Source organism: Macaca nemestrina, chromosome 14, assembly GCF_043159975.1.
Source record: "Macaca nemestrina isolate mMacNem1 chromosome 14, mMacNem.hap1, whole genome shotgun sequence".
Taxonomy (NCBI): Eukaryota; Metazoa; Chordata; class Mammalia; order Primates; family Cercopithecidae; genus Macaca; species Macaca nemestrina.
The window spans coordinates 42004249-42148427 of record NC_092138.1 but is presented as its reverse complement, the minus strand read 5'-3'; the positions used below and the strand labels follow the sequence as shown (position 1 = coordinate 42148427).

Here is a 144179-nt window from a genome sequence, read left to right as displayed (position 1 = left end):
AAGGCAACAAAGTGTGCTAACAGGAGTGTTGGCCTTGTAGTCAGTTAGGAATCATTATCTGTACAGAGCAAAATGTCCCCTGGGAGAGCACAACCCACCTCCTCAGGTCCAGGAAAGATATGGCTTAAAACTCCACATAATGAAATAAAGAAGGTTTTCTGTGTATAAATAAAATATGCTGTTTCTGTGTTCATGCTGTATTTTATTTTAGGACGTAAGCTGGGAAACATTGCCAACCTCTCTGAAAAAGCAAAGCTGGAAAAATAGAGCTTCTTTAGAAGAGGAATAACACAAAAGCCCCAGTTGGTTTTCTATCTCTTCCTAAGGGATTTGTTTAGATATATTGCAATCAATACCATAAGATAATTCACAGCTTGCTAAAGAGGATTGATTAAACTGTACATGATTTTTAATGAAAATCTACTATCTAAATGGATAGCACAATCTGGTGGCATTAAACTTGTAAAGGCACTTCAAAGGTAAAGAATAAAAGTTCAATTCCATGTAGTAAATTAAAACATAACAATGAATGTTGTCTGCTAGAGGGGACCCAGGTTTTTCAATTAGGGATCTCTGGAAGTTATTAACCCTCAGCTCTTTTTGGCTTAGTAGACACAAAGCTCTGCACTCACAGAATGCATTTAATCTGAGAAGCCCAGTGTTCTTTGCACTAAGCAATTCAACAATGCAACCTATCAAACAATATGTGGAGCTACATTTTTATTTTTCCTCACAATGGAAGAACTCAAAGGTCAAGTGACTTGTTAAAAGTCACTTGGAGGATCTTTGTTTTAATTTGGATTAGGGGAAAGGCACCTTCACAGAAAAGTCATAAGTGGGAACCTAGAGACTGTGATAAAATACAGGAAAATTACTTAAGGCCACATTATTAAGGATCTAAATGCCAGGCTAAGTTGGTTAGATTTTGAAAGACAATAAGAAGCCTTTGAAGAGATGCAAGTAGTGCAAGTGACTTGTTTAAAATGGTGTGTCAGGAGGAGCATAGCAGCAGAAATGCATGGTAGGAGAAAGTGGCAAGAAAACTCATCAAGAGAGCAGTGTAGTATTCCGGATGAGAGGTATGGAACCCAGAACAGTGAGAAGAACATTTAAATGGAATAAAGTTAACATATTTTTAATATACATAACTATCTCTAATGCTATCCATCCACTATTTATTCAGAATCATTAAAATGTATGAATCAGTTGGATCTGCATGCTTGTTAAAGAGAAGACAACAAAACCTGTGACTATGATAATTTTGTTGAAAGAGTAACAGAATGGAGAGAAAAGGTTTATTTTAGCTTATGACACTTTGAATCAGGCAGTTTTAGGACCTGATTTTCCATAGTCTTAGGCATCACAATTGTTTTAGAACTATACATGTGAGTGAAAGTGGCTGACAAGACTCTTGTGGAAACTTGGTGAAGTGACAGGGAAAGAGAAACATTTTGTTCTGGAATTTCCAGGAGGATAAGGCATAAATGTGGAGCTGCTGCTCGATCATTTACCACCAGAAAGGAAGAGCCCACTGGAACAAGGCCCACCTAAAGATTGAGAAGATCATTCCTTATTACCACTTGAGCCCTATGTTCACTGGCACCTGGAGCTGTATAATCTATATGTTTAAATTATGTGAGCAGATACATTTCACTGGGTAGTCAAATCATCTTGAGTTTTTCCGTTTTCAGTCACTCACACACAATGGAAGAAAAAAATTTTAAAGTCATAAAATCCAAGGGAACAGAAATTCAATAGAGGGGTGGTGAGGTTTTAGTTATCAGTTACATGTACTGCAGAGTAGAAAATGTCACCAATATGGTGTTTTTGATGTTTCATAGCACAATTTCAATATAATATAAGTAGATATCGTAAGGTCTTGGTTTATAAAAAAAGTATGTGAAGTAGATTAGTGATGATAAAGAACAAGTAGAGCATACAGGACACTTTTTGAGATAGTAGGTGAAAAGCAGGGAAGAGGGAGAGTAGCCAGAAGACTGGTATGGTTGAGAGAAACTTGACTTTGGAAAAAGGGCAGTAGAATGTATTTGGAAGTGGACGCGTTGCCAGATAAAGGATAGGAAGGCCTTTGAGCAAAAAGGGTAAGTGTATGCATATATCGTAAGAGCACTATTACAGCATTGTTCATGATGTAAAATACTCAAAACAAGCTAATATTAATTATTGCAAATAAATTAAAAAATAATATATAAAATACTGATAATAAAAGCCTAAGTCAAAAGGCATGATACACCATACTCTGTATAGAATAGATATAAAAATAAGGGTATAGTTACCTAATTTTCTTTTTCTTTTTTTTTTTTTTTTTTTTTTTTGAGACGGAGTCTCACTCTGTCGCCCGGGCTGGAGTGCAGTGGCCGGATCTCAGCTCACTGCAAGCTCCGCCTCCCGCGTTTACGCCATTCTCCTGCCTCAGCCTCCCGAATAGTTGGGACTACAGGCGCCCGCCACCTCGCCCGGTTAGTTTTTTGTATTTTTTTTAGTAGAGACGGGGTTTCACCGTGTTAGCCAGGATGGTCTCGATCTCCTGACCTCGTGATCCGCCCGCCTCGGCCTCCCAGAGTGCTGGGATTACAGGCTTGAGCCACCGCGCCCGGCCATAGTTACCTAATTTTCTAGAATGATGATGATTTCTTTTTCTTTCTTTCTTTTTCTTATTTATTTATTTATTTATTTATTTTTTGAGACAGTCTCATTCTGCCTCACAGTAGTGTGATCTCAGCTCACTGCAACCTCCCCCTCCAGGGTTCAAGCAATTCTCTTAACTCAGCCTCCTAAGTAGCTAGGATTACAGGCGCCCGCCACTACGCCTGGTTAATTTTTTTGTATTTTTAGTAAAGACGGGGTTTCACCATGTTAGTCAGGCTGGTCTTGAACTCCTGACCTCAAGTGATCTGCCTGCCTCGACCTCCCAAAGTGCTGGGATTACAGGCGTGAGCCACCGGGCTGGGTCAAATGATAATGACTTCTATAGTAAAATGATTTTTAGAAGCAGAGAGATACATGGGGGAAAAAAAAAAAAAAAAAAGAGAAGACAGTGTATAAAAAATGTAGTGAAGAGGGAAAGAATTTGGAACGTTAAATAGGATTTCAAGTCGTCCACTTGTCATTTATCAAACCAATATATGTGCTTGCTATAAGTGAGACAATGTATTCATCATTTTACAAATATTAATTCATTTGATTCTTAATAAAGTAGACAACATAATTATCAACTTGTTGAGGAAACTAATTCAAGAGAAAGGGTAATTGACGTCGCTAACATCACTCAGTTGTAAGTGGAGGAGGTGAGATTTGAATTTGAAGCAATCTGGGTCCAGGGTCCATACACTTAAAAACTATTCTAGGTGGCTTAAAAGGCTTTTTTTCTTGAATGATGCCAACAATCAACATAAAAATATATACTGTTATCATAATATTTGTGTGCTGCTTAAGGTCTTTTAGAGGAAAAAAATTATGAAATTCTTTACCTTATTATCACTTTTTATATAAAAATCCACTGTTCTCCCATCTAGACTCTTTTTTTTCTTTTCAAATTAGAAAGATGGAGTAAAACATACAGATTAAATCTGGTTCATAATGAAATATAATTTCTTGTGACATAATACCAATATTAGATAATAGACTTGGAACCAACCCAAATGCCAATCAATGATAGACTCGATAAGGAAAATGTGGTACATATACACCATGGAATACTATGCAACCATAAAAGAAGATGAGTTAGTGTCCTTTGCAGGGACATAGATGAAGCTGGAAACCATCATTTTCAGCAAACTAACACAGAAACACAAAACCAAACACCGCATGTTCTCACTCATAAGTGGGAGTTGAACAATGAGAATACATGGACATAGGGAGGGGAACATCACACAACACGGCCTGTTGTGGGGTGGGGAGTCTAGGGAGTGATTGATTGCATTAGGAGAAAAACCTAATGTAGATGACGGGTTGATGGGTGCAGCAAACCAGCATGCAACCTGTATACCTATGTAACAAACCTGCATGTTCTGCACATGTATCCCAGAACTTAAAATACAATTTTAAAGTCAAAAAAAGATAATAGATTATATGGTGTGATGGAAGTTGCCTGGATTAGCAGACATGGTTATAACTATCCTTAATCTACCACTGACCATTTAAGAAACATTAATAGATGAGTCTCTCAGTATCTCCAACCTCTAAAAGAAGAGGTTGGATCTGACTATAGTTTTCCTCAGATTTGGAGAAATGTCAGCCATTACTCCTTCACATTTTTTTCTTACTTCCTTCAGTCTTTCTCAGCTTCCTTTCACACTTCAATTATACTTACATGAGGCTACTTGATTTCTCCCACAGTGCGCTGATGTCCTCTTCACTGTTTTTCAGTCTTCTTTTTCCCCTTCATGTTTTACTTTGACTATTTTCTAACGTTGTTTTTTCCAATTCACTAATCTCTGACATAGTTGTTTCTAGATCTAAAAATTCAAAATGGGTCTGTATGACATTCCATGTCCCTATTTAATATATTCAACCTTTCTTCTAGCTTGTGGGCTGTATGGCTACATATAGAATTCAGGGATGACAATTGTTTTAATGTACTTTTCTGCTAATGCTGACACATGTCATTTCTGGGTCACTTTTGTTTGCTGAATTTTCTTCTCCATATGGGTTGTCTTTTTGTGCCATTTTGAACACCTGGTAATTTTTATAGCAGGTGCCTGACATCGTGATTTGTGTGGTAGGTATTTGACATTCTATAAATATTTTTGATCTTTGTTGTAGGTTGCGATTATTTGGAAATAGTTTCATACTTTCTGTTTTTGCTTCTAAGCTTGATGAGGTGGCATCAGAACACCATTTAATCTAGGACTAATTTTGCCTAAATAGTGAAGCAAAATCCTTCTTAATATTCTACCAAGTGCCCTGAGAATTCTGAGACTTTTCTTTATCACTGGTAGGAGCAGGCATTGTTACTGAGCCTGTATGAGTGCTGAGGATAATGATAATGTTTTTTCTGACCCTAGGTAGTTTCCTCTGATACACGGTTTGATCAACACTCATCTGAAAACATAAGGGCTCCCCTCTCCAGATCTTTGGAACTTTGCCGGCATAGACTATTCCTGTCTGGATCTCTATTCTGTAAATTCTGTCATCATTGACCTCCCTAGAAAGCTATTCCCAGCTTCTCAATTCAGGGAACTACTGGGCTCAGCCTATTTTCTTCTCCCCACCACCGTCCTGTGCTTGTAAATTCTCTTTAGGCAGTAAGCTACATCAATGGAAGGAGTCATTTTGTTTATTTCCCATATCTTATAAATCACTATCCATTGTTGACTGATGACATCTTAAAAATCATTATTTCATATATTTTTATGTGTTATTTTTTTCCAGATTGTGTGGTAAATCTGGCTTTTGTCTATTCATCTTGGTCTGAAACAGAGGTCTAAAATGAGGATTTAGAATAAAAAACTTCCAAAGACTCTTTTAATTTAATGTCCTGTTGTTTCATAAACAGAAAGAATACCCACAAAACTTGGGAAATATTTAAATACTTAAAAACTTCTAATATTTCAAGAAAGATGTTAAGTAAAAGAATCAATATTACTGTCTGAAAAAAAAAAGTTAGCATTTTAACATACTTTGGGTAAGGCTACCAAATAAAATTTTTGGTTTGCAAAGTTGCTGTTTTTAAAATAATAACAATTTGATTACAAGAAAGAAAACAAGAAACAGAAAAATAAAAGCAGAAACAGAATATTTTGGATCTCACTTAAAATAATGACTCCAATAATAATTATTGTCAATTTAAATAATATCTGTTTTGCTTGCCCTGGCCTTTGTTAGATCATAGAATGTTAGAGATAAAGAACCTTAAAGATATACCATACCACTTCTCCCTCATCAATCTCTATTGTGAGAAAATAATTGAGATTTTGGAACAAAGGCTTCCAAACTTCTTCAATCTTGCTAATTCAAATAAATATTTTTAGTCCTTTTTCCCAAAACTTCAGTTTTATTGTATCTTATTTTTCTCACTAATCTCACCATATATATTACTTAAGATTTCTATTATAAATAGAATTCTTGTATATGCCATTAGTAGAGACCTTGGGGGATGTATTCATAACAAGTGCCCAAATGATTTTGATGCCTGTGGTCTGTTGACCCTACCTTGAGAAACATTGAATTCATGGTTTTTTTCCCTTTTGATTTCCTAGAATTGTATAAATCAATGGTGAGTGAAGATTAGCTCATACGGATGTGCTTAATAAAGAAAAAATCATTATGAGTGGCATGATTTCTAGCCTTCAGTCCGCTTCTGCTTGCTGCTCTCTTACTACATTTTGCTGATTTTTTGCTATTAAAGTGGGGAAAATAAAACATTAGGAAAATTATGTTTTTCAAAAATATAAACATTTAAATTCATTTTACAAGCAGAATACCATGGGTGAATAGATTAAGATACTATTGAAATTCAATTTTTAAAAAAATCTCCTCTTGGATTCATCAATCACGCTCTTCTTTTTTTCATAGGCAATTTTATTAGTTTGTTCTTACACTGCTATAAAGAAATACCTGAGACTGGGTAATTTATAAAGAAAGGAGCTTTAATTGGCTCCCAGTTCTGCAGGCTGTACAGGAAGCATAGCAGTTTCTGCTTTTGGGGAGACCTCAGGGAACTTCCAATCATGGCAGAAGGCAAAGGGGGAGCAAACATCTTACATAGTCAGAGCAGGAGGAAGAGAGAGAGGCGGGTGGTGCCACACACTTTGAAACAACCAGATCTCATGAGAACTCATTCACTATACAGTACCAAGTGGGGGAAGGTGCTAAACCAGTAATGGGAACTCCGCCCCTATGATCCAGTCACCTCCCACCAGGCCCTTTCTCCAACACTGGGATTACAATTCAGTATGAGATTTGGGCAGGGACACAAATCCAAACCATATCACCAGTGTTCTTAAAATAATATTTGTTTTTTATCCCTTGCTCTTATGTCCTCGTCTTCCCATTATGCCTCATCAATTTATTTTTGTTTTACTTTTTCAAAGAAATTGCTTTTACTGGAGTCACGTGAAACAGGATCTGTTGGCAAAGATTTTGTCATTTATGGCATACAAGCTACACTTACTTTTTAAGTATTTAACATTATAGAAAAGGTCTTAAAATTATCTCTCTTCTCCCTTGACGTCTCAAAACATGTTTTCCTATTTCTACGTATTTATATTTTATTGTTTTTTATAGGTATAAATTATATATATTTATGGTGTACAATATGATGTTTGGATATATGTATATAGGTTAGTGCAAAAGTAATTGCAGTCTTTGCAATTAGTTTTAATGGCAAAAACCACAATTACTTTTGCACCAACCTAATGCATTGTGGAATGGATAAATCAAGCTAATTAACATATGCATTACCTCACTTTTTGTGATGAGAACCCTTAAAGTTTACTCTCATCAATTTTCAAATGTTCAACATATTACCTATAGTGATCATGATGTACAATGCATCTCTTGAACTTATTCCTCCAAAATACAAGTTTGTGTCCTTTGACCATCATCTTCCTAATTCCCGCACCTCCAACCTCTGATAACCACCATTTTCTTCTCTACTCCTATGAGTTTGACTTTTTTATCTTTTCCATATAAGTGAGATTATGCAATATTTGTCTTCCTGTGGCTTCTTTCACTTAACATGATGTCTTCTCAGTTTATCCATGTTGTTGCAAATGACAGACTTTTCATCTTTTTAAGGTTGAGTTCTATTTGGCTGTGTATATACACCGCATTTCCTTTAACCATTCATCTCTTAATAGACGGAATGATTCCGTATCTAGGCTATTGTAAATAATGCTAAAATAAACATTTTGAAATGCAGATATCTCTTACACATACTGATTTGATAGCCTTTGGAAATATAGCCAGTAGTGGGATTGTTGGCTCATATAGTAATTCTACTTTTAGTTTTTCGAGGACCCTCCAAATTGTTTTCCATAATTGCTATATTACTTTATATTCCCACTAGCTGTTTACAAAGATTCTGTTTTCTCCACATTCTCATGAACACTTGTTATTGCTCATCTTTTTGGTGCTACTCATTCTGAGAGCTGTGAGGGGATAGCTCATTGTGGTTTGAATTTGTGTTTCTCTGATTAGTGAGGCTGAGTATTTTTTCATATACCTGTTTGTCATTTGTGTGGCCTCTTTTAAGAATGTCTATTCAGGGGTCCTATGTCCATTTTTAAATTTGTTTATATGTTTTCTCACTATGGAGCTTTTTGAATTCCTTATATATTTTTGATATCAACTTATCAGATGTATGTTTTGCAGATATATTCTCATTTTGTAGGTTGTCTCTTAATTCTGTTGATTGTTTCCTTTGCTGTACAGAAGCCTTTTAGTTTGATGTAATCCTATTTATCTATTTTTGCTTTTTAGTACATATCTAAAAGATCATCGTTCAGATCAATGTCATGGAACTTTTCCCCTATGTTTTCTTCTAGTACTTTTACAGTTTCAAGTCTCATGTTTAATGCCTTAGTCCATTTTTAGTTGATTTTTGCATATTGTGTGAGATAAGGGTTTAATTTCATTTTTTCTGCATGGGAATATTAAGTTTTCTAATCACCATTTATTAAAGATATTGTCCTTTGTTCATTGTGTTTTTGAGCAGCTTTGTCAAAAACCAATTGACTGTCAATGCATTGATTTATTTCTGTGCTGTCTTATGGGTTCCATTGGTCTATATATTTTGGTTCTTTATATAGTATAATTTCCTATATAATACTCTAATATTGAATTTCCAGTGTCCTATTTCTGAGCTTCTACTCTTGATTTAGCCCACTCATTCTTATCCATGAATATAATAGGCTCCTATCTAGTACAGACTACTTTCTTTGTTGCCTACTCAATATCTTCATCCAATTTTTTCAAAATCACCCAAATCTTACTTGTCAATTGCAAATTAATTATCTCTTCACTTCTGCCAGATGCTAGTCCCCTGTCACTTCCATTACATATTTTAGTGAATATATAAAATAATCAAAAGTCTAATTTTCTAATGTAGAATTTTTGAGTATTTTTCTATGAGCCTATTTCTCATTCAAATCACAGTATTCACTTGTTCAGTCAGAGTTGGACACTAGCACAGTTATACACTTGCTCTAATCAGCTACCTGGATACTTTTATTTTTCTATCCATTGTGTGAATTACATCAGATTCTAAAAATCTTAATTTAATTTGGCTATAACAATATTTATTCCAAGTTAACATTTAAAAACTGAAAAAATATGGGATTTTTTAATCTATTTATTTTATAAACAAATTTAATTATTTTGCAATAGTGCAATCATCACACATTTTTTCAACAGTGAATACCTAGCTTTTCACTTACAAACATTGAATTCATTTTGGTTTCCTCACTGAATTATGTTTTCTACACCTTATTCACACAGTTTCACAGCAGAGTTCTCTGTTTCAGAAATTTATCTAGTTGTTAAGTTTGACTAAAATTCTAGCTTCCCTTTGTATCAAAGTAAACTTTTAAAACAGAAACTTGACACATAAAGTTTTGTCAGGTTTTCTGGGATTGAATTTAGAGTTAACTTTGATGTCTTGCACTGTGCTTTTCTTTCTTTACCATCTTCTGGGCAGTTTCTGTACTTTCTATCTTGTTATATAACCAATTTTTATGTATACTTGTCAGATGTTTATTTCTGAACACATATCAATAAAATGGATATAGCAAAGTGAAATAAAGAATTTCCGTAAATACTTTAAGATGTATTATCAAAAAAGTAATTGCAAATTTCATGACACTTAAATAATAACTATTCAAACTTGGTATTTCTTGAATATGTCCTCAACTCCACTGCCTACTACATTTATTTTTACCTTATATTTTTAAAAGTACATTTCTATAAAGAGTAAACTAAAGCCTATTTATAGGAAAAGAAAACACAAAGAACTGTGTACTTTTTCGTACTACTTTCAATTCCAGTAATTTAGTAGCATGAATCTGAGAAGTGCTTTAACCAAATGTTGAATTTTGTTCAGAAATGGAAACAGTTAATGAATACTTTAAAGAGAAGAAGGACATTCTAAACCACTTCTGATAAGAAAATTTAAACAACAAATTTAGATGTTTATGGTGCTAAACAGTCTATTGAGAGAAAATTACAGATTGCCTAAGGTCGGTGTTCCTCCCCTGAGAAAGACTGGGAGAAGAACCAAATGTCTGCCCCATGTTTATTCATGGAATAAAGTTATCCAGTGTTTTCTTAATGTGCTTTTCTCCATCACAAACCTCTGCTTGAAAAATATTCAGTTTTCATTGTTCAGCTACAAAATACATAAGATAATTCAATAAATTAATTCCAAGTATTCTATTTTTTAACTTTAAGTTCTGGGATACATGTGCTGAACATGCAGGTTTGTTACATAGGTATACGTGTGCCATGGTGGTTTGCTGCACCTACCAACCAGTCATCTAGGTTGTAAGCCGCACATGAATTAGGTATTTGTCCTAATGCTCTCCCTCCCCTTGGTCCCACCCCATGACAGGCCCTGGTGTGTGATGTTTCCCTCCCTGTGTCCTTGTGTTCTCACTATTCAACTCCCACACATGCGGTGTTTGGTTTTCTGTTCCTATGTTACTTTGCTGAGAATGATGGCTTCCAGCTTCATCCATGTCTCAGCAAAGGATATGAACTCATTCTTTTTTATGGCTGCATGGTATTCCATGGTGTATATGTGCCACATTTTCTTTATTCAGTCTATCATTGATGGGCATTTGGGTTGGTTCGAAGTCTTTGCTATTGTAAATAGTGCTGCAATAAACGTACATGTGCATGTGTCTTTATAGTAGAATGATTTAGAATCCTTTGGGTATATACCCAGTAATGGGATTGCTGGGTCAAATGGTATTTCTGGTTCTAGATCCTTGACGAATTGCCACACTGTCTTCTGCAAGGGTTGAACTAATTTACACTCCCACCAACAGTGTAAAAGTGTTCCTATTTCTCCACAGCCTTGCCAGCATCTGTTGTTTCCTGACTTGTTAATAATTGCCTTTCTGACTGGCATGAGATGGTGTCTCATTGTAGTTTTGATTAACCATGGTATTTTTAAGGCAACACAAACACAAGGTAGAAAGATTCAACCTGATAGCATTTCTTATGAGCTAGTAATGTTTTGAAGCTGCATCAAAACAAAACATAGCAAAACAAAATACTGTTGTAAAGACTGAAGATCATAACCGCACACTTGTGTCTGGCATTTCTTAAGGGAAATTGCAGCTCACTGTGTAGAGAACAACAGAGAGTATCTGGAGACAGCAACCAGAATAATAATCTCAAACCTGTGCTTTTCAAAAATAGGTTAATGTGGTGATTGTCAAAAATTGCTAACATATATGTATTTAACCATATTCAAAGGAAAAAAGAATCTTACATACCCAGGAATTAAACTTTGATTATTTTAATATGATGTTACCTGGATAAAATAAAAAAAAAAACTATGGTTTATAAGTTTTATACAGCTGCATTCTCAAAGTTGGCAGAAAAGCAATACACATTTATTTTCTGGAAACAACTAACTTTTTAAAAAACTCAAGCAATTATTTCTGAGCAATAGCTGCAAATTTAATCTAGCCAATATAAAATTAACTCAGTCAAATTAACTATTAAACTACTGTTTCATGGATAAACTAAACAGAACAGAATTTCTCTATTCCTTGTCTCTCTGTCTCAAATAAATCTCAAAGAAAGTTTCATATTAGAATTTTCATACTTCTTATTGGGTAGGGTCTCTCTCTCAAGATTCTTCCAGTTAAACAATTTCTGCCTTATTGCATGTTATTCCAAGACAATAACGTCCATCAATATGGGATGTAGAGATAGACTGGGAAAAGAGGTAAGTTAAAAATATTAGTCATATTTCCTTGTAGGAGTAGTATTCAATCTACTACACAGAAACTTCAGAAAATGTGATAGCTATCAATCTATCTATCTGTCTATCTATCTATCTACCTATCTATACTTGCTTAGTATGTTGGGGAAATCCAGTATTTCAAAATAATATCTTTGATATTTTAAACTTTACTAATAAATTCTTTAAATTTTAAAAACATACTCAAACTCTATGTTTTTATTCAGTATCTTTTCAGAAAATTCAATAATTTCTTATTGTTAACAAATGGCTTATTAATATTATTAATGACTACTACTAAATTTTTATTATATAGTATATATTTTACCAGAATGATTCAATTTTTATATTGGATTCAAATTTTAACTATAATACCTATTTAGGTTTAATGCATGTGTTTAACTGTAACATTGCCAATTATAATTTCTTCTTTGCCTATATTCTAGCTCCTTGAGACTTGTTTAATTGCTTTTAATTACTTATTTAGTTTTCATGGGGAGTTATATGGGTAATATATTTTTGCACTTTTGCATATCTCATATTACATTTTTTGCTTCCCTTACACATAATAGAAATGTTAAGCCATAAGTTAAGTTTGGGATCAGACATCTCTGCCCTATCCTTCAGCCCTCTATAAGCATTGTTTTGCTTTATTTGGCTTTTTGTATTGAATAAAAGGATAAAGACAGTTTTTTTTCTTGAATTTATTTTCTACCTAGACACATTGAAAATGTTTTCTTTGTTTAGCAATTTCAAGGGCAACCATTGAACTGTTCTCTGTCACTATAGTTTTGTCTTTTTGAGAATACAATATAAGCAATATCAAGCAGTATGTAATCCTTTCAGATGGGCTTATTTCACCCTATGGTATTTTCCTTTTCATTTCTTCTGATCATCTTGCAAGTGTGCAGAGATATCATTGTATCAATTTGGATTTTCCTAATGACAAAAGATCTTCAGCATTTGTTCATACTCTTATTTGTCATTTGTATTTTCTAAGTTAACACATAATTATTCTATAATATTTGGAGGGCACATATGATATTGTGATACATGCATACAATGTGCAGTAATCAAATCAGAATACTTGAGATATCCATCATTTCAAACATTTTTTATTTCTTTGTGTTAGGAACATTACAAATCTCTTCTTGCTTTTGTTTGCAGTTTTTCACTTTTCTATGGCCCCAGGGTTTCTCATAGCCTTAATTTTGAGTTCTAGGATATTGGTGATGATAATCTTAGCAACAAAGGTTCATTGTAGTTTTCTGTGGGAGAGGGTGAAACAAAATTGCCTCTACTCCACCATTTTGATGAGTCCTCAAATATTTTCTTTGATGAGGTGTTAATTCAGATATTTTCCCCATGTATAAATTGAGTTGTTTCTTTTCTTATTAAGTTTTATGTTTCTTTATATATATTTTGGATACCTGTCTTTTATAAAATAGGAGTTTTGCAAATATTTTCTTTCAGTCTTAGCTCATCACTTCATTCTCTTAACGGTATGTTTCACAGAGCAACATTTTTAATTTTACTAAAGTCCAAATCACCAATTTTGTTTTCCTTGATTTTGTTTTTGGTGTTCTAAAATCTTATCGCCATAGTAAAGGTTACATAGATATTGTCCTGTTTCCTTCTAGAAATTTTATACTCTTAATTTTATATTTACTCTATGATCCATCTTGAATTCACGTTTTAGAAAAGTTTAAGGTGTGCGTGTAGGTTCAGTTTTTCGATGTGAATGTTCATTTGTTTCAGTACCATTTGTTGAAAAGACTACCTATTGAATTGCTTTGGCACCGTTGTTGAAGATCAGTTGACTATATTTAAGTCGGTCAATTTCTGAAATGTCTAGTCTTTTCCTTGTGTGTGTGTGTGTATATATATATATATATACACATATACATACATATATCTCAATACCACATTCTGTTGGTTCCTATAGCTTTATAGAAGTTTAAAAATCATAGTGCGAGTTCTTCACCTTTCTTCTTTTCAAGTCTTTTGCCTTTCCACCTAAGATTTTTTTTTTTTCTTTTCGATAGTGCAAAATAGCTTAGTGAAGATTTTATTTTCACTTTGGTATTTTTTATAAACTCAAATGAGTGTTAGGGCTTGACAAATTATTTTTAATTATTGTTTTAGGGTTCTCTAGAAGGACAGAACTAATAGGACACATTTTTAGGGATGTTTGTTAATTATTTACTCACACAATCACAAGATCCCACAATAGGCCATCTCCAAGCTGAGGAACAAGGAAAGTCAGTCTGAGTCCCAAAACTGAAGAACTTGAGTCTGATGTTCGAAGGCAGGAAGCATCTAGCACAGGAGAAAGACGAAGGCCAGGAGGCTAGGCCAGTCTAGTCTTTTCACTTTTTTCGCCTGCTTTGTATTCTAGCGGTGCTGGCAGCTGATTAGATGGTGCCCACCCAGATTAACGGTGGGTCTGCCTTTCCCATCCCACTGAATCAACTGTTAATCTTCTTTGGTGACACCCTCACAGACACACCCAAGATCAATACTTTGCATCCTTCAATCCAACCAAGTTGACACTCAGTATTAACCATCACAATTATCAATTGATATGATCATATGATGTTTATTATTTACCCTGTTGATGTGATCATATTGATTAATTTTGTTATGTAAACCTTTTTGTGAACTGGAATAAACACTTTAATTGGGATGGAATCGAATCTATGGATAAAGTTGGGAATAATTGACATTTTAACTGCAGTGAGTCTACCAATCTGTTAATATGGATTAAATGGACAGTCTCTCCATTTAAGTCATTTTTGATTTAATGTTTTATATTTCTCTGCATGCATACCCTGTACATATTTATGTCAAATTGATACCATAGCACTTCACTAGTTTTATGCTGCTATAAATAAAATTTTCAAATCTCAATTTTTCATTGTTACTATGCTGAAAAATAATTGACTTTTGTATACTGACTTTGTGTCCTGCAACCTTCTAAATTCAATTATTAGTTTCAGGAGGTTTTTTTTTGTTAATATAGTGTCTTTGAGATTTTCTACATACACAAAGCATGCCATTTGCAAATAAACATAGTAAAATTTATCCATTTCCAAACTATATACTTTATTTCCTTTCCTTGTTTATTGTACTAGCTAGAATTTCTAGGACATTGTTGAATTAGCAATGATTACAAAATAGATTCTTTTTCTGATTTTAGGGAAAAAACATTCAGTTTATCACCATTAAGAATTAAGAATAATGTAGGTTTTTTGGGAGATGTCCTTTATTAAATTGAGGAAGTTCTCTTATATTTGCTCAAGAATTGTCTTTTATCACAAGTAGGTGTTAGCTTTTATAAAATGGTTGTCAGAATTGATATGATGATATGATTTTTCTTCTTTATTCTGTTTACATGAAGTGATTTTTAAATGTAACACCAGCTTTGCATGTCTATAATAAATCACACCTGCTTGTGGTATATAACTTTTCTATACATTGTTATATTTGATTTGTTAATTTTTTTGAGGAGTTTTAAATGTATTATGCACAAGATTTATAGATCTGTAGTTTCTTTTCTTGCAAGGTATTTTGATTTCAGTATTTGGATGCTATTGCCCTAGAATTTCTTCTTGGATAATGTATGTATTTATCATGTTTAATGCCCTTTGTTCCTGATTACTTTCCTTGTTCTGAAGTCAGCTTTGTATGAACTTAAGGTAGCTACTTCATATTTCTTTTAAAGAGTCAGTAAGTGGTTGTTTGTTTGTTTGTTTGTTTGTTTGTTTTGAAATGGAGTCTCGCCCTGTTGTCCAGGCTGGAGTGCAATGGCATGATCTCGGGTCACTGCAACCTCTGCCTCCCCAGTTCAAGTGATTCTTGTACTTCAGCCTCCTGAGCAGCTGGGATTACAGGCACAGGCACCACCACATCTGGTTAATTTTTGTATTTTCAGTAGGGACAGGTTTTCACTACTTTGGCCAGGAAGATCTCAAATGCCTGGCCTCAAGTGATACATCCTCTTCAGCCTCCCAATGTGCTGGGATTACAGGTGTGAGTCACCATGCCTGACCTGTTTCTTCTAATTTCTGAAAAAAAGATTGTGAAGAATTTAACACATATTTATTTTTAATATAATTAAGAAAAATTAGATATTTTATTTTGCTTTATTAATTCCTTCCTGGTGCACTTCTTTCTTATTTCATGTGGGTTCAACCTTCTGACCAACATCTTTTTTTTCTCTGCCTGAAGAAATTCATTTAACATTTCGTAAAGAAGAACTCATACTAAGTTTACTAAAGTGATTTCAACAAATTGAAGAGGAGGGTATTTTTCAAAACTCATTTCTGAGGCCAGCATTATCTTGATACCAAAACAAACAAGGACACTACAAAAAGTGAAAACTACAGGTCAATATTCCTGATGAACATTACGCAAAAAATTCTCAGCAAAATACTAGCAAACAGAATTCAACAACACACTAAAAAGATCATTTACCATGATCAGGTAAGATTCATCCCAAGGATGTAAGGATGGTTCAAAATACACAAATCAATAAACATGATAGATCGTATCAACAGAATTAAGAACAAAAACCATATGATAATCTCAATAGATGCTGATCAAGTGTATGGTAAAATTCAGCATCGCTTCACGATAAAATCTATTAACAAACTGGGCATAGAAGATGTAGGCAGCAAGCCACCCAAGTGCCAAGGCAAGAGACCAAGGGCACAAGCTATTCCAGCATAATAAAGAAAATACATAGAGTAAGAATTATTATACTAGAAATAGATCATAGTTATGATTATATATGAATATCATTAATCATTAGTTTGTAGCATTACTCTTTATTCCAACATTATAGTAATTTTTGTTCTATAATTATAACCTAGGAAAAACCAGGCCATACACAGATAGGAGCTAAAGGGACACTGTGAGAAGTGACCGGAAGACAAGTGTGAGCCCTCTGTTATGCCCAGACTGGGCCACTAGAGGGCTCCCTGGTCTAACGCCAGCGCCTGGGAAGTCACCCATTACCTAGCAGACCTTGGTCTAGTGGTAGCATCAGTGCCTGGGGAAGGCACTCCTCACTTAGCAGACCAGGAAAGGGAGTCTCCCTTTCCCGGGGGGAGTTAGAGAAGACTCTGCTCCACCACCTCTTGTGGAAGGCCTGACATCAGTCAGGCCCACCACAGCCATCCGGGGACCTGTCTCCCTGTGATGCTGTGCTTCAGCAGTCATGCTCCTGGTCTGCTCTGTATACCTGGCTCATGTTCCACTCAGTACACCTGACTCCGCCTTCTAGATAGCATTAGCAGAATTAGTGAAAGAATTAAAGTCTTTGATCTTTCTGAGAAGAGCATAGAAGAAATAATGACGTAAGCTGTTCTCTCTCTCTCCACCTTGACTACCTAAAAGGGAAAGGTCCCCTGTCCAGTGGACGCGTGACTCACGTGACATTATCAATCATTGACTCACACTCTTTACCCTGCCCCTTTTGCCTTGTATCCAATAAATAACAGCACAACCAGGCATTCAGTGCCACTACCGGTTTCCACATCTAGGTGGTAGTGGTTCCCCCCGGCCCAGCTGTCTTTTCTTCTATCTCTGTGTCTTATGTCTTTATTTCTATCATCTCTCATCTCCTCACACAAGGAGAAAAACCAACAGATCCAGTAGGGCTGGACCCTACAGAAGAAACATGTCTCAACACATTTAAGGTCATATATGACAAAAAGCTTAATATCATACTGAATGGGGAAAAATTAAACTCTTTTCGTTAATATCTGGAACAAGATAAAGATGTCCACTTTCTCCACCTCTATCCAACATAGTACTAGGAGTTCTAGCCAGTGCAATTAGATAAGAGATAGAAATAAAGGGCATCCAAATTAGAAAGGAAGAAGTCCAATTATCTTTGTTTGAAGATGATGTGATAGTATCTTTAGAAAAACCTAAAAATTCCTCCAAAAATCTTAGAACTGATAAACAAAAAGTGAATTTGCAGAATAAAACATCAACATATAAAAACCAGTAGCATGTCTATATGCCGACAGCATTTAATCTGAAAAAGAAATCAAGATAACAATCTCATTTACAACACTACAATAAAAATACCTAGAAGTAAATTTAACCAATGAAGTGAAATATCTGTACAAGGAAAACTATCAAACACTGATGAAAGTAATTGAAGAGGACACACACACACACACACACACACACACACACACACACACGATATCTCATGCCCATACATTAAAAGAATTCATACTGTCAAATGTCTATATGCCCCAAAGTGATCTGCAGATTCAAGGCAATCCCAGTCAAATACCAACGACATTTTTTACAGAAATAGGAAAACAATACTAAAATTTGTGTAGAACTAAAAAAGACCCTGAACAGCTAAAGCAATCCTAAGTAAAAAACAAAGCTGGAGACATCACACCACTTGATTTCAAATTACACTACACAGTTATAGTAACCAAAACAGCATGGCATTGACATAAAAACAGACACATAGACCAATGAGAATAGAGAACCCAGAATCCATGCACTTAAAGTCAACTCATTTTCCACAAAGACACCAAGAAACATTCATTGAGAAAACGACAGTCTGTTTAATAAATGGTGTTGAGAAAACCTAGTATCTATATGCAGAAAATAAAACTAGATTCCTATCTTTCAACATATCTATAAATCAACTCATAATAAAGACTTAAATGCAAGACTTAAACTATAAAACTAATAAAATAAAACACTGGGAAAATGCTACAGGATATTGGCCTGGGCAAGGATTGTTTGGGTAAGACCTCAAAAGCATGGTCAAGAAAAGCAAATGTAGACAAATTGAATTATATTAAGCTAAAATTTTTCTGAAATGGAAAAGAAACAACAACGATGAAGTGAAGAAACAACTAACAGAGTGGGAGAAAATATTTGCAAACAATCCATCTGAAAAGGGATTAATAATTAGAATATACAAGAAACTTTAAAAAAAGGGAAAAGAAGAAAATCAAATTTGAAAATGAGAAAAAGATGTGAATAGACTTTTCTCAAAGAAGATATACAAATGGTCAAGAGGTATATTTAAAAAATGCTCAGTATCTCCATTATCAAGGATATGTAAATCAAACCTACAATGAAATATCATCTAATCCCCTTTGGCATGGATATTATCAAAAAGACAAAAAGTAATAAATGTTGGTGAGGGTGCAGAGAAAAGGGAACCTTTGTACCCTGCTGGTAGGAATCTAAATTAGTACAGCCATATGGAAAACAGTATGGTGGTTCCTCAAAAACTAAAAACAGAATTACCACTGCTTGGTACATATGCAAAAGAAAGGAGATAATGTGTAAAAGAAATATCTGAACTCACATTTTTATTGCAGCAGTATTCACGATAGCCAAGAAATGGAGTCCACTTAAGCATTCATCAATGGATAAAGAAAACGTGATATTTATACATAACAGAATATTATTCAGCCACAAAAAATAAAATTCTGCCATTTGCAGCAACATGGATGGAACTAGAGGTTATTATATCATGTAAAACAAGCCATGTACAAAAAGACAAATAATTGCATTTCCAACTCATATGTGGGAGTTAAACAGTGGATCTTATGGAAGTGAAGAGTAAAATGGTGGTTCTCAGAAGCTAAGAAGGACAGAGGGCATGGGGAGAAGTCAGTGAAGAGATAAGTTAGATGAAATAAGTTCAAGCATGTGATAATACAATAGGCAAATTATAGTTAACAATAATGTATATTTCAAAATAACTAGAAGAGAAGAATTGTAACAAAGAAAAAGCAAATGTTTGGGTGATAGATATCTCAATTACACTGATTTGACCATTACACATTGTATACAGGTATCAAATTATTACATATTCCACCAAAATAAGTACAATATTATATATTAATAAAAATAATAAAATTAAATTTAATAAAAACATTCCTTTAAGGGTGCATCTAAAGTCAATAAATTTCTTTGGTTTTGTTTGTCTGAGAAAGTCTTCATTTCTTCTTTACTTTTGAGGGATAATTTCACTGGATATAGATTTAAGATTAGTGTTTTCTTCTTTCAGCACTTTAAATGTTTTATTCTATTCTCTTCTTGCTTAAATGGTTTTTGATTAGAAGTATGCTGTGATTATTATCCTTTCCCTCTGTTGATAATGGGTTTTGCTCTTTTTTCAAGAATTTTTCCTTTATCTTCAGTATCTTACAGTTTGAATATGATACGCCTAGGCATGGGATGTTTTAAAAAATGTTCTTTATCATGAGTGGTGTTTTCCAAGCTCCTACATTTGTGGTTTCATGTACGTTTTTAATTTGAAAGTTCACAGTCTTTAATACTTCAAACATTTTTGCCATGCCGTTCTCTCCTTCTTCTACTTCAGTCATTCAAATTGTGCATATATAACCTTTTTTCAGAATTATTCCATAGTTCTTACATGTTTTGCTTTGTTTCTCTTATTTTCTTTTGGTATTTCAACTTGGAAAGTTTGTATGTACTTATCTTCAGTATCACTGAATCTTTCTTTTACAAAGTTGAGTCTACCATTGAGTCCATCCAAGGCATGCACTGTTTCTGTTACAGTGATTTTGCTTTCCGGCATTTGCTTTTGATTCCTTCTTAGAATTTTCATCTCCCTGCTTAAATTACCCATCTATTCTTACATGTTGACTATGTTTTACTTAGAGCCTGGATCAAATTATTCATTTATTTTAAGTTCTCTCTGATAACTCCAGTATCTGTGTCATGTATGCATCTGATTCAGATAAATGCTTTACTCTTCAGCCTGTGGTTTTTTTCTGGTCTTTTTTCCTGCCTCATAATTATTCTTGAAAACTAGACATGTTTTATAGGATACTAATGAAATAGGCCATTTGTGGGATGATTTACATTAATCTTTCTAGAATTTCAGCTCATTTTCATGTTTAATGCAGTTATTGGTGACAGAGTATTTAAATTCCTTTATCACACTTTATTTTTGTCTTATTACTTGACCCTGGTTACTCTAAGCACTCCTCCTCAGAGAGAACCTGTGTCTTGCAACTTTTTCAGTTGTAATCTATTCTTTTATCCTGGAGCCTACTTGTCTTATGGTAAGGTACAGATAAAGGAGACTGTTCTCTAATTTTCGAATTAAATCTTATTGTTTCAATAGACCTGAGTCTTGGTCCTGGGCACAATGTTTCTCCAGCAGTATGGCATCCTCCCACCTCCCCATGCTTTGTTTCTTGAAATTCTGACACTTGCTCCCAGTAAGGTGAAAGTGCAATGGTAGCACAGGCTGGGTGAAAGAAATATTCTTCCCCCAGATGGGATTAGACTCCAGCAAAGTCTTTTACCCTGAAGGGTAGGCCTTTATTGTAGAAAAGGCTCTGAAATAATCATTTCACAGTGATTATTCTTCCTCTTCTCCTGCCAGAGCTATGAGGATATCTTTTAAGATCTTCAGAGTAAGAACTTGGTGGGCCTTCTGGAGATGAAGCCCATGAATTGGTGGTGGGCTTCCTAATACTGTGATCCCTAGGAATTTCTCACTTTTGTGCTTGTCCACATTCAGCCTCCAGTGATTTATCAAAATTACCATATGAATGTTCCTATTGTGTTTATTGCTCCAGCAATTTTTACTGCAGGTTAGCATTTTTTGGCTGTGACTCTCTGAATGCACCTGTGTCTCCAGATTTAGAAAATAGTAGTTTGCCCTGAAACTAAATTTTAATTTGTCCAGCATTTTTATAGTAAGGATGTAAGTGATGGCTTCCAAGATCATTAGATGTTGGCACTAAACTAGAATTACTTTACTTGTAATTTTTCATGTTTATTTTGCAAAAATACTGGTAGGCAATTTTAACAATTGTTAACAGGATTTACAACCCAATAAACTTTTAAAAAAATAAATAATTTATATATGTATTTTCATCTTGATGGGGAACAACTATATATTTAATGCATCTATGCTTAAAATGAAATCTATTTAAAATTTTGTCTATAGCAGATATTGTACAAAGATAATAATTTGAAATAATTTTTTGTGACTTGCTTATTTATGTTAGTGTAACAAAAATGATAATTGAGGGACATTAAAAAGATTAATATAAGTTTTTTAGGCTACTGAAGCAAATGCATATTGGTTATGATCAGATTTTTTTAAATTATCGTCTAAAATGTATTAGATAATTATCATCTAAAATCGATTTCTAGTTTTAAAATATTTGGAGACAAATCTTGTTTCTTTTCTTGCCACACTAATTTTCCATAGTTCGTAACACCTATGGAATCAATCGAATTTCTGTTAAGAAAATTATAAATAGCAACCAGACGTCAGGTAATTTAACCACCTGTTTAAAGAGAAATCATCTTGAACTGACAGACTCTTTCAAGTTATAAATATTATCAGGAAGTAGTAGGGGAACACATATGAAATGCTTCTTTCAGGTATTTTCCTTTGCTTTTTGAACAGTTTCTTAGTTAAAAATCTCTGTTTTCTCTTAAATTTCTAAGAGCAAGAAAAACAGCAAAGTTCAAGTATATTACAGCCCAAGGGAATAATGATATGAAGTAAATTAAGTAGTAAACTTGTCTTCTTCTCAGCTCTAAGGAGAAGCTTTGTGGATTTTCATTGGAAGCTCCACACCACTGCACAGCAGGGAATCAGTTTTCATCTGAATTCAAAGGAGAAAATGACTCTTTGATCCCAAAGAGATTAAAATGCCCTTCCCTTGACCACCACAGAGAAAAAAAACATATTACTATTGAGTGAAAAGTGATTGTGAGATGCAAAATTGTAAAACCATATAGAAATGCAAGACAAAGCATTCAGGAAATAGAGAGACCGAGAAAGAGAGAAAGCATGCACACATGCAAGTGAGAGTGAGAGAGAATAGAAACAATAAGCGAATGAAAATCTAGTTTATCATTCCTATTAATAAGTAACACAAGCAATTCACATTTTACATAAAAATTTGGAAGAAAAGTCTTCCGTCTATTTTAGTGTATAACAATACAATCAAAACACTGTGCTCTAGGCCAAGTTTTTAACGCAAAAATAAAACCTTTTTAAATAATAGTAAACATCTCTAGAACACAAAGAGTGAGGGGAAAACTGAATATAGAACATCCTGTTAGGTTTTGACAACCTCCTAAGAGAAAACTTTATCCCATAAAAGTAGAAATATTTTCTTGACCACACTGTTTATGAGTCTTTTTTTTTTATGCATAGTGGGGAGAAATAAGTTTGGCATTGGAAGTCACTCCATAAGTATTGAAGTTTATCGCCTCTAAGTATGTTTATTTAAAATACGCGGTTCTCATTAGGGAGTAGAGTTTCAACGATTTAAAAAAAAAATCTAACTTTTATAATTTATTTATTATAATTCCTATCAAAATGTCTTGACTTAATATTGATACTTTGACAGTGTAAAAGGCCCATTATATTTGAGTGACAATTTTGGTATTTGGAGGTAATCAGGACATGTATTTCAGTGAGATTTTTTCACGGTCTGTATGTTAAGAATTTTGCTATGAATACAGAAAGCAATGAAAATATAACTACAATGTATCATCAAATTTTAAATACTTTAGCAGAAAACAAACCAGAAACCAGATATAATATAGTTCTGCTGAGTTTAAGAATAGGCAAATCTTTTCATATTATATATTTAATATTTTCAATAATATTTCTGCATCCCTGAACAGTACCATAGTTTCCTTCATAATTTTGTGCCTTGGGTTAAAAGAGAACAGAATCTAGGGATATCTTCAGGAATGAATTTTCACCCTGCTGTGGAAATTTTTATCTAAAAGGGAATGTTTTTAAAAGCAGTGATATTTACAGTTGACCCTTGAACAACGTGGCTTTGAACTGCATGGATACCCCTATAAGTGGATTTTCTTCTACCTCTGCCACTCCAGAAACAGCAAGACGAGACCCTCCTCTTCTCCTTCTCATTAGCCTATTCACCATGAAGATGATAGGATGAAGAACTTGATGATGATCCACTGACACTTAATAAGTAGTAAATATATTTTTCTTATGATTTTCTTAATAACATTTTATTGTCTGCAGCTTACTTCATTGTTAAGAATACAACACGTAATACATATACAAAATACGTATTAATTGACTGCTATTGGTAAGACTTCTGGTCAACAGTAGGCTATTAGTAGTTTTAGTAGTTAAGTTTTGGGGGAGTCAAAAGTTATGTATAAATTTTTGACTGCAACTGGGAGTCAACATCCCAAACCTCTGCCTTGTTCAAGGGTCAATTGCATTTTAAAACAACCATCTCGTAAGTATATACTTAAATACACAGCTACATTAAGACTGGCATTCATATTCATTCTAATTCTGATTAATTTCTAACATGTAAGAACTTGTTCGTTTGTTATGTAAACAAATTATTTATTATCTAATCACCTTTGTTAAAGAAGTGGCTATCATTGACTTGACTTCATTATGACTACTTCTGTTAAACAAACAAGTCAAAGTTACAAACTTGCAAGTAAAAATCTCTGAAATTTATTACCTGTTCACGAGGAAAATGTGTGCATTTGAACCTTGAAACACATTTCTTCAAAAACTCCATCTCCTTAAAGAATCAGAAACTCAATTTCCCACATATGCAGCTGCAATCAACAAGCCTCAAATTATCTTGTCTAAGCATAACATACAAATGAATTGTAAAACATATAATAGATGTGGAAATAGTAAAAATAGGTCAATTGAAGTACAGAAAGTGCTCTCTAGAATAAATGCAAACATTTTACCTTTGCAGAAATCTGAGGAGAATAAAACAGTATGTCTCCTCATGAGTTGTCTGTGTTTCCTCTGCAATACACACTCTGAGAAGTGCTTAGAGGAAATGACATAATCCATTACCCGTATTCCTTATACATTTAAAATAATTTTACCTAGAAATTCTTAAATATTCCAATGACATTTAAGGCATACCTATAAGTCTTCATAAAATAAATCGACAGCCTTAAGTTGTGTTCAGATGTCTAATTTGAGTGTGTGCTAAATTTTGTCAGTGAAAATCCTTATACTTTAAGCCATTTTTAAATTTTTTTAAAAAGCATCGTATACACAAATGTAAACATTTAATATTGGGCACTTGAAAATAGTTGTTTGCTATACATACAATTACCTTATTTGATGAACATTTTTCAGATTCAAATACGGTTTCCATGATATTGGAGTTGATTGTTTTATTGTTACCCTACCACAGAGACAATATCAGTAGTATAGTTAATACTGATATTGCAAACCTAAACATACTCAGACTATGCTAGCAACTAATTAGATTATGGCCCTATGCTATTCAAGTTGATGTTTAGTTTACATATGGACTTTTTGGTTAAATCTAAAAATAGGCACTAAATATCTATGTAAAAGACATTTTATCTAAATTATCTAGAAACTTTGAATCCAAGTAGGAAACATTGCTCTCTATGACTCTTCCTTCTCAAGGAAATCCCTGCCCCTTTGTTCACATAGGAAGGTCTAGATAATACGAAATCAGCATCAAGAAAAGATCAAAACTATCCTTTGTAAATCCTTACAAATAACCTAACATTCGAACTACATTTGTTAGCATTATTACACTTTCCCAGGTTAATATAGTATAAACTTTTATTAGACAGGAGCAGTGAATGAAGGTTAAGATGGGAAGAGAGAAGAAACTGCAGAGAATGGCCCATGATATCAAGGGGTTAAGACCATCAGCTTTTTTTGCAAAATTAAAATCCAGTGCACTTGCTTCTTAAGAACACCTTAATTTGGGCTCCACTATGCCAAGATTTTGTTCCCAAAGTTTCTGCTCTTAGTTCTGTTTCCAGGGAGAAACATTCAGGAGAAAAAAAACTCGATTTAAATTTCTGTCTGCCAATCACTAATCATGATTTTTAAACCAAACAATACCCCTCCAAAGAATTTTATGCTGTATTTCATTTCAGGAAAGATGCCATTGATGATAAGATTTACCCTTATATGTGGTCTACGAAGAAGAAAAACCCTGCCAATGAAACTATGACAAAACATGTTCTTCTCAATTTGAATTTCATATTATTCATATGTTATTTTTGTCAGTCAAGTTTTCACATGTGCAGTTAGAGACAACCATGTTATGACTGCCAAATGACCATCAGTTAAGAAATGGCACTTTGGGAGGCCGAGACGGGCAGATCACAAGGTCAGGAGATTGAGACCATCCTGGCTAACATGGTGAAACCCCGTCTCTACTAAAAAAAATACAAAAAACTAGCCGGGTGAGGTGGCGGGCGCCTGTAGTCCCAGCTACTCGGGAGGCTGAGGCAGGAGAATGTCGTGAACCCGGGAGGCGGAGCTTGCAGTGAGCTGAGATCCGGCCACTGCACTCCAGCCTGGGCGACAGAGCGAGACTCCGTCAAAAAAAAAAAAAAAAAAAATGTTAAATTGGATGTAAAAAGATGGTTTTAGAGTAATGAAGTAAGAAGTCCTAAACATTATTCTTCATTCAAATATATTTAAAAGATTTTTTGTTCTTGTTGTTGTTAAGGAATTGAAAATAAACAATGCTTAATAATTATTACTGCAAAATTATGACAAAACAAGGATTTACAAAAAGTGATACCAAGCAAACTACCTTTTACCCCACCCCATCTGTGATGGTTAATAACGAGTGGCAACTTGATTAGATTGAAAGATGCAAAGTATTGTTCCTGGGTATGTCTGTGAAGGTGTTGCCAAAGGATATTAACATTTGAGTCAGTGGGCTGGGAAAGGCAGACCCACCCTTAATCTGGGTGGGCACAATCTAATCACCTGCCAGTGCAGCCAGAATAAAAAGCAGACAGAAGAATGTAAAAAGACTAGACTGCCTTAGCCTCCCAGCCTTCATCTTCCTCCTGTGCTGCCCTCAAACATTGGACTCCAAGTTCTTCAGCTTTGGGACTCGGACTGGCTTTCTTCCTCCTCAGATTGCAGATGGCCTATTGTGGGACCTTGTGATCGTGTGAGTTAATACTCCTTAATAAACTCCCCTTTATGTATACATCTATCCTATTAGTTCTATCCCTCTAGACAACCTGACTAATACACCATCCTACTTAAGACATAAATGCTTTAACTTTTGCATCCAAAGTTCATTTCATTTTAACTACATTAAAATTTAGTATTTTAAATATTAATATGCATATTTCAGTGAGTCATGAAATGTTATCTTCTCTACTTATTTGTACTCCTAATGGTACATTTCAAGAAAGAAAGGCAGGTTGTCAAGGCTCTAATCAGTCAAGGAAGATCCAATTTTAGTGTGCCTGGATGTTTTAAAATTTGAATGGCATTTTTTAGGAAAAATAATAAGAAATTGCAAGTGAAAAATTAGGTACAATGTTAATATTTATCTAGAGTTAAGAGAAACCATGCACAATGATTACAAATTTAGACTGTTGATGGCGACAAGCATCAAAAATGCCTGGAAAGTTGGGAGGGACCCACAAGAATGAGGGGTCTCAAAGCTGGAGCTTCTCTGGATTCACAGAAAATCTACCCACTCCTGAACCTAGGGTTGCTCATCATTTTCTTCCATGTACTTGTATAGGATGAAATAGACTGAACCCAGAAGGATGCAACTGCTTTGCCCATGTCTCTGGCCTCCAAGAGGTCACATGTGTTTCCTAATGAAATTCTCTAGGTTATGGAAAATACCTGTGAGAATGTCATGAAATGTTATGGCTGAAAAGTTAAATGGCATTCTAACCTAATATTATCACTTTAGAATTGAAAAAGAGTGATAGAGAAGTGAACTAACATATTCAAGAGGATAATTCTAGCCAAAAGAAGACTAGAATACAGTTTTACTTAATTTCAGTATAATACTTTTTCTACTTTTGAAAAAAATAACACTAGTATAATCAACAATCTTAGGAATGCTGAATCAGGCACTTTGATTCAGTTAGGGGAACATAATTTAGGCAAAAGGATGATGGAAGGAAAGGAATAAAACTGGCAGTTAATGACATTTACTGTGTGTTAGTAACCAACTATATCCCATTCTTTATAATGTGGTCTCATATTTAATAATCACAAACTCAGAGATGACACCTGACTTAAATTAGTTTTCTTTCTACTGCCAGTTGCCTCATGAAAGGGCCTGTATACACCACTGCATATGCATATCTTTGCAATTCTGTCTCTGCATCCTTTCTTGAGCTCCCACATATCTTCTTCCTTTCTCAAATGATTAATCACCTTTCAAGGACAAGATGAACTGTCATGGGTTATTTCCAAACATGTCATGAGAACACGTCAATATATTCACACACAAAAAGCGAAGTAAAAGAAACTAGGTGACAAGTATTATATCTGTGCTGCACAAAGCAGCCTAAGAGATCGTCAAAGGCATACTTGTTTCTAGGATCGTGTGACCTGAGAAAGCATCAGGGAAGACATTGCACAGAACTGAGTCTTGAGTGACTGATGATAAAAAGACATACCATTCTAAGTGAATGATGTGAAACTTGAAAAGCATTTCCAGGCTGGGCTAAAGTAAAAAGTTTCTGTTGGAAAGCGGAGGGAAAGGATGCTGATGAATTTGTTAGGACCCATTTCATGAAGGATCTTGCTCTTTAACAAAAACGATTTAAGTTTCAATTAATAGCTAAATGAAAACATGCTGGAGATTTTCATTATAGTGACAAGATTAACAAATAGATAGTTTTCAGAATGTGTCTTTGATGGTAAGATGACAGAAAAAAATGTGGCAGGAAGAACAGTGAAGAAGTTATTAAAATCAAGACATAAGTGGAAATGGAGGACATGTACATCCTATCTATAATATCAAACTTACTATTACCTTTTTTGAGACAGGATTATGCTTTCTTTCTTCATGTTACCTACCCCATTTTTTCCCTCAGTTCTACAAATTAGCTGCTTCATGAGATTTCTTCAGTAACAGTTTATTTTCTGTATCACTTGCATCTTGCCAGTACATCGCTCTTTCCTTCTGATCTGACCTGTAATCCTCCAGTCAATAGAGCATGAGACAGTGACATGTCTCTTTGACTCTTCAATCAATATGTAGGTGGCTTAGCAAAGATTAAAAATGATGATCGCCATTCTTTGTAAGTCCAACATTGTCATTCAGACAGATGAAAGGATGGATAATTAGATCTCAGATACATTCAAAGTAGTAAAAACAGGAGTCTCATTAAAATAATTAAACAGAAAATTTTGATTGGGCTCAAATATTGTATTTCGCACTATATAAAATACAACTTTTGAGTTATAAATCCAGTTCTCTTTTTGTTTTTCCTATTATCTACTTATCAGCAAAACAAAAATAACACAAATGTAATATTTTCCAAATACTATGTTAGTGTAGAAATAGTTAATTGGTGATTTACATTACAGCATATGAAGATGTCGGGATTTAAGCCAGTGCATTTACAATGATTAAAATAATACAATCAATCTATATTTCTATAGTATTTGGATTGATATATGTTAAGCTTCTCTAATTACTAACCATTTAGGGAGAAATATACTAGAGAGATTACAAAGAAAACATTTCCTCATCTGTGTCCTCCACTTTTAGAAGCAAGTGATGTAGAGTAAGGGGAGTTAGCTCATGTGGGAGAAAAAATCCTATTTTTGGCATCCCAATAGATCTTAGGTCCTGGGGATGGTTCTCAGGATATAAAGGGCTAAGGAAAGTATATATCTAGGTTGGGACAACTGCTAAGTTGTGGAGTTTTCCAGGGTTGGAACAAAGATCCTATTTGCAGCAGGAGGTGGTTTGAGAGGGCAATGCAGATGCTTAGAGAAGTATCATTTCTTGATTTTGTATTCAAAGAAACTAGTTCCGAGTCTACTTGGAAGTTTCTTATGAGGGTAGAATCCTGAACTCCAAGCTCAGAGCCATAAAATTACAATATCTGTTTGCAGAATTCTTAATCTGCAGTTCTACAATGATTGTTACGCGATCAAGTTAACAAACTTCTGCTCACCTTACTCTTAAATTTGAAAAACCTGTATTCCTATACATTTTAATATTTTCTTCACAAAACTTTAACATGTTTAAGTAAATTCAAATAATTTTATTTCTGGTGAATTGTTCATATTGACATATTAAACTATATCATTCTTATAAATATATCCTGGGCATCTAATTAACTTGTCATTTGATATTCACTATCATCATTTAAAAGCTTTATCTTATAGTCAGAAATTGTTCCTTTTAGATGGAGACCATCCTGGCTAACACGGTGAAACCCCATCTCTACTAAAAATACAAAAAAATTAGCCGGGCACGGTGGCGGGCACCTGTAGTCCTAGCTACTCGGGAGGCTGAGGCAGGAGAATGTCGTGAACCTGGGAGGCGGAGCTTGCAGTGAGCCGAGATCACACCACTAGACTCCAGCCTGGGTGACAGAGTGGGACTCCGTCTCAAAAAAAAAAAAAGAAAAAAGAAATTGTTCCTTTTACTTCGTGGACTTGCATTTATAATCCACTCGCCCAGCATAATTTTATCCTAATGTAATAGTATTTTAAAAATGTTATTATGCATGATCTCAAATATCAAAGAAAATATTGCAATGAATTTCACAATATTCAACTACATTTCACAATATTCAGCTTTAATAGTGATCAGCACATGAACAAAAATGTCTCATCTATACCCCCACCTGGTCTTTCCAATTGTGTTAGTTCTGAAGGAATCCCAAAACATCATATTATTTTATCTGCAAATATTTGTATATTTAGCTTTAAAAGACAAAAACTGTTTCAAAATATACCACTGTCCATCATAAAACATTAAAAATAACAAGAATTCTTTAATGAAATATCAGGTGTGAAAATTTTCTTGCTTGTCTCATAAATGTGTTTTAAGTTTATTAAATTAACCTGCAAATAAAAACTATATATTATATTTTATTGAGACAGCTCTGAATTTTTTTTCAGTTTATATAAACTGCTGCCCAATAGCATTTTCTGTGATGACAGAAAAGTTCTGTATCTATATTCTCCATATGTGGCTATTGTTCCCTTGAATGTGCTAGTGTGAATCACAGAACTAAATTTTTATTTTTATTTAATTTTTGTTAATTTACATTTAAATAGCAATATATGGATAATGGCTATACTATTGGAAGTGAATATCAAATAACTGACCCTCCGACTCTCTTTCATGTTTTACTTGCAGTTTATCTGTTGAAAGTATCAATTTTTTAAAAACAGTACCCCATAGCCTGGACTCTATTGACTATATCCTTAAGATGACATTTAACATCTCCTTGTGTCCCACATATTTTCTGTAAACTGGCAGTTGGATCCAGATGTTTGATCAATTCAAGAACGATTTTGACAAGAATATACTGTAGTTGCTATTGTATTTTTCCTATCAGGAGACCTCTAGGTCTAGTTGCTTCCTTTCAGTGATCATTACCTAAATCCATAATTTCATTAGTGGTTGTAAATTGCAATATTATAATTCTATACTTTCTTCTTCATTAAGACTGAGATACTCTTATAAAGAAAAATTCCCAGCCAGGGTCAGGGCCACATGCTTTTACTGCCACCAACTTGAGAGGCTGAGGTGGAAGGATCCCTTTGTCAGGAGTTTGAGGCCAGACTGGGCAACATAGTGAGACCCTGTCTCTTAGATGAGAGAGATTGAGAGAGAGAGAGAGAGATTTCCTTTCTTAATTACTTACTTGCCCATATACACTTTTTATATATAGGAAAGGCAAAACATTTTTAAGTCTTACCCTTCTTTCCAGCTTTCAAAATAATGACTGGTCCTTCATGTCCTATAATGATGGTCAATGATTACTATCATTTTCTTTAATACCATTATTATTTTATGGATTTAAAACATGTGACATATTTCAACCCATTGCAATTTTTCTTTTCAGTGATGATCAAATTTCCTATTATTAAGTAAGTAAGAAAGTACTTAAGTTGACACCTGAGATCATTGACATAATCCCAAGGGTCAGAGAAGACTATTTTGCTTTCTTGTGTGATAAGGTGTTCTAGGCTTATGTAGTGTATTTCTTGTCTTAGATGTGGAACCAGCCATTTGTCTGAGAAACTATGGTTTCCTTTATTTGAAAAGAGTTTGGGAGACCACAATTTGGGCATTAGATTGGCCTTTTCTTTTTTTGTGTATGCCATTTTCAAGGGCCAAAGCAAATGAAATAGATATTTAAAAAATCATTATTAGTTCATATTAATTTTTCCAAACCAAATTTAGTTTTCCATGGCTATTTCTTAATCTCATTGAACTTACATCTCTTTATCCTTTGTCCAATGTGGAAAATCCCACATAAGAATTTTTAATGATATCAACATAAGTTATTTTTGTTTTTTATTCCACAATACATGCATAATATCTCTCTATAAAAATGAAATAACATATAAATCTTTAGTTTACTAAATATTGTAAATAACCTTAGGAAGCATCTACAGAACAATAGTGACTATGGAAGCATTATTTTCTAGTATCATTTTTTACAATGAACTTCATTTTTGGTAATCAAGATATATATCTATATATTATTAGAACAATCAAAATTCCATCAGTTAAGTGTAGGATATAAATTTATTGTGATAAAATATGTGTCTTTAAAGTTAGAATTTATATTTATGAAAATAAAAACTGTAGAGCATAATTTATCTAACAAATACTAAATTCTTGAGATTCAGTTTAAGAAAGTCAGAAGAAAGATAATATATTTGCTTATATTTACTATAGATTGATGACTTTTGAACTGAGATACTTAAAATAAACCTTTCAGGGGAATTGTTTGAATATTTATAAAATAGGGTATGAGATTTAAAGTTGATTTATTTAGAAATCAGATATGAACTCAGTAAGTCACAATTTCAAATGTTTAGATACATTTCTTTAACTGATTTAACATGAGAGGAGCATTACTACATAAAAAGCAATCCTCAATCTCATTTCCAGTAGAGTTAGGATGGAAAAGAGAAGAAGTAAGGTGAGTGTGTTTTATCTCATTTATCTTTTGGTCTACAGCTCATTTTATTTCCAATGAAAGTTTAAAAATAATATTAGGTTTTGACATTATGTTTTTAGATTTCAGTCACTCTCAATCTTCCTAAGTGTGTGTCAGCCTCACTTATGGAGGTCTCACATGTGAACATTCCGATGACTCTAACTAAGTAGATTGGGAGTCTACACCTGTGCAGGTGATCCAATGCATGGCCTGAATAAAGAATTCTGCAAGAATTTTTATTGCTTTATAATGCAAGGAGTTTTGTTATTGCATTTTTAATGGAAAAATTAATTTGCCATGCAGTATCTAAGAAGGAAAATGAAACAAAATCTTACCTAATGAACTACGTGCTGTTTTTATGCCAAAAATACAATAATAATAATAATAATAATAATAATAATAATAATAATAATAAAGTGTCTGCTGAGTCTGTCCCGCAGACTCTGGCCAAGCAATGCAAGAAAGAAGTACACTGACACAGGTGTTTTGCCTGACAGCACTGCTAGGGCAATGCACCGCTCAGCACCGCCAATGAGAAGTGCCGCACTGCTGACTAGAGTGCAGCCCCCGTAAGCCGGCCATGCTTATAATTATTTAGTACAGATTTAATGACAAAAGCTTGGAGCAAACACAATTTGTGGGTAATAAACATTGTCGATCCCGCGAGGAGAGAGCAGTCCTGCGCACAAATGATCAAAGGTTGGTTTCTGGAGACAGGAGTAAACACATTTATCTAGATAAGTTCCTTTACATTCCCTTGTTATCTGCCCTTTGCTCTCAGCCTCTGGATAAGAGGATTTGGCTGCCTTCAGCCACAATTATTTCCCAAAGCTTTTTCAAAACATCCCAGTCTTCCAAGAAGGTTTGCTTCTTTGCTATAATTTTTCCCACCACTATGACTGATCTCCTAAAAGTGTCCACTCCAAATCTTCTGAAGTAAAGACACTAAGTGTGCATAGATTGCAAAAACAAAGACAAAACAAAACAAAAAACTAAAGCTCTTAGGAAATTTGACTTTGTATTACCTGTGGGATAAATGTACACAAATGGTTGTGAAAATGAGTAACAGATCGCTTTTACCGGCATTATAAAATGATTCAGGAACAAATGGAGTTCAGGTACTAATATGGTTTGTTTCTGTGTCCCCACCCAAATTTCATGTCAAATTGTAATCTCCAGGTGTCAGGAGGGAAGAGACCTGGTGGGAGGAGATTGAATCATGGGGACGGATTTCCCCCTTACTGTTCTCATGATAGTGAGTGAGCTCTCATGACATCTGGTTTTTTAAAAGCATGTAGAGCTTCCCCTCTCATTCTTGCTCTCCCCTGCCACCATGTGAAGAAGGTCCTTACTTCCCATTTGCCTTCTGCTTTGATTGTGAGTTTTCTGAGGTCTCCCAGTCATGTTTCCTATTAAGCATGTGGAACTGTGAATCAACTAAATGTCTTTTCTTCATAAATTAACCAGTCTCAGGTAGTTCTTTATAGCACTGTGAAAACAGTCTAATAAAGATATTTGCTTTGCTTTTCATGACAAGACAGAGAAACAGAGAGATGACAAAGAAACAAAGAGGTCTGCTAGTTTTTTTTTTTTAATGCATTTTGGAATTCTATTATTAGATGCATACACTTTTAGCCTTCTTTGGTGTTCATAATAAATTTACCTGTTTATTATTTATTTTATTTTGCTAGTTTTCCTTTATTTTCATATTATTGTTTTTACTTATTTGGTTTTTGTTAAAAATTGTGGGTATATATTTGATACACATGTTCCTAGGGTATATGAGATATTTTGATACGGAAACACAACACATAGTAATCACATCAGGGTAAATGGGATATCCATCACCTCAAGCATTAATTATTTCTTTGTGTTACAAACAATCCAACTATACTTTTTAAGTTACTTTTAAATGTACGATAAGTTATTGTTAACTGCAATCAACCTGTTGTGCCATCAAATACTAGATATTATTCATTTCATCTAACTGTATTTTTGTGCCCATTAACCACCTCCTCATATCCCACTATCCACTACCATCCCAGCCTCTGGTAACCATTATTCTGCTCTCTGTCTCTGTAAGTTCAATTGTTATAATTTTCAGCTCCCACAAATAAGTGAGAACATGTGACGTTTGTTTTTCTGTGCCTTGCTTATTTCACTTAACATGATGACTTACGGTTCCAGTCATGTTGTTTCAAATTACAAGATCTCATTCTTTTTTACGACAGAATAATACTCCATTGTGTTCAAGTACCACATTTTCTTTATCCAGTTGTCTCTTGATGGATATTTAGGTTGCTTCCAATATTTTGCTATTGCAAATAGTGTTGAAATAAACACGGGAGTGTAAATACCTCTTTGATAAACTGATTCACTTTGTTTGGGGTATTTACGTAGCAGTGGAATTGCTGGATTATATGGTAAGTCTATTTTTAGTTTTTGAGAAAACTCCAAATTGTTCTCTGTAGTGGTAGTACTAATTTACATTCCTACCAACAGTGTATTAGGGTTCCCTTTTCTTCAGATCCTCACTAGCATTTATTATTGCCTGCCTTTAATAAAAGCCGTTTTAACTGACTTGAGAGGATATCTCATTGTAGTCTTGATTGCATTTATCTGATTATCAATAATGTTGAGCACTTTTTCATATGACTACTTGCCATTAATATGTTATTCTTTTGAGAAATGTCTATTCAGATCTGTTGCCCATTTTTAATTGGATTATTATACCTTTTCCAATATAGTTGTTTGATCTCCTTATATATACTGGTTATTATTTACCAGATGAACAGTTTGCAAATTTTTTTCCATTTTGTGGATTGTCTCTTTAGTTTTCTTTTAGTAGTTTCATAGTTTGAGGTCTTAGATTTAAGTCTTTAATCCATTTTGATTTTGCATATGGTGAGAGATAGGGGTCTAATTTCACTCATCTGCATATGAATATTCAGTTTTATCAGCACAATTTATTGAAGAGACTATACTTTTCCCAATGTATGTTCTTGGCACCTTTGTCAAAAATGAGTTCACAGTAGGTGTATCAATTTGTTTCTGGGTTCTCTGTTCTGCTCCATTGGTCTATGTTTCTGTTTTATGTCTGTAACACGCTGTTTTAATTACATTACTTCTGTAGTATAATTTGAAGTCAGGTAATGTGATTCCTCATTTTTGGGTGATTTTGTTTTGTTTTGTTTAAGGTGGTATTGACTAATCTGGGTCTTTTGTTGCATGTAAATCTTAGGTTCTTTTTTTAGTTCTGTGAAGAATATCATTGGTATTTTGATAGTGGTTGCACTGAATCTGTAGATTGCTTTAGGTAGTATAGACACTTAACACTATCTATTCTTCTAATCCATGAACATGGAATATCTTCCTTCCCTTTTTTGTGTGTGTCCTCTTCAATTTCTTTTAGCAGTGTTTTATATTTTCATTGTAGGGATGCTTCACTTCTTTGGTTAATTCCTAGGTATTTTATCTTATTTGTAGCTATTATAAATGTGATTACTTTTTTGATACTTTTTCAGACTGTTTCCTTTTGGCATATAAAAATGCTACTGGTTTTTGTATGTTGATTTTGTATTTCACAACTTTACTAGATTTATCAGTTCTAACAGTTTTCTTGTGGAGTCTTTAAGTGTTTCCATATATAAGATTGTTTCAGCTGCCAACAAGGATAATTTGACTTCTTATTTTCCAATTTGGGTGCTGTTTATATTTTTCTCTTGTCTGATTTATCTAGCTAGGACTTTCAGTATTATGTTGAATAACAGTGGTGAAAGTGGGCATCCTTATCATGTTCCAGATCTTAGAAGAAAGGCATTCAGTTTCTCCCCATTCAGTATGAAACTAGCTGTGGTTCTGTCTTATATGGCTTTTATTATGATGATGTGTGTTCCTTCTATCTGCAGGATTTTTTAGGGTTTTTGTCATGAAGGGATGTTGATTTTACCAAGTTTGTTTTGGGCATCAGTTGAAATAATCATATGGTTTTTGTCCTTCATTTGTTGATATGATGTATCACATAGATTGATTTGTATTTGTTGAATAATCCTTGTATTCCTGGGATAAATATCACTTGGTCATGAATAGTCTTTCTGATGTGTTGTTGAATTTGGTTTGCTAATATTTTGCTGAGGTTTTGCATTAATATTTATCAGGGATGTTGGCCTGTAGTTTTCTTTTTGTTTAATGTGTCTTTTTCTTGTTTGGGTGTCAGAGTAATACCGGCTCATAGAACAATTTGGAACTATTACCTCCTCATTTATTTTTCAGAATATTTTGAGTTGTATTGGTATTAATTCTTCTTTAAATGTTAGGCAAAATGCAGCAGTGAAGCGAATAGGTCCTGGGCTCTTCTTTGCTGCGAGATTTTTTTGTTATGGCTTCAATCTCATTACTTGTCATTTGTCTGTTCAGGTTTTGGATTTCTTCAGAGTTCAATTTTGGTAGGTTGTATGTATCTTGGAATTTATCTACTTCTTGGTTTCCAATTTATTGATATACAGTTGCCTATAATAAATTCTAATGATCCTTTGAATTTCTGTAGTATCGGTTTTAATGTCTTCTTTTTTATCTTTGTTTTTATTTATTTGAGTCTTTTTTTTTTTCTTAGTCTGGCTAAGGGTGTGTTGATTTTATTTATCTTTAAAAAAAACTTTTTATTTGATTAAACTTTTGTATTGTTTACTTCTTTCAATTTTATTTCTGCTCTAATCTTTATTATTTCTTCTACTAGTTTTGGGTTTGCATTGCTCTTGCTTTTCTTCTTTGAGATACATTGTTAGGTTGTTTATTTGAAGGTTTTCTACTTTTTTGATGTAGGCATTTATAGCTATAAGCCCTTCTCTTAGTATTGCTTTCTCTGTATACCATAGGTTTTGTTATGTTGTATTTCCATTGTCATTTGTTATAAGAATCTTTTAAATTTTCTGCTTTATTTACTCATTGACCCTCTGGTAATTCAGGAGCATATTGCTTAATTCCCATGTGTTTGTATAGTTTATAAAATTCCTAACTATTATTTTTTAGCATTATCCCATTGTGGCCAAAGAAGATACGTTATATCATTTCAGTTTTTTGAATGTTTTAAGACTTGTTTTGTGGCCTAACATATTGTCTGTCCTTGAGAATGATTGATGTGCTGAGGAAAACAATGTATATTCTGCAGATGTTGGATGAAATGTTCTGTAAGTATCTATTAGATCCACTTGGCCTACAGTGGAAATTAAGTCCAGTATTTCTTTGTTGATTACCTATCTTGATGATCTATCTAATGCTGAAATTAGGGAGTGAAGTCTCCAGATACAGTTGTACTGGGATCTATCTCTTTAGCTTTAAAACTTTGTTTTATATATCTGGGTTCTCCAATGTTGGGTGCATATATGTTTATAATTTTTAGATCCTCTTGCTGGATTTACCCTTTATCATTATATAATGACCTTTTTGGTCTCTTTTGTATAGTTTTTGTATTGAAATCTACAAGAATCTTATTCGGATATAAGTATAGTTACTCCGGCTCTTTTTTGGTTCCCATTTACATGGAATATCTTTTTCCATCTTTTTATTTTCATTCTACATGTGTTTTTCTGACTAGCATTTAGCCTTCTAAAATAATATAAACTTACCAGAATTATTGATATGGATGGGTTTAAGTCAGCCTCCTTGCTACTTATGTTATATTGTCTTACATGTTCTTTGTTCACTTTATTTTTATTCTCCTATGTTTTTTGGACTGCATATCTTTTGGTATTCTATTTTCTTTTAAATATTCTGTCCTAATATTCTGGTATTCTATTTTATTATGTGTTTCTTGTAGGAAAAAGATCACTGGATCTTGTTTTCTTTATCCATTCAGCCACTCTATATATTTTGATTGGAGCGTGCAGTCTATTTATATTTAATATAATTATTGGCAAATAAGGACTTACTTCTGCCATTTTGTTATTTGTTTTCTGGTCTTCTTTCTTTCCTTCTTCCCTTCTTGTCTTTCAGTTAGTGAAGGTGATTTTCTCAAGTGGTATGTTTTAATTTCTTCCTTTTTTTTTTTTTTTTTTGTATCTGTTGTATGTTTTGTTGATTTGAGTTTACGATGATGCTGGCAAATAACATCTTATAAGCCATTATTTTAAATTGATGACAACTTAACACTGATTGTATAAACAATCTAACAAAGAAACAAAGAGAAACTTGTAAACATTCTACACTTTAACTTTGTCCCTGTGCTTTTTAACTTTTTTATTTATATGTTATTGTACTGTCCATGTTTTGAAAAGTTGTTGTAGTTATTTGTTTTGATCAGTTTATTTTTTGCCTCTCTATTCAGTGTATGAATAGTTTACGTACTACAATTACAGTGATATAATCTGTTTTTCTGTATATTTACTATTACTAGTGAGTTTTGCATCTTCAGATGATTTCTTATTGCTCATTATCATAATTTTCTTTCAGATTTAATAACTCCCTTTAGTATTTATTTTAGCAGAGATCTAGTGTTGATTTTTTGACTGGGAAAGTCTATTTCTCCTTTATGTTTGAAGAATATTTTCACTGGATATACTGTTCTAACAACAAAAAAAAACTTTTTTCCTTTAGCACTTTCAGTATGCCATTCTACTCTCTTCTGGTCTGTAAGATTTCCACTGAAAAGTCTGCTGTCAGGTATATCGGAGCTCCATTGTATATTATTTGTTTATTTTTCTCTTGCTGCTTTTAGTATCCTTTCCTTGTCCTTGATTTTTGGGAGTTTCATTATTAAATGTTTTGAGGTAGTCTTCTTTGGGTTAAATCTACTTGATGTTCTGTAAACTTCTGGTACTTTAATAATGATATTTTTCTCTAGGTTTGGGAAATTTTCTGTGATTATCCCTTTGAATAAACTTTCTACCCAGATCTCTCTCTCCACCTCCCCTTTAAGGCCAATATTTCTTAAATTTTCCTCTTTGAAGCTATTTTCTAGGTTTTGCATGTGTGTTTATACTCTTTTGTTATTTTTATGTTTGTCTCCTCTGACCATGTATTTTCAAATATCCTGTCTTCAAGCTCATTGCTTTTTTCTTCTGCTTCATCAGTTCTCCTGGTAAGAGACTCTGATGCATTCCTCAGTATGACAATTGGATTTTTAAACTCCAAGATTTTCGCTTGATACTTTTTTATTATTTCAATATATTTGTTAAATTTTTCTGATAGGAATTAATATTTCTATCATTTTGAAATGTTCTTCTTTATTCATGGTAATAAGTACTCTGTCCAAAAGTCTATTGTTTTATATTTATCAAACTGTCATCCCAGCTTGCCCGTAATTGGTGTTTCCATGACATATTTTTTTTCATCTTTTTGCTTTTAACCTATATTTGATCTTATTTTTTATATATAGACACATAAGGTTGACTCATACTTTCATTCATTTTGATTATCTCTGTCTAGCATTTAGCCTTCTAAAATAATGTAAACTTACTGGAATTATCAATATGGATGGTTTAAGTCAGCCTCCTTGCTACTTATGTTATATTGTCTCACATGTTCTTTGTTCACTTTATTTTAATTCTCCTATATTTTTTGGATGGCATATATTTTAGTATTCTATTTTCTCTTAAATATTCTGTCCTAATATTCTAGTCTTCTATTTTATTATCACCTTCTTGAGTTTTGTTTTCCACTAATGTTTATATCATGAAAAGTGATATAGGTTTTCCATAGATAACTTGATTTTAAGAATGCAAAGATAAAGGAGGGTTCCAATTATTACAAATCAAATGATCAGTAAATAGAAACAAGTAAGTAAATTACAAGTAAGTAAATAACTTAAGCTTCGAATGGTATATTTTAATTTTTTATACTCAAAATGATTAACATTTAAATTGACTTGCTTGCTGTCTTGTTATAATATCCCTTTTTACTTACTTTAAAGTACCAAGATCATTTTATAGTTAAGAAACTTACTTATTTTACACAGATTTTAAATAGACTAAAATATGATTTTACTATATCCAAGTACCAATGGATTGTTAATTTACAATGACGTCGTCACATTTTATCTGACAGAATTCTCATGATCTATTGACAAAAGTTTATGTCCCTCAAACCAAGAGTAAGAAAAGTGGTACATTATAAAAAGATTCATAGATGTAGAAAATCCTTGACAATCAGAGAAATTCTGTACCTAGAGAAAGGGATCAAAGATGATCATAATTTATTTGGAATATATGTTCCAAAAAGTTTTATAATAATATATAAAATGTGTGAGCCTGACTAAGATATGATGATAAATTGCTACAAACTAAAGGTAAAACTAAAACAAAATAGCAAACTTACGAAACAAATATAAATTTCACTGCAACAGTTGAAAGGGAAGAAATATCACATCTTTAATGCTCAAAATATTGTCAAATCTGGTTCCAAATACAAATCAGTAAATAAGCCATAATTTTTAATGCCAGGCATTACTGTGACTTTTCTGTCATCCAAAAGATGTTAGAGGATTACCAGGCCTTTATGATCCTAGAAAAAATGATAAAGGAAACTAGGGTTGCTGCCCTCAGACTTTTGCTTCTTTAACAACATAACTGTGTGGCTAACCTCATTTTGTTTCACTCTTTATTGGATGCAAATTTATGGCATAGTTTGACCATGCTTATGCTCTCTGTTACCACCACATTGGGCCATGGAGATTTTCACTGATGAGTTAAGGCTGCACACGTAGATGTGAATTCTACTGGGTTCCTACGAGCCTACTTTGATTCAATGTCTCTGGAGAATTCACTACATCTAAAAGAAGTTCAGATCTCTCCCTCCAGTTGAAACTCATAGCTGCATTCTCATTTCCAACCTCAGAGAAATGATCCAACACATAAGATTTTCTTCTTCTTCTTCTTCTTTTTTTTTTCAATTTCTCAAAGCTTGCATCTTTCTTGCTTCTCCTTTCAGAGTCTACTTAATTGCAATAAGGGACGAAGTTTTAGGAAATAAAACCCTCATAACTCTTGTAAGGTTAATAAGCATCTACCTTCAAAACATATAACCCTATCTCCCCTCTTCAGGAGGCGCCTATCATTCTTCCATGACTAAACTACCACTAAGAAAACAATTAATTTCATATTGGACAAATCTGCTACCTTAACTTTTCAAAATTGCTCTTCTTTACGTATTTATTTCTGTAGCAGAAGATGTTTTTTCTTGCTATGTGGGTAAAATTATAAGTGACAATGCAGTACTTCATAACTATAGCCATCATAAAATCTCACAAATTACTGCATTGCTTCAGTTGAAGAATTTTCAGGTTCAATGATAGTAAAGTGATCTTCAAATTTCACTAAGAAGTATTAAAACATGATAGTTGTGCAGTTAATTTTGATGGGAAATAAACGTAAAATCAGTTCCCCATCCTAATGCCTCTCAATCATTGCAGTTCAGCCATTTAACCAACCAGGAGACAAAATGAAATAGTCGCATAAAAAGATGAAGCAAAGAAAAATTGAGATAAATTTATTAACTTTTAAAATCAGAATGGTTCTGATTTCGTTGGTTAAAGCATAAACCTTTGCCAGATACATCAAGTAATATACCTAGTAATCTAAACCTTTAATCAGCAAATAAACATTGGTTGCAGGGTGGGATGGGAGTTTAGTTTTCATATTTCCAAACATAAATTTTTAGAAACAATGGAAAGCCAGTGCGTTGATTACAGAAATCTAGGAAAGAGAGAAGGTTGTCCGAGCTATGGATGAAATTCAGTCATGAATAGATCTGGGAAGGTGTTGGTGAAGCTTAAGACAGTGTCAGGCTGAGGCCATATGATCTCAATATAGTTGTTTATTCTTTGTAGAAATACAGGATTTCATATCCTTACTTACCCCAGGTGGAGAAATCAAAGCCCATACAAACAATGCGGTAGGGTCAGTACCTCACCTCACTTATAATTCCCATGTGTAAGCTCCTAATAATGTGACATCTGTCGAGTGCCTGTGTTGGGAAAGGCCAGGTGAAGTTGAGAAAGCTATTTTGTACTTTTGGTGTTAGGAAAGAAATGCCAGGGTGTATTATTCAAACTTAGGAAAGAGATGTCAGGTTATATAATTAAGTGGATATTTTTCAATATTCCAATATTATAAATTTATCTACATAAATTATATTACTAAATGCAAACCTGATGATTCAAAGTAATAATTTGAGGCCTAAGGAAGAAAATGTGAGATAAAATTAGCCTTAATGTCAAATGGTAGTTAACTCTCACATAAGTGTGGAGGAGTCTGAACCACAATATCAACAGTGTGAACTTACTAATAACCAATTAAGTTGAGTTATCTATGCTGGTCTTTAGTTGAGTCCCTTTGTTTGTTATTAGTAAATCTACGATCTCGTTAGAACCTAAATTTTTATCATCATCAGAAAGATCACTTAGTCTCTGTTTTAGTGCAAATTTATATAAACCATATCCATGTAATTGATGAAAGTTCAGTAACTCAAGAAAGCCTAGCTAAATCTGTTATGAAAATTAAAAATTAAATAGAAGCAAACAAAATATTAAATATCTCCTCATTCTATTCTACTTCATGTAAACTTCCAAGAATGTTGGAAATTTTCAAAAGTTGAGAAAAACTTTTCAGAATTCTACACCTTTTATGAGTAGTTGATGAAATATGTGTGTATATATACATATACATATATATATACATATACACTACTTAGTTGTATTATGTTATTTTTTCCACATGATATTTTTAGTAAATTTTTAATATTAGAACATTTTTAGATTTTCAAAAACATTATGTAGATCGTATAGAGTTCCCATATACCCTATGCACAATTTCTCTTATTGTTAACATTTTATTTTTTGTAGGCACTATTTGTTTTTAATCAACTTTGAATTTTAGAGTTTTTTAAAGATTTACAAGAACAATTCAAAAATAGTATAGAGTTCTTATTTACCCTACACTCAATTTCCCCTACTGTTAACATTTTACATTAGTTTAGTACATTTGTCACAGTTGATGAGCCAATATTGATACATTATTATTAACTGAAGTTTATCCTATATTCATATTTCCTCAAATTTTTACCTGTCCTATTTTTCTGTTGCAAGAGTCCACCCAGGATATCATATTACATTTTGTTTGCCTTAGGCTCCTCTTAGGAAGTTTCAAGAAATTCTTAAAATATCTACATATCTATTGATATATCTTATATACATATATGTATATATGATGTGTGCATTGTTATGTGTATATAGCTCATTCGTATGTGTATATGTATTGATTATATAGCTCATTCGTATGTGTATATGTATTGATTATGTGTGTATATATAGATTATGCATATACATACATATCTAATGTATGTGTGTATATATAATGTATATATGTATACATGCATATATGTGGATGCATGTATATAATATAAATACAATGTATATATACATCATAATAAATATAAAATATGTATATATGTAATATTATATAATGTTATATATTACATATATACATAATACATATATAATATTTATATATGTATAATGCTTATATGTATAATACATATATACATTAAGTAATGTATATAATACATACAATATAGTGTATATATAATAAATAAAATGTAATATAATAAATCTAATAATATATAACATACATATGTACACATACATACATGTGGAATGTGTGTGTGTGTGTGTATATATATTCATGTGTATGGCTCTGGCTTATGGCTTAAGTTTCACAACAACCATATAGAATTGAGGCCCATTTTACACTTGAGGAAACTGTAAAATAGTAAATATCAGAATACATCATAAATAAAAGTTATTTTCAACATCATCTTACCGTGGGTAAGTGTTTGTATTTCATTTGCCCACTAAGAGGAACAAAGCATTCTCATATCCAGTATTCCTACACTTTTGTTTTTCCTAGAATCTATAAATATATAATTGGAGAAGAAGCTGTCATGATTTACAAACTAAAGGCTCTCTAGTATCTACAGGAATCTTCTACAATTGCAGATGTGTGTACACAGTATTATCATGTAAAGTATTTTCAAATTATTTGTAGCTGTTAATCAGTCCTGGCACTTGGAGGAGATTTACATGTTTTGAAAAGTACTGCAAGTGCACTAACTTGTGGAAATAATATCTGTCAACATTTTCATTTGCTGTCCTGGCCAGATATTGGATCCTACAGAATTTGCCACTAAGAGGGCCTTTAATGAACATACTGTATATATTTGACAGCTGAGTAAAAAGAGAAGCTGGAGCAAATGGAGAATTACCATACAAAACTGGACTGTCAGTTCCAATTTAGATCCTTCTACTCCTGGTTACTCAGGGTTAAGCAGGTCCACCTCAGAGCTGCTGCTACAGACGAGCAATTCCAGGAGTGGTAAGTAGCTTGGTCATGCCATTTCCAAGATATCTTTCTTTTGCTGCTGATGCGGCATGGCTCACTTCCCACAGCGAAGTTTATCTCTGTAGAAAGGCATCAATACAATTTAGTGTCATAGGCAATTTGTATTGGATCAGTTGCATTCTGGCTTAATAGAGCAGAATTTTGACATTATTATGAAACACATCGTAAAAGTTATAAAAAAAAAATCCTGTCTGAAGACGTAAAATAATTTGACATTTCACTCTGTTTGCTAGAAGAGGCCAAATTATAGATTTTCTTTTTAATGTTGAAGAGTTGATTCACTTCTCATTAATTAAATGTCCGGCGTCTTTGGAATTAAGCTGTCAGGTTTTATAAATGGAGCAAAAGGCATTCTAATTTCTCATTCTGAGTATCTTGGAATTTAAATTACACCTCTGGGAGAAGAAGAGAGCATTGCAATTGTGGTTTGACTATTTGGACATCACTGCAGAAATGAGAGAAGAATGTATTCCTATTACTTTGAGATAAATAATAATGAATTGGGTATTGGCAGCATGGCATCTCTCAGAGCAGTGCAGTGAACTCGTATGCTGTACCTGGTCAGTGAAGTGAGTAGAGAGAATTTGCACATACCCTTTAGATGATTTTATGTTATAAATTTATTAAGTGACCCAGAACACAATGTATCTTCATAGAAAATTACAGTTAAAACTGAGACCTTCTTAGTCTCCAAAACCTCATGGCAAACTACTGCAGCTGTACTAGAATTGCATCCCCAAATTGAATCAAGCTAGCAAGCATTTAGCAAATACGCAATATATACATAATCATATACTGAGCACAAAGAAGGAAGAAATAGAAATGTGTTGATTACCAAGGGAACTTTAAAATATACCAAGCGCCCAGGAATGTGATGTACAGAGATGTCAATTAAAGGCAGCATGAAAACAAAAGAATTAGAAAGCATGTCGGAATCTGTGTTATGTAAAATGTAGAATTTTAAATAGGCCTTGAAGAAAACGTAGGAGCCAAATTATTAGAAAGAAGAGAAAAAGGGAAATTTCCCATGAGATTATCCAATATTAACGGAATTTCCAGAACTCCCTAATAGCAACAAGTGCTTGGAGGGAATGTAAGAAGTGAGACATAGATAGATAGATAGATAGATAGATAGATAGATAGATAGATAGATAGATATCCCATGCCATACCTGCTGAATCAAGAAAGTCACTGGATGGTGAGAGTGGGGTAGGGAATCTATTTTTTTAACAAAAACATAAGTAAACAACCCCCAAACCATTGATCTACTTTTCCACTTTTAGTTTTCTTTTATAGATAGTGTCCAAAAGACTCATGTACATATTCTTCATGAACCTTATTCTGGCAGTTACTCCTATTTTTTCTTGAATGCACAAAATATCAGCTTTTATTTACCACTTTACTTATGTTCTTTTCAAGGCCAGGAAAGGTTTCCATGTTGCCAATTCTAATGCAATTGTAAGATTTCATCAGTGAGTGACCAGATGTCCTGGCTGACCTGGGACTGATAGTTTTTCTGGACACAGGGTGCCAGTAGTGAAACCAGGAAAGTTTCAGTAAAATGGGACAGTCAGTCAACTCCTCCATTTTAAACTGCTTTCTTAACTTGCTTTAAGGAACCCAAAAGTCATATTCTTTTTCCTGCATCATAGCCCACTGTTTTGGTGGATTCTACTTTTGTGATCTCATTTTCTTTTATCCCACACCTCAGTCACTCGGCTCATGCCATGCTGGTCTCCATGCTGTGTCTGGACCACTACAACTAATACTGTTAGAGTATTTGCATGTTTTCTTTACTTTGGTCTCTAATGCTCTAAAGCTGTGCCTGCAAATATCTGCTTGACCCTCTGTGTCACTTCATTCACATCTCTGCAGGAGTGTCACCTTAACACAGCTATTGTCTATAACTACACTGTAATATTGCACAAACTTACATATATCACACTGTCTCTATTGCTTTGTTTCTATTTTTAATGAACTTTATCAATATCTGAATTCATTATAAACATATAAACATATTTAATATGTTAATATATTTAATATAAATAAATATAGTAACATTAAAGTAATGATTTTATGCTTTCTCCAACAGAATGAAAAATACTGCTTTCCCTCTTTATCACTGTATCTATGTCACTTATGATAGTGTAAAGCATGTAGTTGAAGTTCAACAGTATTTGGTGAATGAATAAATAAAGATGGCAATGTTATTGACATTACAAAAGTCAATACCAAGTAAGGTGGTGAACGAGAACTCAATTGTAGATGCTCCTGATTTCAGAGTCTTGGTATTGAAGCACTGCATCACTATGCCTTCTTTCAATCTATAGAACAACTGCAAGTGATGGAGGGGGAGTGGCTGGCTAATATTGGCCAAGTTGGTTATTTGAAGATTGATCATAAAAGGCAGAGATGCTAGGTCACATGGCAACTCATGTATAACTTTTTGAGAAACTTTCAAACTGTTTCACAAATGACAATACTATTTTACATTTCCACTGGCAAAGTACAAGGTTCAAATTATTCTTCATCCTTGCCAACACATTATGTTCAGTGAAAGAATCCACACACTAACAGTCATGTACTGTATAATTCCATTTAAGTCAAATGTCCAGAATATAACAATTTTAGAGACAGAAAATAGATTAATGATTACCAAGTGTTGAGAAATGAGGGCAATAAGGTATTACTGCTATGGAGATGGGCTCTCTTTATGGGAATCTCATTTTTCTCTAGAAAAATGTTCTGGAATTAGATAGTGGTGATGGCTGCACAACCTTGTGAATATACTAAAAGCTGCTGAAGTATATACTTGAGTTTTATGGTGAATTATGTGAGGATTATATATTTAAAAGTGCAAAACATGACTGGAGGTTATCAAGTAATTGAAATAATTCAATACATTGTGTGCTGTCATTGGGCATTTCTAATTGTGTTTTCTGAATGTAATGTCCCCCAAAATACACTTTTGTCTTTTATTTCAACTGATGCATCCCAAATGGCTTGTAGGCATGCTCTTGATATTTTCATATTGATATTGTATCCAACAATTTTCTTGAAAATTTTATTAGTTTGAATATTGTCTTTATATATTTTAATGTTTTTTAATATTGATATGCACATTGTCTACAAATATTTTTATTTATAGTGTACTTGTATGTACTTTTTTGTCTTATTCTAATCAGTAGAATCTCAAGTAAATATTGATTTTGAACTTTGGTATCATATAATCATATAACATTATGGATTTTAAAGAGGGTATTTTAATATTTCACTTTTAGGTATTGTGTGTGTTTTAGGTTTCTACTAGTTTTTTATTTGGTTTTGGTAATTTCTGTAACTACCTTGCTGACTGTTTATGTTCTATGATGAGTTTATCTTTATATCAGTTATGGTTTTTGTATTCAAATATAAATTTACAAAGATGTTCAACTAGAAGTAGCAGCAATCAGAGGCTCCCATCAAAAAGAACCGTAACAGAGTGCGAATCCTGCACTGGCTACCAAGGTATCCAGGTTCTGTCATCGGAGCTGACTAGGCAAACAGTATGACCCATGGAGAGGAAGGAAGAGCACTGTGGTGCGGCAGCCCACCGGAGAGCCACGTGGGGCAGGGGAGTTCCCGCCCCACAACCAAGGGAGGCGGTGAGTGAGCATGCCACCCAGCCTGGGAAACCATGCTTTTTCTATGGAACTGTGCAACCCACAAATTAGGTTTTACTTGTGAGCCGGTGCCACTGGGGTCTAGGGTCCCAACTATGGAGTCATGCAGATTCTCAACAATCACTCAGCTACAATCTGCTTAAGCCTGCTGAGCTCCTGTAGGGAGGGGAAGCCAGTACCACAGCTGTGGCTACCTGCTGTTTAAGCCATTAGAGCTCCTTGAGAGAGAGGCAGAAACCAACACTGGGACTGATAGCTGCCTAACACACTAAGCTGCCAGGGCGGGGGAAGGGCGGCAGCCATCTCCATAGCTCCAGGCTGAGCTTTTCCCCTGCTGGAGCGAGGGAGGCTGGACAGCTTGTTCCCAAGAGGTATCCCCCTCAGTACAACACACTGGCTGTGACAGACTGTAGCTAGAGTGCCTCTTGAGGCCTGACCCTGACTCATCCCTCCTCACTGGCCAGGTTCTCCTTGCAAGAACTCCAATAAGTTCAGCCAAAGGCTCAAGGACAAGACTGATCTCCCAGGGCCTGAGTCCCTAGGGGAGGGTCGGCCACAGTCTCCACCAACCAGCAGACTTAGTCTTTCCTCCTGCTAGTTCTGAGGAATCTGGGGAGCCCAGACAAATGGGTTTCCCTAAAGTGAAGCACACCCCTCCACCAAGGGATAGTCAAACTGTTTCATTAGATGAGTCCTGCTCCCTGTGCCACCCAACTGGGTGAAACCCTCCAATAGGGTTGTCAGACACCCTATATAGGAGCATTCCTACTGGCATCAGGTTGATGTCCTTCAAGGTCATAGATCCCAAAGGAAAGAGCAGGCACCTATTTTTGCTATTCTGCAGTGACATCTGCAGAATTGAGTGACATCTCCGGGCACGGGAGTGAACCAGATTTAGGCAGCCTAAAGAAGAGGGACCTAACCATCGAAAGAAAAACAAACAAACAAACAGAAAGCAACAACAACAGCATAGGTGAAAAAAAATCCCTACAAAAACCCCATCCAAGGGTCAGCAGCTTCAAAGATTGAAACTAGACAAACTCAGGAAGACGAGAAAAAAATCAACAAAAAAATGCTAAAACCCAAAAGGCCAGAGTGCCTTTTCTCCTCCAAATGATTGCAACACATTTCTAGCAAGGGCAAGAACTGGAAGGAGGATTAAGTAGATGAACTGACAGAAATAGGCTTCAGAAAGTGGGTAATAACAAACTCCACTGAGCTAAAGGAACACGTTCTAACCCAATGCAAAGAAGCTAAGAAACTTGATAAAAATTTACAGGAGCTGCTAATTAGAATAACCGGTTTAGAGAGGAACATAAATGACCTGATGGAGCTGAAAAGCACAGCACAGAAACTTTGTAATACATACACAAGTATCAATAGCTAAATCGACCAAGCAGAAGAGAGGATATCAGACTTTCAAGACCATCATGCTGAAATAAGGCATGCAGACAAGATTAGAGTAAAAAGAACAAAAAGGAATGAACAAAACCTCAGAGAAATATGGAACTATGAAAAAGGACCAAACCTATGATTGATTGGAGTACCTGAAAGAAATGGGGAGCATGAAACCAAGTTGGAAAACACACTTCAGGATATTATCCAAGAGAACTCCCCCAGCCTAGCAAGACAGGCCAACATGCAAATTCAGGAAATACAAAGAACACCACTAATATACCCCACAAGTAGATCAAACCCAAGACACATAATCATCAGTTTCTCCAAAGTCAAAATGAATGAAAAAATGTTAAGGCAGCCAGAGAGAAAGGCCAGGTCACCTACAAAGGGAAGCCCATCAGACTAACAGCAGATCTCTCAGCAGAAACCCTACAAGCCAGAAGAGAGTGGGGGTCAATATTCAACATTCTTAAATAAAATCATTTGCAACCCAGAATTTCATATCCAGCCAAACTAAGCTTCATAAGCAAAGGAGAAATAAAATCCTTTCCAGACAAGCAAATGCTGAGGGATTTTGTCACCACCAGGCCTTCCTTGCAAGAGCTCCTGAAGGAAGCAGTAAATATGGAAAGGAAAAACCAATACCAGCCACTATAAAAACATACCAAAATATAAACACCAATGGTGCAACAAAAAAACTTCATCAAGTAGTGTGCAAAATAACCAGATAGCATTATAATGAGAGGATCCAGTTCACACATAACAATATTAACCTTAAATGTAAATGGGCTAAACAACCCAGTTAACAGACACAGACTGGCAAATTGGATAAAGATTCAAGACCCATTGGTGTGCTGTATTCAGGAGACCCATGTCACGTGCAAAGACACATATAGGCTCAAAATCAAGAGATGGAGGAAAATCTACCAAGTAAATAGAAAGAAAAAAATCAGGAGTTGAAGTCCTACTCTTTGACAAAACAGACTTTAAACCAACAAAGATCAAAAAAGACAAAGAAGGGCATTACATAATGGTAAAGGAATCAATTCAACGAGAAGTGCTAACTATCCTAGATATATATGCACCCAGTACAGGAGCACCCAGGTTCATAAAACAAGTTCTTAGAGACCTACAAAGAGGCTTAGACTGCAACACAATAATACTGAGAGACTTTAACAGCCATTGTCAATATTAGACAGATTGAGACAGAAAATTAACAAGAATATTCAGGACTTGAACGCAGCTCTGAATCAAGTGGACCTAATAGACATCTACAGAACTCTCCACCCCAAATCAACAGAATATACATTCTCCCCGGTGCCACATGGCACTTATTCTAAAATTGACCACATAAGGAAGTAAGACACTTTTCAGTAAGTGAGAAATAACTGAAGTCATAACAAACAATCTCCCAGACCACTGTGCAATCAAATTAGAACTCAGGATTAAGAAACTCAGCCAAGGCCGGGCACGGTGGCTCACGCCTGTAATCCCAGCACTTTGGGAGGCCGAGGCGGGCGGATCACAAGGTCAGGAGATCGAGACCACGGTGAAACCCCGTCTCTACTAAAAATACAAAAAATTAGCCGGGCGCGGTTGTGGGCGCCTGTAGTCCCAGCTACTCGGGAGGCTGAGGCAGGAGAATGGCGTGAACCCGGGAGGCGGAGCTTGCAGTGAGCCGAGATCGCGCCACTGCACTCCAGCCTGGGCGACAGAGCGAGACTCTGTCTCAAAAAAAAAAAAAAAAAAAAAGAAACTCAGCCAAAACCACACACCTACATGGAAATTGAACAGCCTGGTCCTGAATGATTACTGGGTAAATAATGAAATTAAGGCAGAGATAAATGTTTTTTGAAACCAATGAAAACAAAGAGAAAACGTACCAGAATATCTGGGACACAGCTGAAGAAGTGTTAACAGGGAAATTCATAGCACTAAATGCCCACATCAGAAAATTAGAAAATTCTCAAATCGACATCCTAACATCACAATTAAAAGAGCTAGAGAAACAAGAGCAAACAAATCCAAAAGCTAGCAGAAGACAAGAAATACCTAAGATCAGAGCAGAACTGAAGGAGGTGGAGACATGAAAATCTCTTTAAAAAAATCAGTGAATCCAGGAGCTGGTTTTTTGAAAAAATTAACAAAATAGATAGACCACTAGCTAGACTAATAAAGAAGAAAAGAGAAGAATCAAATAGACACAATACATAAAGGGCATATTACGACTGACCTCACAGAAATACAAACTACCATCAGAGAATACTGTAAACACCTCTACAAAAATAAACTAGAAAATCTAGAAGAATTGGATAAATACCTGGACACATACACCCTCCCAAGACTAAACCAGGAAGAAGTCAAATCTCTGAATAGATCAATAACAATTTCTGAAATTGAGGCAGTAATCAATAGTATATCAACCAAAAAAGCCCAGGACAAGATAGATTCACAGCCAAATTCTATGAGAAGTACAAAGAGGATCTGGTACCATTTCTTCTGAAAATATTACAAACAATTGAAAAGGAGGGACTCCTCCCTAACTTATTTTGTGAGGTCAGCATCATCCTGGTAACAAAACCTGGCAGAAACACCACAAAAAATGAAAACTTCACACCAATATCCCTAATGACCATTGATGTGAAAGTTCTCATTAAAATATTGGCAAACCAAATTCAGCAGCATACTGAAAAGCTTATCCACCATGATTACATCAGTTTCATTCCTGGGATGCAAGGCTGGTTCAACATATGCAAATCTATAAATGTAACCCATCACATGACAAAAAGCACATGATTATCTCAATAGATGCAGAAAAGGCTTCCAATAAAATTCAACATCCCTTCATGTTAAACATTCTCAATAAACTAGGTATTGATCGAACATGTCGCAAAATAATAAGAGCTATTTATGACAAACACACAGCCAATATCATACTGAACGGGCAAAAGCTGGAAACAGTCCCTTTGAAAACTGGCACAAGACAAAGATGCTCTCTCTCACCATTCCTATTTAACATAATATTGAAAGTTCTGGATAGGGCAATCAGGCAAGAGAAATAAATAAGGAGTATTCATATAGAAAGAGAGGAAGTCAAATTGTCTCTGATGGCAGATGACAGGATTCTATATTTAGAAAACCCCATCATCTCAGCCCAAACAATCCTTAAGCTGTTAAGCAACTTCAGCAAAGTCTCAGGATACAAAATCAATGTGCAAAAATCATAAGCATTCCTATACGCCAGCAATAGACAAGCAGAGAGCCAGATCATGAGTGAACTCCCATTCACAATTGCTACAAAGAGAATAAAATACCTAGGAATACAGCTAAAAAGGGATATGAAGGACCTCTTCAAGGAGAACTACAAACCACTGCTCAAGGAAATAAGAGAGGACACAAACAAATGGGAGAACTTTCCATTCTTACGGATAGGAAGAATTAATATTGTGAAAATGGCCATACTGCCAAAAGTAATTTGTGCTATTCTCATCAAACTACCCTTGACTTTCTTCACAGAATTAGAAAAAAAACTACTTGAAATTTCATACAGAGCCAAAAAGAACCCATATAGCCAAGACAATCCTAAGCAAAAAGAACAAAGCTGGAGGCATCATGCTACGTGACTTCAAACTATACTGCAAGGCTACAGTAACCAAAACAGCATGGTATTGGTACCAAAACAAATATATAGACCAATAGAACAGAACAGAGACCTCAGAAATAACACCACACATCAACAACCATCTGGTCTTTGATAAACCTGATAAAAACAAACAATGGGGATAAGATCTCCTATTTAGTAAATGGTGCTGGGAAAACTGGCTAGTCATATGCAGAAAACTGAAACTGAACCCTTTCCTTAAACCTTACACAAAAATTAACTTAAGATAGATTAAAGACTTAAATGTAAAACCCAAAACCACAAGAACTCTAGGAAAAAAACAAACAAACAAACAAACTTAGGCAATACTATTCAGGACATAGGCACAGGCAAATACTTCCTCACAAAAACACCAAAAACAATTGCAACAAAAGCCAAAATTGACAAATGAGATCTAACTCAACTAATGACCTGCACAGCAAAAGAAACTGTCATCAGAGGGAACAGGCAACCTACAGAATGGGAGAAAAATTTTGCAATCTACCCAGCTGACAAAGATCTAATATCCAGAACCTATAAGGAACTTAAACAAATTTACAAGAAAAAAAAAAAAAACATCAAAAAGTGGGCAAAGGATATGAACAGACACTTCTTAAAAGAAGAATTTATGTGGCCAACAAACATATGGAAAAAAAAAACTCATTACTAATCATTAGAGAAATGCAAATAAAAACCACAATGAGATACCATCTCATGCCAAACAGAATGGTGATTACTAAAAAGTCAAAAAACAATAGATGCTGATGATGCTGCAGAGCTATAGGAATGCTTTTACACTGTTGGTGGGAATGTAAATTAGTTCAACCAATGTGGAAGACAGTGTGGGAATTCCTCAAGGATCTAGAACCAGAAATACCATTTGACCCAGCAATCCCATTACTGGGTATATACCCAAAGAAATATAAATGCTTGTGTAAAGACACATGGATATGTATGTTTATTGTAGCACTATTTACAATAGCAAAGACATGGTACCAACCCAAATGCCCATCAATGATAGACTGGATAAAGAAAATATGGTACAGCTACACCATGGAATACTATGTAGCCATATAAAGAAATGAGATTATGTCCTTTCAGGGACATGGATGAAGCTGGAAGCCATCATCCTCAGCAAACTAACACAAGAACAGAAAACCAAAAACTGCATGTTCTCACTCTGAAGTGGGAGTTGAACAATTAGAACACATGAACACAGGGAGGGGAAAATCACACACCGGGACCAGCCAGGGGATGAAGTGGGCGAGGAGAGAGAGAGCATTAGGACAAATAGCTAATGCATCTAACACCTAGATGATGGGTTGATAGGTGTAGCAAACCACCATGACACACATATACTGTGTATCAAACCTACATGTTCTGCACTTGTATCCCAGAATTTAAAGTAAAATAAAATTAAATAAATAAATATTCAATGAAAAAAAATACATGCGATAGCTTCTTTAACTGTTAATGTGATAAATTGCATTAGAGAGCATTCTAATACTAAATGATCTTTGTACTTCCTGAGTAATCCCGTATTGGATATATTATTAATTTATGAATGATATTGCCTCCAATTTTTTATTTATTTATTTTCTTACTTCTATTTAAACATGACTTTGAATCCAGTTTTCTTCTCTTTTCCTATCCTTGGGAAACATTCATACATTTCTGTCCATATATTCAATGTCCTGATTTTTAGCTAGTTCAAATTATTTTCATAAAATGAATCTAAACGGTATCTGGAAGTTTATATGAGAAATAATTTTTCTTTCTTCATTTCTTTTTCTTTATTAATTTCTTTTGCTTCTTGAAGTTTATTAACTTTATTAAATGTAGCCTAATAATTGATATTTTTACTTTAATTTTAGACTATGCGTTTGAACCCTTAAACAGTAGTAATTTGAACCAGATTTCCTTTTAAATTCATTTTGCTAATTAATTAATTAATTTTGCTAATACAACATGCCTACGTTGTATCAGGATAATTGGGATATTTGTCACCTCAAACATTTATTATTTCTTTGTCCTGGGAACATACCAAATCTTCTTTTCTTGCTACTTTTAAATATGCTATACGTTCTTGCAAGCTATAGTTACCCTACTTTAAAGAACATACTTTAACTGTATATTTTGTTAGAAAGTTATGTATTTGCTTATAAATTGTTGTTACATTATTCACCTGTTTTCAGTTGTGTCTTCTAATGTCTAATATTACTAATTTATACATTTTTTCTTTTAAAAATGCATCTTTTGTTCTTCTTGATGTTTTCTACTGTTTCTTTGTTTTCACATAGCTCTGCTTTTAATTCTATTACTTCCTTCCTTCCACTTTATTTGGACTTATTTTTTTATGTCTTTTCTAATTTTTAGATTCAGAACCTTAACTCATTTTTCATCTTCTTCTTTTCTAATAGAAATATCTAAAACTATACATTTTCATATGACTATGAATATAGCTGTATCACACACATCTATATATATTTTTATTTTCTTATTTCTCAGTTTAAAAAGTTTGTTTTTATAATAATTGCATTTTTACATATAGATTATATAATAGTTTGCATTTTTAAACAATTTTAAAAGTATGTAATATTTTTGGCTCTAGTTATTCATTCCTAAGTTTATTTTTTTATGAACATAAATGATTACCCATATATTAGATCTTCAATGCTTGTTGACAACAATCTAATGAGACAGGTTCTATAATTATCCCTACTTCACAGATGGGGAAAACTGAGAAACATAGCAGGTAAGAAAAGTTCCTAATAACACACAAATGGTGGAATTGGGAATTAAACCTGGGCAGTTTGTCTCCCAAGTCATCTCTTAGTGTGTTTTATTTTATTATGGTTTCAGTTCCTCCTCTCATTATTGTAGGCATACTTGCTAACAATTTTTTTTAGATTATATAAAATATTTTATTATCGTCAGTTCTTGAGGAGTTGCTTTTCTTTTTGGGAGAGTCTGACAGTTTTCTTCCATTATTGATTCCCTCATTTGACTTATAATTTTACTATAGTGACAATTCTGTGTTCATTTGCAGTCAGGTTTTTTTCTACCAGGGAAATGTCAATTGTTTTCATACATGGCACCTTAGGAAGAAGACACAATTTTGTGCACGGGGATAGGAGTGGTGCACAGAGATTTTCTAATCTCCTCTAATGAAGAGGCAGCCCTTTCCATGCCTAAGAATTCCACAAGGATTTCTTCTGTAGTTCCCGATGGGAGTCTGGCTCACTGCCACATTTATTGTCTCTACGGAGGTGCTAGAACTCTTGTTGTCTGCTACAGTGTGGGGAGGTACCTTTCTTTCTAAAATTAAGCTGTTTATTTATTTGATATAGTTAAATAAGTATATATTATTATTATTATTAATCTATTTCTTTTTGGACATTTTGTTTCTATCTTGAAATTAAACTGGGTATTTAAGATCCCGCCTTTACTATATGAAGGACAAAAGGAGTAAACTGAAAGATGGGTAGTAGGATCATATTCAACAAAACATCTGTCTTAAACTTTTGGTTGTTGCAGATGATCAAGTTAACGTGATGTCATTAAGGTGTGTCCTGATCCATTATGATTGTGTTCTTACAAAAAGGGGAAACTTGATCACTGAGACAAACAATTGCAGGGGCAATGTCAAGGGATTATGAAGGAAGAGATTGAAGAGAGGCATCTACAAACCAAAGAACATCAAAAATTGCCAGCAAAACACCAGGAGCTAGAAAGGGGAAATGAAATAGATTCTCCCTCACAGCCTTCAGAAGCAAACAACCCTGTTGGACCATGATGTCGAACTTTTAGCACCCAAAACTGTGAGACAATAAATTTATATTATTTTAAGTCAATCAGTTACAGTCCTTAGAGTAGCCCTAGGAAACCAGCACTAAAGTTATTTGGCCAAAGGACATCAAAAATATTTGAGTATCTCCGAATGTTACTTTTTCTTTCAGAGTCTGACAGGAATACATAAAATAGAACCATACATTCTAAAAGTACATTTTGTATTAATAAATGTTGGCCCCAAAGCTTGGGGTAAGATTCAATGAGACTAAATGGATCATGAGGACAAGTCCTTTAACCAAAGCTACAAAGAAACTAAGGAAGATGTGTGTTTATCTTTTTCACTGAGCTCTTAACTATTTTTTTTTAATTTTACAATGGATTGCAAATAAGACTGGGTCAAGAAAATTCCAAGTCACCTCTTATGCTTTGTAGAAATGAAACATTTTGTTGGAGAAGGATGTGGAAGATTTCTAATTTCAGTTAAAAATATAGCATCATGGAAGCAAAATTATGCCATCTGGAATTTAGATTATTTGGAACAATAGGAGAGATTAAAACCATCCCTTCTTTGTGAAATACCCTTTACTTGATGAGCTATAACAGGGGACTCTTCTTGGGACTGAAGAAAAATAAATTTGTACTGACTTATTTCTAAGAGTAGGAAAAAATGTATCAGTGCAGATAGAGATAGTACTTTCTTTTATCTAAAGGCCAACAGCATGTAAAATAAAATATTTATAGCTCTTTTAAGAGAGAGTATGGGTTCAGTTATTCTCAGGAAATCTCTCTGTTATCTTTACAAAGTTCTGACTAAAGAAAGAATCCATGTGGTATTAAATTGAGCTATTTGAACTCAATGACTCAAATCTATATATTAAATCAAGGGTCTCTTTCACAGACAAGTTAAACTTGGATATTGATGAAGAGGATAATAGATATAACCATAACATTTATTAAGAAATATGTCTGTGCATGGCAGCATGCTAAGGAGATTTAAAAACTTGTTCTATGTGACATGACTAATTCCTGAAGAGCTGGGATTTTTTTTTTATTTTTCAAAATTGGTATTTCTAAACTATACTACATTTCCACAGCATCCCTTTCCTTTAAGAGTCCTCCTTAAGCAAGGTTTACATTTATTAGGAGATGCTACAAAAAATACACTGTATTATTTATTTTCAAACCCACAGTTAGGGTTCAGAAGATGAAGAGAAATCCATCAGGCAAACAGCAAAAAAGTAAACGATATAATTGGAAAATGTGTCCAGAAACTTTATTTGATATGAAGTTTTATTCCAACTTCTAAAATTCCCTCTGTGTCAAAGGGTTGAAAGACTAGAAATTACTTTTCCCTCCTTGTCTTCCAGCAGAGTTTTAGTTAGGGTTAGCTAATGAGAAGAACTTGGATGAGATGGAAAGCAAAATGAGCAAAATTACTATTCTTTGGCAAAAGCTTAGAATAGGCATGTGGCATTTGTATATGACAGACGTGGGGTTTTGCCAGGACTGTTCACGCATCTCTATGAGAACCACACACTCTGTTTTTCAGAAGCTGCTGTCACCTGTGATGCCTCCCTTGAAATTCCTGCACGTTCCATTTTTCTGAAAAACAGAAACACGCTCCCTATTCTTTGGTCTCCCAGTTCTTATATTATAATTATAGTGTAAGATTCAAATTCTTCCCTGAAACACATAGAGTGGCTCATGTATAAATGAAAAATCCTAAGTAAGACAGAAAGGACCAAAATAATGTGATGTCAAAAAACCAACATTGAATTAAAAATTTATTGGCACATTAAAAACATACTGATTGAAAGAATACTTTTAAAATACCATAGATAATAATTTGTGGGAGCTTCAGATAACAAAATTCCACATGATAAATTTTTAAATAATACTTAAAATAGTAATATGTAAAAAGAGATAAATGACAAGATGGAGAACGTTGATCTGAGAATTCGCACTTCTAACAAGTTCCTAGGTGTTGCTGCTACAATTTATGTGAGAAATCGCTGTCATTGTGTGCGTTACCTTTCTGCTGTGGAGGCTGCTGTCAGCACTTGCACACCAGGGTATTCATTCCTCTGTCCATTCTCTAGCTTCCCTGTACTTCAATCCTTATCATTCACATCACAGTTTCCTCAGATGACTCTACTTAGGCATGGAAAGAACCAAGATTTCCTAGGAAATTTTGCTCCTTTAGAGGAGTCTATATTCAATGACAGATTGATAAATAAATAGAACATTGTAGGGTCTTCTTTGAAGTAGGACAAATTCCTTGGTGCAATTTATGTGTCAAAGTTTCCTGTGGCATCAGGGTGACATGGGAATTTTACTTGAAATAACACCCTTGCTTGGCTCCTTTCTCTTTCTTAACCTGCTTCTTCACTGCTCTTCTCTATTTCTCTCTGGATAACTTCTGTAATAAATCAAGTTACTTGTATCTGAAAACTCCATAATCTGTATGGCTAGTGGCTACACTTTTTGACAGTACAGCTTCTACCATAAACCATAGTTTTATTGGAAAGTGCTGTTCTAATGGGTTTCATTGATTTTATCTTGATTTTATCTTTCTACAATGAAAGGTTATATATAGTCTGATTACATTATTTGAAGTAGAGATAGTAATAATTAGGGGCTGCATTTAATTTTATTAAGGTTTATTATTTGTGGTTTGCCCTTACTCTTAAAATGTGCCCCATATGAGGTCTCAAATAATGACCTCATGGTCTTTGAACTCTAATCTTTGTATTCCTAGTACAAAGGGATTATTGAATGTTCTTAGTTTCATAGCTTCTTAGCCTCATGCACAGTCTAAGAAAAAAAAATCCATGAGTGTGTTGACGCAGACCAGATTTTGACATCATTTCTCTGAAGTTCTTTTTTCTACATGATCTTGTTCCCTCAAGTTGTGACTGTCTTAGTATAGCTAAACTTCGACTTTACTTTCTGATTCACATGAATCTTCCAAAGACTCTGGTTAAAGAATTCTATTTAGTTGCTCAGTCCACTGAAAATTAGGTATAAATTGAAGAAAAAATATTCAGCGAAGATTGAGCTCACTTAGTCTATTCTTATTGTCTCTGATATCCTTATTTTTCAATTCCTGGCTGCCTTGTATACTCTTCTATGCCTTTATTTGGTAGCTGAATTGTGATAAATCTACATTAGTTTGTTTTCGCCTCATTCTTATTTGGATTCTAAGGCTTTAGCTGGCTATCTTTCATCTGTTTGAATAATCCTCAGGCATTGTTTCTTCAACTATTCAGCCTTATTTTCTCTCTCTTATTTTTCAGTCTCCAGTTACCCAGATTAGACCACATAACTGTAACTACGTATTATCCTCTATCCCTTAATTGTTATTCATGTTTTACTTCTTATATTCATTCTGGATATTTTCTTCAAACCTATCTTCCAGCTCATTATTCACTCTTCAGCTTAGTGTATTCTTTTGTTAAACACATTTATTTTATTGATTTATATACTTTTCAGTTCTCTGCCATATTTGCCTATCTTATCTTCTATCTTTTAGAACATGTTAAGCATTATCTACATAATTACATTTTCTGGACCTCTTCCAGGTCTATTTTTATTTTTTATTGTGTTTTGCTTTGTAAAAATAATGAGTTTTGTTTCCTTCCAAGTAAGGTGTAAAGTATAGTGAATACCATATATAAGAATTATAGAGATATTTCAAGGAGTAGAATTAATTTACATCCCTGTAAAGAGGATGTTTGTTTACTTTTATTGTATGTCAAGGGCAATAGCAACGTATGATAACCTTAATCTGTTCAGAAAAGCTTAGATTATTTAGAGCAAGGCTGCAGTTTTTGAACATGCTAGTATATTTCTGATTCATTCTCACCAGTGTAAATTATCATTTTATGGTCTTAAGATAAAGTGTAGGGGGTTTAAAAGCTTCTTCTACTTGCCATTTTTCTGGACTCCATTTTTTTTGTTCCCTATTTCCTCTAGGCTGTCAAAGTATCTGTTTAACTTTTTTTATATATCAGCCTCCTCTTCTGGAATTACTAGATGCTTCTAGGGGGAAAGTAGCTAAATACCAGTACTACTCCTTTTTTTATTTATATGCTCCTTTACTGCCTTATTAGTTTCCTGTTACTACCTAATGAGTTTAAAAAACAAAACAAAACAAAAATATTTCCTGAATTTCTAGCTTTTCTTAGCAGGGAGGTTGGTCCAAATTACTTAGGTCTCCATTTCTCTATATGAGTATCTGCAAGCATGACTTTACTACAAACTGTTTTTTTCCTAAACCAAGGAATAAGTAAAAGCTATGTTTAACTTACAAACATTTAAAAAATAATTAAGTTAGGCCTTAATACACATAAACATGCATGAAATGGTTTATGATAAAGGGCTTAGAAAAATGTTTTTCTCTGAATTGTGCTTATATCATCAGCATCTGGATTATCATTTATTGTCTTCTATGTATTATAGTTGCTGAAGGCTGATGATATAGTCATGTCAGAATCATCACAATGTTTTATTAGCTATATCTGGCCAGACATGCTAATTATAATATAGGTGACATCTCACATTTGTTCAAAGATCACACTTAATATAATCTTGATTAGATATATGTATAGCTATGATTGTTCAATTCTGTGTAGCTAAGCATATTATGGTTGTATTGTTTAGGAGTCTTGACTTAATTATCTAAAAATCTCCAAAATTTTAGTGGCTTAATCAAATATAATTGTATACTTTTCTCATGTAATTGTCCTAACTTACGGTTCAGACTGGCTGACAATCTCTCCCTTTCCTGTAAGTAGTAACTTAAAGACCTTGGCTATTTATCTCTGAGAGTCCACCACCTCTTAGAACCTTGTCATTAGAGACTGCATCAAGCAAAAGAAAGAAATCACTTCTCAGCCTTTCGATTAAGATCAAGTATAGTATCTGTTCTTATCAGTTAAATATCTTATATGTTCCTGTTCTCAGGACAATATTAAATGGATTGTTTGAAATAGCAAATGGAACATAAGTTTGTTTTGTCTACTCCATACATTAACCTGGCACTGCAGTACTGCTAGGAAGAGACAGAAGAAAAAAGAGAGAGAGAAAGAGAGAAAGAATGAAAGAAAGAAAAAAAAGAAGGAAAAAAGACAGAAAGAAACAAGGAAGAAAGAAAGAAAAGAAAGAAAGAAAGAAAAGAGAGAAAGAAGGAGGGAAGGAAGGAAGGAAGGAAGGAAGGAAGGAAGGAAGGAAAGAGAAAGAAAAAGGAGAAAGAAAAAGTTTAGGCAAAGAAGCAAAAAGAAAAAAATAATCACTACCAGGCAGATGATATCACTACAATTGTAACTCAGATTCTTTATCTACAGGTAATGGAGGAAATGCTACATGCCCAGAGAAAAGAGGAAACAGGCATCAGTGAATATCTGATAGTTTCTGACCCAATGGTAAAAACACCTTCATTTGTAAATAGGCATACTGTTGTCTTCTGGGAAAAAAATGCTGCCTTTTTTTTCTTCCAACCAGAAAGAGAGTAAATAAAGAAGAAAATAATAGAGGTCAGATGCTATAGATATCTTTGTTTCTGTTAAATATAGAATTCTAGGTTGACCCTTTGCAATAACACATACATGCACATCTATACAATAACAAAACAATACTATTGTCCTATATAGTTTTTGTCTTCTATGCACTGTGTATTACACATTTTCACTGCTAATAATACAAACTGAAGTTCAATAACTGAATGTTTTGCTCTTCTGTTACTTAATTTCTAAGCTGCATGCATTGTGAAGGCAGTAAATGTAAATTAAAGAACAATATAGACAAATCTTGTAAACTCTTGAGAACCAACATTGTTACAAGTTTTAAGATAATTCATTAAACAAACAATGTCAATTTTTAGACCACAATGGGATAAAATTAGAAATCAATACAGGAGAGATAAGAGAAAAAATTGAAAAATGCATGTATATTAAACAACACACTTCTACATAACACATGGGTCAAAGAAAAACTGTTAAGAGAAATTTGAAAATATTTTGAACTAAATGAAAATGAAAGTAAAATATATCAAAATTCGAGGGGGCGGAGCAAGATGGCCGAATAGGAACAGCTCCAGTCTCCAACTCCCAGCGCAAGCGACACAGAAGACCGGTGATTTCTGCATTTTCAACTGAGGTACTGGGTTCATCTCACTGGGGAGTGCCGGACGATCGGTGCTGGTTAGCTGCTGCAGCCCGACCAGCGAGAGCTGAAGCAGGGCGAGGCATTGCCTCACCTGGGAAGTGCAAGGGGGAAGGGAATCCCTTTTCCTAGCCAGGGGAACTGAGACACACAACACCTGGAAAATTGGGTAACTCCCACCCCAATACTGCGCTTTAAGCAAACAGGCACACCAGGAGATCATATCCCACACCTGGCTGGGAGGGTCCCACACCCACGGAGCCTCCCTCATTGCTAGCACAGCAGTCTGTGATCTACCGGCAAGGCAGTAGCGAGGCTGGGGGAGGGGCGCCCGCCATTGCTGAGGCTTAAGTAGGTAAACAAAGCTGCTGGGAAGCTCGAACTGGGTGGAGCTCACAGCAGCTCAAGGAAACCTGCCTGTCTCTGTAGACTCCACCTCTGGGGACAGGGCACAGTAAACAATAACAAACGCAGCAGAAACCTCTGCAGACGCAAACAACTCTGTCTGACAGCTTTGAAGAGAGCAGTGGATCTCCCAACACGGAGGTTGAGATCTGAGAAGGGACAGACTCCCTGCTCAAGTGGGTCCCTGACCCCTGAGTAGCCTAACTGGGAGACATCCCCCACTAGGGGCAGTCTGACACCCCACACCTCACAGGGTGGAGTACACCCCTGAGAGGAAGCTTCCAGAGCAAGAATCAGACAGGTACACTCGCTGCTCAGAAATATTCTATCTTCTGCAGCCTCTGCTGCTGATACCCAGGCAAACAGGGTCTGGAGTGGACCTCAAGCAATCTCCAACAGACCCACAGCTGAGGGTCCTGACTGTTAGAAGGAAAACTATCAAACAGGAAGGACACCTACACCAAAACCCCATCAGTACATCACCATCATCAAAGACCAGAGGCAGATAAAACCACAAAGATGGGGAAAAAGCAGGGCAGAAAAGCTGGAAATTCAAAAAATAAGAGAGCATCTCCCCTGGCAAAGGAGCGCAGCTCATCGCCAGCAACGGATCAAAGCTGGACGGAGAATGACTTTGACGAGATGAGAGAAGAAGGCTTCAGTCCATCAAATTTCTCAGAGCTAAAGGAGGAATTACGTACCCAGCGCAAAGAAACTAAAAATCTTGAAAAAAAAGTGGAAGAATTGATGGCTAGAGTAATTAATGCAGAGAAGGTCATAAACGAAATGAAAGAGATGAAAACCATGACACGAGAAATACGTGACAAATGCACAAGCTTCAGTAACCGACTCGATCAACTGGAAGAAAGAGTATCAGCGATTGAGGATCAAATGAGTGAAATGAAGCGAGAAGAGAAACCAAAAGAAAAAAGAAGAAAAAGAGATGAACAAAGCTTTCAAGAAGTATGGGATTATGTAAAAAGACCAAATCTACATCTGATTGGGGTGCCTGAAAGTGAGGGGGAAAATGGAACCAAGTTGGAAAACACTCTTCAGGATATCATCCAGGAGAACTTCCCCAACCTAGTAGGGCAGGCCAACATTCAAATCCAGGAAATACAGAGAACGCCACAAAGATACTCCTCGAGAAGAGCAACTCCAAGACACATAATTGCCAGATTCACCAAAGTTGAAATGAAGGAAAAAATCTTAAGGGCAGCCAGAGAAAAAGGTCGGGTTACCCACAAAGGGAAGCCCATCAGACTAACAGCAGATCTCTCGGCAGAAACTCTCCAAGCCAGAAGAGAGTGGGGGCCAATATTCAACATCCTTAAAGAAAAGAATTTTAAACCCAGAATTTCATATCCAGCCAAACTAAGTTTCATAAGTGAAGGAGAAATAAAATCCTTTACAGATAAGCAAATGCTTAGAGATTTTGTCACCACTAGGCCTGCCTTACAAGAGACCCTGAAGGAAGCACTAAACATGGAAAGGAACAACCGATACCAGCCATTGCAAAAACATGCCAAAATGTAAAGACCATTTAGGCTAGGAAGAAACTGCATCAACTAACGAGCAAAATAACCAGTTAATATCATAATGGCAGGATCAAGTTCTCACATAACAATATTAACCTTAAATGTAAATGGACTAAATGCTCCAATTAAAAGACACAGACTGGCAAACTGGATAAAGAGTCAAGACCCATCAGTCTGCTGTATTAAGGAGACCCATCTCACACGCAGACACATACATAGGCTTAAAATAAAGGGATGGAGGAAGATTTACCAAGCAAATGGAGAACAAAAAAAAGCAGGGGTTGCAATACTAGTCTCTGATAAAACAGACTTTAAACCATCAAAGATCAAAAGAGACAAAGAAGGCCATTACATAATGGTAAAAGGATCAATTCAACAGGAAGACCTAACTATCATAAATATATATGCACCCAATACAGGAGCACCCAGATTCATAAAGCAAGTCCTTAGAGACTTACAAAGAGACTTAGACTCCCATACAATAATAATGGGAGACTTCAACACTCCACTGTCAACATTAGACAGATCAACCAGACAGAAAGTTAACAAGGATATCCAGGAATTGAACTCATCTCTGCAGCAAGCAGACCTAATAGACATCTATAGAACTCTCCACCCCAAATCAACAGAATATACATTCTTCTCAGCACCACATCGTACTTACTCCAAAATTGACCACGTAATTGGAAGTAAAGCACTCCTCAGCAAATGTACAAGAACAGAAATTATAACAAACTGTCTCTCAGACCACAGTGCAATCAAACTAGAACTCAGGACTAAGAAACTCAATCAAAACCGCTCAACTACATGGAAACTGAACAACCTGCTCCTGAATGACTACTGGGTACATAACGAAATGAAGGCAGAAATAAAGATGTTCTTTGAAACCAATGAGAACAAAGATACAACATACCAGAATCTCTGGGACACATTTAAAGCAGTGTGTAGAGGGAAATTTATAGCACTAAATGCCCACAAGAGAAAGCAGGAAAGATCTAAAATTGACACTCTAACATCGCAATTAAAAGAACTAGAGAAGCAAGAGCAAACACATTCGAAAGCTAGCAGAAGGGAAGAAATAACTAAGATCAGAGCAGAACTGAAGGAGATAGAGACACAAAAAACCCTCCAAAAAAATCAATGAATCCAGGAGTTGGTTTTTTGAAAAGATCAACAAAATTGACAGACCACTAGCAAGACTAATAAAGAAGAAAAGAGAGAAGAATCAAATCGACACAATTAAAAATGATAAAGGGGATATCACCACCGACCCCACAGAAATACAAACTACCATCAGAGAATACTATAAACACCTCTACGCAAATAAACTGGAAAATCTAGAAGAAATGGATAATTTCCTGGACACTTACACTCTTCCAAGACTAAACCAGGAAGAAGTTGAATCCCTGAATAGACCAATAGCAGGCTCTGAAATTGAGGCAATAATTAATAGCCTACCAACCAAAAAAAGTCCAGGACCAGATGGATTCACAGCTGAATTCTACCAGAGGTACAAGGAGGAGTTGGTACCATTCCTTCTGAAACTATTCCAATCAATAGGAAAAGAGGGAATCCTCCCTAACTCATTTTATGAGGCCGACATCATCCTGATACCAAAGCCTGGCAGAGACACAACAAAAAAAGAGAATTTTAGACCAATATCCCTGATGAACATCGATGCAAAAATCCTCAATAAAATACTGGCAAACCGGATTCAGCAACACATCAAAAAGCTTATCCACCATGATCAAGTGGGCTTCATCCCTGGGATGCAAGGCTGGTTCAACATTCGCAAATCAATAAACATAATCCAGCATATAAACAGAACCAAAGACAAGAACCACATGATTATCTCAATAGATGCAGAAAAGGCTTTTGACAAAATTCAACAGCCCTTCATGCTAAAAACGCTCAAGAAATTCGGTATTGATGGAATGTACCTCAAAATAATAAGAGCTATTTATGACAAACCCACAGCCAATATCATATTGAATGGGCAAAAACTGGAAAAATTCCCTTTGAAAACTGGCACAAGACAGGGATGCCCTCTCTCACCACTCCTATTCAACATAGTTTGGAAGTTCTGGCTAGGGCAATTAGGCAAGAGAAAGAAATCAAGGGTATTCAGTTAGGAAAAGAAGAAGTCAAATTGTCCCTGTTTGCAGATGACATGATTGTATATTTAGAAAACCCCATTGTCTCAGCCCAAAATCACCTTAAGCTGATAAGCAACTTCAGCAAAGTCTCAGGATACAAAATTAATGTGCAAAAATCACAAGCATTCTTATACACCAGTAACAGACAAACAGAGAGCCAAATCAGGAATGAACTTCCATTCACAATTGCTTCAAAGAGAATCAAATACCTAGGAATCCAACTTACAAGGGATGTAAAGGACCTCTTCAAGGAGAACTACAAACCACTGCTCAGTGAAATCAAAGAGGACACAAACCAATGGAAGAACATACCATGCTCATGGATAGGAAGAATCAATATCGTGAAAATGGCCATACTGCCCAAGGTTATTTATAGATTCAATGCCATCCCCATCAAGCTACCAATGAGTTTCTTCACAGAATTGGAAAAAACTGCTTTGAAGTTCATATGGAACCAAAAAAGAGCCCGCATCTCCAAGACAATCCTAAGTCAAAAGAACAAAGCTGGAGGCATCACGCTACCTGACTTCAAACAATACTACAAGGCTACAGTAACCAAAACAGCATGGTACTGGTACCAAAACAGAGATATAGACCAATGGAACAGAACAGAGTCCTCAGAAATAATACAACACATCTACAGCCATCTGATCTTTGACAAACCTGAGAGAAACAAGAAATGGGGAAAGGATTCCCTATTTAATAAATGGTGCTGGGAAAATTGGCTAGCCATAAGTAGAAAGCTGAAACTGGATCCTTTCCTTACTCCTTATACGAAAATTAATTCAAGATGGATTAGAGACTTAAATGTTAGACCTAATACCATAAAAATCCTAGAGGAAAACCTAGGTAGTACCATTCAGGACATAGGCATGGGCAAAGAATTCATGTCTAAAACACCAAAAGCAATGGCAGCAAAAGCCAAAATTGACAAATGGGATCTCATTAAACTAAAGAGCTTCTGCACAGCAAAAGAAACTACCATCAGAGTGAACAGGCAACCTACAGAATGGGAGAAAATTTTTGCAATCTACTCATCTGACAAAGGGCTAATATCCAGAACCTACAAAGAACTCAAACAAATTTACAAGAAAAAAACAAACAACCCCATCAAAAAGTGGGCAAAGGATATGAACAGACATTTCTCAAAAGAAGACATTCATACAGCCAACAGACACATGAAAAAGTGCTCATCATCACTGGCCATCAGAGAAATGCAAATCAAAACCACAATGAGATACCATCTCACACCAGTTAGAATGGCGATCATTCAAAAGTCAGGAAACAACAGGTGCTGGAGAGGATGTGGAGAAATAGGAACACTTTTACACTGTTGGTGGGATTGTAAACTAGTTCAACCATTATGGAAAACAGTATGGCGATTCCTCAAGGATCTAGAACTAGATGTACCATACGACCCAGCCATCCCATTACTGGGTATATACCCAAAGGATTATAAATTATGCTGCTATAAAGACACATGCACACGTATGTTTATTGCAGCACTATTCACAATAGCAAAGACTTGGAATCAACCCAAATGTCCATCAGTGACAGACTGGATTAAGAAAATGTGGCACATATACACCATGGAATACTATGCAGCCATCAAAAAGGATGAGTTTGTGTCCTTTGTAGGGACATGGATGCAGCTGGAAACCATCATTCTTAGCAAACTATCACAAGAACAGAAAACCAAACACCGCATGTTCTCACTCATTGGTGGGAACTGAACAATGAGATCACTTGGACTCAGGAAGGGGAACATCACACACTGGGGCCTATCATGGGGGGGGGAGGGGGAGGGATTGCATTGGGAGTTATACCTGATGTAAATGACGAGTTGATGGGTGCAGCACACCAACATGGCACAAGTATACATATGTAACAAACCTGCACGTTATGCACATGTACCCTACAACTTAAAGTATAATAATAATAAATAAAAAATATATATATATCAAAATTCATGGACTATAATAAAATGATGCTTAGAAACTTCTAGATTTGAATATAAAATAGAAATAATAAAGTTCTAAAATCAATAATAGAAGGACTTCCCTTAGGAAACTAGCAAAATGATAGTAAATTAAATCTACAATGAGCAGAAGAAAACAAATATTAAAGTAGAACTCAATAAAAGACAGACATTCAATAGAAAAAAAATCAATAAAACCCCAAACTGCTTCTTTGAAAAAAATCAATAAAATTAATAACCCTTTTGCCACTTTAATAAGAAAAAAAGAGAGAAAGGAAACAAATTACATCTGAAATGAAAGAAGGCTTATTAGTACAGAATTCATGAACACTGAAAAATAATAAAGGTATACTATGAACAACTCTATGATCACAAATTTGAAAACCTAAATGAAATGGGCCAATTTTTTGAAAGACACAATCTGCCAAAATTTAGACAAGAGGAAATTAACCATCTAAATAGACTTATAATGATTTTATAATGAATAATTAATAATGTGTAAAAACAGAACGTATGAAGCCTAAATGGCTTTATTGGTGAATTCTAATATGGAATTTAGAAAAAAAAAATACACCAAATTCTTGCAATGCCTTTCAGATTATAGAATCAAAGTGAATGCTTCCTAATAAATTTTATGAGGCCAGCATTAATCTAATGCCCAAACCAGGCAAAAACATTACAAAGAAATATGACTACCGACCAATATTTTTCATAAACATAGATACAAGAATTCCCTACACAACACGAAAAATTTAAGCCAAATAATATATAGAATGAATTATACATCACAACCAACTGAGATATATCCAGGAAGGCAAGGCTGCTTAAACATTCAAAAATCAATTAATAATCCATCACATCAACAGACTAAAGAAGAAAAAAAATCATATCAATAGATACAGAAAAAGTACTTGAAAAATTCAATATCTATTCATGATAAAACAAAAAACCTCTAAGTAACCTAGTAATGAAGAAGAAATTCTTCAATGTGTATTCACAACAAAAACTACAGTTAACATTATACTTAATGGTGAGGAATTTAAACTTTTCTCACTAAGAAAAGACCAAGGTAAGGATGACCTTTGCCACCACTAATTTTCAACATTATACTGCAAGTCCTATCCAATGCAGTAATACAGAAAAAGAAAGTAAAATATATAGAGATTGAGAAGGCAGAAATGAGAATATCTGCTCAAAGATGACATGATTATCTATATAAAAAATAAAAACAGTTGCGACAGAGAGACTCTGTCTCAAAAATAAATAAATAAAAAAATAAAAATAAAAAAACCTGGAACTTATAAATGAATATAGCAAGGTTGTATGATACAAAGCTAATATACAAAAGCCAATTGCTTTTTTTAATATACTAACAATGAACAAGTAATGTTTGAAATTAAAAACACAATACCATTGACATTAGCTCCTTCTAACATGAAAAACTTAGGTACAAATATAACCAAGTATGTGTAAGATCTATATGAGAAAAACTACAAAACTGATAAAAGAAATGAAAGATAAATTAAGTAAATGGAAAGGTATCCCATGTTCATGGATAAGAAGAAAAAATACTGTCAAAACGTCAGTTTTTTCCAACTTTATAGATATAGTAGAATGCCAGTAAAAATCCCAGAAAATTATTTTGTGGATATTGATAAAGTGACTCTAAATTTTATATGAAGAGGCAAAAAATTCAGTAGAGCCAACAAAATATGAAGAAGAATTTGGAATACTGATATACTTGACTTCAAGATTTAATTTAAACCTACAGTAATCAAGACAATGTGATAGGCAAAAAGGTAGACAAATCGGTCATAAATAGAAAAGAGAACTCAGAAATAGTGCTACATAAATATAGTCAAATTATTAAAAAAGAGGTAATACAATAAGGGAAAGATAGTCATTTCAACATATGGTGCTGAAAGAACTGGACATAACATGCAGCAAAAATTAAATTAGACACAACTCTTACATCCGTCACAAAAATTAAAATGGATTATAGACCCAAATGTAAAATGTAAAACTATAGAACTCCTAAGAGATGACAGAGAAGAAAACTTAGATGACCTTGGACACGGTGATGACTTCTTAGATATAACACCAAAGGCAAAATATATTTAAAAATAATTAATAAGCTGGACTTCACTCAAATTAAAAACTTCTGCTCTGTAAAAGATAATCTCAAGAAAATGAGAAGATAAGTCATAGGTTGGGAGATAATAGTTGAAAAAGACACAACTGTTAAAGGAGTATTATCCAAAATATACAAAGAACTTTTAAAACTTAAGAAAATAAACATCTCATTTATGAAGTGGGTCAAAAATTTATCCAGGTATGGTGGCAGGTGCCTGTGGTCCCAGCTACTCAGAAGGCTGAGGTGGGACGATCACTTGAGCCTGGGAGGTTGAGGCTAAAGTGAGCCATGATTGTGCCATGGCATTCCAGCCTGGGCAACAGAGAAAGACCCTTTCTTAAAAAGCAATGGCAGCAAAAGCCAAAATTGACAAATGGGATCTCATTAAACTAAAGAGCTTCTGCACAGCAAAAGAAACTACCATCAGAGTGAACAGGCAACCTACAGAATGGGAGAAAATTTTTGCAATCTACTCATCTGACAAAGGGCTAATATCCAGAACCTACAAAGAACTCAAACAAATTTACAAGAAAAAAACAAACAACCCCATCAAAAAGTGGGCAAAGGATATGAACAGACATTTCTCAAAAGAAGACATTCATACAGCCAACAGACACATGAAAAAAGGCTCATCATCACTGGCCATCAGAGAAATGCAAATCAAAACCACAATGAGATACCATCTCACACCAGTTAGAATGGCGATCATTCAAAAGTCAGGAAACAACAGGTGCTGGAGAGGATGTGGAGAAATAGGAACACTTTTACACTGTTGGTGGGATTGTAAACTAGTTCAACCATTATGGAAAACAGTATGGCGATTCCTCAAGGATCTAGAACTAGAAGTACCATATGACCCAGCCATCCCATTACTGGGTATAGACCCAAAGGATTATAAATCATGCTGCTATAAAGACACATGCACACGTATGTTTATTGCGGCACTATTCACAATAGCAAAGACTTGGAATCAACCCAAATGTCCATCAGTGACAGACTGGATTAAGAAAATGTGGCACATATACACCATGGAATACTATGCAACCATAAAAAAGGATGAGTTTGTGTCCTTTGTAGGGACATGGATGCAGCTGGAAACCATCATTCTCAGCGAACTATCACAAGAACAGAAAACCAAACACCGCATGTTCTCACTCATAGGTGGGAACTGAACAATGAGATCACTTGGACTCGGGAAGGGGAACATCACACACCAGGGCCTATCACGGGGAGCGGGAGGGGGGAGGGATTGTATTGGGAGTTATACCTGATGTAAATGACGAGTTGATGGGTGCTGACGAGTTGATGGGTGCAGCACAGTAACATGGCACAAGTATACATATGTAACAAACCTGCACGTTATGCACATGTACCCTAGAACTTAAAGTATAATAATAATAAAAAAAATAGAAAAAAATAAAAATAAAAATAAAATAACATAAGAAAAACTTAAAAAGATTAAAAATAGACCAAAGGCCTTAACAAAACACCTCACCAAAAGCATATGCAGATGGAAAGTAAGCATTTAAAGAGATGCTCCACATCAGGGAACTGCAATCTGAAGGAATATTACTACATGCCTATTTAAATCACCAAAATCCAAAATACCGACAAAACCAAAAGCTAGTAAAGATGCAGAGCAATAGGAACTCTCGTTCATTGACAATGAGAATGCAAAATGGCACAGACACTTTAGAAGACAGTTTGGCAGTATTTTACAAAACTAAACGTACTATTACCATATGATCTAATACTTGTGCTTTTTGATATTTATCTAAAGAAGTTGAAAACATATGTCTACACAAAAATCCATACACAGAGGTAAGTCCTTATTTATTATTGCCAAAATTTGGAAACAATCAAGATGTTCTTTAGTAGGTAAGTGGATAAACTCTGGTACATCCAGGCAATAAAATATTATTTAGTGCTATGAAGAAATGAGCTATCAAGCCATAGAAAGACACAGAGAAATCTTAAATGCATATTACTAAGGGAAATAACTTAATTTGAAAAGCCTATGTATTAGTCAGGGTTCTCTAGAGGGACAGAACTAATAGGATCTATATATGTATATCTATATATGGAATTTATTAAGTAGTATTAACTCACATGATCACAAAGTCCCACACAGGCTGTCTGCAAGCTGAGGAGCAAGGAAGCCAGTCTGCGTCCCAAAGATGTAGAACATGGAGTCCAATGTTGGAGGGCAGGAAGCATCCAGCACAGGAAAAAGATGAAGCCTGGGAGGCTAAGCTAGTGTAGACTTTTCAGGGTTTCCTGCCTGCTTTATATCCTGGCCACACTGGCAATTGATTAGATGGTGCCCACCCAGATTAAGGGTGTGTCTGCCTTTCCTAGCCCGCTAACTCAAATGTTAATCTCCTTTGGCAACACCTTCACAGACACACCCAGGATCAATACTTTGCATCCTTCAATCCAATGGAGTTGATAGTATCAACCATCACAGGCTACATACTGTATGATTCCAAATATGACATTTTGGAAAAGGCCAAACCATGGTGACAGTAAAAGAATTGGTGTTTGCCAAGGGTTGGAGGGGGTTAAGAATAGAATAATGGATAAATAGTGGAAACACAGGGTTTTAGGGTGGTAATAATACCATTTATGGTACTATAATATATACACATTATTATACATTTGTCAAAACCCATAGAATGTACACCACCAAGAGTAAACCCTAAAGTAAACTATTGACTCTGGGTGATAATGATATGCTAATGAATGTTCACCAGTTATAACTAAATATCATTCTGTTTAGGGATGTTGACAATAGGGGATTGGGGATGTTGTAAGTACATGTGTAAAAGTGGGAGATATATAGCAATCTCTAAATTTTGCTGTGAACCTAAAAATGCCCTAGAAACAATAAAGTCTAAAATAAAGTAAAATAAAATAAAATGTTGACAGCGAAATGTATAGTAGCAGAAATAGGTAACAAAGCTTTTTAAATTTCCGTTTTTAACTGCCTCTTAATAATTTTGACAACATTAGTACAAATTTTAGGTATGCAACCAAAGTTCAGTAAAATGGGATTGTTTTTGTCTTAGCAATACATTTCCAACATATTCTTAAAATTGATCAGTTTCTCTTATTGTGCTTATTTCTTCTATTGTCAGAGAAATTAGTTATAAAACAATCTGTTAAAATTAATTATAAAAGTCTATAAAAGATTTTCATTCCAAGGTTCTTTTTTGGGATCTTCAGCTCCATAGTAAAGACATATATACATCTGTGTTCCTAAGCAAGATCAGTATACATGCATTCAGTCTTTCTGACTGATATTAGTAGAAAATTAATTTCAATGAACACTATTAAAATGCATAAAATAGAATATGTGTCTCAAAATATTTCTTAGCATTTGCAGTTATGAAGAGTTAATTAGAAATAATATTACAAGTACATATTTCTGACATTTAATGTATTTCAGAAGAAAGCATTCTAAATATAGTCACAAACATTTGATAGTTATACAGTGGGTAATTACCAAAATATTGAGTTGTATAGTTCACTGCTTTTATTTACTTTTCTGAGCTAGGTTACTAATTGACAGAGAAAGGTTTCAGTGTGTAGAGGGATACGAGATATATATATATATATATGTTTAGAGTACAATAGAATTTGATAATAAGAGAACTTTATTGAAAATACATTTTAAGTTCAAAAGTGTATATGGCTAAATGTGCACTTGTTTTGTGGAAATTCTCTAAGTTCCTGTATGTTTCATATATATTCTAAAGGAGTTTTTATGTAAGTACTTATTGATAGAATTATTTTTATTTTTCTATTGTTCACTGTGAATCCTGGTATTTAGAGAACTAGTAATACTTTTGGGTCTCAGAGATACTTCTGAATAAATTATAATGACTAAATTCTGGATGCTGTTTCTTATGCTTATATACACAAGAATCTTTTAACAGTTATTTCTTGGCATGCTTGTTCTAGCACAATACTGTTGCATTGTTTTAAAATACCTTTTGTTTCACATCTTACTCATTTTCTTGGTTGCACTTTGAGACACATAAATATTTCAGCTCCCTTCCACCTCCCCCTAAATTTTATTCTTCAGCAATGGAATTGTTCAATAATTGCTTCGAGTGACAAGAAAAATTATTTTTTAGTATAAAGCTATTTTTCATTTGTAATAAACTAGCAGTTTAGAAACAAACATATCTCCCAATAAAATATCACTCGATTAGATAACTCAAGAAGATTAAATACTATGACATTAATTTTTCAATCATTAGATTGAAACATTGCTCCTTTTTATTTTAGTTTTCAGGATTTTGGTGATTAAAAGTCTGGCATCAACCTGACTCTTGTAAATTAATGTTTTTCTTTTTTCTCTATTTTCTTTCTCTTACTCTATAGAGGTTTATAACTTTTTATCCTGAGGCTTCTGAAATTTTACCAGGAAGTATCTCTGCACTGATTTGTTTTTATTAATTCACTGTGGTATTCAAAAATTATAGATGTTTAGGCCGGGCGCGGTGGCTCAAGCCTGTAATCCCAGCACTTTGGGAGGCCGAGACGGGTGGATCACGAGGTCAGGAGATCGCGACCATCCTGGCTAACACGGTGAAACCCCGTCTCTACTAAAAATACAAAAAAACTAGACGGGCGAGGTGGCGGGCGCCTGTAGTCCCAGCTACTCAGGAGGCTGAGGCAGGAGAATGGCGTGAACCCGGGAGGCAGAGCTTGCAGTGAGCTGAGATCCGGCCACTACACTCCAGCCTGGGCGACAGAGCGAGACTCCGTCTCAAAAAAAAAAAAAAAAAAAATTATAGATGTTCTTTAGATAATAGATATCACCTCCTCTGAGGAATGAGTCCTTGGGTAGTGGTGGAAATAAGGATTTTGATTTCTGCTTCTGTGATGGTGGTTATCAATATAATTTTAAATACTATAATTTTATATGTAGTTTTTTATTTGTTGGTTATAAACAAAGTGTATTTACCACTATGACTTGAAGAATTTATGTCACTGACACTTCCCTCTCTTCCATTCCTGTTCTTTTTATGGCCTTACATGATATTTTTATCACTGTTTTTCACAAACTGCTAGTTTTACACTGTGTTCCAGGTTTCTATCTTTGAATATGAAGAGAGCAACATATCCACTCCAAACATTATTTCAACATTCCTTATTCCCCATATCTACCCACTGTACTATTTATTCTATATTGCAAGATTCATAGAATTTATACTCTGGTAAATATAATCAAATCTTCCAAGATATGTTTATAGGTTGATTTATATTTTCAAAGCCAACATTATGGTTATTAATTATTATTTGCTCCAAAAATGAAACAGTGAGTTTGGACTTGTATAGGTGCATAGGTAATCCTATGTCATTATATTCTGCTTCCCAAACGAGAAAGCCATCTAATAAAAATTTAAAAAGAAAGCATGAGGTAGAAGTCTTAAATAGCATTATTTAAAGTTAAGTTTATTAAACTGTCACCTTCTAACTAAGACAAACTTAAAACTTTTGAAAGGCAGACAACAACAGAATTATGACAGTAGCATCCCCAATATTCACCATAGGATAAAATTACCAGACATGAGCAGAAGCTGGGAATTTGACCATACCCATCCTATGTGTTACTTTCGTTATACATTTATATTCTAGAAATACTATCAATTCTTCAATATTTTGTCATTGTATAATGAAAAAGTTATTCATGTTTCTTAAAAATAAGAAGCAAATAATAAAATGTATTTTATAATTACTTGCATATTTAACTTTATTGTCTTCATTTTTTTGAAAATGAAACTAAAGATTAGGTTATTTCTTATAATTTAGTTTAACATGAAGAAAAACTTAAGATACATAAATAAAGTAAGGTTTTTTTGTTCATATTTTTGTCACTCCTAGACACAGTAGATAAGAAGATGATCCATAGTCACTGGGAGAACAAGGGTTTCCCAGCCTATTTCTGTGGGCATTTGGAGGAGCAATTGCTAAGTTAATGATGTGCCATCCCAAGAAACCTGTGGCTATTCAAAATCACAGTGTTCATCCCATCTGTAAACATTTTCTAGCAATATAATGAGATCCTAGATCAAAGTCAGTGTCCTCTCGTTTCAGGCTGCTTCAGAGGATTTCTTTCATGAAAAGACTGGCCACAATTGTAGCAATTTTTAAAGTGACTCAATTAAACACAAATAATACTCATATTTTCAAATTAAATTACTATAATTTAATTATATTCATAATTTAAGCATGATAACATTTGTGCTTAGTTTTTAACTACTGCATGATATTGGTTTCATTATGTTTTTTTAAGACATTGTACCCAAAGAACGAACTTTTATATTAATCAATCTAGTGTCCATAATTAGAAAATAATAAGTTAATATGGGCTTTGAGTATGATATTCTAATGAAAATGTAAAAAAAATTTTGAAAGATATTCATCTAATTTTTTGATTGTCCAACTTTTCCTATAAGTTGTAGTTTTTCTATTTTTCAACATTTGATATTTCTTTGTCATCTCATAATTCTGCCCTTTTTGTTTCAATTTGTTAGTAAATTTTTTGACACTATATGATTAGATTAGAATCAGTCCCTCAATCTGCGACTCTTCATCTTTAATCACAGAGTTTAACCCCATCAAAAACAAAAAACAAGTAGGAACAATTTTATCCAGCCTATTGAAATACAGAAAGCACCTCATATCTGAAGACCAGAGTGTTTCAGTATGGAGGTTGCACCTTACACATTTATAGGGAGCCGTAGACAAGTTGTAGGTAGAATTCTTTAATCTTATTTTTGTAGTTAAGGGAATCTCAGTCAGTCAGCCAGCCAACAATGCCAACCTTTCATCTAGCTATTTCTGGGGGAACAAACGCTGTATGTAATTATGTTTGAGATAAAAAATGAGAATTTCGAGAATCTGTGCCTTGCTTTGTCATAGATACACAAAGAGGATCATGTGGGAGTCTGATCTAAGTCATATGGGTGTTCTCTTCAGTATATGTTTCCTGGAAAAGAAAAGAGTGGAGGGATTTCTTAACTATTGCTGCTTTCTTGGCGGAGAGGGCTCAGGTAAAATTAAACATTGTCGGTGTCCTCTGTTGTTCAAGATGAATGACTATCAGTTCAGAGGCAATCATTAATATTTTGAGTGGGATGAGTCACGGTTTAAGAAGCAGTCTGGCTGGATGCGGTGACTCACACCTATAATCCTAGCACTTTGGGAGGCTAAGGTGGGCAGATTGCTTGAGCTTGGGAGTTCAGGACCAGCCTGGGCAACACGAGGAAATCCCATTTCTACAATAAATTTTAAAAATTAGCCGGGCATTGTGGTGTGTGCCTTTAGTTTCAGGTACTTGAGGGGCTGAGGAGAAAGGATTGCTTGAGCCCAGAAAGTTGAAGCTGCGGTGAGCTGAGGTTAGGCCACTGCACTCTAGCCTGGGTCTCAAAGTGACTTTGTCCAAAGAAAAAAAAAAAAAAAGAGAGAGAGAGAGAGAGAGAAGAAGTCATCTTCTGAAGACTCTCTTATTGGTGTTGTGCCTGCAAAATAATCAGTTGAACTATCTATTGAAAGCTAGCCATAAAATTCAGTTGTTTTAGGATCTTTCAGACCAAGCATTTTAAAAGAGGGATGCATACAATTTAAAAAAGCAATATTAAGATAAACAGCTGTATTAAAGTAAAGAGCTAAGAGTTAAACCCTGAAGATATCCAGCTCAGCAGATTCCAAGAGGTCAGCGATAAACATATTTTTATTTCGTAGTACTGTTCATTGAGTTTCTTAAAGATAAGATGTTGCTGCTTTTCATGATATCCACAGTCTTGATTGAAACTTGTATAAGGACATTTATGATCTGAGGATTTTGCCACAATCTCTTAGTGTCCCAGCCAGTGACTCATTCAGGGAGAAATCTTGCCATTGTGTTGTCTGCTAGAATGATGAGTCCTTCACAGTATATATTGCTGGGGAAATAAATGGAAGAAAACCAAAATATTTTTCCCAGACATGTTGAGGGTTGTTAAGGTAAAGACACTGGAAAGTCAGCCTCAGCCTCTTTTTGCCTAATGCCAGGAAACAAATCCTTTCTTACTGGAGACAGAACTTGCGTATCAGCCCAGAGAAGGACCAGCCAGCATCAGAGCAATCTGGGAACAACTTTTAGTATCTTCTCACATTTTCCCACCTTTTAAAAGACTAGAACTGCTCTCTCCTTTGTTGTCACTATGTAGGATTTATGACTCCTTGTTAAAGTACTATTTCAGCAAAGGCCCTAAGCCACTGCCTTGAGAGAGAAATACTTTTGAACTGAGGCCTGTCCTATGTGATGAGTACAGTATATTTTATAAACTAAGACCACTTGTTTTCCTTTACTAATATTTCTTTTGTTTTCAGGACTGTGCCTCAAAAGAACCTAAGAAGGGAAAGAAGAAATTTTGCTTTCTCCTTTGTGAAATACAATAAAATCTCCTTTTAACCAAATTTCTTAAACAAATGGAGAAAACAAATCAGTGTTAATATTGAAAAAGCATTAAGACATACTGTGATACACATCACAGAAAATTTATTAAAGATATTATAAAAAACATAAAGAAATATCACCTTTTTATAAGCAACAAAGATGCAGTGTGTTACATATATGCTAATTCTCTTTATCCAAAAGAAATACAAAGTTTTCTCTATCTTTACAAATAGCAGGAAATTATAACTTGGAGCCAGGCACCTAGCATAAAGACTTATGGATCTTTTAAAATATAGAAACACATCTGAAAACAATAGTGAACCTATTTAAAAATTTAAATTTTCTAAAGAAAATGCTATAGTTGGGGAGTTTCTTTTTCCTTTTGGCATGAGGAAAAAATTATATTTAACCCTATAATATCAAATCATTTGGCTGTAGTTTACAGTCTTCTTCAGATCCTGGGGGAAACGGCCTGCTATAAGGCAAAGTAAAGTCCTCATAAGGATCTAGGTATCAGATTTTAGATTTCAATGAAGTCAAGTTAAGAAAAGAGAAAACCAGGAAGTATTAGTTTGGAAAGTGACACAAGATACTAAAGAAAACTGAAAAACTTGAAAATTTGGTATGGGTTGAAAGACTGAATATACAAACAAATAATGGCCATGCCGTATATAATAATAGAACTATTGTTATGGGATCTTTGGGATGTTGCTTTTCTGTCCATAAACTTCTGTGGCTGGTGGCACCTTTACCCAAGTTGTTGTCCTGCATCCAGGAAGAATGAGGAAGAATGAGATACACAGACAAGTGGAGCGTGAGCAAAATGAAGAGCTTTACTGAGTGTTACAACAGCTTAGGGGAGACCCACAGTGGGTAGCTTCTCTCTTTAGGCAGGTTGTCTCATCGAGTGTTCAGCTCTCAGCAGGCAGGAGGCCATGGAGAGTTAGAGGGTAGCTCCTCTCTGCAGTTGGTCATCTCTCCATTCTGTCCTCTACTCTGGCTGAGCCTGAGGCCTGAAGGTGGGACCTCTCTGGCCTGAAGGTGGGGCATCACTGGGGACCCACCCCTTCCACCCAGGAATCTGGATGCCTCCTACTGCCATTCATGGTTCCAGGCTTGGCTCGACTTTGCTTCAAAATTGGAGCAGGCGCCAACAGCCAGAAAAGGGCAGACAGTGGAAGCAGGCACTTCTGAGCCTGCAAGGGCAGGGGTAGGAGCCTTCCCAGGCCCCAGATAGTGCAGGGATGCCTGAGCCTACAGTCATGGTTTGGGCAGCTGCAGCTGCATCCAGTGGGGCAGGGCTCCAGCCTGATCTGTGGATTGGGAGGACCAGGACTGCAGCCGTGGTTTGGACAGCTGCAGTGCATCTGGGGAGCTCCTGCCCCAACTCAGAAGGGGTGGGGCTCCTACTTGTTCCCAGCTCCCACTGGCTATATGGAGCATGCATCCCAAGCTGCTCCCCACTGCAACTACTGGTGTAATGGCAGTGGCAGGCTGTCTGGAATGGCTGCAGCCATTGATATGACCCACAAGCTATGGCAAACAGGCTCTCTGCAGTAACCAGCCCAGAAAACCAGCCTACTATCGACAAATCAGATTTATGGAAATCAGACTAGAATCTCTAACAATCATTCCAGAAATCCAAACACTAACTTTCATAAAACCTGGCCCAAAGAAAGAGAAGGACTTGATTAATAATTTTAAGTTTGCCAAATTTTTTGTTCTTGCTTTTAATTTAGGACCAACCAGAGAAAGCAAATATATACTCCTCATTAATGATATAGGATGTCCCTCTAGTTAGCCCCCACTACATTTTCCCCATGTTAGCAGCCTACAATCAGGAGATACCAAAAGCTTTTCTTTCTTTCCTTATAAAGCTTCCCTATTCATTTGCCTGCCTTTGAGTCTCTGGCAAATGCAAATGACAGTCTGTATCCTTTATTATAGTAAACTCTGATATAACAAGATCAAAATAAATAGGCTTTGTTCTCATTGTGGTGATCTTTGTTTATTTCCACAATGTTTACATTTTTGCAATACGACAGAATCTAGTTCAATATGTAGGTAGGTAACAAAACTTGACCTTCAGAGTGGGAGAGGAAGTTAATTAAATCTACCAAAATTAGTGGAAGAAAATAAACGATAAAAATTAGACCAGAAATAAACAAAATTGAGACTAAGAAATCAATGCAGACATCAACAAAATTTTTTTTAAAACATAAACAAAATTGGCAATCCTGTAGCTAGATTAAGAAAAAAAATCGACTTGAGTAAATAACACCAAAAATAAAAGAAGAGACATTACAACTGATATTACAGAAATACAAAAGATCATTAGAGACTATTATGAACAACTATAAAACCTTGTGAAATTAAATAAATTCCTGAACATATACAACCTACTGAAATTGAATTAAGAAGAAACAGAAAGCAGACAAATTATGAGTAATAAGATTAAATCTGTAATGGAGTTATTTTTTTAATTAAAGGGAAATCAGCTTTCTTTGTAGTTAAGCTTTTTATTATTTATTTTCTTTGTAGGAACAATAAAATTAAACTATCTATAAACAGAAAACCTATATGTAAAATATGCTTAATTTGTTATAATATGTGAAAATACTGGATTGGTTAAAATAAACAGATAAAAAAATATACTTTATATGTTTGCAATCAGACCCCAAGTATATCTGTCTTTGTAATTTATTACTGGTGAAAAACAAATAGAAACAGAAAAGATATGCACAATTATGCCCCTGCTAATGATATCAGATTATATTTGTTAAAGTTTTTCTTAATGAAATGGGAACAACACATTGCTAGGTACATAGAAATAATTTTGCTTTAAAGAAAAACTGAACAGTTAAGAGAAGCAAGTAATTCCTAATGGGCTACTAATGTAATAGATAATATTACGCTATGTAACAGAATATTATGGTATTTTGTATTTTTCTAGTCTATAAGTCCATCTATAAAGTCTATTAAGTAAAACAAAAACAAAACAAAAAAACTCCAAGCATTAAGATATATTGACAATCTTGTTCTCATGAATGGCAGAATTTCATTAATTCCTTTTTTATGTTTATTTACTTTTTAAATTAGGAACACTTCTTAGGTTTTTTTTGGCATTTTGCATATTTACCTTCAGTGTCTGTATTAGCCCATTCTCACACTTCTATAATGAACTGCCTGAGAGTGGGTAATTTATAAACAAAAGAGGTTTAATTGACTCACAATTCCACAGGCTGTACAGGAGGTATGGCTGGGGAGGCCTCAGGAAACCATAATCATGGTGGAAGGGTGAAGGGGAAGCAAGCACATCTTCTCATGGTAGCAGGAGAGAAAGAGTGAAGGGGGAAATGCTACACAGTTTTAAACAACCAGATCTCATGAGAACTCACTATCATGAGAATAGCAAGGGGACAACTGCCCCTATGATCCAATCAACTCTCACCAGGTCCCTCCTTCAACATTGAGGATTACAATTCAACATGAGATTTGGGTGGGGACACAGAGCCAAACCATATCAGTGTCTATTGGCTCCTTCTGAGAGTATCTGTGAAAGTTCAGTATCTTTTGCAGTGAACAAGCAATAAATGGATGGTGTATGTGCCAAAGTCCAAAGGGGCAAATATTGCTCAAGTTTATTCACTCTGGAAATGAAGATTTTTCTTTTTCTATAAGCATGAAGTAACTAGTGGCTGAAGAGAATAAGTCTTTTCTTTCTGACCAGAAGATCATAATAGTTCTCTATTTCCCCGAAGCCGATACATACACATCTAGAGTAACCAAAGATGACACTAATATAGGGTATGGGAAGGCATAATGTAAAAGGCCTCCACCAACCACCTGAAGCATGATTAATATTAGGAAAAAGTAAAGTGCAGCATAAATACTTTTAAATCAGTCAGACGTCCCTAACTCACATGCAATCTTCTTCACCGGAAAGTTGGGAGCAGCATCATTAATACCAAGCAGAATGCATAGTAGATAAATACAATGATATGTAGTGGGTAGACAGCTTCCTGAGTACTGTGCACTGTGGTAACATAATCTGGACTTGGGTGGTAAAGCATCGTGTACCAATCTGAAAGTGTCAATACTCAACATGAATGAGCAGATATAAAGAACACCAACTGGATCACTTACAAGCAAGGTGATAATGGCTGCCATACTGGATTCAAATAATCCAGTGATGTGTTGAAAAAATGCACTAGAACTTTTTTTTCCCCCCAAGTACCATTCAATAAAGAACCAACTTAAAACAAGAGGAAGAATACCAATAAATTCAATGTAGAGATAATTGTGAAGTTCTGGAGATACCATGGAAGGCTGACAGTATTTCTGTGCATTTGTTCTCTGTCCGTCTTTGGCACAAGTCACATTCTCCAGACATTTCAGTTGACCCATTTTTACATAAGATCTTCCCATGAAAAAGTTCAAGGCATGCCAATGGCCACCTGTAGGTTTCCCCCAAGAAGCTCTGGGATCAGCAAAACTGGCCACAGCACCTGGACATCCAGGCCATCTGAATATCAACTTCTAATTAAGCGTACTTTTAAAATTAGATCTAAATTAGATCTACTTCTAATTAAGCAGATCAAGGAATGGCTTTTTAAAAATCCTTTTAAATATAAAGTAGCAAGCTTTCCATCTTGGGAGCAGTCAGCCTTTCACTGAAGCCCAGAGAACAGCTGCTGCAGAGCTGTGCCTCCCCTTGTCACCTGTGATGGGCCCTCCTCCTCCTCTCACAGGATCAATGTCCAGTGATGGAGCTAGGCTGTCTCTCTGGCCCAGTGGAAGAAACAAGGCAAACTGAAAAAAAAGTACTATCACACTGTAGATATAAACCAAAGTTTTAGATCAAAGGTACACCTAAACAGATGACTGAAAACAAAAACAATCACACAAGAAAATAAAACCAAGAAGCCCTTTATGGCTTTAACCAATGCCTCCAAAGAGGGAGCAAAAGCTGCATACCTCTCAAGATCCAGACCCCCCCAAGGACAGCTCATAAATTAGCATGTTTCACTGGTTGCAAATGAAATACAATCCATATTTCTTTCTTTCTTTTTTATATTTTTATTTTAAGTTCAGGGGTACAACTGCAGGTTTGTTACATAGGTTAACTGTGTTATGGGGATTTGTTGTACAGATTATTTCATCATCAGCTATTAAGCCTAGTACCCATTATTTATTTTCACTGATACTCTCCCTTCTCCCACCCTCCACCCTCCAAAAGGCCCCAGTGTGTGTTGTTCTCCACTGTGTTCATGTGTTCTCATCTGCCCACTTCTCAGCTGACCACCTACGCACAAAGGCCTACTACAACTTGAGTGTCCCACAGTTGAAGATTTAAAAGATACTTAGTAAAACATGAAATAAAATCTATAAGGATAGAAAGGATTACAAAACAAATGGGTACCACAATTTTTTAATGAATATTTTCTTTAAAAATTTTGAGTTAGAAGATTTACATTTTCAAGGGACTGGTTCTCAGACTGGGAATCACACCCCGGCCACATCAGTGAAAGTGTGGAATCTTGGCCATCTTAGCCACTAGACTCCAAGCTGGAATGTCTTCTTTGTAAATACCAAAGAGGATCCAAAGCAGGCAGGATTTTAATTCCGTTTAAAATCTGAGTTCTGGGTATTTTTCTTCCTTTAGTTTTAGTTTTGGTTTGCCAATGGAATTTCTAAGGCTATATCTTTCTTTTCATAGGTCCAATAAGATAGTTGTTTAAGCTGAGAGTGCTCCAAGTATCTTTTTTCTTTTAAATACAGCCAATTTGTTTAGAAAGCCGCAGAGGTGGTATTCATTCCAGGCTTAGAATACCATGGATTTAAGTGTCATTTATAAAATGGGGGCAGAATATGTAGTCTCTTCTGATCCCCCCAAAAATTTACTCTGAGAAAAAGACTGAGATAGCAAAAGACTGTTGTTGCCACAGATGGTTAAGGATGGTGTTTGCATGTACAGTGCCTCCAGTATCCCACAAGTTTGTGACAGACCACCAGTCAGCCCTGTTAATCTGTGACACCAGTTAGTCCCTCCTGGAATTAAACTTTCCCAGAACTAACCAGACAACAAAGATTGAGACAAGCAAAGCCTCTTATGCATGGGAGTTATTAAGAGAAACTCCCCCTGAGAGTTTGATTCATTCAAAGTGAGAGTGGGCTGCTTAATATCTTATGTTTCCCAGTGTTCTTAGCCCTTTCAGACTGACCACCTAGTAAATAATTATTAGGGAGAATAAATTGACTCAGGAGACAGAAGTGTACTTGCAAAGGATTATCTTTGGAACTTGAATGAGCCCAAGAGGCAGGTAATATCTTGTGTAAACGTCCATCCAGGTGTGTTTGCATTCCTCAGTGGATGCAGATAACATTTTAGAGTCCCTTCGTGCTCTTGGGGTGGGAGAATAAGACTAGGTTAGGGGGACCTTGATGCTGAGGCAGCTGCTAAGGCTTCTCAGCATGTCAAAGTGCCAGTCTTTTGGATATCATCTTTTGAATCTCAACATAAGTTTTTGTAAAGACAATGCTCTAAGAATAGGGAAACCAGGAGCCTAGAGTCAGGAAAACATCAGTCTAAAGTTGAGTCAAGTGGAAAGAAATGTTAAGGCCAACTTGGTCACTCCATGTAAGTGTCTGGGCAATCTGATAAAATGAGTATCATTCTCAAAAAAACATTCAAGTAAACATCTGGGTTCATAATCAATTTTTCTGATTATGTATTGTTAATAAGAAGAGTAGATTCTTATTGATCCTATAAAAATAATTACATTGCCATGAAAATGAGAATACCTTATAAGTTTCTGAATTCCAGAGGGGTCAGGAAGGAAGGAAAAAATGAACGTTTCATTTCTCTATAAAAGCACAATTTAATAACTTGGTATGAATTATAGGTCAATTAAGAGAAAATATAAAGGGATTATTAATATCCAGAAAATAAAATATTAACATATTAGCAATATCCCATGCAGAGCCCATAATTATCATTCCTTCCTTCCTTCCTTCCTTCCTTCCTTCCTTCCTTCCTTCCTTCCTTCTTTCCTTCATATGTAATTAATTTTTAATTTGCTTGATCTTAGATTAGCAGTTTTCTGAACACATCTGCTTCTTCACTGGAGCTGGAAATCCTGATTCAATTCATTGGTATGATTTCAATGGTGTTTTAAGCAATGCCATAAGAAACATATACCTGACATAGAGTCCTGGATCTCTAAGACAGATTTGCAAGGGCTTCCAAGGAGGGATCAGAGTAAAATAAAATAACTTGTAGATTAAAGCATCTGTAGTCAAGTTATTACTAACAATTTTTAAAAGTGAAAGATCTGATGTGACTTAATTACACAAAAAACTCAACTAATAAGGATAAGTGGTTTTTTCTATGGCATGGAAAACAAAATGGTCAATCCAAAAAAGTTTTAGATAAAATATCTGCAAACATAATTTGTATTCATTCAAAGAATGAATACAATTCTAATATATGAAAATGGATGGCCATATCTTTATAGAGAAAACAATATTCAGATATAACATCAAATTTCCCTAAATGTAATGTACCATGAATATATCCAACATGGTATATCAAGATTATAAAGATTATATCAATATTATAAATTAGAATATATGAAGATTATATCAATTTTAGAATATATCAAGTTAGAATATATCAAGATTATAAAGTAAAAGATTTTGTAAGCCTGGAGTAAGTCCTAAACATATGAATTAAACTTCATAGGTTAAATGATATGAATCCTCAATTGAACCACTGCCCTAGAACTTATTGAATTTTGAATTCTTTAATTTGTTAAAGGATACAATTACAATCAGGTTAATATTTTTAAAACATTTACTGAAATTATGACTGAAAAACACCATATTGTTTTTATCTAAAATCAGGCAAAGCATTAATGGGACTCTCATAAATAGAAAAAAATACATGGACAGTAAGGATATTGATGATTCCCTGGGAATTTCCCACACAGCATGTAGTTTCTGGAATTTTTATAATAATAATATTTTACCCATCTTGATTTAACCCAGGGAAGGCAAAGCATCCCTTCTGATTTTACAATTCTTCCTATGTAATTCAAAATGTGAAATAAACGTAATTATTTTTAGCATTTCTCCTTGTATAAAGTGAAAAAAATAAATTCTTTGTGATTTTCCATGTACCCCGTGAAATCCTAAAGACAGTTTTAGATGCAAAACATATCATTTAGAATTTGATTTGGGGACAGCAAAGTGTTAGAAATTATCATGAAATTTGATCAAAAGTAGGAAGACTTTGTTCTTTTAATTAATGAAGGACATGATACAGTCAACACACAACACAGTTAACTATTCTGGTAAGACACAGTATCTTTGTATTTTTGTCAGATTACTCAGAAGTTAAAGAAAAACCTTTTCTAAACTCTTAAGAGAAGACCAATAATCCATGTAAATTTTGTCATTTTTACAGAAAGAAAATCAAATCTAATCTAATTTTGTATTAGTATAATTTTAATACAAAAGCTCTTCTTAAACAACCTTAAATAAATCCATCGAGCCTTAGCCTGACATATGAAATTCTTTTTCCATGAACCTTCTACAACTTTCTATATCCATTTAGATTTTTTCACACACTCTCCTCTTTCTTATTCTGGATAAACCAGTCATTTTACTTTAGAACAAAGTTGTCCTATTTTTCCATACATTGCATATAAAATTGTTCCTCTTGGCCACAATTGCTCCTAGTAAAGTCTCTCTTACCTACATTGGTTATAATTTTTAACCACAGTAGCTTCTACTTCCCAGAAAATCTATGAGGTGGATAAGTATGAACTATCTTTTATATACCAGCATTTTGTAACAGACTAGCAGAGCTAGTCTTACAACTTACATGTTAAAACTTTTTATAGCCATACACTTCCTTCAGATATGTATACAGTCTCTCTGTACCATCAAAATAAGAGAAAAATTATAAAGCTCATAATTATGCTTCAGTATCCTTTTTTACTAGAAATAATCGAGATATTTAATGACTTCATAAGTCATTAACATAAGTCTAAGGTTTTAAGTTACTAAATATCTTGGAAAATATCTTCAAACCAATTGTCATGCTACAAAACAGAGTAACTGTTGAATTAAAGTTTGTCAGAATAATGATTCAATTTGATTAAACATTTCATAATCATCTTAGATATCTATTATATGTAATGCAGCTTATTTGATGAGTAAACCTGTACAAGTTTAGGGTGAACATGCCCAAGTAGAATAAAAACATGTGTTAACACAAATAACTCAGAACACATCCCTGTTTTTGATAAAAGAACAATATTAAATGAGTCTTGCTGCCAAAGACTTACCTAATTTATGTGTACTTGAATTCTTGAAAACATTTGAGTTATAAACATTTGAGTTTATAGAAACTACTAAACATTGAGTTTAGTAGTTTATATAAGAATACTTTTTTCCATACTGAAAGTATTAGAAATTCAATTTCCTTAATTTCTAAGAATCTTAAGAATATTCAGTTTATATAAGTGCTTATTTATCTGTAAACTAGTCGGAATAGATCTCCTTTTAGAGATTTATAATATAATTTGATAATACTATTTGAAGGTAGGATAATATTACACATATAACTTACATACATTCATGTACACTATAGAGATCAAAGTTACCCCATTCTGATGCTAATTCACCATGTAGACTTCCGATTAACCATAGTTGCATGAGTGCCTCCTTATTCCTACTTTATTTACTGTCCTTAGTATAAAAATGTGTACTCACTATACATCTTGCCTTTAAATCAATACAACCTTGCTGTTATTGCACAAATTATAGTGTACAATGCACATAGCATTCTTGCCTGTTCTGGAGTTACCTTTAGTAGACCCTATCAAGCATGTTCCCCTTTTCCCCATGGTATATAAGCCCTGAGTTTGGAATGTAATGCTGTGGAGATCTACCTGTCTTGCCACCCAAGACCATGCTTCCCTTTGTTAGTTCCTGAATAATTCACACTTTACTGATAAACTGGATTTGTCTGCCTTGTTCTTTGATGTCTCGGTTCCTTCTGCATTTGGGGGCTGCTTTGCATATATGTCCCATTCATGGAACACATACACACACATGTGAACATACAGAGATAGAAATAGAGAGCTTCCAGCTTTCATTCTAAAATTTTGGTTCACTCACTCATAAAAACGAGCTCTTGTTCTTGCCCTACCTTTATATTTTTGGCAGGATTATGTTTCTGTTAAATGGGGGAAGTTGAGATTACCTGCTTAGAATGACTGCTGAAGCATCTGCACCAATATTTGTGAAGGAGACTTTTTTTCTGTGCCATGATATATAATACTGTGGAGACTGAACTGCACTGCAGATGAAAGACTGAGGAGAAATCAGGCAGCTGTCTAGGTGTCTCCAAAGACCATCTGAATTAAAAAAAAATTCAGCCTGTTCCATTAGTTTTTTCAGCCTCAGGTGCTAGCAATTGTTATCTCTTGAATTTAAGTAGAGTTCTGACTCTAAAGGAGATCGAAAAGGGGAAGAATACTTGGAAAGCAGCTATGTTAACACATTTGTCAGTCAAGGAGTTTCATTAGCTTTGAGGGGTAATTACTAATTCCTTGAGTAAAGACCCTAATGGGGTAGGGATTTGGGTTTCTTTTTTATGGATATTTCTGCAGTTGTCCTGAACCCCTTTGTTTCCACTAAAGTAGGGGTCCCCAAACCCCAGGCTGTGGACCATTACCAGTCTGTGGGCTGTTAGGAACCAGGCCACACAGCAGGAGGTGAACAACAGGCCAGTGAGCATTACCGCCTGAGCGCCACCTCCTGCCAGATCAGCACTCACAGTAGATTCCCATAGGAGCGTGAACCCTATTGTGAACTGTGCATGTGAGGGATCTAGGTTGTACACTCCTGTTGAGAAACTAATGCCTGATGATTTAAGGTGTAATAGTTTCATCCCAAAATCATGTCCCCCATGGAAAAAATTGTCTTCGATGAAACCTGTCCCTGGTGTCAAAAAGGTTGAGGGCTGCTTCACTAAAGGGATGGGTGGAACGTGTTGACAAGAGCAACCATTGCCTCATGGCTAATAAGAACTGTTCATGTGCAAAGGAGCATAGGTATAGAGCCAGGGAAGTTGAAGAAAACAAAGAATACTGATATTCCAATTGGAAATAATATATTTTTCCAGGTTTACTGGATTAGTGAAATTAAGCATAAAGCTATACAGGTTAATGAGAAGTCCTACTGAGACAAAAGATTGTTTAGATAAACTCAAGTCATAAGGTAGATCAAGTCCCACCACAGGTATGGTTTGCCTGCTCCAAGTGAGGGTGGGTGGGGAATAGGAGGAAAGTTTGCTTTTGTGTTCACTGGGAAGATGAAGGGGAATCCATTCATGGGATGATTTTTGCATCTCCTTTTGCACAAGGGTAATGGTTGTGTGAAGGAATACCACTAGAAAGATGAATTTTTGACTCTTGCTCCCTTTTGCATCTTAAGGCCAGGTTATATGTTTCTTTATACTATCTGCAAGTGTCCCTACATAAAATGATTTTTTAGGGATCTGATTGCTCTAGCACCTTTCATTCTAATTGTTTGAATTATAAAGCCTTGAGATTGAATTGTGTTGACTAGGCTTTGTCTGCAATGGAGCCCTTAGGTTTTTGAGCTGGTGACTGTATTTCAGAGATAGTAGTCTTCCACCACTTCGTTTTTAAATAACATTTATAATCTTTGTTGTAAGACCTTAAGAAACCTAACACCAACGGCAGAGATGATTCAGCCCTCAAGAACACCAGAGTTGTTCTTTCAAACACTTTTTGTTTGTTTGTTTGTTTGTTTTTTTGAGATGAAGTCTCGCTCTGCTGCCCAGGCTGGAGTGCAGTGGTGTGATCTCCACTCACTGCAAGCTCTGCCTCCCAGGTTCACGCCATTCTCCTGCCTCAGCCTCCCGAGTAGCTGGGACTACAGGCGCCCGCCACCACGCCCTGCCAATTTTTTGTATTTTTAGTAGAAACGGAGTTTCACTGTGTTAGCCAGGATGGTCTTGATCTCCTGACCTCGTGATCTGCCTGCCTTGGCCTCCCAAAATGCTGGGATTACAGGCATGAGCCACCGCGCCTGACTCTTTCAAACATATTCTAATCTACATCTGTAATTAACGCTGGATTCATCTCTCCATCTTATGATATGTTGCATCTCTGTCTAATAAGCTGTTCCTCCGATGGCTTTAGCATGCATGTAAGCCTCAGGACTGTTCTGACTTTTTTCATAGTCCATTTCCCAGGCCCACAAGCAGCTGCACAAGTGGATATAAATCAGTGGAGCCTGGGAGAACATGTGCTGATGACGGGACTGAATTGTTACTAAATTCTTCCCTGTTGTTACAGGTGTCTTTAAAGTCATTGACAGTACTATGTAAATCTAAGTGAGACAAAGGCTTAAAGTGTACTTATTCAAATGGGTATTCAGGTCATTGATTTTTTATTACAGGTAGGGAAAGGCCAATAATATGGGTTGGAATGGAAAACTGGGAAGCAGGAGAATTTAATGAAACCAGGGTAGGGTAAAGAGGAGGAGTAAGGTCCAAAAGTGAACAAAGAAAAACACAGAATAAGGAGGAATCGTTGGTAAGAAAAATGGCAGTGACGGTATTCAAGGATGGTTTCGAGTGAGGAAATTGTGTGAGTTTGCTGGAGATAAAGAAGGAGCAGGAGGAATTAACTGGTGGTGAGTGACATAATCCTTAGTAAAACTATGCCAAATGGAGATAATGAACTGAATTGTGGCTATAATGGCAAAACACATAATTCACAGGGATTTTGAAGGGGGTCAAGGTATGCATTGGAGTTTCCTCCAGTAACAAGGTTAAACAAAAGCTGGCAACGAAACCAAAAGAACAGTAAAACAAAGAATTAACGTCGAATCTTTACCATATTGTCATGAACAATGTCCGGAGCACAGGACTCAGGCACTGCTTTCACTGTGGGATGCCCAAATTGTGGGGCACAACTGGCTGGAGAGACCTCAGTCACTGAGGGGAGAAGATGGGAGTCCAGAGGTGGGCTTCCAGTCCTATCCAGGTTACGGCACAACACAAAGACAAAAAACAAACAACTAAGGGACTTGGTCTTAGTCAGGCTGCTGAAACAGGAACAGAACCCCAGATCCAAAGATCAGGGGGTCTCACAGCTTGGTTTTGCCTTTGACTTTATAGAGAGGAACAGAGAAGTTATAGGTGGTGTGCTTTTACAGGTGACAGGTGATTTTTAACCAACCAGTACATGTTTATATCTATGTTTAGATAGTTTTGAGGATAAATAGTTCAGCTAATCATTTATAAGATAAACAATGGGAATTTAAAGGGTCTATATCTGGCCTTGCCATGGACAACAAGGGGGTCATACTGTTATCTAAATTGTATGGGGAAAGATAACTTAGACTGTTAGCTAAGTTATGTGGGGAAAAGCGGTTCTTTGCTGTAAACCATTTTCATAAAACACTGTCAGGGATTTCTTAACTGGTGCTATTTTCCAGGAGCACAGGACTGGGGAAAATTCCAACATTGTCAACTCTTTTATATTTATTGTTTAATATTTACAAGTGGTTTGTCAATCATTTTTCTCATCTTATACTATTTTTCCCATTTCCTTCTCTTTTGACTTTCTTCAGAGAAACTATGTTTTGTTTTCTGGTGTTTCATGTAGGTTATGTGGAAGTTATAAATGTTTTGTAAACTAGCCATAGTTGTCTTTCAGTATATTAAATACAAATGTATATCTATATATCGCTAATGATAAAAGACAATGTAAAGTTATCCTTTTCAAAATAATGTACTTAGCCTAATTTCTTCTGCTAATACCTTCCTTATTTGTAAGTCTAAGTTAACACAGATCTAGCCAATTATAGACCTAGATTATGAGAATTTTATTAATTTGAATTCTAAAATTTTACATACCATATGAAATCTTCAAACTTATTTTTCCATTCAGTTTATAATCAATAACTAAATATTATTTTGCACATAACTATACAGTAATTTTAATATGTACTTTTAGTACTCATTGTCAGTCATTTTATACCATTTACTTCTTTTACCTCCCCCACCCAATGCTAGACCGTTCACTGCTACATTAATAGTTGTGATGTGTTCTGTATTCTAGTGAATGACAGAAGAATAGTGATTAGTATGGCTAGAAAACTTTAGGAAAATTCATTGTTCTTGTGGTGTCTGGCAGTGACATGGGATCATTCCAGTTCTTACACTCCATAGCAAGAAGCAAAACTGTACAATGTACATGTACATATTTTCACCTTATACTGCATATAGATTGCTCAGTCTTCCCCACTGTCAGCCTCCTCTCTCCAACTACCAGCCTTCACCAAACAACATACATCTCATTCCAGACATGATTAACATCATCAAGAAGGACTAATGGAGAGCACCTACAGTTTCAAAAACTTTCAAATTCAAGTCAAAAATAATTGTTTTCATGGAGGCCAGTTTTTAGAGGTCTGGTCCATTGATGTCCTGGCCCTTGATACCTGTCAACCAAATAGTGTCTTAAAGCCCCTATATGAATTCAAGGATCCTGATGATTTGAAACCATAGTTAATATATGATGCATACAAAGAAGAATTTCTTATAAGCATTCAAAGTAAAAATGGAAATTCACATGGTTGAGAGCCTAGGTTAGTACTCAGATAAGGAAATTCAATGCCTTATTAATTTTATCCATCTATCTATCTATCTATCTATCTATCTATCTATCTATCTATCATCATTTATTTTGAGCTTGTTGATGAACTACCATCATAGGAAAGAGGAAACCATACCAGCAAGAGGAAACCATGAAAATACTAATCAGGGAGAACCAGGAAAAGGTCTAAGAGCCAAAGCAGGTTAACTGCATGTCACTGTCCTTTAAACACGGAGAGATAGTTCACATTAATTCATGTTCTCAATCCATTGTTTTAAGCCTACTCTGTCACAACAGTTTTCCCACTTGAATACTTCATTTTTGACATTTATTAGTTACATTACCCAGTTAGATTAGGCAATAATCTTCTTACAAAGGAGAGAGTATCTCAAGAGTCCTTGTGTAACTGAGCATTTTTCTCGGAGTTTCTTACATATGAATGACAACTTGTTCAGGCAGGGACCTCTTAGATCCTAAACTTTATCCCTCAAAATTCCTATGTCTTCTTTGTGTTTCATGTCAAGAAATAGACTTCTGAAACTGGTCTTTTTTTTTTTCTTTGTAGCTAACCTATTTTTTTTTTTTCTTTATAAATGCCTTCAGGATTTTTTTTTTCTACTTGCTGAAATTCAAACATTTTTCAGCCTTAGGATATATCTACAGAGAACTGCTTTTTATTTTATTTTTCCACTGGAATGCACAAAACCCTTTCAAATGTTAGACTCAGATTTTTCTTCATTTCCATAATGAAGTCAAGTGAAGTAGATATAAAGTTCTAGAAGTGAACCTCTAGAAGTGGACAGACCAGATTTGCAGGGTCTGCCACCTACTGACTCTGATGAGTTATTTAAAATTCTGTGCAAACTTCTTCACATCAGTTATTAAATAGAGGTAAGAATATATTTAATCAGATTTTCCTGGAGATTAAATGAGATAACGGTAGATACTTAGGGCTTTGGTTTGAATGTTTGTGTTTCCTCCAAAAGTCATGTTGAAACTTAATGTCCAATGTAACAGTATTAAGAAGTGGGGTCTTCAGGAGGTAATTAGGAGACCAGGGCTCTGTTATCATGGATGGGATTAGTGATTTGATTTATAAAAGAGTTTGAGGGGGTGAGTTTAGCCCCATTTTATCTCCTCTGCCATATGAGGATACGGTGTTCATCACTTTTGCCCTTCCAGCTCTTCCACAATGTGGGGAAGTTGCCACAAGGACACCATTGATAGAACGGCCCCACCAAACACCAAACCTGCCAGTGCCTTGATCTTAAACTTCCTAAGCTTTAGAACTATGCGAAATAAATTTTAGTTTTTTATAAATTACGCAGTCCCAGGTATATTTTTTAGAGCAGCAGGAATGGAGTATGCCACTTAGTAAATGGTAAATAATTCATATATGTTAGTTATTTGTCATTATTGCTTTATTTCTATATTCATGGTTTCTTCCACTGAAAACTGATAAGTCTTTGATAGAATTTCTATAATCTTCCTGTTAGATTGAATGCCTGTTACCTTTTAAAAATTATTTATCTATTATTTTCCTCTTTAAAAATATTTTCCTGTGCGTTATGAGTAAAAATATTAAATGTATTATCTAAGTGGTCATTTTATCTATCTCAACCTTTCATAGCCTCCAAAGATTTTAATGTTTATTTTGTATTTTAGGTTTTCTCTCTTCTGTTTCTTCCTCCCTTCCTCCTTTCCCACTCTCCTGTCAATTCCCATTGTATCTCTGTTTTTGATTCAAGGTGTTCTTTCTTTGTAGCTCCCTAATGGTATTAACAGAGACTTTTTCTAAAGATATGTACATCTTCAAAATCATCAAGGCATCATCCCCTTTTCTATAGCTTCTATTAATAGGCCTGTTGTTGCTTCTGTTTTTATGTTTGAGTTCAGAAGATCTCTCCAGTTCAAAACTAGTCCATATACATAATTACCACCATCCACGTGGGCACTAGTAAGTCTTCTTCCAGATTTCAATAAGAGGGTCAGGTTGATATAAAAAATCCTTACCTGTCGGTCAATTTGCAAATTATGTTCAAAGTTCTTTGATAATGTTTTATGGGCCTGAAATTAGGTCTCATCTTCTATCCCTTTGAATTTTCTGATTGAACTATAGAGTCAGGTGCAGTTTGAAGTCCTTCTTTTAACACTATAGTCCATGAACACCCTCACTCTCAGCATGGTAAGCCTTGTCTTAGCACTTTTCTCAGTGCTTTCCTAAGATGTGTAAGCACTCCAGGGAGTGAGGAAGCCCTGCACATGCCTATACCCTGTAGTGACGCAGGCTGGCAGAGTCTCCCAGTACAAGTGAGAAAGAGCTGTTGACAAAGGCTGGGGACAGAATTTTCACTCTGCCTGGATAAAATTGTAACTTCTCTGCACTTGAGGGAAAGCTGCTTTCCCCCCCGCCCCCCCCCCCATCATTTTTGCATCTAGTTCTCAGTCTGGCAAAGTCAGATGGGTTGTCATAGTCTTTTCTTCTTTTTCCTTTTTTTGGCAAATGTTCTGGTTTGTTAAGACTGTAGTTGAATGTAGTATGTTAAGGGTACATAATCCTTTCCTGTTTTGTTTTTGGTTACTTAGTCTCCTTCATATGACTGCGGTTGCATATGACATGTGGTTCATAGATAGACTTTTAATACTTTTAAATCCATCTCTATTAACAATGGCATTTATTTAAAATCTGATTGAAAATTTACCTATGTTCTTTTTTCTTCTTTAATTAGTTACAACAGCACAAACCTTTTTTCTCCCCTCCCTCATTGTGTGCATGTGCATGTGTGTATGTGTGTGTGTGTGTGTGGAAGAGGAAACTTTGCAAGAAGCATATCAAACCCCTATAGTTTGTCAGATCATTAATCCAAAAGTTTGCCTCCTTCAACATTCCAGACTAAGGCAACTTGATATTCTACAAGCAGATATTCCTAGGACTGCAATTAAATTTACCAGGGGGAAATTTCTAGCATAGTCTCCCAGACCGTAGTCACAGTAGAGACGGTCAAATATCCAACAATACCAATTCTCATCTTCTTATTTTCAGTAATCCAACATTCCTTTCTTATTTCCTGATCAGGATTTGGCTGAGAATGTGGCTGTCCACCTAAGATTTTATTTCCCAGACTCCATTGCACCTTGCTGAGGAGATGTGAATAAGTTAGGGCAAGAAGGGGTGTGAGTGAAAACGATGGAGGTAACTTCCTAGTTTTATGGATATAAATGCTTGCTGTGGTATACCTTTTCCTACCCTATGTTATTGGAACCCAATCATGGGGGCTTCCAGCTTCAACCGCACAGGTGTGTCTGACACCCTGGGCAATGGTAGGGGAGGAAGACAGAAGGGTATGGGCCCCTGCCACTGTAGCCTTCTCACCCATGAACTCTTAATAAAAGAGAAATATTTTCCAATCTCATTTAAACCTCAGCATTTTGAAGTATTTTTATTGTAGCAGATTTTCCTGTACAGTAACTAATACAAAATGCATTTAAAAAGGGTAGATGCATTTTCCTCCCAAATATGAAGAAAAAATGACCATGAACAATTCGTAAACTTCTACATACTGCTTTGATAAGATCAGGCTCATGAGCACTGAAATGTTTTCACAGTAAAGACAGTGATTTCTTGGAGTATTGTTGCTTCCAAGGCTTTTACATGTGGGGTGGTTAAAATGGATGTGTCTGTGGTCTTTGGTGGGGGTGGGAAATGGAACCCTATCTGCTCTTATTTATTGGGATAAAATGATTGATGAGAAATCACAAATGGAAACCCACATTCTGCCAGAAGATCTCACAACAGCATGATATTACCTTTCAGGAAAACTATAAAGGGTTTATAAAAGCAAGACAGAGATAGTAGCCTTTTTTCAATGGCGTCTTCCATTCCCTCACAGAGCTACCATCCCTAGAGGGATATTTTAAAAGCTGAATCCTTAGCCTTTTGTAATAACATAAGCACAACTTTTTAAGACTGACCTGACATCCTGCAACTCCTTTTTTTTCCCTCCAGTGGAGATGTGAATCAGTGGCAGCTTCATAGCTTTTTATTGGATGTCTTTTGAGCATGGACTACATCAGTTTCCTATGGAGCTTGACAAAGGAGAAATTTTGGCAATGAGAAGAGCCTCTGGCGTGTTAGAAACAGAAAGCAACATATATGTTTCAGAAATAGCAAATGGCTTGCCTGCCAAACCAACCCTGTGGTGCACAGGGTTCTGTATTACAAGCCTGCCTGCCTCTAAACTCAAAGCAGAGGGGAAAGCAGTGGAGTTCTTCTGGCTTAGAGCTGTTTCTCTTAAATCTGTGCTAAAAGAAAAACCCGTGACCTTCATCTCTTAGCAAAAACCTCATGCTTTGCTGATTCTTATTTTAATGCAGATTTCTATGTCCTTGTATATAAAAGCAACTCTTTGAAGGCTTTAAGAAACAAGGAATTGCAGTGGAATGCACATATGAATTATTATTTACTTGGAATCATAAGCATGAATAGTAGGCAGAAACAGAATTGACTTTTAAGAATAACAACTGAGAACTGTGTGGCATGTACTGTGCTAAGCATTTGACATGTCATTAATCTTAATACTCCCAGAGGATATACAATGTTATCTCCATTTTACAAATGAGAAAACTAAAAATAACACTCCCAAGGGAATACAGCTAGTAAGTGGTAGATATGGGTTGCTAATTCAGGTTAAGCTAGTTACCAAATCTGTTATTGTCACTATATTTTGTTGTACAGACCTTAATTACTACACAAAGCAACATAAACTATTTAGTGTCTATGTACTAACTACAGATAAGTGTTACCAAAAAGAAGTAAGAGTTAACTTTATTTTTTGTGAAAGAAATATGACCATGAACTGTATAATTACAGATGTTTTCTCGAATTTTGAAGCCTTACCTAAATTTTGAACTGAAGTCCTCAGAAATCATGCCAACCTTAAAAGCCTGTGGCAGGCAATGAAACATTTATAAAATGTGACAATAACTGCGATTCTTGGTAATAATGTCTAAGTCATTTGATATTTTGCATTTGCTTTTTTCTTAAAATCTCCAGAATTCCAAAAGTCAAAAAGCACCATTATGGCAGACACACACACACACACACACACACACACGCACACACACACTAAAATAACACCTTTCAAGGACTTTGTTTTTGGCTTCTCAAGAGAAAAAAGATTTCTGTTGCTTAAGAACACAATGCTGACTGAACAAAAAACAAAACAAATCAAAACCAAGAAACAATAACAACAGAAAGATGAGGACCATTTGTTTTTGTAAGGAAAATGCAAGGGACAGAACCTTGGAACCCTTTTGCATAACTTGTTTCTCCTGATTTTCCTAGCAACAGAGTGAATGCAGCTGCAACTACCAAGCCAAAACTTGTGGTTTCTTTGAGTCAAAGCCCAGCTCTCAGCAAATTGATTTTGGTTTCAACTAATTGCCTGACGTTGGAGGCACAAAAAGGTAAATTAAGCCTTTTGTACTCCGGATATTGAGTTTGATTCTATACACGAAAATAATCTATTTCATTCAACCTTTCTGGACATAACAGCTTCACTATTCAAAATACAATATTTTTGCTGTTTTTGGCACCCCTCCCAATCTGTTTGAAAGTCTTCTGGTATCTCCCACTAAATATATCATTTTGCATCATAGTCACCTAGTCTTTTTCCCTTGGTCATTGAATAATTTGAGGCAGGCCTCCTGGGAAGCTATGCCCAGAGTTTTCACATTTCTCTCTCTCTCTCCCATTAAAACTTACCTCTTCTGAGTGATAAGCTATGTCAGTCCTTGCTCTTCACAAGTGTCATTACATTAGTTTATAAAATCTCACTGTGGTCATCTATTTAACTACAGAAACACTTGTCTGAATGTAAAAAGAATATCAAGCATGGCGTAAGAACCACTGCAATTCAGCAAAATGCTATCATTTTATTTAATGGCTTTTTTTTTTTTTTTTTTTTTTTTTTTGAGACGGAGTCTCGCTCTGTCGCCCAGGCTGGAGTGCAGTGGCCGGATCTCAGCTCACTGCAAGCTCCGCCTCCCGGGTTCACGCCATTCTCCTGCCTCAGCCTCCCGAGTAGCTGGGACTACAGGCGCCCACCACCTCGCCCGGCTAGTGTTTTGTATTTTTTAGTAGAGACGGGGTTTCACCGTGTTAGCCAGGATGGTCTCGATCTCCCGACCTCGTGATCCGCCCGTCTCGGCCTCCCAAAGTGCTGGGATTACAGGCTTGAGCCACCGCGCCCGGCTTATTTAATGGCTTTTTAAGATTAAATCATGTAATTTACCATTTTATTACCACCACTTCATATTCATTCACTCATTCATCTATCCATGTACCCATTCATTCATCATCCATCCACTTATCTTTCCATTCACCCAACCATCCTCCATTAATATTAATTTGCTCATTGAAAAAATTAGTATTGAGCTTCCAGCTTAGTTTTTTAGGTGCTAGAGCTACAGCAGTAAAAACGTAAAACAAAATGGTTCTGCCCTCAGAGTACTTGCATTTTAATGCATAAACAATTAATAAAAACAAGCAAAGGAAAATATAACATGCAATATAATAATAAACCCTATAAAAAGGATAAACCTGAGCAGTGGGGAAAATGGGGAGATGTTGGTCAAAGGGTAAAAAGTTTTATTTTTGCAAGATGAATAATTTCTGGACATTTAATATGCAGCATGGTGACTATAGTGAATAATACTGTATTATACATACTTGAAATTTGCTAAGAGAGTAGACCTTAAGTATTTTCACTACAGAAAAGCAAAACATCACATTGCACACATGAAAAACATACAATTTTTATTTGTCAAGTATACTCCAATAAATCTGCAGCGAAAAGGAAGGCTAAAACAAATTAAGAAGCAAAAGCAAAAGAAGTGCTGAAGGTAAATGGACCTATTTTTTGTTGTTGTTCTTTTAAGATTGGTTAAGGAAAAGGTTTTTTGTTTGTTTGTTTTTTGTTTGTTGTTGTTGGTTTGTTTGTTTGTTTGTTTTTGAGACGGAGTCTCACTCTGTCACCCAGGCTGGAGTGTAGTGGCACGATCTCGGCTCACTGCAAACTCCGCCTCCCATGTTCAAGGGATTCTCGGGCCTTGGCCTTCCAAGTAGCTGGGAATATAGGCGCCCACCACTACGCCTGGCTAATTTTTGTATTTTTAGTAAAGATGGGGTTTCGCCATGCTGACAAGGCTGGTCTCAAACTCCTGACCTCAGTTGATCCACCCACCTCAGCCTCCCAAAGTCCTGGGATTACAGGCATAAGCCACTGCACCAGGCCAGAAAATTTTTTAATAAGGCGATATCTGAACAGATCAGTGAAAAGGGTAGAGAAGCCAGCCATAAGAATAACTATCTGAAGGAACACTTATAATTAGAGAAGAGCAAATTCAAAGGTCCTGAGGTAAACACAGATGCGTGGCATGTCTAAAGAATGTTAAGGAGCGCAGTCTGATGTGTGATTGGAATGAGGTAAATAAGGAGAAAAATGATAAGAGATGAAATTGTGTAGTTATAGATGGGCCATATAAAGTAAGGTTTTGTAGGTCATGATAAATATTCTGTTATCCGTTATGATTTATCAATAAATTACCTTAAATAATTTATCGTTATCTTCTCTGGTTCCATAAGCTGAGTCAACTGAGAGTGAGGTTCTTGCTTGTAGTTTCTTAGGATGTAAGTCAGATTTCAGCTGGGTCTGCAGTCATATGAGGATTCAATGGGCTTTATGTCCATGTCACTTGTCTGAGTTGGTGTTGGTTATCTGTTTGATGCTTTTTAGGGCTGTCAGACAAAGAGCCCATGTGTGGCTTATTTATGTGTCTTGAGCTTATTATAAAATGGGGCCTGGGTTTTTAAGAGACAGTGCCCCAAGAATAAACTTTAAAATTGAGCATTCCAAGAAGTAAGAAGGGGAAGTTGCCAATTTAGTTAAGGCTGTGTCTAAAACTGACACAGCAACATTTCTGCCATATTCTATTTCTCAAAGCAGTCACAAAGCCCCTCAGAAGCAAAGGAATGTAGAGATAAACTCAATCTCTTAATGGAGAAGAGGCAAGATCGTATTACTGAAGAGCATGTGAAATGGTAAGTGCTGTTGCAGACACATTTTGGAAATGTAAGTTGCCACAGTAAGAATATTGGATTCCATTAGGAATATATTATAAAGGTACTGGAGGGTTTTGAGAAGAGAAAATATATCCTATTGTATGACTTAGAGTCTTTTTGTTGAGAAAGAATTTAGTGGTGCAAATTAGAAAAAATGAGATTGCTTAAGAAGCTATCGGCCAGGCGCAGTCGCTCACGCCTGTAATCTCAGCACTTTGGGAGGCCGAGGCAGGCAGATCATGAGGTCGAGCAATTGAGATCATCCTGGCCAACATGGTGAAACCCCACCTCTACTAAAAATACAAAAATTAGGTGGGTGTGGTGGCACGCGCCTATAGTCCCAGCTACTCAGGAGGCTGAGGCAGGAGAATCACTTGAACCCAGGAGGCAGAAGTTGTAGTGAGCCAAGATCCGCCAGTGCACTCCACCCTGGCAACAGAGTGAGACTGCATCTCAAAAAAAAAAAAAAAAAAAAAAGGAACTATCAAAATAATCAAAGTGTAAGGAATTAATTTAATGGCTTTGGCTAGGGTGTTGGGAGTGAAGATGGCAAAATTAGATTGGATTGTGCATTTACTGACATTGAGATTTGCTGATGAATTCGATGCAGGTTGTGAGAAAAAGAGATTAGTCTACTAACAACATTGGCTGAGCAACTTGGAAAATAAAGCTCCCAGTTACTCAGGTGGAAAAAGTGTAGGAAGACCAAATGTGGAGGTTTCCAAATCAAGAATTGAATTGGACATGTTAAATTGTAAATGCATATTGGAAGTTAAAATGGAGCTAATTTCAGGAGTTCAAGTGTTAGGTTCAAGACAGAGACATGAATTTGGAAAAATCGAGATCTAGATGATTTTTAAACCATGATAGTTGAGGAGTGCCCATATAGTAAGCACACAAAAAGAAGAAAAGAGGGCACTGGATGCGTGTCTGGGTTACTCAATGTTCGAAGCTTGGGGAAACGAAGAAAAGGATGTGCATAGCCATAAGTATCACTCTAGTGTAACAACCTCCTAAGCATTCTTACTGACAATATTACTGATGACCCCACTGCAACCCCAAGCTTTCTTTATCCATTTGCCTGTCAAGCCAGAATTATCTTCATCAAGTACAGCTATAGTCCAGTCATGTTACCTTTCTGCTTAAAACCATTTGTCAGTAATTTAGCTAATGCTCAAAGACCTTACTTAGATCTCATGACCTGTAAGCTCCTGAAGGAGGGCTCATCTGCAAATGTTCTTCTTGTTACTACCTGTACTATCTGCATCGTGTTCTACCTGGCATGTTTTCCCCAATCTCAGGGTATTAGGCCTGCCCATCCTCCTGTCTAGAATTTAATTCCACTTCATATCTTCGCCAGTTTAACTCCTCATCATACATCTCTTCCCCATTTACATGCCATATGCCCTGATACTTCATCAGATTCCTTTGCTTTCACCCTTATATCTTCCTATCTGTTACTTCAAATAAACTGAAATTTCAAATTACTTTATTCTGTATTTATTGGACAAATATCTGTCATGATCATTAAACTTCAATAAAAAAGGCTTCCTGTTTCTTTAAGTGACTACTCATTGTCTGGGGTGCTGATACAGTCTCTGGCACAGAGAAATCACTAGTTGTTACATAAATAAATTAATTAACTTTTGTGTAAAATTACTTAATGTCTAAAATGGGTGCTGGGAGATAACAACTTACATGGGAATTTGAATATAGATTTAAGAGAAAGATAAATATATATAAGAGATAATGTAATTCAGTTAATTACCCTTAACTTGTAATGCTACCCCCATCTGTGGAGCTTTCTAATATATTAGCATGACGTTAGAAGGAATAAAAAAAAAATCTCAGACAAATTCTCCTTCATGTTCCTCTTCATTGGCTACTAGTTAATCCACTTACTCATAAAACTGTGTTTGGTGGACAACAGTGTTAGCAAGTTAGGGTTTCCAGGCACTAGGATCCCTGGGTCCATTTTGAAGGGCCCATAAGCCTTTTCTTAAAATTTGTGTAGAGTTCATGTTTTTCATCAAAAGACAAACCCTCTTTGTTTTCCAATGCATTATCCTGAATTCTTTTCATCTTGCTACAGTTTCCATTTTTAAGACTTCCCTACCTTCCTCTTGTTCCTCATCTGCATGAGTTGCAAGCATTTTGCCAATGCCTCCGGCAAGTGGAGTCTTTTTCCTAAACCATTTCCACATGTGGCAATATCTTCTCCTAGGGCTGTTAAGCTTTTTTATCCTTGCAGTTTGAGACAGAGGTAACTTACAGCATAGAGTCTCTGGGTATTGAAAACATGATGGATGTCTTGTTTGTCTTGATTGTACCTTGCCTCTATTTCAGGCATGCACCAAATAGTCTGCCTTATTGATGACTGTGACTCAAGTCACTAACACTCAGCAGTGACAGTTCAGCTGCAGACTGATCACCAGCCTTCCCTTTTGTGCCATTCTTCCCTCACTTAATTCCTAAATGGCTATTTCTTATATTTTTATTGAATTTGTTTTTGTTCAGTCCTTAAATATTTTCTAAAGACCCTTCAATCAATTTAAATCAGAATGTTCTTTACCTTATAGTGTTGGTTTTTTGTCCTTGTTATTTATTAAGACACTTACTGAATCATAATTATTTACTTCATAAATATTATTTGTATTTTTCCAATTGCTTATATGTGAGATAAGAATTAATATCTTCATTTCAGCTTTCAACAAACTGTACTTTCAAGCAAAATTCATATTCACTTTTACAATGCCCAAAAGATTCTCAAGAACATTAGAATCCAGAAATAAAAAAGTATAAGATGATACATCTAATTTGCAAAAATATATATATATAGTGATTTTCAACATTAGTTTGATAACTATAAATAAGAATAGAAATTGTAGAAACCTCTTTTGGTGTTTAAAATCCATAGCAAAGATAGAGATACATAAATGGGGTATGTAACTAGAGTGTAGAGTTTTCTATCTCTAACATATTTGAAGACTCAGGTCTGTGAAATATTATTTGTGATACCACATTTTCTCACAAGTAAATATTGTTATAAATTTTAGGAATAACTTGTGAGTTGAAACTAAGTCTTTTAATTTTACATTATTACAGTAAGTTAAGGGGTTGGGAGGGAATATTTCTAAAGAAATAATTTGCAGCGATGTGTAATCTAAAAAACAGGAATTCTGAATTGCACATTAAATGATATCAGAACATTATTTTGGAAAGTTACTCTAAAATGACAAGAATTGAGTTCTGTTATGATTTTTCTAGAGAGTTTCTGTGTAGATATCTTTAAGCAGTATTTGCATAATGGTGAGTGCTGATGGTAGAGTAACAAGATATTTTATTTACTTACAGTAGAAAGCAGTATCTTGCAAAAGAAAATAGTTCTGTCATAATAACTTGTGACTCTGGGATTATGACCAGGACAAGGCTGGTTTTGTGATAGCAAATGCTGTATTTCTCTGTGGGCAGAATAGGTTTACATGCAAAGAAGTACTGATATAGAATATTTTATTTCTTTCAATTGAATTTTTTTATTTTTATACACAATATAATTAACAAGTGAGAATCTGCCCACATTACACCAGCAGAAGAACAGAATAATAGGATTTAAAAGTATTTCAACACCTGACTTTTCAGTTAATAAAGACATCCAAATGGTAAAATTCTGTTTCAGCCAATTAATTTACATAAGTTAAATTAACAGATCTTAAAAAAGGCATCTCTACTTCCAACACACACCATGCTGGTGGGTGTCAATTGCACAGCTGAGAAGAGCAACAGTTTTGGGTCATGAATTTTAAATGTGACAATTCAGTTCAAGAAACCATGTCCCTAATAACCAGCTCTCAGTAATTTCAAAAATAGTTGTTTTGTTTGTTCAAGTTTTTATTTGAACCACTGATGTCCCTCTCCCTTTCTCCATCCCTAGCCAGTCATTTTTGAAAATTATGGGTATTAGTACATTGTCTAGAATGTACCAGTAAAATATAGCATGGGTACACTGATGTGTTTATTTTTGTTATACAAGATTTAAAGATGCTTTTTTAGAACTCTGAAGCATAAGCCAATGACATAATTAAATGGAAAACATGTGTTATTTCCTCTGTTTTTATTAGCTAGCTGTATAGGCAATTGATTTCCAAGTGATTGGTTATTTTGCACCATAGTCAATTTTTACTTGTGATATATTCTAGCAATAGAATTTTTTCTACTGCTGTGGAGAAATTATTTGGTATCTTCAAATGCATAGAAGAGTCACCTTTAGCATCTATGTGATTGGAAGTTACTATTAGTTGTTAATCTTTTTGTTGAGCAAAGCTCCTTTTTGTTCCCATTGGCTTGCTCATAGTCATACTGGTTAAGGCCTTGCATCCAAATAAAGTTCTTTGCATGATGAATAATCATCCCAGAAGTTTTAAAGTTGTTCAAATTTTAATTATAGAGACCACTCAGATTTTTTTTTTTTTCCTAATTCATTAAAGGTAGGCAGTAACATGAACCTAAAGTTTAGCATGTTTACAAGGTTCATAATTTTCATGCTTGGAAGCATGGAAAATCTCAAAACTAGAAGAAATTAACATTGATTGTTGCCCCTTGATTGCCATTTGATTTGGTTCCTTTTCTTTGCCTTTGCCTTTTTCCATAAACTAAGGGAATAGAAAGGCTACTCTTGTGATTAGGATAAACATCAACCCCCTACTTAGAACCCCATTAGTCAGTGTACTCAAGGGAAAGTTGTAATTTGTTAGCAACACTTTCAAGGCCATGATTTCCTTTTAATTCCTACCTTTCATCACTTTCCTGATTTCTCACCAACTCCCTCACAACATTTTCCTTTCCAGGATCCTGATGTGGGCCATATTCCAGCTACTTGATATTCTTTCTCTCTTACCTGAGCTGTCTGTCTTCCCCAGTTCTTCTTCTTTTCTTATATCTGCCTCCATTTCTCGACAGTCACTACCTCTGAGAAGCCTACCCTGACCTTCAGATACTAGGCTGGATCTTCTTACATGGACTCTCATGGCATTTGTTACTCCGATTCTCTCTCCTCAACCCTACTCCAGCAGCCAGAGCATAACTCTGTTATGGTTGGCTGTATGTAATCCAGGCTTCAGTGACATTTCCAATTTCTGGTTAAATATAAGTGATTTAATAAGTTTCTGATTAATTAAAAGGTTTATTTGCAAACATTCTAGAAAGCATAATGCATTATTTTCTTCCTCCATTTGATTATCAGTTACCAATTCCTTAACACCTTATAATCTGGTTTTCTTCTGGTTTCTTCTGGATGTCATCTTTGGACATAATCTATTAACAGAGTCGTTCTGATTGTCAATCCAGTTCTCTCTTCTTTGTCCTACCCTCTTTTACTTCCTTGTAGTGTATAACACAACTGGTCGTTTCATTCTTTTTAAAAATATTGCTTCCCCTCAATTTATAATAAATATTTAACTCTACTTGATTTATCTCCAAATTTCCATAGACAATGATTAGATGTTCTCCAAGTTTTCGTTGGGTGAGATTTTCTTTGTTGGCCTTCCTTTAGAAATCAGTCAGGTTCACAGCCTCAAGTCTCACTTCTGTGCCCAGGATGCTTAAATTATTCTTTTTAGTCTAGCTTCTTTCTGGAGATTTAGTCTGTATTTTCTGTATTTGTAATGACTCTCGAATATTTCCACTTAAATGTTCCGCTACTTTAAACCCAACAAGTTTGTAAAACACTCTCCTAGACCCCATTACATACTCAAAGTCTTTATATTCTTTGATAACTCTCAAAACTGCCTGAGGTTGAAAGCTTTCATTCATTAATGGCGAATTCTGTCTTCCCTTTTAATGTCTATGTTCCCAAATCCTAATGAGTCCATTTCCTCAGGATTTCTTACGTGCATATTTTCTTTTCTTTCTGCTAATACCACTATAGTTATGACACAGGTTGGGTATATTTTGTTCACATTCTTAAAAAAGAAAAAAATTCATTTAAGTGACATTTCTGTCTCAAATTTTTCACTATTACTGTAATAAAATTTTAACCCTTCTCAGAATGTTTAAGTGACTTTCCATTTTGACAACAGCATAAAGTTAAAACATCTAAACCTTATACTCCAAATTCTAAACAATGTTGTCCCAAGCAACCTGCTGTGATTCACCTCTCATCACTGCCTTTCTCAAAGTCATTAAGCTAGCCTAATTCATTTATTCAACTCCCGTCTCAGTAAATGTTATATTTTTCTGCCTTTGAGATAAAGGCAGAAAAGTTTATACCATTCACTGAAGCTGATAATGTGTTCACTGTACTCTTGGCCTATCTATTTCTATTGACTAAGTTTAGCAACCTTCTTCTATGCAACTTTCTGAGCTTATTTTCATATTAAGCCCACTCATATATTATTATTTGAGGCAATAATTTATTATTTTTCCTTTTGTTTTATCCTCTGGAAACCTAGTTCACCATATATATGAATGCTTCATAATTACTAGTTGATTGCATTTTGCATTTAATTTGATTAACATTTTTAACTGGAAAATTATGTTTGGTTGGAAATTTGGAATCTTTATTTAGTAAATGAAGACAAGAAACTAAATCATAATCATTACCACATAGGATTTAAGAGAAAAAATACATATTAAATGCTTTTGTGAATAATAATATCAGAATATGTGTTAAATTAGCTCTTTCTAAAATGTTTTTACTTTGTTTACTTGGCATTTAATAAAATACTCAGAGAAATACCACAATTTTCTTGAATACCTTCTTCCTATCCTAGTTGTTTTGGTCAGTTTTTGAAAGGTAAGTTGCTTTATCATTTTATCTTTGAGATGATCTTGTTAGCTGGAAATCCTTGAAGATTTGAGTGAAGAATCTATTATGTTAATTAATTTTATCTAAGGCACCTCCTAATTACAACATTTTGCTTAATATAGATACCTGCATTTATATATAAACAATGAAAGTTTATTATCCATTATTGTGTGTTTTTGTATGTTCTTGATTATTGTATTATAATCAGAATTGCTGTTGATTATATACACTGTTCATATCTCTTTAAACAGTAAGGTTTCTTTTAAAAAAGGAAAAGTAAAACATTTATTTTATTTATAATTGCTAAGGCTTTCCTGTTAATTATCTCTGATTTTCTTAACAACATTGTGAGATAAGAAGTACTATTATTACCCCTATATTAAGGAAAGAAATGTCATTTAGGGAGATCCTGTGATTTGCGTAAGATGAGAAAGTCATTAAATAGCAGACATATTAGTACATAAATATCCATGAATCACTCAACAAACTCTCCTTGCCTCTGTAACTTGGCTCACTTTAGAATTTAGAGGCAAATTACAAAATGTTGCACATTTTTGTGTGTGTGTGTGTAAATTATATACTGTTTTTCCTATACTAATTTTGGGTTAGAAATTTCTCATGTAATATTTTACTCTTTCCTGACATTGTCAACCTCTAGAGCTGAGAACTCTGGAGCCCTATTCTTACCACATACTATACTGAAACCAACTGACATAATGTACCAGGCAGAATTTGCTTGAATAAGTAAGGTATTCATCATTGGAAAGATTTTAAAGGCAAATTATAGAATGTTGAATATTTTTGTTATGTAAATAATATGCGCATTTTCCTTATAAGAATTTGGGGTAAGGAATTTCTTATATAATTAAGAAGTCTATAATTTGACAAGTTGCTTTTTGAGACACACATATATAATTTATATACATCATTCCTTGGTATTCATAGTTGCTATACAGTATTGTTTAGGAAATAAAGAGAAAAATGTCTATACATGTTCAGTACTGGCTTGGTTGTTTTTTTTCCTTGTATTTTCTATCCATGGTTAGTTGAATCCAGAGATAGAGAAACCACAGATACAGAGGGCCTAGGATATATAAAATCTACTCAAAACGAATCTAGGTTGACAATTTTTGTGCAAGATATTTGACTTTTACACAAAGTGATCTGAGAAATCATGTGAGGATTTGGAACAGGGGAGTGACAATTTCTGATATCTTTTAACAAGATCATTTTGGCTGTTATGTTTAGAATAAACCCAATGGGGCAAGGACACGGAGACTCCAGGTAAGAAATGATGTTAGTTTGGACAAGAATGACGGCAGTGATACAGGTGAGAAACGGTGAGATTCTAGACGTTTGGAAGGAAGAGCCAACAGGGTTTTCTGATAAACATGATAAGTGTTGTGGGAGAGTGGAGGAGGCCAGAACATAATTCCTACCTCACCAGAATACTGTGAAAATGCTTAACAGGCAGCCAGCACACAGTAAGTTCTGAAATGGTATTTGACAATGTACGTTCTCTGGTAGAGATAAGCAAACTGAGATGCAAAGCTGTTAAATCACTCACCTAACATGACCTTGATAGGTAGTTAATGTTATTGCTCTAATGCAAATCCAACTGTAGATAAACTGTGCTAAAGGTCAAAGGCTGGGTCTATATCCTTGTCATTTTTTTCTCATTCTACAATGTCCTTTTGATTTGAATAAAGATAAAATGCAGTGGAAATGTCAGTGGAATCAGAAATACGTTTTTTCCTAAACATTTAAGTCACTTGCAACAGCCAGGTATAATTTTGTATTAACTGCAGGAAGTCTAATAATCAGGTTTCTTTTTTTTTTTTTTTTTTTTTGAGACGGAGTCTTGCTCTGTCACCCAGGCTGGAGTGCAGTGGCCGGATCTCAGCTCACTGCAAGCTCCGCCTCCCGGGTTTACGCCATTCTCCTGCCTCAGCCTCCCGAGTAGCTGGGACTACAGGCGCCCGCCACCTCGCCCGGCTAGTTTTTTTGTATTTTTTAGTAGAGACGGGGTTTCACCGTGTTAGCCGGGATCGTCTCTCGATCTCCTGGCCTCGTGATCCGCCCGTCTCGGCCTCCCAAAGTGCTGGGATTACAGGCTTGAGCCACCGCGCCCGGCCAATCAGGTTTCTTAAACAAGCATTTTAATCCAATTGCCTCTCTTGAATAGATATTTTCCCATTAATGTTGCACATAGGTGAAATTCTGAGCCACACTTAAAGTCACATTAATAGAGAACAAAATAATATAGCCTTGGGAAATTTATTTCATGGCCTTTAGACTGCTTCTTTCAAAATCATTGTACTTTATAAATCGTTGGAGAGTTCTTCAGGAACCATTTGATTACTGAGAATACTTATGGGGGCTAGGAGATATTGAAGGAAAAACAAAAAAGCAGCAACACCAAAATAGCTCTATAACATACACCTTAATAATTAATTTTAACTATACTTTTCTCTGACCCCTTCTACCTTCTTTGATCACTGTACTATGAGTTGGTTTTTGCTTAGATAAAACAATGTTCTGATTCATATAATTTTTATGGTAGTGCCTGAGATATTTCACTTTCTCTCCATCTTGTTTAGCTTCTGTAGAGAAAGAAGCCAATGGAAAAATGAAGAATGCCTTATGGTCAGGCGCGGTGGCTCATGTCTGTAATCCCAGCACTTTGGGAGGCGAACGAGGGCAGATCATGAGGTCAGGAGTTCAAGACCAGCCCTGCCAATATGGTGAAACCCCGCCTCTACTAAAAAATAAAAAGTACAAAAATTAGCTGGGCATGGTGGTACGCACCTGTAATCCAAGCTACTCAGGAAGCTGAGGCAGAAGAGTTGCTTGAACCTAAGAGGCAGAGGCTACAGTGAACCGAGATTATGCCACTGCAGTCCGGCCTGGGTGACAAAGCGAGACTCTGTCCCCCCCAAAAAAAAGAAAAAAAAAGCTTTATTTATTGCCTCAATGCTCAATGTTTCATTATATTTTCTATTTTCTTTTACGTTATTATTTTTGTTTTTCCATAAGTTATTTGGGTACAGGTGGTATTTGGTTACATGAGTAAGTCCTTTAGTGGTGATTTGTGAAATTTTGGTGCACCCATCACTTGATCAGTATACGCTGCACCACATTTGTAGTCTTTTATCCCTCACCCCCTTCCCACTCTTCACGGCAAGTCCCCAAAGTCCATTCTATCATTTTTATGCCTTTTTATCCTCATAGCTTAGCTCCCATGTATCAGCGAGAACATACGATGTTTGGTTTTGCATTCTTGAGTTATCACAGTTTCTTTATCCTCTCGTTGATTGATGGGCATTTGGGTTGATTCCATGATTTCTCAATTGTGAATTGTACTCCTATAAATATGTGTATGCAAGTGTCTTTCTCGAATAATGACTTCTTTTCCTCTGGATAGATACTCAGTAGTGGGATTGCTGGATCAAATAGTAGTTCTACTTTTAGTTCTTTAAGGAATCTTCACATTGTTTTCCATAGCAGCTGGAATAGTTTACATTCCCACCAGCAGTGTAGAAGTATTCCCTATTCATCATATCCACGCCAACATCTACTGTTTTATGATATTTTCATTATGGCTATTCTTGCAGGAGTGAGGTGGCATCCCATTGTGGTTTTGATTTGCATTTCCCTGATCGTTAGTGATATTGAGCATTTATTCTTCTACTTGTTGGTCATTTGTATATATTCTTTCTAGAATTGTCTATTCACGTCCTTAGCTCACTTTTTGATGGGATTGTTTTTCTCTTACTGATTTGAGTTCATTGTAGATTCTGGATATTAATCCTTTGTTAGATGGATAGATTGTGAAGATTTTCTCCCACCCTTTGGGTTGTCTGTTTACTCTGCTGACTGTTCCTTTTGCTGTGCAAAAGCTCTTTAGTTTAACTGAGTTCCAGCTATTTATCTTTGTTTCTATTGCATTTCCTTTTGTGATCTTCATCATGAAATCCTTGCCTAAGCCAATGTCTAGAAGGATTTTTCCAACGTTATCTTCTAGAATGTTTAAAGTTTCAGGTTTTAGGTTTAAGTTTTTAATCCATTTTGTGTTGACTTTTTTATAAGTTGAGAGATGAGGATAAAGTTTCATTCTCCTACATGTGGCTAACCAATTATCTCTGTACCATTTGTTGAAAAGGTTGTCCTTTCCCCACTTTATGCTTCTGTTTGCTTTGTTGAAGATCAGTTGGCTGTAAGTATTTGGGTTTATTTCTGGGTTCTCTATTCTGTTCCATTGGTCTATATGAAAATGACCATACTGCCAAAAGCAATCTACAAATTCAACGTGATCCCCATGAAAATACCACCATCATTCTTCACAGAATTAGAAAAAACAATTCTAAAATTCATATGGAATCATAAAAAAGAGACCTCATAGCCAAAATAGAGTAAGCAAAAAGAACAAATCTGGAGGCATCACACTACCTGATTTTAAACTATACTGTAATGCCATAGTCACCAAAATAGCAAGTTATTGGTACAAAAAATAGGTACATAGATCAATATTTCATTATATTTTCTTACTTGCATGTTTCTATCAGATTTTTCCTTTTGGCTTACTGACAAAATTAATATCCCTATGTACTAAGCCAATATATTGCATAACCCTTGGCATACTTTTCTTCTCTTTACAGGTTCATCAAATATACAGTCCACATTACATACCGGTAGAATTTGTTCAAAAATAATTTCTGACATGAAAGTTGGGCTTTAGAGGTTGATTAAATGAGGATAGATCATCAAAAAATCAAAGACAATCACATATATTTGCATGTATGTGTGTATGTATGTACATGTTTTATATCATTGCATAGTAATTTGACCTTTTTCTTTGTGTATACAGTTCTATATGTTTTAGCACACATCTAAATTTGGGTAGCCACCACCATATACAGGGCAGTTGCATCACTCCAAACATTCCCTCCTACTCTCTGATATAGTCACACCATTCCTCAATACCTAAACTCTGGTTGTCACTATCCTTCATCACTACAGTTTGTTGCTTAGTGAATGCCATATAACTGAACTCATAAAGAGGTAATTCTTTAAAACTGGCTTCTTTCATTCAGCATAACACCTTGAGATTCATTCAAATTGTGTTTATTTGTGTTCAAGTTGTGTTGTCAAGTTGTGCTCATTTAAGTTGGGTCATTTCTTTTTATTGCTGAATAGTATTCCATTGTATGAATATACCACAATTTGGTTTAAGGACATTTGGGTCAAGAATATCTGGATTATTTCCAATTTGGAGAAATAGTGAATAAAGATTCTATGAACAGAAATGACATCAGCAAAATAGTTGACTGGAAGCCTTTAGTGCTTCTCCCCGCAACAAAAACAGCCAAAACAGCTAATAAACAACTACATTTTAACAAAAATAATTAGAGAACATGAGAGTATGTCAAACGAGTAATAGAAACCCTGGTGTACACAGAAATTCAGGACAGCCACATAGAGAACAGAAGAAGACATCTGGCCTCCAGTACCCCATTCCCCAACCAGGATCAGCTGGGAACCAGGAGGCATTTTTTATAGAGAAAAGATAAGCAAGAGGAACCCAGCTGCCCACATCAATATCATGGACAACTACAGTCCTCGCCACTGAGGTCCGCTGCAGCCCTCACAGGTACTAAGGCCCCTGAGGGAGCTGCCTGAGGTCTACACAACTGAGCTCCCAACAGAGAAGCAACCAATCCTGGGTCCCGCCCCCTGTGGCCTGTGCAGCTATTGTGCTCTGCCATCGTGGCGATAGAACTACTGCTGGAGTGTGTTGTGCTAAGTGGGCAAGTGCCCATAGCACCCCTTAATCCTTGAGGCAAGGCTGCTGCCAAACCACCCCATTCAGTGGTGTGATATCCCCAAACTAAGCTGCAACCTGCTTTTACATGGGGCCAAGTGGCAGTGGAACTGCTACACCTATTTACCCCTCTTAATCCCCAGGCACAGCTGTACCCAGATCCCTGAGGTTGGGGCTGAAGATGTACACTCTTCTGGGGAAAGTGTGCTTGGCGTAACTGTTTCATTTACCTCTCTTAGATGTGACTGTGCCCAGTCTCTAAGGGCCTAAGCTGAATCTGAATGCTGCCTCCTGGGAAAAAAGTGTCTTGGCAGAACTCCTCCATCTACCCCTTCCAAGTGCTATTGAGCTGAAACTGCATTCCTCCTCCTAGAGAAATTAGGCTTTGGGAGAACCGTCTCATCTGTCTCTACCAATTACGGTGCTCTGCACCCTTGTGTCAGAACTGAAGCTGCCCAATACCTCCCGGGGAAAGTGTGCTTAGTGGAGCTGCTCCATCTACTTTTCACAATTGCTACTGCTGCATCCTGCCTCTTGTGGCCTCAGCTAAAGCTATATATTTCCTCCTGAGGTAATGGTGCCTTGTCATAGTTGTTCCATATGCCCTTCCCAGTCACTGATGAACCCTGCCCCTAAAAGTCTGAGCTGAAGCTGCATACTGAGTCCTGTTGAAATGATGCCTTGGCAGAGCTGCTCCAAAAACACATAGGCCTGGTGCCTATGTTAAAGCAGCATTCTGCCTCCCAATAAACACACCTGACACCAAAAAAGAAGCACACCAATAAACAAACCTGACTCCCAAAAACGTCCTTTAGCTAAGTCTCCCCACTATGAGAAAAATAATGGGAAGACCCCAAAAGCCCTTGTCACCAAGGATTTTAACAACGTATACTGTCACCACCACTTCCATGAACTTCAACTGCCTAGGCTACCGAGGTACCTGCAGTTATTGCTCATGTTGAATGCAGGTGAAGAAGCTGTATAATGACTATAGCACTACATCTACCTAAAAATAATCACCACACCCTTCCTAAAAGACACAACGAGACTCAACTGCAGATGAAGATCTTTCCCTATGAAATCTACGCTACAGAGCTCGGAGGAGGCAATTGTTCTAGTAGAAGCACAGGTACCAAAGCAGGAACACAAGAAACATGAAAAATCGTGGAATTATGATAGCACCAAAGTAACACAGTAACTCTCTGAAAAAGGCCCCAGTGGAAAGGAAAACAACAAATTGTCAGAAGAAAAATTCAAAATAATGATCCTAAGGAAACTCAACAAGACAAAGAAAATGCAGGTAGACAATTCAACAAAATCAGGAAAACAATTCACAATATAAGTGAGAAAATGAACAAAGAAATAGATATCATAAAAAAGAACCAAAACTTCATCTAAAACTTCAATGAATGAAATAACAATAGAGAGCTTCAAAGCAGACTTAATTGAGCAGAATAAAGATAGGTTATTTGAAATTACACAGTCAAAGAAAAAAAAAAGAGATAATAAAAAGAAGGGAATAAAGCTTACAAGACTTACAGGCCACCTTTAAGTGAAACAATATTCATATTGTGAAAGCTTCCATAGGTGAAAAGATAGGCAAAGCATGCAAAATTAACCTATTTAATGAAATATTTCTGAAAAATTTCCACATCTGGGAAGAGATATGAAAATCCAGATCTAAGAAGCTGAAAAGTCTGCAAATACATTCAACTCAAGAACGTGCTCTGTAAGGCATATTATAATCAAATTGTCAAAAGTTAAATGATGAAGAAAGAATTCTAAAAACATCAGGAGAACAACATCAAATCTATTCCTGATATAAAGGAATCTTTATTAGACTAACAACAGACTTCACAGCAGAAACCTTAGAGGCCAAGAGAGAAAGGGAAGATATTCAAAGTGCTGAAAGAAAAAAATTACCAGCCATGAATACTATATTCAGTATAGCTATTCTTCAGAATGAGGAAGAAATAAATTCTTTCCAATACAAGCAAACACTGAGAGAATTCCTGGCCACTAGATCAACCTAAAAAGAAATGCTCAAAAAAAAACCCTACATCTGGAAGTGAAAAGATAATAATCACCATCATAAAAACATGCAAATGCAGAAATCTCACTGGAAGAGCAGATACACAAATGAGAAAGAGAAAATAATTATTCTATATCACTAGAGAAAACCACCAAATTGCACTGATAAACAATAAGAGAGAAATAAATGGACAGTGGATATACAAAACAACCAGAAAACAATTAACAAAATGACAGGAGTAAGTCGTTGCCTATCAGTAATAACTTTGACTGTAAAGAGATTAATCTCCCCCACTTAAAAAACACAGAGTAGATAAATGGATAATAAACTATGTCACAATTATATAATACCTACAAGAACTTTACTTCACCTCTAAAGACACACATAGACCAAAAGTTAAAAAATGACAAAATATATTCCATGCAATGAATTCAAAAGTGAATGGGAGTATCTATACTTATCTCAGATAAAACAGAGTTTTAGTAAAAAAACAGCAAAGAGACAGAGAAAGTTATTATATAATAAAATTTGATTCAGCAAAAATGACATAACAATTATAAATATATATGTGCCCAACACTGGAGCATCCAGATATACAAATAAAATAGTATTAGATCTAAAGGGAGATAAACATTCCAATAAAATCACATTTAGGGACTTCAACACCCCATTTTCAGCATTGGAGAGATCATCTAGACAGAAAACCAATAAAGAAACATTAGCTCTCGATGGCACCAAAGACCAAATTCATCTAGTGAATATTTACAAACAAACAATAATCTGATTAAATGGGCAAATTAGCTGAACGGACATTTTTCAAAAATAAGACACACAAATGGCAATAGGTATATGAAAAAATGCTCAACATCACTACATTATCAGGGGAATGCAAATCATTGTGGATATAAAGATAAATATGATAAGACTCATAACTTAAAATAATTTTCAATCTAATGAACTGATGTTTTTGGCCAAATAGGCCCTAAATAATGAAACGCTTTGTGAAGTATCCTAGCTGTGACAGTTTAAAGATCAGAAATATCTTATATCTAGTCATTTAATTCATGGAGTACTTTATATTCTTCATCTTATTATTTTATTTTTTAAGATGCCGTGCCATAATTTTTTCTTGTTTCTTTGAAGAATGTTATTTGTTTTGTGGTAGGAGTTGATTAGATATTCAGATCACTTTGGGTGATATAATGATTTTCACAGTATTAATTCTTCCAATATATGAACATGAACTGTTTTTCCATTTTTTTTTTATACTTTTCCTGTTAGAAAGTTATTTTGCCTTCTTGGTTAAACGTATTCCAGTCATTTTTCTTTTTCAGATAATCTGTTGTAAATAGGATGGCTTTCTTGATTTTTTTTTCTGCTAGTTTTTGGTGGTGTATTGCAATGCTACTGATTTTTATATGTTGATTTCATATCCTGCGATTTTACTGAATGTTTTATCAGTGCTAAACGATTTTTGGTGGATCTTTTAGGTTTTTATGGACCCCAGTTGAAAAAATGAAAAAAAAATCCATTTTTATTTCCAGTTATTCTATAACAGAATATGAATTCATGAATACAAAAATAAAATGCTAGTGGATTGGATAATTTTATTTTCTCTATGAGGCAATTGATGGCCCCTGAAGACAAAGCTATGGAATTCTTTCTTACACACTTTTTAATCTTCATCTTATATGTCCAGGCAATGATTCCTATGCTCCAGTAGTTCCTCACTTGCTTTCCCTAAGCAATAATTTGCAACATAATAAAATCACTTGTTAACCATTTTCAAGTGGCTTTTATCATTCAACAATCATGGCACAAGAACAGGGTACTTAGCTATTTGTGTGACTTTTTCCTGTTTTAGGAATCCACCCTCAATTCCTTCAATTTTTTACTCAAATGTAGCATTCTCAGAGAAGTCTTTTCTGACCCCCTACTTATAATAATTGCCCTCACTTCTTATCCTATTCCTTTCCCTTGCATTGTTTTTCTCCTTAGCATATATCATTATCAACTATGTCATGTATTTTCCTTATTGATTCAGTTTTTTGTTTGCATGCCCCACTAGAGTGTAAGCCCTATGAAGGCAGGAAGTAGTTCCTGTTATCACTTCAGAGTTTAGATCAGTTGCTAGTAAATTTTAGGAATTCAATAATATATGTCAAATGAGTGAAGGGACAGCTTATAATTCCTCCCATTTTTCTCCCCTGGTGAAGAACAGATTTTCTTTTGCTGGCAGCTGCATTCATTTTTCTACTTCTTTCCTCAAAGATTCACTGAGTGAATGAATGGACTAAACTTGCCTTGTTATGCACTATTTGGGTACCAGTTATCTACTTTTAATTTATAATAATAATGCATAAAGGATATTTACTATATGAAAAACACTTTATTTTTTAGTATTTATTTATTTATTTACTTATTTTTTGAGACAAAGTCTCACTCTGTCACCCAGACTGGAGTCAGTGGCAGGATCTAGGCTCAGTGCAACCTCCACCTTCCAGATTCAAGTGATTCTCGTGTCTCAGCCTTCCAAATAGCTAGGATTACAGGCATCCACCACCACGCCTGGCTAATATTTGTATTTTTAGTAGAGATGGTGTTTCACCATGTTGGCCAGGCTGGTGTCAAATTCCTGACCTTGGGTGATCCACCAGCCTCGGCCACCAAAAGTGCTGGGATTACAGGCATGAACCACCACACCCAGTTGCAAAACACTTTAAATACATAATGTCATTTAATTCTCACAAGAAACCTTTGAGATAAACATTATTTTCCCTGTGTTAGAAAGACCAAGGAGCAGAGATATAAAGAGGCTGAATACCTTTCCTAAGGAAGGTCACATAGTGAATAATAGTGCTAAGACTTGAACTATTTGTTAGTAAAACACATACTTTTAAACATATTACTGTCTTGCATTAAAGTTACAAGATGCGTAATGTTAGAGATGCAAATGATATTAGAAATTGCCTAAAACTTTCTTAAGTCAGATAAAGGAATGAGACCGAAAATGATTTGCCAGTGATGTGATACTGTTTATTGGAGGAGAAAAAGCAAGAAGAGCTTATGAACACATTTCCTGAAACACATTCGAGTACTTTTCTATTATACAAAGAATGGATGATGTTACAAATATCTTCTCATAAGCATATGCAATGAGAAATTTTTGATGATTTCCATAGAGCTAGTATCAACGCAGAATTACATTCCATCTTACTATAATAGTTGATTAGACAGATCTGGACACATTCGCACCCCCCCCACACACACATACACACACAGACACACACACACACACACACACAAAAACAGTATGGTCCTAGACAAAGACTACTGTTATAACCATAAAGATGTACATCAGATAATTCTTACTTGGAAAGTACGACCTTTGAAATCTTGAAAAAATTTCAGTGAAAGCCCATTTAAAATCAATCAACAATCAGATACAAAATTTGAGATACACCAGGATGATTTTGGGAAATTATCTAAAAATTCCTTTTTTTGGGTACCTATCAATATTTTGATGATGCCAAAATTTTTCCCTATAATACTTTCATGCTGTAATCTATTAGATATAGGAAGCACACAGGAAGTATCTATTTCATTATCTGAACAACTTGATAGTACATAAGTATTATACAGCATTTGGTGTCTTCCATCCTACTTTTGCCACCTATTTATGAAAAACAAAATGAAAAAAAAAATCTCATGTACTTATGACCTGTTTTTATTACCTGAAACTTGAAATTGTGTCCATTACCAATACCAAAATCTAGTTAGAGCTAGAAAAAATAATTTTCAGACCAATTATTTCAAAATAAAATTGTTTTTGGAAGATATATTCAAAATATGTATACTTCATTTTATTTTAAAATAGTTCCTTCTTCTAAGAGATTTAAAAGACACATACAGAGAGTTCATTTGTACTTCTCATTCAGCTTCCCCTAACGATAAGTATCTTACCTTACTACAGCATATTATAAAAACCAGGAAATTTACATTAGTACACTGCTATTAACTCAACTGGATTTCACTAGTATCATAAGAACTAATTTTTTAAGTAGAATTTATACTTATATGAACTTTTATTACATATGTTAATTCATGTAGCCATCACCATAATCAGGATAGAGACTTCAGCGTTCATGTTACTACTCTGTAAACATCTTCCTTCTCTTAACTTCTGGCAACCACTGATTTTTTCTCCATCATTATTAATTTTGTATTAATAATGGATAATAATATATAATATTATGGGTAATAATATATAAATGGAATCATATAGCATATAACCTTTTCAGATTGTCTTTTTCTTCACTCAACATAAAGTCCTTGAGATCAATGCAAGTTGTTACATGTAACTATAATTTGTTCCTTTTAATTACTGAGCATCCTGTTTCAGGGATATATCATTAATGTTTGTTTATATGTTCACCCTTTGGAGTCAGTTGGGTGGTTTCCAGGTTTTAACTATTACAAATGAAACTTCTGTGAAAATTTACATACAGGTGTTTGTGGGAGCATAATTTTTCATTTTCTTGTAATAAATATTCGAGAGTGTAATTGCTAGATCTTATGCCAAATGTACATTTAACCTTACAAGAAGTTACCAGACTTTTCCAACACGGCCACGTGTCCCAATTTTTTACTGGTTTGTAACCTTATAATTCTATAAAGCAAAATCTTTATTTACCTAGTCACACATTACAGTCACTGCACCTGAAATGGTAAAAATCGCCGGGATTAGACACCCAGAGAGTCTTTATTAATTACTTCAGGTCATTGGGCCATCTGTGCTTTAATTACTTTCCAAGCTAATGTGTACTGAGATAAAGCTTGATCATCAATTAAATTGTACATAATGAGAAAAGCAAAAATTATCCACTGGTGTTTCTTTGAATCTATAATCCCTCAATTTACTCCCATATGAACCAGTTTTAATTCAGGTTCTTTCCCTGAGGGGGTTCCACTTTTTCAGAGGAAAAAATGATACTCACAACATCCAATGTTCACAATTGATGTATACATCATACTTAGTATTTAATGGTAACATAGCATTAGAACAAAGGTTTTTCAGGTTTGTAACATCCACAATTAAATAACTTTCAAAGAGTTAGATGCAGGAAGCTCAATATTATAGTGGTTATTCCAAGGTGATCCACAGAAAGGCCAGAGTGGAATAGCATCTAAGATCCTTGAAATGTTATGTAAAACTTTAAACTTTGAGATTCAATTCCCTTTTTTATGCACAGATCTTCTCATAACACATTATCCTTGACTTCTCTCTTTTCCTTTCACTCTGAATATCTTATTTTTAATTGTATTCATCTATCATCTCTCTTGCGCTCTTTCTCTCTACTACCTACCAACTACCTACCTACCTCTCTACTATCTACCTAACTATTTATCTGTCCTAAAATTCACCATAGTAAGGTACATGCAAATTCCCCAGGCTATGAAAATCAGCATAATATATGTAATATTTGTTCTCATTTTGTCAGGACTACTTGGATATTAACCAGTACATAGAATTATTATTCAAACCAGATAGGAGATAATATTTAGTTTTCTTAGACTTTGCGTGTCAGAATCCTTAATATTTTGGTGCCAAAAGTAAATTCTGTAGTGTGATTATTAATATTACAGCCAACTCCGTATTTAGCCCATCCCTCACTTTTTAAAAACTAAAGAACAGAAAGCACTTAAGCAAAATCTTAAATAACGTGTCTTCTAAAATAAATTTCTAGATGGGTATCAGTTGTTTCTACTGCATGTATTAGCTTGGTATTAGCTGCATTTGGCTCAGTCACAGACATTGTCAGCAGAAACCAGAGTGATCAATACAAATCTGCTGATGGGGTCTGTTTCTGTACAAAAACAGAGATAAACAGAAAAGCAATACTTGGGACATCTGTGTTGCAAAATTTTACATTTTCTCCTCTTCCTATTGAAACATCACAGAAAAATTTGTCAGACTTATGAATTGTCTATATTTCCATATCAAATTGCTAAAATTATCACACAGTAAGTTAATATTTCAGGCTTAGATTTTTGAAAGAGGACATCATGGCTACAAGTTATCATTACAAGATAACTGTTGTAGTCACAACATTTTGCATGCAAGGAAGAGGAACCACTCAAGTTATTTTGAAAAAAGTTTAGCATAGTGCTACAGAATATGTATAAATCTAAGAAGAAGAGCCATTAAACAAGGCTTTGAAAGTAGTCAGAGGCTTAGGATCCTCCCTTCCCAGTAGTGATGCCAAGGGGAAGATAAGATGGCAATCTCCTCTCTCCAAACCCACTGCAAAGTATCCCCCAGTTCAACTGTTTAAAAGAGTGGTTGCTCTGCAAGCTCTCAATTCAAAAACATATACGGAAGTAAAAGCAGTATGCATTTCCTCTCAATGTTTGAGGGCATCGATTTTCGATTTTTAAAACTATTAGATCCATTAGTTCATACAACAATCTTATGAAAGTATGTTCTAGTAGTACTACCACTTTATATATAAAAAGAGTAAACAGAGAGAGCTTAAGGAGCTCTCCTAGGATCATACAGCTAATATGTCACAGAGCTTGAGTTTGAAACCAGGGTTTCACAATTACCAGACACTTCAACATCAGAAATATCTTTTTTATTTTTATTTTTAAGAGACAGTGTATCGCTCTGTCACCCAGGCTGGAGTGCAGTGGGTGTGATCATGGTTCATTGCAATCTTGACCTCCTGGGCTCAAGTGATACTTCTGCCTCAGCCTCCCAGGTAGTTAGAATTACAGTTGTGCACCACTACGCCCAGCTAATGTTTTAAAAAGTATTTTTTGTAGAGATGAGGTCTCATTGTGTTGCCTAAGCTGATCTCGAACTCCTGGCCTCAAGCGATCCTCCTGCCTGGGCCTTCCAAAGGGGTGGGATTATAGGCTTAAGCCACTATGCCCAGCCAGAAAGATCTTTAGGCAAGAAACAACTGATTTTACCATTAAGTTTTACTGTAATCATTTACCATTGAATAGCATTTAGAAAGTCATGGTTTGCTAATGATAATTTCAAAAATCAAGTTCAAGTTTCTTTTCTCATTTCTCAGCTTTCCATTCTTTCCTCCTCTGACTCTTCCTCTATTTCTGATTTCCAAGTCCTTCCTTTCAGGAGTAAAATCAAAAGCCACCCCTCCCAACATATTATCCCAAAATGTTAACTTAGAAACTCTGTTTTCTCCAGCTCCTACTATCATGTTTTAAGTTTAAATATGATGTGTCAATGTAGGCTGATCAATTGTAAAAATACACAATTTTGGTGGGGGATGTTGATAATAGTGAAGGTTATTGTGTGGGTGCAGGAGATAAATGACATATTTCTGTACCTTCCTCTCAGTTTTGCTGTGAATCTTAAACTGCTCTAAAAAAATAAAGTGTTTTTAAAAAGTCTCTATTTGAATATTCAATGACTAGGCTGATGCTTAAAGTTAATCCGCATAAGAATACAGTCTGCCTACTTAAATCTTAGTAGGCTTTTGAAGCTATGTATATAAAATATTCCATCTCTGTCACCCATTAGTTTGTATCCTGATTCTGCCCCTTGTCTGTCCATATTTTAGGTTTTCAGTTTCCTAGTCAAAGTATATTTGACTCTCATTGCCAACTAATTGAATATCAGCACTTCACAGCTTTGAAAGCCACAGGCTCTCTTACCTCCTTGTGAAGGAAATCTCAGTAAGACAAAAGTGATAAATTGCTCCTTTCCTTACAGCTGAGGAAGGGTAGATACTATTCAGCATTACAAAGCTTTTCTTCCAAAAGTTATTTCTAATGACAGAACCTTGTGAAACCACACCCAAATTATAGAGACTATTTGTTTCTGGATTAATTTTTAAGCTCTAATAAGAAGTCTATAACTAGTATTTGTTATCTTCATAATATGTTGTCCTATTAAAAACTAAGTTGAAGCCAGTTGCTGTGGCACATGCCTGTAGTCCTGGCTACTTTGAAGGCTGAGGCGTGAAGATCATTTGAGTCCAGTAGTTCCAGGCTGCAATGAGCTATGATCGTGCCTGTGAATAGCCACTTCATTCTGTCCCGGGCAACACAGTATGACAAAGTCTCTAAAATAACAATAAATAAATATATTTTAAAAATTAAATTGAAATCTCTATTTTCTGAAAAGTTTAAGCAATTATGAAGTTTTTTTAAAAATCAGGAGATTATTAACATATTTTCTTTCTCATGGAAAAGGTAAAAACAGTAAGACTGTGATTATGTATGTTTTGTATTAAATAAACAATTTTGTAGTTTAATCTTATTTAAATGATCAGATATAAATATAGTTATATGCATATACATTTATATTTTATATATTTGTATATATTTTCCCAAACTACACTGGTTACATTACTTTTATTTATGATCGAATTTATCTAGTACTGCTAATTTAATTATGTTTATTTACCTGTAGATGGTACTTTTTTTTTTTTTTTTTTTTTTTGAGACAGAGTCTCACTCTGTGGCCTAGGCTGGAGTGCAGTGGCACGATATTGGCTCACTGCAACCTCTGCCTCCTGGGTTCAAGCCATTCCCCGCCTCAGCCTCCGGAGCAGCTGGGATTACAGGAGCCCACCATCACGCCCGGCTAATTTTTGTAGTTTTAATAGAGACAGGATTTCACCATCTTGGCCAGGCTGCTCTTGAACTCCTGACCCTGTGATCCACAGCCTTGGCCTCCCAAAGTGCTGGGATTACAGGCGTGAGTCACTGTGCGAGGCCTTGCAGATGATAATTTTTGTCCCCCTGAGGACAAATATGTGTGGCTAAGCAAATTTTCTGTTAGTGAGATGATATTCTAGACATGGAGTTTCTTTACTTTGACAGTGGTTTGTGCTACTTGAGGCACTGCACTTCTTCTCTGACAGCAACACGTCTTATTTAAAAATTGTCTCTTGGCCGGGCACGGTGGCTCACGCCTGTAATGCCAGCACTTTGGGAGGCCGAGGCGGGCGGATCACGAGGTCAGGAGATCGAGACCATCCTGGCTAACACGGTGAAACCCCATCTCTACTAAAAAATATAAAAAATCACCCGGGAGCGGTGGCGGGCTCCTGTAGTCCCAGCTACTCCGGAGGCTAAGGCAGGAGAATGGCGTGAACCTGGGAGGCAGAGCTTGCAGTGAGCTGAGATCCAGCCACTGAACTCTAGCCTGGGTGACACAGCGAGACTCCGTCTCAAAAATAAATAAATAAATAAATAAATAAAATGAAATTGTCTCTTTAGGAAGTAGCTTGTAGCATTAGCCCTTGTGGCTTCAGCCCTTTATAAAACACTGGGTACTGGAAATTCTAAGCATAGAGTCTGAATCAGTTACTTTAAAGCCATTTAATTAATTAGCCGAGTAATTGCACTACTACGCCAGGGACCATGTCCCATCTCAGACCCTGAGTTATTCTGGCCACTGCTCAGGATACACACAACTTTATTCTGTGGTCTTTGGATAACATGAGGTTGTAAATTAATCAGCTCTATTGGGTTTATTGTTTTATCTGATTCTATGAGTCTTATGTATGGGAAAATTATCATGTCTATAGTTTGCTCATGATAATATTCAGTTTTTTAATGCTACAGTGCATACTTAAATTTATTCTATAATTTCAATTTGAGGAGTAAGGGAACCCATTCTATTTAGTCAGGTATCATAAATTGGAAGTGTCTATAAAGCTAAAAAATTATAATAATTGTGTTTGTGAAAGGAAAGACATATTACTCCCCATATAATCTTTATTAAGGGAAATAACCAATATAACAAAATTCAGATATAATAAATTGAATATAACTTATATTACTGGAATTGCAAATATAAATGGACATCTGCTAAAGGTAGAGGATTTAAAAAGGTAATATTAATGGTAGCCAATTTCCTCCTAAATTGTTTTTATAAGATTTCATTTTAAGATGATATATTTGTGATTTCTATACTTTGCAAACTCAATAAACATCTCTGTATATTATGATTTAATATAGCAATTTATTGAACATATTACACTTTTCATTTTCCTTGTGCTTGCTCCCTGAGGAATCTAAATTGTATTTACAGAAACAGAACTAATTTTCAAAGTGTCCCTTTAAGGAAGAGGAATTAGAAGGAAAAGCCCACAGAAGCAAAACTTACAGTGATGGGCAAAAAGGAAAATAGCATCTAATAATATAGTCCCATATGCTACAATTATTCAAGATGGAATAAAATAAAGTATTTTATTTTATCTAAAATTCATAATATTTATTAATAATCATTTATAGCTCTGTCATATAGGCATAATATAAGGATAAAAGGAGAAATCTATAAGTTCTTGATGGGCTACTAGGCTTGAATTTACAAAACCTCATCCATAGTAATTTATGCCCCATGTAAAGTATAGATACTTGGGAACAGATTTAACTCTTAGGTATAAGTAGTAAAGTTGCAATCATTTCTGCAATTCCAAACCTATTCATTGGTGTTATCTTTTGTGCTCAGCCTTGTGCTCATTGGTAGGTTCACAAGCACAGGATCCAGAATCCTTGAAACTCTTTGTAAAGGAAGAAAACCTTAGATAAGGAATGGCCACAGTTGAACTGCTAAAACCAGCCTACTTATGTGCTCTCTTTGTGCATCCATCTGCAAGTAACCAAGCATTCACAAAGGCCATCAGGCTACACTAGAGCCAAGAATGTGTTATTTCTGCAAAAGAAAAAGGTTGATTTTTTAGTACCAAAACTAGTTCTCTGGCTACTCTCTTACATTTGGTTTGGTAATAGCAAAAAGTAGAGAATAATTGCCTTAGTAGATTTTTAACATTTAAAATATAATACCCAGATAGAAATCTTCCTATTAAAATCACGAGCTAAAAGTATATTTCTTACCTGATACTGTATATAAAAATGTTTTCCTATAGTGTTCCCCTGTACGGATATTTTCAATAACAATATGATTTCCTAAAGACTTTGTAAATATAATATAAGGATGTCAATAAAAACTAACAAAAACTGGGCCGGCAAGGTGGCTCATGCCTGTATCCCCAGCACTTTGGGAGGCCCAGGCAGGCGGATCACGAGGTCAGGAGATCAAGACCATCCTGGCTAACATGGTGAAACTCCGTCTCTACTAAAAAAATACAAAAAAGTTAGCCAGACGTGGTGGCAGGTGCCTATAGTCCCAGCTACTCGGGAGACTGAGGTAGGAGAATGGCGTGAACCTGAGAGGCGGAACTTGCAGTGAGCCGAGATCACGCTACTGCACTCCAGCCTGGGCGACAGAGCAAGACTCCATCTCAATAAATAAATAAATAAATAAATAAAATAATAATAATATTAATAATAAAAACTGGCATATATTGAATCAATGTAATTGGTGATTACAGTTGAGAAAATAAAGATTTCTCATTTAAAGGAACCCAGTAAATATAATATATTATTTTAAATGCTATGGACAGAATTATTCACAGCTATAAATGTTCTATGGAAAGAAAAAAAGCTAATCCTTAAATTTAAGGAATAAGTTTCCAGATGAGATAAAATATGCACAGAGTTTTAAATACTAAATGGAAATTTTGATAGGTAAATCATGATGGACAAAATATATGAATTAACAATCACTAACTATAATTTCCTTCCAGACTGCTATCTTTTCTTACTCTCTCATCCCTCCTCCCATTTCTCTTTTCTTGATTTAATTATAGCTGTTTGAGCTAATTCTATTCAAGTGGGACAGTTATTCCCTTTGTCCCCTTTCCCTGAGCTTTCTTTTTTAATTTAAAGGAATTACAGCCACCATATCTCTAGTTCCCTTTACTCTAAGACCCCGACCAAGAGTTCAAAATTGCACATTTTTCCCCCTTTGCCTTGTATTAAACTTTGGTTAGGCTTCTCTTCTCCCCATAGGCCCCTGTATTTGTCCTGTACTCAGTCCTGATCTAGGACTAAAATGCAGAATTTACTCTCTTTAACAGCTATCAAGAGAATTGGCCTATCAGACTCCTCTGTCATGCCTTCTACTCACTCCCCATTGCTTGCCCAATTTCCTCTTAAAAATTTTTGCTCTCCCTGGTTACTTTTTCCTATAAGAGGAAAGACATGTTCTGTTTGATTTTGAGATACTAGCAGATTTCTGAGACTGGAGCACTCTCAATATTACAATAATTATTTTGAATAAAGTCTTTCTCACCTAAGTCTGAATTAGTTTTTCTTTGGCAGAGTCTGGTGCTGAGTCAGGTTGATTGCTGATTGCCCCTAGGACTATACCATCTGCACCGAGGTTTTGATGCTGGCTTCTCTGACCCTGTGCATCCTTCCTAGCTGGACAAATCCGGATCTATGCTGGTGAGTAGCAAACCTTAATTCAGTATTCCAGATAATTGTCTTTTGTAGCGGGATAAGAAGTTATTTTTATACTGTTAAATGAGGCTCTTCCCAGTTCATTTCTGTTGAGCAAGACCTTTCCTAGGTATAGGTCTTCTTGGTTCCTTCCAAGTGGAGATTTAATCCCTGACTCTCGTTGAGCAGGACTCTTCTTAGCTTTTTTCCTGCTATGTGCTTAGTTTTTTTCTGGCTTTTTGTGAGATCTCTTTGGTTATCTGTATACCAGCCTAATCTCATGGGTAATTCTCACTTCCATGGCGTTCGGTCTCCTCTGCCCCTATGCTCTGCCACTGGGCACTCTTTCAGTCTAATTTCTTCAAAAATGGCATTTTCACAAAGTATAATTTGAAACTATAATCGCCTCTCTAAATTTCTTGAGATCTACCCAAATATGTTCATCTCTTACGAGCCCTTGAATCCAACAGTTCAAAATTTTCTCTAAACAGTAGAGTGCACAAACTATCTGCAAGATTAAGTTAGACAACTTACTATAAGATTTTCTCCTTTCCAAGTTCCCTTCCGTGTCCTCTGGATCCTATAATGCCAAACACAGCATTTTATTAAATTCTATAACCCCTGTTAATCTGTTAATCTGTTAATCTGTTAATCAGAGATCTACTCTCTCATTGGAATGTTAATATTTTATGTTCACCTAAGGAACTAACCCTGAAGTCCTGAACTTTTCTTCAAATTGCCTTTAACCTCTGATATCTCTGATAGATCAGTTTTCTTGCCCAGTTCACTGCTCCCCAAGCCGTTAAAAATCCCCACATTCAAAATTCCTCATCACATTCCTTCCTGGCTCAATTTTGCCATGGGTTTGCCAGATGTAGGGCACAACTGTAGGGTACCTTAAAGGTGAGGAGAGACCCTAGTATGCACCCTTTGTAAACTGCCCTGGTATCCTCTACAACCCGAGGCAATTGAAGGTCTCAAAACCTACTATCCAAGCTGACAAAGCACTCATGATTTCCACCCCGTAGTCCCTCAATGCACCAATTTCCTGTTAAAAAAAAAAAAAGCAGAAAATATCACTAGTTGGTCCAAGATTTGCAAGTCATAAAGAGGAAGGTAAATCAAGATTCCCTTTGGTCTCAAATACACTATTGCTATCCTTATTTCCATACCTTCCAACACCACTCATTTTGCTGTTGTCATTGTGCTCTGCTTCTCACAGCCCCTTTAGCCTATTTCCCTATTTTCTTTTACATGAGAAAATCAAGAATATGCTTAGTTATTTATGCCTCAGGACTTATAGAAGCCCTCGCTTAATTTTCCCAGACATTAACTGCAAATTTAAAGAATTCGATCTTCCCTTGCACTTTAGTACTCAATATAATATGTAGATACTTTTCATCTTTGTTCTAAGGCACTCAATAATTATTTGCAAGATACCCAGTACTTATTAAAAGTCTTGGCTAGGAAGAGACATAAAGTCTCAAAAGTTCTGTTTCTGTGCCCTCAAGTGTACAATTTAAGCAATGATTATTTATCCTCAGGGAAAAATGTTTATCCCCATATCTTATCAAGACATTTCGTAACTATACCTTGCCCCAAAACCAAGGGATAGTTTAGGGACTTTGGGGGGGCTGCTTAGTTATTGTAGAATAAATTCTTAGCTTTTCTGCTATAGCATCCCTTTTATATGGTGTAACTGAAGAGCTTGTATCTGAATCTCTACAATGGGACTCACCTTTTTTTTTTTTTTTTTTTTTTTTTTTTTTTTTTTTGGTCGGGGGAGGAAGAGTTTCATTCTTGTTGCCCAGGCTGGAGTGCAATGGCACAATCTTGGCATCTCGGCTCACCACAACCTCTGCCTCCTGGGTTCAAGTGATTCTCCTGCCTCAGCCTCCCAAGTAGCTGGGACTACAGGCATGCACCACCATGCCCTGCTAAATTTGGATTTTTAGTAGAGAAGGGGTTTCTCCATATTGGTCAGGCTGGTCTCAAACTCCCAACCTCAGGGGGACTCACCCTCTTTAAAATAATTTGAATCTCTAAAGACCTTTCTTTCCTCCATGCCCACTTTAAACCTTCGTAACTTCCTTTTGCTTTTCTCCCTATGTGTTTATGAAAGAGAAGGACATGCCTTAGACATCTCAAAAACATAATGAAAATCAGAGGCCAATGGGATACTTTAACCCCATCCTAGATACTATAACTCAAGGTTTCCCTTCTTGCTTGAAAGCAGTTGCAGCAACTGTAAAATGAGTTCAAACCACAGCTGACCTTGTTTGGATTGTATCTTGAACATCTATTTATTTTATGCAGCTCCGGCCCTTATCCTAATGGAAAATACCCAGCATTTTTTAGTTTCACTTCTTACGAAATTCTTCTGTTCTCTTCTTATATTACCATTGACTGCTCTCAAAATCTCAATCCTGCCACTATCTTCCCTCTTCCAATTGAAGAGAAATTACATGATTGCATTGTGAAATTCAAGCCTCAATCCTCAGCAATATTGACCACTCAGAGATCCCTCTTAAAAATCCAGACTTTGTCTTCTGTGCTGATGGTTTATATCTCTGCCCCTCAGAAAAAAAAATCCAGGCAAGTTATGTCATTACGATTTTTAAAACTCCATAGAACATAAACTTCTACCTGGCACAAGGCACCTCAGATCACTAAACTTTTAGCTCTCTTAACAGCTTGATTTTTGGCCAAAGAGAAAAGAGTTAATATCTACACAGAGAGTAAACACGCTTTTTGGATACTACATGATTTTAGTATTGTATGGAAAACGAGAGGATTTATAACAACTTTGAGGACACCAACTAAAAATGGACACAAGTGTCTGTCCCCTTAGTAGCTTTGTGATGGTCAGAGGAGTTAGACATACTTAAAGTAGAAGCTCACATGGATGATAAAACCCCAAAGCAAAAAAAAAAAAAAAGTCACTGCCTGACAATATGTTTACCTGGTGGCAGCTTACAAATCTATTCCAATTTCAACACAACCAGAAAAAATCTTAAACTGACTACACTTACCAACTGAGCCCCTAACAAAAGAGCTTAGAATCTCCCCCATTTAAAGCCGCCTAACATGAAAGAACAATTGGAAACAAGTTGGATGCTTTACCTTCCTAGATGTACTTTGGAGACACCCAGATGGCCACTTGGCTCTCTCACCTGAAATTTAGTCACTGGCCTTTACAAGATCATTCAACATGGGAGAAAGAGACTAAATCATGTCTTCTGCCAACATTGATGAGGAAGTTTTACTCCTATCTGAAACAGTCTTCTTGCAAACTCCAGGAATTCCAACCTTGAGTTTATGGCTCTCAACTAAAAGGATGTAAAAGCTACTCTGAATGGAAGTTCAACTCAATTGGAGATCTTAAGGTAATCCATGCTCTGTTTTTTCAGACCTCTAGAATACAATGTCTACACAGCAAATTAGACAGCTTTCCCAAAAACTTCCCACCAAGCAGATGACAGCTTTACCAATGTAGCTCTACCAACAACATTGGAACAAAACACTGTGAGATTTTCCTTCCTATACATATATTTTTACCATTTTCTTTCTCCTATGTTCCTCCATTGTCACCTTTGCTGTCCATATAACTTTCCTCATTGTAACTGCAGACTTTCATAATGAGTCCTTGTAGTATTTCTGTCTCCTCTTCACAAAAGCTTCTTTAATAATTATTCCATCTCAGTACTCTATGAGAACCCCAGAATCTATGGGTATTCTTTTACTCCATGTGTAGCACAATCTCAAAACCTTACTTTTAATTGCTGATTATATACTCTTTTTTCCTTTGGAAGCCTCTAGTTTATTCCAAATTCCTATACCACTATTAGGCTAATGGGCATTTGTTATGGGCTGAATTTTACTCTGTTCCAAAAATTCACATGCTGACGTTCTAACTCTCAGCATTTTAGAGTATGATTGTACATGAAGATATTATAGAATTTTTACAGAAGTAATTAAGTGAAAATAAAGTTGTGAAATGGACTCGAATACACTGTGACTGGTATCTTTATAAGAGAGGAAAGTTGGACAGGGATATGTGCAGAGGAAAGACTATGTAGAGACGCAAGGAGAAGACAGCATCTATAAACCTAGGAGAGAAGCCTGGAACAGGTATTTCTTTCATGGTCCTGAGAAGAAACCAACTCTGCCAACATTCTGATCTCAGACTTCTAGCCTCTAGACCTGTGAGAAAATAAATTTCTGTTGGTTAAGGCACTCATTATGCAGCATTTTGTCACAGAAGTCCTAGCAAGATAATCCTCTATTTTTTATATTATCACTTTGGAGCCCTTTAGCTTTTTCCTTTAGACTTCAAAAGGAGTCTTCTTCAATATCAATAGTTTTCAATAGGGCAATCTATGCTTCCACCACATCACCAAAGGCCTTTTCGTGGGCTTAAGTATTTGCAATTGCCCCTAATTTTCCATCAGTACAAATACTACAGTATTATTATGGGTGATAAGAGTACATTGCCTTGTTATATGAATCTTAAAGATGATCCTGGTGATCCTAAGCATAATTGTGCCTGGTATGATTGGGACTGTCTTGTGAACAACAAACATGACTTTCCTCAATCTGAAAATTTCCCATTTGGACAGAATAACATCCTTATCAAAACAGCTCATGTGAGCTCTAAGGTGCAAATCCATGGTACAATCACACCTATGAATCCTGTTCAGTCCCTAATGAGACACATTGTATTAAGGTAATGGTGCTTACTGATGTCTGCTTGATAATTGCACTAGATCCTGTTATCTGGCTAATCTTACTAGCCATTATCAGACTTTTAATTAAATTGCTTTCTTTTCTCACTTTAACTAATCTACTACATCTAAGTTTCCTAGGCACTGGGCAATCAAAAATATCTGTAAACCATGTTATAGCTGCAAGGTTAGGTACAGAATCCCAATCCTAGAAGGAGGCTATGACCTTTATTTATTTATTTATTTTTCCTCCAGGTTCTTAAGAAGCCTTGGAACAAGAGGATAAGAGATTGAGAGTAAAGTTAAAAGACTACTGCAGCAGATCACATATGAGCAAACTTTCTGCCTACAATTGCTGTGGACTGGTCAGGAAGTTTGCTGGAATTTGTACATATTCAGTTGTTCGCTCCTGAAATAACCAAGACTGCAGAAAGTCTTACCAAAGCCACCAACATCATTGCCAAAGTATTCCAGAAACTCCAGTGAATGGCTGTCTACAATGATCTAGATTTGGGCATGATTCTGGCTTCTCAATTGTTGTGCATATGTTCCCTGAAACCTCTCTAATATACATGCTAAAACTAAAAATATCGAGACCACAAACTTGGAAATTCATCAAACTACCCACTATTTAAGGATATTTTCAATGTCCTAGAATCTCCTTAACTGCCACCATCTGAACCGCAAACCTTGGCATTACTCCTCTATTTCATGTTTAATAGTTATTTTTCTACAATATTCCTAGCCATAGCTCTCATTAAAAACCTGATCTCTAAGACCCTTCAACAACAGTCGAACTACAAGTTGGCAGATGATACAGCTAGTCCTTTAATGCCAACAAGAATGTGAAGGCTCGCTCAACCCCTAAAAACTACTTTGACCAATCTCAGTTCATGATTCCTATTCCGTCCCTAGTAGTGTTTAAAGACAAAGGTAGTTTGTCTTAAACAATGGGGACGCGGGGGTGCAGGTGAGCAGGGAGGGACTGACCTATGTTCACAATTGCTCATTTCTTACCCTTGGCCATGTCTTGACTAAAATTTGGAAAGGCTTATCTCTTTCCCACAGGCCTTTGAATCTGGGATTGCCCCCAAGCTTGAGCAAGCATTAAAATGCAGAACATGCCCCTCTTAGTAGTGTATCCTGAGAGTCAGCTGACCACTGGGAGGCGTGCTTCCTGTCAGATCACTCTGCTTATGCTGTCTGCTCATCCATACTTTCTTGCCCAATTTCCCCTTAAACGTTTCTGCTGACCCTGGTGACCTTTTCCGATGAAAGAAAAGTCTTTTTCTGTTTCCTTGTGTAACTTATGCAGATTTCTGAAATAAAAGTTTTCTCTACTACAAGTCCATTTGAGTAAAGTCTGTCTTTATTAAGTCTGGATATGTCTTTGACACCCTCAATCCATTCATATATTGATAACCATGATGGGACATCTATATGTTTAATTTTACACATGCCACGTGGCTGATTTTAAATTAGCCTTTGTTGCTCAAAGGCTTCTCACTTCTATCTTCCATCGTTTGGTTCTGAAATGTATACAGCTTTTCTAACATTCAAGGCCCTGAATTTCTGAATTCAATGCCCTCTTATCTGTGTTTGCAAGACTATCATTTCTTTTCTGAACTTGTTGCCTTCTTAAAATACCTTACCAAAACCAGCCAACAAAAACCCACACACAACTGCTAACACTTGTTTTCCCGACTTGTTCCTCTGAGCCTTCATGTCCATTATTATATGATCTGCCTTCTGAGTTACTGTTTTACCAGAATTTGGCCACTACATGAAATGGGTCTCCATCTGTCCACCCTCTAACAGTTGCCTTACTACCCACTGCCTGCCATTTAAGCAAAACCACATATTTTTATTTTTTTCTTCTTGCTAAGACAGGAATAATACAGACTGGTCACAAGAGAATAGAAAATTTCAGGCAGCAATTTCACATGAATAAACAAAAGGAAGCTGTTGAAATAGCTGCAGAGGCTATGGGCTGATAAGACCTTCCAAAACAAGGTGTGAACCAAGCTGGCTAAGATTGACTAGACCCAACATGGTACTGAATTTGACTTGGGTTTCACCTAGGACCTAATTATATACTCATTAGCATACTAAATCACACACCCAACAGCACTATGACTGCTCCAAAAACACCATATTTGGTGTAAAAGTGAATAACACTACAGTTCTGAGAAATCTCTACTTTCTTGAGGAATTTTCATGAATATTTCATGCCTTGGTTAAAGAAACCCATAAAGGTAACAACCCAACCTCAAACCACCTAGGGTGCAACTCTCTTTTGAGTATGTCTGCAATACCCTTTCTCAGGTGTATACTTTTCACTTTGCAATAAATATATATACTTTATTTTATGACTATCCTTAAATTACTTCTTGAGATGGTGTCAAGACCCTGAATACTAGCTGGGATCGAGGTTCCACTTCAATTTGGGAACCTCCCCCAGGCCACTAGTATCATTGCTGTTAGAGAAATTTCTGAATCAGTCAAGGTATGCTGGATTATGATACAGTAAGAAGCAACCTTAATATCTCAATTTCCTCTCAATCTCAAATGCAGTTGGAACACTGAATATCTATAGCCGATGGAAAAGGACATAACGGATTTCCTAGCAATTCTTATTGTTTCAATTTATAGGTCACACCCACACATCACTAGGCTAATATTTTATTTGATAAAGTAAGTCATGTTGCCTAACTTGCAGGGGATAAAGTCCAGGAAGGAAGAGTACCAGAGTATTGATGAACTGCAATAATGATTAATACAATTGTCATCCAAACAGATATTTTCAACTGTCTTGGTTTTTGCCTACTTCTAACCATAAAGGATTCAATGCAAGATGCTAGTTTTTCAGTTACTCTGAATTAAGGGGTAGCTACCTGCCTCCATTCCATTCACAGATACATCAGAATAAGTTAGCCAGAGGATTCTGCAAGCAATTTTGCTCCTATATTAAAGGAGTATAGCACATGAAGGTACCAGTCATATTTATGTTTCACATTTTCTCTCTTGAAGTGTGCTTGTGGGAGGATATGCAACAGAGTCATCTGAAAACATACAATACTGAGTGTGGGTAGAAAAAGCCAATGTGGTAAGGACTGCAGAATAAAAGAAGTATCTATTCTCATGTAAAAGATAGCTGAACAAATCCTGAAATTGTCTACATCCAGGCATCTCATTAAGTAAGACAATTAAAAAGTCTTACTGTTTAAGCTTTTATTCTTCTTCATCTTGAAACCAAAAGCATCCTAACCATAGCAGTTAACTGAATAAAATTATTTACAACAACAAAAAAAACAGTGATAGTATGTAGATTAAGATTTTTTAATTTCTTCGTTCTTAGAAACCTTAGTTCAAAAACTTGCATTTATATAAGTGGTATGTGTTGGCTCATTGTTCCTACCCAAGTCTCATGTTGAATCATAATCCCCAGTGTTGGAGGAAGGACCTAGTGGGAGAGGTGATTTGATCATGAGGGCAGGTTTCCCCCATGTAGTTCCTGTGATCGTGAGTGAGTTCTCACAAAATCTGATAGTTTAAAAGTGTATGGCCCTTCCCTTTCACTCTCTCACTTTGTCTGTCCTGCCACCATGTAAAGAAAGTGCTTTACACCCCTTTGCCCTATGCCATGATTGTAAGTTTCCTTGGGCCTCCTAGTTATGCCTCCTATTAAGCCTGCAGAACTGTGAGCCAATTAAGCATCTTTTCTTCATAAGTTACCAAGTCTCATCTAGTTTTTTATAACAGTATGAGAACAAACTACACAGAAAATTGGTACCAGGAATGGGGTAATGCTATAAAGATACCTGAAAATATGGAAGCAACTTTGGAACTGGGTAATGGGCAGAGGTTGGAACAGTTGGAATGCTGAGAAAAAGACAGGAAGAGGGGAGAAAGTTTAAAAACTTCCTGGAGACTTGTTGAATGGTTGTGACCAAAATGCTGATAATGACAAGAACAATGAAGTCCAGGCTGAAGAAGTCTCTGATGGAGATGGGGAACTTATTGGGAACTAAAATAAAGGTCACTCTTGCTTTGCTTTTAACAAGCAGACTGGTGGCATTTTGTCCCTGGCCTAGCAATCTGTGGAACTTTGAACTTGAGAGAAATGATTTAGGATATCTGGTGGAAGAAGTTTCTAAGCAGTAAAGTATTCAAGAGGTGACCTGGCTGTTTCTAAAAGTGTATACTCATATACACGAACAAATAAATAATCTGAAACTGGAACTTGTATTTAAAAGGGAAGTATGGCATAAAAGTTTTAAACATTTGCATTGTGACCATGCACTAAAAAAGTAAATCCCATTTTCTAGGAAGGGACTCAAGCTGGTTGCAGAAATTTGCATAAGTAAAGAGGAGCTGAATGTTAATAGCAAAAACAATGGGGAAAATGCCTCCAGGACATTTTGGAGACCCTTATGTCAGCACCTCCCATCATAGGCCTAGAGGCCTAGGGAGAAAAAATGGTTTCATGGGCCACAGTTAGGGCTCTGATGCTCTGTGCAGCCACAGGACATGGCACCCTGTGTTCCAGCTGCTCCAGCTCTAGCCACGGCTGAAAGGGGCCAAGGTACAGCTCAAGCTGTTGCTTCAGAGGGGGGCAAGCCATAAGCTTTGGCAGCTTCCATGTGGTGTTGAGTCTGTGGGTGCACAGAAGGTAAGAGTTGAGGTTTGGGAACCTCCGACTAGATTTCAGAGGATGTATGGAAATACCTGTATGTTCAGGCAGAAGTCTCCTGCAGGGGTGGAGCACTCATGGAGAACCTCTGCTAGGGTAGTGCAGAGAGAAAATGTGAGGTTAGGAGCCCTACACACAGTCCCCACTGGGGCAATGCTTAGTGAAGCTGTAAGAAAAGGGCCACCATCCTCCAGACCCTAGAATGGTAGATACACCAACAGCTTGCACCATCCACCTGGAAAAGCCACAGGCACTCAATGGCAGCCCATGAAAGCAGCTACAGATGCTGTACCCTGAAAAGTCACAGAGCGGCCCAAGGCTTTGAGAGATTATCCCTTGCATGAGTGTGGCCTGGATGTGAGACATGGAGTCAAAGGAGATTATGTTGTAGCTTTAAGGTTTAATGACTGCCCTGCTGGATTTTGGACTTGCATGAAGCCTATAGCTTCTTTGTTTTGGCCCATTTCTCTCTTTTGAAACTGGAGCATTTACCCAATGCCTGTACCACCATTGCATCTTGGAAGTAACTAATATGTTTTTGATTTTACAGGCTAATAGTCAGAAGGGACTTGTCCTGCCTCAGGTTAGACTTTAGACTTGGACTTTTGGATTAGTACTGGTAGGAGGTAAGACTTTGAGGTACTGTTGGGAAGTTATAACTGGGTTTAAAATGTGAAAAGGACACAAAATTTCAGAGGGGCTGGGGCAGAATGATATGGTTTGGGTCTCTTGTTCCACCCAAATCACATGTTGAATTGTAGTCTCCAATTTTGGGGTAGGAACCTGATCAGAGGTGATTGGATCATGGGAGTGGATTCCCCTCATGCTGTTGTCATGATAGTATGTTCTCATGAATTCTTATGGCTTAAAAGTGTGTGAAGCTTTCCCCTTTGCTCTGTCTTTGTCTCCTGCCACCATGTGAAGAAGATGTTTGCGTCCCATTCACCTTCCACAATGATTCTAAGTTTCCTGAGGTCTCCTACATGCTTCCTGTTAAGCTTGTGGAAATGTGAGCCAATTAAAACTCTTTTCTTCTTAAATTACCCAGTTTCAAGTAGTTCTTCATAGCAGTATGAGACAGGCTAATACAATCAGCATAAATTTCAGTTTAGTGTTTTTTGGTTTGGGTTTCATTTTTAGTAAGCATATGGACTCTATAAGAGCAGGAACCATCTGTGTTCTATTACATACTGTTATATAATCAGTGATGATAACAATGAATATAGAAGGTCAACGTAAATTTATTAAAAGATACATCTTTGGCCAGGCGCGGTGGCTCAAGCCTGTAATCCCAGCACTTTGGGAGGCCGAGACCGGCGGATCACGAGGTCAGGAGATCGAGACCATCCTGGCTAACACGGTGAAACCCCGTCTCTACTAAAAAAATACAAAAAACTAGCCGGGTGAGGTGGCGGGCGCCTGTAGTCCCAGCTACTCCGGAGGCTGAGGCAGGAGAATGGCGTGAACCCAGGAGGCGGAGCTTGCAGTGAGCTGAGATCCAGCCACTGCACTCCAGCCTGGGCGACAGAGCGAGACTCCATCTCAAAAAAAAAAAAAAAAAAGATACATCTTTATAAGTTACTATTAAGTTGGAAGTTCTGGTGGGCTGGGCAATCCAATATGACCTGGACACATATCTTGGAGTAGGTACTAACATTGTTACCTGGCATGTGCCTTTACATTCTCTGTAAGATAACACTTCCTCACTAATCCAGGAATGGTTCTTATCTATCTGTCTATCAACACATACTATATTCTTAATCTATGTACGTCATACTCCAGAGATAGAAGTTATTCTCCTTGTCTTCTGCATATTTTCTGACTTACGTTGCTTTGCACAGAAGATATTTGTTTCTCCATTTTGTTAGGATGGGTAGCACATTATAAGTTTCTTCTCTGAGAATAGATTGCTCATCCAGCCTGGGTGCATCCACTTAGATTTACATAATATTTCAGTCATACACTACTTCTTGTCATCATTGGGCCCATAATCATCATTCTAACCTCTTCTTAGGTTAGCCAAAATTTATTATTTATTTCTCTCTCTTTTATACACATGAAAACAGGTTTTCTCTCTCTCTCTCTCTCTGTCTCTGTTTCTCTCTCTCTCTCTCTCTCTCTCTCACTCACATACACACACACGGAGACTCTGGTTAATGGGGAAAAACCAAACAAAATTGTGATTATGTTCTAGAACTTAAAATTTTTTTACCTGATTTTAAGTTATATAAACTCACTAAGACCTAATTACCTAATATTTAAATCAGAATATTGAAATATCTTTATTTTACTGAATTCTGTGAGACAAGCATCTTAAAAGGATCAACTTTATAAAGTGTGAGACTTTAAGCAATATAATTTGTATGGTATGGCCATGTTTATCTATGAAATATACAATGTAGACAAATAAATATGTTTTGTAAGAATTTTCTTCCTAATTATAAATAAACAGTTTAAACAGTTTTGTAACTTGGACAGTTATTTTGTTTAAAGGGCAAAGCAGAGATACATTGCAATTTATAATTTAGTTCGTCCATTTAAGTTTACTTTTGCTGTAGTTCATTAGACAACTGGTAATTTTAGAAGACATTTGGCATATTATGCATCATTATTATGACAGGTGTAGCCGGAAATTTTGTGTGTTTGTTTTTCTTCATCTTTTTCTTCTTAATTGAAACAAGACAATTCTCAAAATTTGTCTGTAACACATTTGATGATATATATTGAGAGGGAAGTTTATTTCACTTCCTCATGTGCCCTTAAGTAGATTTTATTAGAATAACAATAGCATTTTTTATTTTTGCTCTAAAACCTCACTGGAGAATGAGTGAAACATTTAAATTATTTACACTGAGAAATATAAATCAGTCTTTAAGTTGTTGACCACATATTACAATAAGGTGGAGTTGATGTATTCAAAACTGTGTTTCATATTTCTCTTCACTCTTCCTCTAGTATCTCTCCACCTATTATTCCTCTCACTTTCTTGCACTTCCCTCTCCTTGCTGTCTCTCTCTTTTGCCCCTATAGTATGAAACAAGACCTTCATTAAGTCTCTTACTATGCAGGTGAGACTTTCCCTCAGGAGCTCTTTCCTAACCAGGGTTTACCTCCTGTCATTCAACATTCTCCTTTCCACAACTTTTAATAACAAAACTTATATACATATCAAATGTTCAATTAGTTCCAAAGTCAAACTGTGTGTATGTGAGGGAGGGGGAAGTATATGGTCAACATAAAATTCAAACTGTATGCTAGCCTAGTTGCTAATTGGTGGAAAAAAAAAAAAAAAATCCAACCACAAGGAGAGACAAAAGCTCTTCCCTTACCAATAGAATTACTGATTAGAAAGTTCATGGGTTGTAAGGCATTAAAGAATTTTCTCAGAAAACTTCATTTTCTTTTCTTCTTAGTTATTACTATTTTTATAAAGCACTGATACTGTATCCTAATTTTCTATCTCTTGAAATGGATGACTCATGCTTTGCTTTTTTTGGTGAATATCACTTCTGTTAGTGTTGTTTATTTTGTCACATAAAGTGACACCTATCTAGTTCACGGAAAACTTTTTTTACACTAAATTTATTTAAAAGACAAGATATGAGAATGTGAGAAATCCCAATTAAATCTGAATTCATAGAAAAGGTTCTTTGAATTTTATTTTTAAAATGTCATAAATTAATAATTTTCATACTAAAAAGTAATAATCAGCCAACTTCACCTAGTACTTATAGCAAAAAGCTCCACAGATGTTCACTCATTTAACCTTAAAAGTAATCTATAGAAGTAAATACTACTTTTGCCCCCATTTTACACATGACAAAACTAAGACGCAAACAGGTTTAATGACTTGCTCAAGGCGACACATTCAGAAAAGAGCGAAGTCAGATTCAAAACTAGCACGAATGCAATTTCTAAATGTTTTCTATTCATAGACAGGAAAAAAACTTTTAGCAGAAACAAAATTTGACACAAAAAATTAATATAAAAACTCTTTCAGAATAGAAGATAAATTATATTAATAATATACTTGTAGTATCTAGTTGAAGAAATAATTTTATTTTTATTTTTATTTTTTTTCGAGACAGGGTCTCGCTCTGTCCCCCAGGCTGGAGTGCAGTGGCATGATCTCGGCTCACTGCAAGCTCCGCCTCCCGGGATCAGCCATTCCCCTGCCTCAGCCTCCTGAGTAGCTGGGACTATAGGCGCCCGCCACCACGCCCGGCTAGTTTTTTGTATTTTTAGTAGAGACGGGGTTTCACCATGGTCTCGATCTCCTGACCTTGTGCTGGGACCTCCCAAAGTGCTG

The 144179-nt window shown here is 35.5% G+C and overlaps 1 long non-coding RNA gene, 1 other non-coding gene and 1 pseudogene across 4 annotated transcripts; 2 read left to right on the top strand and 1 right to left on the bottom strand.

The window, feature by feature from the left end:
• Window positions 1-57623: 57623 nt before the first annotated feature.
• LOC105489108 (uncharacterized) lies at window positions 57624-136502 on the top strand. 3 transcript variants are annotated; one of them, XR_011613060.1, is made up of 7 exons: window positions 57624-57839; window positions 98423-98539; window positions 100691-100812; window positions 103350-103447; window positions 130334-130459; window positions 133585-133839; window positions 135433-136502. It is a non-coding gene; the product is annotated as an uncharacterized lncRNA (long non-coding RNA). The 3 variants fall into 3 exon arrangements; XR_011613059.1 differs by lacking the exon at window positions 98423-98539 and having other exon boundaries at window positions 100697-100812; XR_011613058.1 differs by lacking the exon at window positions 98423-98539.
• Window positions 62695-62880, top strand: LOC112427921 (U2 spliceosomal RNA). Its single transcript, XR_003019706.1, has one exon. It is a non-coding gene; the product is annotated as a U2 spliceosomal RNA (small nuclear RNA).
• LOC105489179 (JNK1/MAPK8-associated membrane protein-like) lies at window positions 84162-98375 on the bottom strand (annotated as a pseudogene).
• Window positions 136503-144179: the final 7677 nt, after the last annotated feature.